The 114,788-nt window shown below is 26.1% G+C and overlaps 4 protein-coding genes and 1 long non-coding RNA gene across 7 annotated transcripts; 1 reads left to right on the plus strand and 4 right to left on the minus strand.

Moving 5' to 3' along the window:
- Positions 1-3,375: 3,375 nt before the first annotated feature.
- LOC135926638 (uncharacterized) lies at positions 3,376-4,657 on the minus strand. The gene is made up of 5 exons (XR_010571937.1): positions 4,527-4,657; positions 4,318-4,480; positions 4,096-4,163; positions 3,940-4,051; positions 3,376-3,897 (listed from the first exon to the last, which is right to left on the minus strand). It is a non-coding gene; the product is annotated as an uncharacterized LOC135926638 (long non-coding RNA).
- A 39,140-nt stretch (positions 4,658-43,797) lies between these two features.
- Positions 43,798-50,088, minus strand: LOC135926225 (rho GDP-dissociation inhibitor 1-like). Its single transcript, XM_065462016.1, has 4 exons — positions 49,819-50,088; positions 49,695-49,778; positions 49,496-49,636; positions 43,798-44,296 (listed from the first exon to the last, which is right to left on the minus strand). Exons 1-4 carry the CDS (start codon positions 50,048-50,050, stop codon positions 44,088-44,090), a joined length of 666 nt encoding a protein of 221 aa, XP_065318088.1. The 5' UTR covers positions 50,051-50,088; the 3' UTR covers positions 43,798-44,087.
- A 7,761-nt stretch (positions 50,089-57,849) lies between these two features.
- LOC135927309 (ATP-dependent RNA helicase DHX8-like) lies at positions 57,850-75,575 on the plus strand. 2 transcript variants are annotated; one of them, XM_065463276.1, is made up of 20 exons: positions 57,850-57,963; positions 58,005-58,090; positions 58,133-58,303; positions 61,044-61,138; positions 61,183-61,242; positions 64,121-64,307; positions 64,831-65,040; positions 66,245-66,490; positions 66,881-67,123; positions 67,409-67,571; positions 67,845-68,129; positions 68,265-68,356; positions 68,771-68,959; positions 69,856-70,087; positions 70,367-70,665; positions 71,309-71,521; positions 71,908-72,117; positions 72,946-73,322; positions 73,450-73,680; positions 75,558-75,575. In XM_065463276.1, exons 1-19 carry the CDS (start codon positions 57,870-57,872, stop codon positions 73,667-73,669), a joined length of 3,672 nt encoding a protein of 1,223 aa, XP_065319348.1. In that variant the 5' UTR covers positions 57,850-57,869; the 3' UTR covers positions 73,670-73,680; positions 75,558-75,575. The 2 variants fall into 2 exon arrangements, with proteins under 2 accessions (XP_065319348.1, XP_065319347.1); XM_065463275.1 differs by lacking the exon at positions 75,558-75,575 and having other exon boundaries at positions 73,450-73,800.
- Positions 75,576-78,086: 2,511 nt separating this feature from the next.
- Positions 78,087-88,794, minus strand: LOC135927579 (heparan sulfate glucosamine 3-O-sulfotransferase 3B1-like). Of its 2 annotated transcripts, none has more exons than XM_065463654.1 (2): positions 88,119-88,794; positions 78,087-79,008 (listed from the first exon to the last, which is right to left on the minus strand). In XM_065463654.1, exons 1-2 carry the CDS (start codon positions 88,442-88,444, stop codon positions 78,288-78,290), a joined length of 1,047 nt encoding a protein of 348 aa, XP_065319726.1. In that variant the 5' UTR covers positions 88,445-88,794; the 3' UTR covers positions 78,087-78,287. The 2 variants fall into 2 exon arrangements, with proteins under 2 accessions (XP_065319726.1, XP_065319727.1); XM_065463655.1 differs by lacking the exon at positions 88,119-88,794 and adding an exon at positions 79,153-79,198.
- A 3,727-nt stretch (positions 88,795-92,521) lies between these two features.
- On the minus strand, positions 92,522-102,883 carry LOC135925894 (T-box-containing protein 2-like). Its single transcript, XM_065461454.1, has 6 exons — positions 102,571-102,883; positions 102,084-102,345; positions 100,676-100,816; positions 95,337-95,433; positions 94,891-95,139; positions 92,522-93,833 (listed from the first exon to the last, which is right to left on the minus strand). The coding sequence occupies exons 1-6, from the start codon at positions 102,807-102,809 to the stop codon at positions 92,683-92,685; spliced, it is 2,139 nt and encodes a 712-aa protein (XP_065317526.1). The 5' UTR covers positions 102,810-102,883; the 3' UTR covers positions 92,522-92,682.
- Between the last annotated feature and the right edge of the window lie 11,905 nt (positions 102,884-114,788).

Below are 114,788 nucleotides of genomic sequence, written 5' to 3' on the forward strand. Positions count from 1 at the left end.
ATTCGAATTATGTATAGGAAAGAATAATTTTATTTATTTCTAAAAAACACATACATAAAACCTTCATTTTTATTAATTGTGCATTATAAAGTAATATTTAATTTTATTTACTTAAAATTTTTTTATTAATATATTTTCAAGTTTCGTCTCACTCATATTACATCTATAAGGAGATAATATAAATTTAATTTGAAAAACATTTGGCTCACTAACTTAGGTAGCCGTCACTGCCAGTATTATATCAGACAATTTACATAATTCTGAGTATCGATTACTCTGATTCCTCCAATCCAATATTAACCTAAGTTCTTTACTAACTAAAATATTTATAATGTTCTCCGATTTTTATAACAGATTTTGTTTGTTACCATTAAAAAAATTAAAAATTATATACAAAAATATATTTATTTTTTCTTACAATATATAATATAGACAAAACTATAAAAAATAATACATAAAATGATGAGATCTTATTATAAAAAATTTTCATATATAATATATAATCATAAGATAACATTTTTTTGTAATAATTTTTTATTTATTTTAGCAATAATTGATTTTCAAAATTTTCATCAGACAAACAGATTTTCATTAATTTCCTCATCAAAAAAAAATTTATCTTTATCAGAAAATATTTTGGTATTTGCTTTGGATAAGGGAATCAGGTCTGCTCTTTCTCTATCAAGATCTTTTCTCAAAATGGAAATAAGATCTTGCATTCTTTGTTTATTCATCTCTGATTTTATCCAGGGCCAATCTAATTTAAAGAGTGGGTGAATCATTGCTGATAGTATATAGGGTTAAATTTTCTTCATCAGAAGAATAAACTATTATAGAGTTTGGCATATATTCTTAAAATTAATTATAATATAGAATAATAATATTAATATATACTTTGAATTTTGATTGAATATTAGTTAGATTAAAATTTGATTGAAAATAACGAGCGAAAATTTAAATAAGAATGAAAGGAATGATGGTTGATATGAATTAAAAACTCGGTTTATTATTTATATTAAAAATAAATAAAAGTAATTTTATAGCACAATAAAATATGTTTTTTTTATTAATATTTTTTTAAGAAAAAATTTACCCAAAAAAAAGAAACGCGTTACAGTTACTCGTTAATTCTAGAAAAAGGTAACGTATGACGTTCCTTTTCTTCAAAAAAAGGTAACGACGTTAGTAACGTCGTTACTTTTTTGACGTTACCGTACAGCACTAGTTATTTATCATACTATATGTAAATAATTTTCATATTGGATTTAATTATTTTCTAGGCATTATAATTTATAAGCTTAAAATATTTAAAAAATGTTGTAAAATGGCAATATACTATAGTTTATAAAAATTATGACTATCAATCAAATGTGATTGATATATTTTAAAACAATTCGAATATAATTCATTCATTCATTCATTACCACGCCAGAAATTGCACGAAGTGCAATTTCATCACCCACCAGGAGTTGTAGCGTGCACCATGTATATTCACTAGTATATAGATCCTATACATGATGTATACCCGTTTTATTATAGTGGACGGTACCACTATGTAGTCAGCTAGCATAGTAAAGAAGAGAGGAGTAAGAAAGAGGGGATCTATTAGTTCCGTTACCGGCAAAATAGTGTTAAGAATTGTAGCTAATATTAATAATAATAATGTACCTGACACCTGGTTAGATTTAAGAGATGGGAAAAAAAATTTTTTAATGTTTGGTAAGTATATCCTTGGAAGATAACGCAATGTCTATATAACATGTCCTATTCCTGAGGTATTCAACTTCTCTGTAATTGTAATCTCACTTCCTGAAAGTCTCTTGTCCTAAAGAGCTTGTTGTCTTCGTCTGATTTATTCCTTCTTTTATCCTCAATTTGTCATTCTAAGTCAAAAAGTATCCCCATAGATCCTTGTCTGTATTAAGCAAGCGATGCTCGGAATCCATGTTATTCATTATTATCATTATTATATTGAGCCTGGAGATCGTTATCATTATTAATATTCATGGTTTTAAGATTATCATTGACATAATTCCTATTTATTAATAATCATATTATCTTGAACAAAGGTGTTCCATCTTTTCTTTACATTTGATTCATTCGAATATAATTAAAATTTTTGTATTATACTACTAATAACTTACTCATTTAAGCATGAGGCTTGACCCAATCAGAAGTATTTTAGCAGTTCGGTTTAGGTTCAGCTAGAAATATTTTAGCGGTTCAGGTTGGTTTGGATCCCTGCTCCCAACATATCAAGTGATTTTTATACATGTCCACTTAATTGAGAATTGGAAAGTATTACATAATTCTTTTAACTGAAATATGCATCACATAAATTTATAGGTGGATATTATTTAGATAGAAAAAATATATGATTATGGAATTACTCAATATCTTATAGATTTCAATAAAAATATACGAATTTATGATAATTTAATATATAAATTTTCTGATATTTTAGAGTTGACTTATATATATACCCAAAAGGCAAAATATCCACCTTTTTTGAAAATTTTCCTTACTGATGTGGTACATACAAGCATATAACATACCAACTCTCTCTAAAATCAGACTGTAAAGTTACGTTGTTAAACAAAATCATTTATCCATCTAAAGGCATTAAACAAACAGTGCTGAAGATTCAAGTTTATAGCCCTTCCAGTATTGTTGAACGGTTTTATTTGACCCACTTTTTAAAAACGGATAACTAAGTATTTTATCCAGAAAATATCACCTAACCTATAAGATTTTATAGATACCTAACAGTTTGAACATATATTAGTGAAATATGTTTACATAATACTTTTTTGTCTAAAAGATTGAGTTAGTCATTTTATAAATTGGAGCAAATCAAATCATTTAACTACACTTAAAATTTATTATATTATCACCTTTATAATATATATTTGTATTAAATATTTGATATGCATATTTGAATTTTTATTGTATATTTTTTTCATATGTCAATCATAATTTAAATCAAGGTTATTAATATATTTGAAGCTTATTTGGTATGTATCAGTAAGTTCTGTTTGAAAGAAGAGACAAGATATTTGTTTGAAAGTTTGTTATCAAAAAGAATTAGGTTTCAAGTTTGAAAGTTGTATTATGGTGTTAATTTGTGAATATTTATTTATGTTTGAATTGGGAGTATATGAATAAGAATATAATTTCAATTAAAATTTGCTTGTATTTGAAAAATATAAATAATTTTATAGTTAAAAATATATTGTTTTTTTTGTATTTCAGTTAAATTTATCTGTTTAAAATAAAAAAAATACTTTAAAATACTCTAAAATATATTTTGTTATAATTAATCAAACCAAAATTTCAAAATACATCATTGCTAAGCTTATTAAAGTGGCCTTTGAAAAGTTAGCTACTGTTCAATTGAATATATTAGATCATTTCAACACTGAATATATTAGATCCTTTGTTATGTTCACATCAAAATAATTTATAAATGTTTCATATTCATATAAATAGAATACACAATAATATTATCAGTTATATAACTAAATATTTAAATTTAATGCACCCATAACATATAAATAAACAAGAAATTAAAGAAAATAATAAATAAACATTTTAAATTTGATAATTTTTTAAATCTAATTTATAATATACAAGCCATACCAAGTTTAATTTTTTAACTGGGCAATGAAAAGGGATTTTAGGGCACTCTTGTTTGTATATCTTCTTAAATGTTATATTTATATAGAGGAATACAAAAATTGTGAAATAAATTTTAAATAAAATAAATAATCATTTTTAAAATTAAACAAAATGGGATATATATATATTATTTATTAAACACTGTTATAAACATTTGATTAATTAAGGCCTTTGAAGCTTCTTCAGAAAGAAATAGCCATGGGATTATATAGATATTTCCTTTAAATTAAAATTAGATCTAAAATTAAATAGAATTCATACCTGATTGTATTGACTTTGGTAAAAAATAATAGCAGGGAAATAACCACTCTTTAGGTATTGCCACTAAAATTTTGGAATAATATTGCCAAATATAATATAAAGATAACAAGATCTAATAGAAAAATATAATAGTGAAGATAATAAAATCCATATTACCTTCATTGTATATATTATATATTTTAAAAGAGTTTTGTATCTTTTGATTTGTTGCTTTTGATCTTTTTCTAATCAAATATAATTTTATTAATTAAATAGAATTGTATAAAATTATAATATAATCATAAATCCTTATGGAATTTTTAAATTGTTTGTTGCCTAAATTTTTTTTTGCCCATATAAACATATATACTAGCAAATTAATTATATAAAAATAAAAACCTATTTTTTCAATATCTTCCTTATGAGCATTGATTTTTCTTTGCAATCTTGCAAAATTTGGAAATTCATCTACAACATTAATGTTTCGTTTTTCAGATTCCAACTTTAAAACTTCTTTATATATATCTTTATATTTAAGTGATGGTTTTAAATAGCGAGAGATCTTCTCATCAAATAGATATAGAATAATAAAAAAACAGTAAACTTACAATGTTATATTTGAATATGAGATAATCAAGCAAATTGAATAAATACAATAAAAGAAATATCTTAAAAAATTCAGGCATCTGATGACTGAATAAACTGAATCTATCACAAAAAAAGATAAGTATTTATATAATATGCCACAAACTGTCAGCTTTTCGTAATTTCTGATAGCTGAATGTTATATAGCTTAGAAAAAATCCTTCATTATCATTCATATTGACAATTTTTTTTTTTTTAACTTTATTATTTATTCATAATCATTAAATTACAGAGGATTAAAAAATATATATTAAAATGGAATGGATATATTAAAAATTAAATATAAAAAAAATAAATATATAATATATATATAATCTATGAAGACATTAATAAGGACTATAAAAAAAATATATATATTTTAAAAAAAGGGGGGTATATATCATCCAAGAGAAGAGTGAATACTTAAAAAATTAGACCGGCAAATTTCCATGGAAATCTGCTGGCGAAGGTAAAATCCTTCATTGGGGTCCCCTGAGATCTGTCTCATTTATTTTCCTATGATTTTAATGAAATAGAGGGCCTCGTCCAAACTTGCCTAGGGTATTGGTAACGATAGGAATAAACATAGTGTGGCGAGGCCAGCGTATTTATTTTTTTTAAGGATTTCTGCCTTTTCGATAGCAGAAAATGAGAGGTTAGACTTGGCTGCAAAATCAACGCAAGTGTAATCCCATGTTAGCGGAAGACCATTAGACCAGGGTATGAGAGAAATTACATCCGGGCGTATGAATTATATTTTTTATTTAAATTAAAAATACAATAATTGAATATCTCATGTTCTAAAGTATATTGATAGAATATTAAAATTTTAATTAAATAAATCTTTCATGAACAATCGAAATATTAAATGGTCACAGTTGAGCAGGTCCTCCGAAAAAAGAATCTAGATTCAGAAACAGATTCTTTATAAAAAATTGAATCTTAGATACAGATACTAGTATCTTTTACAAAATATCGAATAGTTACAATATAAAGGATACATGTATTTGCTAAATTAGAATATCCATAGAAGATACTTTAAAATTATCAATACTAACTAAATAAGAATAGTTTATAAAATCAGTTTTTATTTTATTTGTTACTAACATAACATATGCATATAATAAGAATGAATATTTACAATAATTAATAAAATATTTAATGATGAATTAATTATAAGGCATTTTAATACTAGTATTAGCCCATTTTTAGCATAGATATGTAAGGGAAATTAGTATTTTTAATGGGAGTTAAAATATAAATTTGCTAAAGAGTATTTAAAATAGATATTACTTTATAAGATAATCATATTTTTCAAATAATTTATAATTAGATCTTGACCGTTTCGGCCTACTTAACATTGTGCTAAAACTAGATATTTCAATCGGAGAGCTAGCTGATGAAGGCGTTGCATTAATTTTCTTAATGGAAGGATAATAATTAAGCATTTATAATGTATTGTGACTTTCTTAAGTATAATTTAAAACCTTCACTTCAATGTTATTTGTAAACTCAGCAACATTTGTTTCGCCAATTAATGTGGGGTCACCATAGGCGTAGCCGGGGGGGGGGGCAAGAGGAAATTTCTTTCCACTTCAAAAATTTATCACTTTTTGTGAATATCATTTTAGCTAATAAAAATATATTCTTTAGTCCTCTGCCCACCCCCTGTCCCCCAAATATGTATGCATATACCTTAAACTATTGATTATAATTCATACTTTTTTGGGAAAAAAGCAAATTATATATATAAAAAAGTGAAACCAAAAAGGTTTTTTAGGAAATGAAATATAAGTCAAAAATAAGTCTTAAGACAAAAGTGAAATGTGTTATAGTTACTATTAAAAATTACTAAATAATATAATATCCCAAATATAATTTTTTATTAGGTGAGTAACTTTAACTTATTTTTCTTATAAAATTGTAAAAATATTGATAAAATTAAATTATAAATTAAGTAAAAATTAACGCACAATACAAAGAGTGGAATATTATGTGTCTTATATTTACAGTATATCTAATTTTATCTAATATCGTAAGACAATCAAATAATCTTTACCAATAGGGAATTATATAATTTGAAGACTATAGAATATTGATAAGGACATCAGAAAACATTTTTTAAAGAATGTAAATTAAAAAAATAATTCTATATTTCAGTACGTTAATATCTAATAAGGTACATCCAATGTGGGATGAATAACAAGATGTTTAATTTTTAATTATATATTTTTAAATAAATAGATGGCTAAAGATTTAAATGCAAATTGACTTATATTTATTATCAAAAGCATTTATTAGCAATATTTATTAAAATATTATTAAAGTAATATATTCTATAACTTTCAAATATGTCAGTAAAAGTGGCATTTTACCTAATATTTTGTAACCAATTCTATATAATAGAGAAATATCAACTATATGTCTACTTACTTTTTATAAAGAATTTTCATATACTTGTTTGGAATAAATTTTTACCACGTTTTTATATTAATGTATATATATATTAAATTTATTATTTATATAATTTCTTATATTTTAAATAAAGATAATATTTTTTTTTTATTAAATTTAACATTCTCTCTTGCAAAAATATTTTATGAATATATATATACAAAAATGGGGTATGGGGGCAAAGCCCCCGTAAATTTTATAATTTACCCCCTTTAGGAAAATCCTGGCTAAACCGTCTTCCACATTAAACCCTCCTCAAATTCAAATAACTACAGGTTTTCCTAAAATATGAATAGCGGAGATTATATTACTAATAACTATTGCTGCCAACTAGGATGTGTCCCCCAAAATATGGATATGATATTGATGACAAAAAAGCCTCGTTATATTCATATCATATAAAAATATTTTTTTAAAATCTTTTGCCCATACCATCTTGGGCAGCTTTTAATTAAGGTAGAATTGTAAACTTAAATTTTTAAGACAACCTATGTCCCTTTTAACCACATAATAATATACCTTTATATGTTTAACAAAATTTGTGTTGAACCCTTTATCATTTTTTTGTTTATACAGGTTTTACATTCACATTGTCTTTTTAACTTTTATTTAAAAAAAATTTTCATCTAAAATTTTAAGATTGGGATAAACGCATTTCCATAATTTAAGTTTCATTACCTTCTTCTTCACAACCATGAGTGTCATCCTACAAGTTAAATATATCACATAAAATTGGTAATGATATTCTATCGAATTACATTTATATATAAAATATAATCTTTACTTTTTCGTTTTGGTGTTGTTATTTTTTATCTATCTTAGTATGAGTTGGAAACTCTCCAGCTAATTTTGGTTGTCAATATATTTAAAATATGGTGGAGAAAAATAAGGAAATTAATACAAGATTCCCGAAGAAAATAAGATATATACTGTAATATGTAAAATTTTAAACATGAATGTTAAAAAGAATCTGTATCCTTTGTCAAGAAAATGAAAGAGATACAAGATTCATTTCAGAAAGTTACTCGTATATTATTTAAAATGTCAAAAAGATACTGAGTACAAGATATGAAAGGTTCTTGTATCTTAGATACAAGTATTTGATACTGCCCAACTTTGTAAATGGTGACAATCTAAATCTTTAATTAATAATTCAGTCTGATCTATCTGTCAAAACGTCAAGGATACAAATAACACCTTTCAGTAGATTGCCACTTCCATATTCCACTTACCCATTAATATAGGGAGAATCAAAATTAATTTAACAATTTTAAACCCTATATTTATAGTCATACAAAGAAATAAATAGTTTTTATAATTGCTGAAAAGTGAAGGTAGGTAGAGAGTTTAGGATAAGATAATAAAAAATGAAACGAAATAGTAAAACAAAATTTATTTTTTATTTAATTCATTTTGAATGCAATTATGTATCTAAAAAATTATAACTCTATATATACTTTTTCGAATTCAATTTAGTTATACTATCAATGAAACTATTAATATTATGTCAGGTGTAAGAAATAATATAATAAGTCCGTGAGGTATAAATTAAGTTAATATATTATAAAATATGTTTGTATTGAGTTAAATATACGTCTAACCTTGAAGGTTCAACAGATCTACGCTAGGTTTTCCTCATTTCTATCTAATTGGAACTAATTTAATTTGGGTGTAAAAGTAAAAATATGAAAAGCCCTCCACGCGGTGGGCAAGCCGCACGTACTTGTAGCGCAACATTCCGAAAAATGTTGCTTAAACCTCTATAGGCTTAAAGGAGTGGGGCAAAAAAAGAACCTATACCCGAGAACTACAGAATAATTTAATTACTTTGAGAGTGGGGGAGGGGTGGATGTTTTTAATTTTAAAAATTTTACTATACTAATGCTGGTTTTGTTGTAAGGAAATTTAAAAGAATACTTCCAAATAAGAATTGATTCCCATAAAGTCAAGCAATTCCGATATATCATATGAACAAGATTTCCTAAGATTTAAGTACCTTTCTTTAATGCGAAAAAGTTTTTAAATAGATCTTTAACTATTATTTAGTTTTATGAATTGTTTCATATTAATATTTAATTCCATCACATCTTTTATGGTTTTATAGTACCAAAATAATTTATATTTCCTATATTGTTTCCCTTTATATGTATACAACCATGCTATGGCGTCATATGCTAGATTATGATTAGACTTCCTAATTATGTGAGCCAGGAACTGAATACTACGTTTTTTTAAAGTAATGCTTATAGGCGTGTGATTAGACTTCTTCCAAAGATTTGAGTTTGAGATAACTCTTGGATAAAAAATACCATTTATTGTATGTACACAATTATTTATAAATGATTGGAGTCGTCACATTACTGTCTTATTTGTTTCCTAAATATCGCCTCCATATAATAAAATAGAAACTATCGTCGAGTTAAATAAACTCAATCTGGTAAATACAAATATTTCTCTCGATTTCCATATTTTCATATACATATAAAAAACGCCTTTCGCATTTTATATTCTAATTTTCATTTCTTCTCTACATTCGCCTTAATTATTTAGAGTGACCCCCAAATACTTAATTTTGATGACTATTTTTATTATGTTTTCTCCCACTATAAGATTATGAAGTGGATGTGTATTAGGTGAGGGGAGAATAACCATTTTATTAAAATTTATCTTTAGTCCGACTCTACGACTCAAGGCCCCAATAAGATAGAGCCATCTCTTCGTTTATTCAATGCTTTTAGATATAACGACAATGTCATCAGCGCATAATATGATCCTATTTACGAAATATAGCGTCTCCCTTAATCCAATGTCAACCAGATCAGCTGCGCCAATTGCTTCTTTTATTACTTTATTTATTATAATATTGAACAGAAGTGGTGATAATGTACAACCTTGTTTCACCCCTTTTTTAATTCTAAAGTACGGGGATATTTTATCATTGGTCTTAAAACATGCCGTTAGCTTGGAATAATAATTTTTTAAGATAAAAATAATGTTGGGTTCAATACCACATTCTTATAGTACTTCCCATAGAGCATCCACATTATCAAAGGCTCTACTAAAATCTATAAATGTGTGATATGTGGGGATCTTGTATTTCCAACACTTCTGCATTACAATTTTCAACGATAAAATTGGTTCTAAAATATTTTTATTGGGCCGGTATGCACAAATGTATTCTGGGAAGAGATGCATTCTGTTTTTAATGAGGACCATAAAAATTTTTGAGACGCAGGATGTAAGAGCTACTGCGCGGTAGTCGGTAAACTTCCATGGGGTTTTGACTTTCGGGAAATTACATAAGAGGGATCTGTTCCATTAATCTGGAGTATTCTCACTTTCCCATATTATATTAAATAGGGCTAATAGAAAAGAGGAAATGTCTCGGAGCTTTATTGTTTCGTTATTTTTTGACTATATTTGTAATTTCATTTAAGGAAAAACCTGACGGAGATATGGTGGGGTGTGTATTCATGTTTGTCAGAGGAGTTACCTTTCGAGAGTCGAAGACCGACATGTAATAATCGAGCCATACTGCCATTTGTTCATCCTTATCCGTAACTTTCCCATTTCCTAAAACATCAAAGGAAGTTGTCTGAAACAACAAGGTTTGCAGAAGTATTTTAGTTTTTTATAAGAATCGTAGATTCTATTTTCTTTTATATCTTTGTCAATATCCGCAGCTTTTTTCTCTATGTAAATTCTTCTATGACTCCGCAATAACCTCTGGATATTCTTCCATAAGTCACTCTTTGAGTCGTTCGCTATTCTTAGTTGATTTATTTTTTCCAAGGTCTCACCCCACATCCATCCTTTCCTTTAAGAGTACATTTGGCAGGCCCCTATAAGCTTCAGCAAGCTTCTTTTTAAATAGTACCCAAAATTCTTCAATATTCCCATAACTGTTAGCATTTATAAAGTTAACTTTTTTCGAGTTTAGTACATGATCAAAAAGTATTTTGTTTCCCTGCATTTGTAATTTATTTAATTTCCGTAGAAAATAAATTTTTGAAGAATTTGTGATGGATACCGTCGAGTTTAGTCTTTTATTATTAATATGATAGCCCCAAATATTTTTTAATATTGATATTAGCAATAATCATTCTGTGATCTGATAGGTTTATCTTTGTAGATGCTTTAACATCATCAAACCAAACGATGAACATTGGATATATTTGAGATTTCTGCCTATCTCTCGCAAAGGTGTACATATTTATTTCACGATGGCAAAAAAAGTGTTCTCAATCTTGAAATTTTTATTTCTTCAGTAATCGAGAAATTTTTTGCTATCTACACTATTCCGTTGTTGAATGGCAGCATGCCCAATGACCCCCTTGCTTATATATTCACTCTCATTACTTAATTTCATATTCAGATCACCCAGTATTGTTATATTGTATCTGCTCGATAGTGAATTTATTATATTTAACATTATATCTAAGAAACTCGTCCTTTCACTCCTATTTGGTGGGACATAAAAATTTACAATTATAGTGGGTCTGAAATTTGTGTTTAGATAGAGGAGACCACACCTCTCTGATATGGGTACGAATTTTATAATGTATTTTTGTAACCGCTTATTTGTAAGGAAGGCAATCCCGGACCAACTATTGGAAGTGGCCCGAACAGAACATCTTACAATCATTAAAGTTCGCAGTGCTGTTTCCTGGGCAACGAGCCTGAATACCTATTATATCAATTCTCCGCTTCCAACAATCTTAAGAGAACCGCTAACTTGTTATTCACTTCATTAATATTTAGTGACGCCATTTGTAACTTGCCTGTGAAAAGTTTCTCCATTTCAGTATAATATGTTAATATCAAACACGAATGAATGAAACAAACAACTTTATGCTACACAACACCTAGTATAAATGAAATAATTATATATAAATCCATATTTAGCAATAATAAAAATATTAAACAAAAAAATTTAATAATGTCATTAATTTGTAGCTTCTGTACAAAATTAATCAAAGTGACAAAGGCAAATCTTTTATATAAACATAGTTACATAAGGATAACATGTCCTTTTCTCATAAACCCCCAACAAATGAAATTATAACAATATTCAAACTTTTAAAAATAATATTGAGCCATGTCCATCTAATAATACAGATTATCTTGAAAGATTTTTTGAATGGAGAAAGGGTCCCATCTTGATGCATATACCCAGTAAATCTAGAAACCAAATTTCTAATTTGTCATGATTCAAATCATAAAAGTTAATGTGAACATAAATTATAAAATCATGGAAAGATTTACTAACCTTCTCTCATGCATATCAAGTCCAGTTAGTTAAGAGTCTCGTTACACAGCGTCTACATGAATGGTGGGAATATGAACAGTTTGCAATTTTTTTAAAGGAGGGTGGGGGGGGGCATTTAAAGGGGGTAGAATAAATTTATTGTGGAATTGTCTAAATATTTAGATGAAATGGGGCAAAATGTATTACTGTAAAAACTAATATACTTTTATTAAAGACAATCATAATACAATGAAATTTCTAAACATCGACCAAATCTATATATTGCACACAATAATGGACATTATTTAACAAATAAAACAATTTCTGGATCACCTTCTGCTATCCTTTTAAATGTAAAAGGGTTAGGGATTCTATCAGCAAACTTTTGTTTATGCCAAACAATATACTATAATAATGCATTCATTATAAATGTGAGAGGTTTTAATTGAATTCATGTTCTAAAAAATAACTCTTTTACGTTTACAACATTTTGATAGTTGGTAGCAAAGCCAGCGTCTACATGGCAGAAAATTTGATGGAGGCTAACCCCCTCCAAAATCTACTCATACCCACCTAAACAGACCTACGATGTTATAGTGATTTTATTTAAAAAATCTTATAATAAGCCACCATTTATAACCTTACAACATAATTCTATTTACAATCTTTCAAGCCTATTTATGGTAAAAAAAAATTAAAAAATTTGTAGGTGATAATCAACTTATATTTAAATAATGCAATAATTTGGTTGATATTCACTTTATTTTCATAAAATATATATAAGTGAATTAAATGAGATAACATATTAATATTTCTATAAAAAAGATCTAAAATATTGTAAAATATATAAGACGAGTAATTTTAAAGAGGTATATTTAGCCTGATTTCACATACCAATATTACCTTTTAATTAATTAAAAACATGTATTGTAAATAGAGTTATTATATAAAATATTAGAATAAAATGAATTATAGTATATTTCGCATTGAAATTATAAAATGTTAAATTAAATTTACATTTTTTAAAAGCATATATATTTGCTGTGAAAAAGATTCATTACTTATTTTATTAATAATTTGGATAACCTTATAGATGTTAATGCAGATTGTGTTATAATATCATCGATCAATTGTAAAATTTTCAAAAACATCAATTTCGCTGGATATTAACAGTAAATTTTATAAAAATGGGTCCGAAATTTTATTCCGCATTCGAGTTTTGTTTATTTTTACTTTACTCATGGCTCTTTCGGCTAAACAGGAAGTTATAGGAAGGGTTAATAAATATTTATATAATAAATTTAAATTATAATAAAAATTTAAATGATTTAAAAGTAGGTATGGTAATATAAAAGAGTATTTTATCCATTTTTTTATTTTGGTCATGATTTCGCTGTTGATATTTTCTTCGGTAGTTTGATCGTTTGCAATACCTTTAATTATATACAATTACAAATAAAATATCAATAAATTACTTTCATCTATATATAACGCGTCATTCTTTTTAACTTTCAAAAGATCTTCGCAAAAAATGATTGATTGAGGCTCCAAATATAAAGAGCGAAAATCATTATAATCATCAACAATGTTTTGGACATTCAATTGATAAGTATGACAAATTTCGGATATTTGCCATCCTTCTATTTTTTCATTATCTATAATTCCAGCGGGAGTAAAAATGGATATTTGTGATAAAAATTTTGTTATATATTAAAAATTTATATATTCTAATTTAAAAAGTTATATTTTTAATCTAATTTTTGTAACCTTACCTATTATTACTTTTTGTTTTTCGTTTTAATTATATGTATTCTAATTTAAAAAGTTATATTTTTAATCTAATTTTTGTAACCTTACCTATTATTACTTTTTGTTTTTCGTTTTGATTATATGTATTCTAATTTATATTTTTAGATAATATATATATAGTGTGTGTACGAAGATAAAGGAAATAATAATGCAATATATTTTTACTTACTCTCACCATATCCCTTATTCTCTTCATGGTGCTCCCCGTTTGGCAGAAAAAACTCGCCACCACGGAAATTTTTTTTCTCGTAAATATGAATAATAAAAAAATTATAAAACGATACAAATAAATTCTATATACAGAAGGAAAAAAAAGGTAAAATCATTTAAAATTATTTCCATTATGTTTGCTTTCAAACTCATTAATATTCCTTGGGAAATTTCTGTTAATATACTATTTGAATTGACTTACAATTGTGATGTGCACTACTCTAGGATACTGGGTAGTAACGACGTTTTATTTGAATTTGTGAACCTTAAGGAAATGATTAATTGTTTTGAATTATTGAATGGCAAATATTACGTATACAAGGAGTCGGAGTTTATCCAATTACATTGTATTTTTGTTAAAATATGATATGTTATAATTTCTAATATATACGGTTTATTAATAAAACATGGGTATAAAACCAGAATTAATATACAAAATTCCAAAATTGGTTGGACCACTTACTGAGATTTACTTAGACAGAATATTAAGTTATTTTTCGACCAGCACATTATCGGACTCTATTAAAATAAATACTTTGCTTAATAATTTATCAGACGAGGTCTTTGACAATATTAAATCAATTTGTTCCGATACCGACATATTAGATCTTAAAATTGTGACTAAAAAGTTAACTTACCTTTTACCTGTGCAAGATAAAAACATTTTAATAAATAAATTTAACTTATTACAGCAGAACTCGAGTGAGAATTTCATGCAATGGTACATAAGAGCAGGGTTTCGAACCGTTTAGTATAACGGTTCGGTTCGTTCCGGTTTTTAGTTTAAAATTTTATAAAGGTTTTGTTCCATTTCGGTTTTTAAAAAAAAATCATATCGGTTCGGTTCGGTTTATAATTTATAACGGTTCTTTTCGGTTTGTTCCGTTTTTATAAATTTAATTTTAAAAAAAATTAATCATTAACCATGTATATATTAATTTTAGAGAAAAATCTTTTTAGTTTATAATTTCTTATTTAATTTATCCATGATAATCTAATAGATATTTTTATTAAATTTAGGAAATATAAATTAGACAAATTAGTTTTTTTTATTTTATAAATAAATAAGATAAAAACAAACATGCGTAAATACAATAATGAATAAAATAATATGTATACTATACTAGTTAGGTTTAAAAAGAGAATTCGAACGGATAACTAAAATATTTTCTAATATTTCAGGATTTAATTTAGTTCTCTGGGCAGAGAGTATAAACTTAAGGCTTGAAAATGCTCTTTCTACGGAGACCTGCGTAGCTCGAACTGCTAGCACAGTTATAGCTAACTTATAAAGTTCTGGCATACTATTCTTTACATTTTCCCAATAATTCAAAAGATTAGTATCTTTTTCTAATCTCTCTATATTATCAAATGACAGAATTATATATTCTATTTCTATACATTTATTATAATTTTCGATGCCCTGAGAATTATTCTTTTTAAGACTTTCATGCGACTTTAATAAATCTTCAAAATCATCATCTAAATTATCCTTCGAATACGAACACGTAGGCATAGTATTTAGAATTTCAATATTCTGATTATTTAGATTTTGTATCAAGTTCCAAGTTTTACAAAGATGTTTTCTGGCGATCTCTCTTTCTTCAAAAGTTAAAAATACATTATATCTAGGGTCGAGATAAATAGCAGAGCAAAAAACTTCATTTTTAAAATTTATTTCTCGTGCTTTCATCGTAGAAACTAAAAGTCTGGCAAATGGAGTGTCTACTTTACTCGTTTGCATGAGACATTTGATCCACGCAGCATAAAAATCTCCCATTGTCAATTGTTCACTTTGTAAATATTTTGTCAAAACATAAGCTGGATATAAAGCTTTTAATATGTCACTAATTATTTTCCATTCATTCTGATAAACATTTTTCGCGATCGCTTTGGATCGATATTTCTTGGCAAAAGCTTTTTAACTCTAGTAATCTCTCCAACATTAAATAGATAGAGTTCCATCTTGTGCAACAATCTATTACTGGTTTTTTCAAATTTAATTTTGAGAGAATAGCCATTGTTGTCTGATTTCTTATTTTTTTGCAGATGTTTCTTGCTTTATTTATAATGACAATTTCATTTGAATTTTTAATGCAATCATTAATTGCTAATTGAAATGTATGTGAAGCACATCTAATACCTCTTAATATGGATCTGGCATTTGGTGCAAGATTAATATTTTCAATATTAAAAAGTTCTTTATTTTCATCATGAATTATATCATTATTATTTAAATCGTCATTATCTATATCATTATTATTTAAGTCATCATTAATTAAATAATCGTTAAGGTCATCATCTTCATCATCTTCTTCATCGTGTAGTATTAATAGCTTAAGTAACTTAATCATATTTTCTGCATTATCGGTGGTTATTGTGTAAATCTGCTCAATTTTTATTTCATATTCTTTTAGAACATCTAGAATAATTTTTTTAAGATATTCTGATGTGTGTCGTTCTTTAATCACTTTCATGCATAGAGTCCTTAATTTTATTTTTCCGTTATTTATAAATTGAATATTGATCCCCAATATGGACCTATCATATCTAGTTGCTATATCTAATTTTAACGAATTAAGTTTTTGATATACTTCAGGAAAATTAAAATTTTAAATTTAGGTTAATAATTTAAAATTCATTATTTTTAAAACGGTTTTGCACCGGTTTAAACCGGTTCAAAATATTTATAACGGTTCGGTTTGCTCTTTTAATATTTTCTTCATAACGGTTCGGTTAAGGTTACGGTTCAGAAAATCATAACGGTTCATTCCGGTTTTGCGGTTCGGTTCGGTTCGAACCCCTGCATAAGAGTAGCGAAACTTCATAAAAAATGTAATTTATCGGACGACAGTAGATTAAAAGAAAAATTACGTACATCTACCTTAAATGACAAAATATAAATTTATGGTAGAGCTAGGAATTAAATTAGATAGTATCAATGATAAATCATATGTTGATAATATAAGTTATATGAATAACGATAAAAAGTCTGATGAAGATAAAAACTTTAACAATAAAAATAGAAATGATAATAATTATTATTTAGACCTGATAATAATTTTAGAAATATTTATGATAATAGAAATAGAGATAGGAATTACAATAATAATTTTAGATACAATGATAGGAATTACGATAATAATAATTTGAGATGCCACGATAAACAACTATAACTACAATAACTATCGCTACAACAATAATAAACAATCTAATTATGGTAGAAATAACACAATGCATGTTAATAATCAAAGAAAACAGATCCAATACGGTGATGGAAATCGTAACAATTACCAATCTTATTACAACAATTCAAATAATTATAGAGGTAGTGACAATAATCAGAGAAAGCAAATACAATATAAAAGTGAACGATATTGTTACATGTATGCAAGTCGATACAGGCTCAAAACATACTATTATACCTCATGGTCTGGCTAAAAAACTTGGTATTAGAGATGTTAAGAAATCCGAGTTACAACTTACCGCTTATGACGGAAATTTAATCAAGATCATCGGCATCACTCAAGTTAAAGTGATTTATGTAGGTATCTCAAAATATTTACAAGCGGTAGTCGTCGAATCAAGTAAAAATGCCTTGTTGGGACGTACATGGATCAACGCTTTCAAAAATATTTTAAATAAATTTATAGCAAATGTTGACACTAATTACGAAGATGAAATAAAAAAAATTGATTAAAGAGTGTGAATCCAAATTGACTAATGGGTCAATCGACAAAGCAAGTGTCAAGTTACATTTAAGAAGAGATGCTCAACCTAAAATTATACCACCTAGACGTATTCCTTATTCAAAAATTGATCTTGTTAGCAATGAACTTAAAAAATGGATACATGATAAAATTATTGAGCCGGTGAATGATGTCCGATGGGCAAGTACTGTTACCGCTGTCTACAAAGATGATGGGAGCATTAGGCTTTGTGCTGATTTTAAAGACACTGTAAACCCAGCTCTAGAAGATTTCAGATACCCTCTACCACGAATCAATGATCTAATAGCTAAACTTTCAGAAGGAAAGAAATTTACGAAGATTGACTTTAAAAATGCTTTCTTACAGATACCAATTGATAAAAGTTGCAGAAATATTTTAACCATATCTACGCACAAGGAATATTACCAATTTACTAGACTTCCTTTTGGGCTCAAGACCTCATCTGCAATTTTTCAACAGATCATGGATCAAATCTTCGGTGATATGGATGACGTCATATTTTATATTGATGATTTACTTATAACTGGAAAAAACGATGAAGCCCACCTTAACAACATAAAAAAAGTGTTTGATAGAATATCATCGTTTGGGCTAATACCTAACTTTAATAAAAGTGTGTTCTTTAAAAACAAAGTGAGGTTCCTGGGTCATGATACTGACGCCAAGAGGATCATGCTAGTCACGACAAAATTGAAGCAATAATTAATATGCCAGAACCAAAATCAGCTGCTGAATTATCAACATTTCTGGGAATGGCTGGTTTCTATAGAAAATTTTTGAACAATTTTGCAGAAATTGCTGATCCTCTATATAAGATTGTCAACAAAGAAAAATGGGCTTGGAACCTAGAACTCTCGAAAAGTTTTAATGATCTTAAGAAGTTGATTAGTCTTCCACCTGCTTTGACATATTTTAACCCTGAATTACCTATAGGGATAGCCACTGATGCATCGAAATGTGGTTTAGGAGCTGTACTATTTCATACTGAAAAAGATGGTAAAGAAAAGCCTATAGCTTTCGCGTCAAGAACTTTATTAAAATCCGAAATGAACTATACCAATATTGAACGTGAGGCTCTCGCTATTATGTTCGCTATAAGGAGGTTCCAGGAATACTTAATCGGCACAAAATTTACAATTATTACTGACCATAAACCTCTAGTTCATATCTTTACCAAGGGTCTTAAGGATAATAGCACCATGTCCTTAAGACTCCAGAAGTGGAATATTACATTAGGAGGATATGATTTTAATATAAAGTATAAAGCCGGTAAATATAATGTTGTTCCTGATTGTCTCTCGAGATTACCACAAGAATGTCATGATGAAACTATTGATAATATCACTATAATAAACGAATATGGGGATTTACCTATTAATTTTAATCAAATTCGTGATGAAACTTTGAAAGATATGGAATTAAAACAAGTCAAAATGATATTAAAAACAACAGGCCTATAATGAATAATATTTATAAAAACATTGAATTGGAATTAAGTATAATTAAGGATTGTCGTTACAAAAGCAACAGAATCATAATTCCGTCTTCTATGAGAAAAAATATATTACAGTCATTACATGAAGGTCACTTGGGAGCAGGAAAAATCAAATCCTTAGCCAAAGATTACATGTAGTGGCCTGGTATAAATAATGACATAGTAATGGAAGTGAAAAGTTGTGACGATTGTAACATATATCATGAAAATTCTATAAAGATACAAAAACCATGGGTTTCGACAACCAAACCGTTTGGAATACACATAGATTATGCGGGTCCGTTTTTCACAAAAAATTGGTTGATAATAGTCGATGCCTACAGCATATTTCCAATTATTATTCCTGTTAAAAATATTACGACTGATGTGACTTTAAAAGAAATCTTTAAAATTATTTCGCTATATGGAATACCTGAAACTATAGTTACTGATAATGGCACTAACTTTACGAGTAAAGATTTTGAAAAATTTTGCAACAATTTCGGTATTAAACATGTGCTCACATCTGCTTATCACCAGCAATCCAATGGCCAGGTAGAACGCATGGTGAGAACGTTCAAAACACATATGAAAAGGAATATTAAAATTGACCTAGATATCGCACTTGGCAAATTTTTATTTAATTACAGAAATACGCGTAATGATACTACAGGAGTTACACCATCTCAGAGATTGTTTAATCAAGATATTAGAATTAAATGGGACATATTAAAACCGTTGGAGGAGAAAGAGAATAAAATAAACGTTACTTTACCATGAAATAGAACCTTTAACATAGGAGATTTTGTTTGGTACAAAGTACAAGGTGATGATAAATGGTGCAAAGGCATGATCACACATAAAGAAAGTGACATGATGTTCCAAATTAAGACAGAGAAAGGTATTTTGAGGAGACATTTAGATCAAATAACAATTAGAAACTGTTTTAACACAATTATTAACTATGACTCTAAGGATTCTTTTAAGGAGGGAAGTGTGGACAAAAATATAAAAATTACTGATAATAACGATATAACACCTATTTCTAGACCTGTGCGAATTAAACAAAAACCTGTTTATTTAAAAGACTACATAACTTAAAATATAAATAAATATTAGATTGCATAAAGTAAATTAAATATTAAAACGCTTGCACTAAAACGCAAAAAATTAAAACGCAGATAATATTATATAACAATCTTATTGATTTATCATTCTTAATTTATTCTTATATCCAATATGATGAATTATTATTTCTCATTACTCGTAACACTGATGATAATAACAATTTTGAAAAATGATAATAATAACAACTGAGGTGACAAGCAAGCTATATGAGAAAGTCACGATTTATAAGGACAACTTACGATAAGGATATCAAGCTTGCGATTTAAACAAACCTACGATTGGGACAAGCCAACGATATGATGACTTGTGAAACAACTTGATGAACAAACTAACTACGATAACATAATTAAAGTGTGAAGGCTTTTTAGAAGAAGGAGAATGTTATATATTCAAAATTTATATATTCTAATTTAAAAAGTTATATTTTTAATCTAATTTTTGTAACCTTACCTATTATTACTTTTTGTTTTTCGTTTTAATTATATGTATTCTAATTTAAAAAGTTATATTTTTAATCTAATTTTTGTAACCTTACCTATTATTACTTTTTGTTTTTCGTTTTGATTATATGTATTCTAATTTATATTTTTAGATAATATATATACATAGTGTGTGTACGAAGATAAAGGAAATAATAATAAAATATATTTTTACTTACTCTCACCATATCCCTTATTCTCTTCAAATTTAAAAAAATCATAATTAAATCGATCATTTAGGTGGTTAATTATTGCATTTAGCACAGGGAAAAATATTTCCGTTTTATATCTATAACAATAAATAATAATTTAAAATTTTTTAATTTATTCAACTTGTTTTTTTTTGTTTAACATAATTATTGAATTCTGTTTGATCCAATTTGAATATTATTTCACATTATACAAATCAGTTATTATATTATTCTTCTTCAAAAAACTAGTAGATAAGGAATGTTTAAAAAAATATTGTCTCCATTAGCTATATTTTAAAATTATTTATAGAAATAGTAACTATATTAATCTTTTAGTCTTTGTAATTTATTTTTTGTATGTTGTATTAATTTGGTTACCATAGCCAAATCATTACCAACTGCCTGCATTTCAATACAAGCCTCATGTGTACATTTCAATATTTCTTTCAAAATAAATAGACTTAATATAAAATTTTCATCCTTAACTCTGGATAATAACCCATCGGTAATGGAAGAGGTGCATAGGTTACCAGAATCTTTTAATTCAACTAATGATGCTAAAATATGTTCAAAAACATCTAAAAAGATCTCTACAGATTTGTAGGATGATGACCAATTTCTGAAAATATATAAGTTTCATTAAAAATATTTTATTTACCTTGTTGTGTTTTTAATTCTTTTAAGAGATTTAATGGATTTTCTCATTTGATATTTAACAAATACACCTTGACGTCTAACTAAAATTATATAACTCATCTAATATTCCCATTGCCTTTTGCATTTCAATTTTGCATCCACAAACATGAGCAACTACTAAATTTAGCCGATGTGCATGGCACCAAATATAGATGTCTTTTGGAGCCTCTTTCAATATTAAAACCTGCATTCCTTTGTATACTCCTCTCATATTTCCTGCACCATCCATACTTTGTCCAACCAAATAATCAAGAGGAAGACCAAGATCATTAAACTTACAAAAAACATGTTTCTTTATATTTTCCCCACTGGTTTTTGATGTTGTAAAAACATGTATGATGCTTTCTACAGGATGTGGATGCAGATCATCTTTTATATACCGTACAAGCAAAGCTATGCATTCTTTTTTAGACACATCATATGTTCCATCTAATATGATGCCATAGGCACGATTCTCTTTAATTTTTTGAATAATACTTTTTGTTATTTTTATCTAAATAATTTCAGTTATTTTTTTCACTTGGCCATATGACAGCAAATTTATATAAGATCTCGAAATTTTATTTGATTTTTTTCTCCGCAATTTTTCGATGTTATCCATGTATGCACGTAAAGTTGGAACCGTTTTTGCCATTAATTTTATGAGGCACATAAAATTACCTTCATTCGAATTAGAACCCCAAAAGGCTATACTACATTTTATAAGGTACATAATGGCATCGATAATATTATGAACTATATTACGATTTTCCATGATTATATCAAGCTTATTTGATAGCAAATGGTATTGAATGCGCTTATTTGCAAGCCAAGTCATGTTTACATATTCACAATCTTTATGAAGAGAAGATGTTTCGTGTCTCTCTAAGTCACGTTTAATGTTTTCCCAATTATTTACTACAAATTGAGTCCAAAAAGTATTGGACTTAGGGCCACCAAACCAAACATAATACAATATAGACAAAAGACCAGTGTTGTTAAACGCTACTTTTAAAAGTAGCGCGCTATCGCTACCGCTATTTTATAAAAAAAGTAGCGCGCTATCGCTACCGCTATTTTATAAAAAAAGTAGCGCGCTATCGCTACCGCTATCGTTTTCAAATGAGTAGCGCGCTATTAGCTACTTTTTACGCTACTTTGATTTTTTTTTAAAATATTTTTTTTACGTAACTTTATTTCCACAAATAAAATATTGATATAAAAACATGACTATAATTTGTTACATATATATATAATTTATTTATTATTGCACTTTAATAATAATAACATTTCGGTACTGTCATCCCCAAGTCTAGAGCGACGATCAGAAAGTATAAGCTTTGTCATTCTAAATAATCGTTCAGCACTAGCACTTGAGGGCAACGCAGTATTAAATTTAATAAACAAACTTTTTATATGAAAAAAATCACCAAAAATATTTAAATTAGTATTTTTAGATTTAAAAAAAGCATCTAGAGGTTAATTAAAAATACTTCAGTATATTCTTTAATAAAATATGCTCCTCCACATTAAAATACTGTATTCCCATTTGAGCCAATATATAATTCATTTTCATTTTTTTCTCATTTAGAAACAATGCTAAAAGTTTCATAGCATTGTAAACACTATTCCATCTTGTAGTGTTTGGTGTCAATAAATAACGTCCTAATTTTTTTTTGAAAATATCAGACGTCTTTGATGACTTATTTTGTTTATTCCAAAGAGCTTGGCATTCAGAAAATGTAGATTGATACTCTTTTAAAATCCTCATTTAATAATGCTTCTTCAGCATCCACTGCCGCAACTAAATTTAGGTTGTGGCAGGAACAAGATGATGGCTAGGTAACATAGAAGACTTTATTGAAGATCCTATATATTATAAATTTTATTTTATATTGGTGAAAAATTAAATATAAAATAATTTAAAACCAAGGATGTCATGAACATCAATTATCTCAAACTCCATTTCATCATCCTCTTCTTGTTCTCCATCTTTAATATTTTTGTCAGGAATATTACTAGTATTGTTATTATTATTATCTTCCCCAAATATTCTATATTATTTATATCATATTATAAAAAAATTATAATAAATTTAAAACCTGAAGGCCTTCAGGAAATTAGACCCATTATCCGTAATCATCTTACAAACCTTGTTTTGAATTTTGTAAGACCTATGGATTTCTGCAATAATATTGGCTAGAATGTCATAAGTCTGACAGCCAATTATTCTCTTTAGAGCTAACGCTAGAGATTTTCGTTTAAGATTTTTAGGATCAATCTAATGTGCAGTTACTCCTAAATAAGCTCTAAAAATATGACATATTATAAATCAGAAAATATACATTTTTACCTTCTATTGTGAGTCCAGCAATCTGCCGTTGTACAGACGTAGGAGACATCTGATAGATTTAATATCAAAAATTCTTTCATTTCCTCAAAGCTCTCCAAAATTCTTGCCATCAATGTCTGCCGGCAAAATATCTTGGTCCGTGGAGAAAAAGTGTTTATCATCTTTATAAAAGAATCATTATCCACCAAGGATAATGGTTGAACTGTATCTATTATAAAGTTCATAATGACTTTGTCAGCCAATTTTTGGGATACACCAGGTGTTGATGAATCCAAATTGGTTAATTTTGTTTGTATTAAATTTGATTTGGAAGTGGGTTTATCCAGGGGCGGACTGGCGACGCTACGGCCTCGTGGGCATTTTTTTATAGCGGCCTCATTTTTATGGGGGCTTCGCCCCCATATTCCTAATTTTGTTTTGCTCGGCCTTCGGCCGGGTTCCCTTAAATGGCTTCTGAATTATATGATTTTTATAACTTCTTATTTTTGAAAATAGGTACAAACGATGTACATTTAAAAAAAAAGAATAATGACATGATACTCATATATATTTTATTTCATAAAATTGCACATCTAAAATCATATTTATTGCACATATATTTTATATTAGATATAAAACAATAATGCACTATAAAATTAAATCATACATCACATGTTAATTATAAAATAATACATAATACTCAATATATAAAATCAATAATTTCACATAAAAAATTATTGCAATTATACAATATTGCACAGAAAATAAAATTGCTACGCCGATCATATTGTAAATAGATATAAATAGATTTAAATAAAAGAATTAATATAAATTTTTAAGTTAATAAATCTCTCATTAACTTTGAACCTTTGCACAAATAAACAAGAATATCTTTTAGTTCAATCTGCGCTAAAAGTTCCCGTTCAACTGACATCATTAAAAATGCTTCTAATTTTTCTTGTCCTATATTTGGTCTCAGCCTATTTTTTATAATTTTTAATTTATTAAATGTTCTCTCACAATTGACTTGCGTAAATGATAAAGTTAAAATGTATTCATATGCTAAAAATAAATTAGTGTAAGCACTTGTATGCATATTGTATCTTTTAATAATTTCGTACACACATATTAAACACTTGTTACATCTATTATCACATTTTGAGTTATTATCATTTTGTAATATTCCACCTTCTTCATATGAATCCTCACTTGTACATACGATATCATTGTCCGTTTCATTTAATTCTTCCACTAAATCTTTGAATACACTGGCAAATGAACACAATTCGTTACGTAATTTAACACTCGATATATTTGCCATGTGCCAGTTTTTCTAAGGCCTTTTCAGAAATATCTTTACTATTTATACCCTCAAAATGCATTGGATGCAAAATATTGCACATTCAAAATAAGCTCTTTATTCGCAGAAAACCGTTCCGACAAGCTGTTTATAATTTGATCAATTATAGGACGAAATACTTCGACCCTATGAAGGTCAATCGATTCTTGAGGACGTTCATCTTGGCCTTCGTCACTATATATTCTCTTCACTCATCCTATTCGATTTTTTGGCAGAGCAGTTTGTACCCAGATACTCTCTGGGAGCTTTAAATATGAGTGTTCCATTTAAATTAGAAGCCATTTTTTTTGTTTTATTTTCAATTGAAGTAATAGTTATAGATGGCACAGAAGACTTGGCATCTTCTATCATTTTCCACGCTGATAAAATATCTAAATTCTTAGTTTGAAGATATAATGACAATGGCCTCATTATTTCAAAAATTTCTAAATATATTATAGAAGTGCTTAGAGTCTTAAATTTACATAAATTATCAATCAAAGACTGTGCTTCTGGTGAGGGTTTTGCCTCAAATGATTTATTATCAATTATAAATTGTAAGGCACTTATCGTTATTGGAAGTAGGCTCTCTTTGCCATATATCCATCTAAGGGATTTTTCATGTGGCCACCACCTTGTCTCTCCTATTTTTTGCAGTCTTCTCAACTTATTTTGGCCAGATGAGTTATTCTGTTTCACCCAAGTATCCATCCTTTTATATGATTCACCAAAGAAAGTTGCTAGTCTGTTCAACAATCCAAATAAATTTTTGCCTTCAACATTATGGCATGAATCACATATACATAGATTTAATATGTGACTATAACACCAAATATACAAACTACTTGGAGCCTCTTGTCTAATAAGAGCTAGCAACCCAACTAATTCACCCCGCATATTTGCCGCACCATCAAATAATTCTCCAATTATATTTCTCATTTGAATTCCATGTTTTTAAAAGCATTCACTCAAGGTATCAAAAAATCCTTTTCCAGAAGAGTTTGTAACTTTTGTAAGTGCAAAAAGCCTTTCTGTTATTTTGCCATTATATATGTATCGTAGGCAAATAGTTGCTTGATCATAAACACTAATGTCTTGAGTACTATCCATTTGCAAACTAAAACGTTTGTTACCAATCTCCTTTTTTATTAAATTCCTGATCTGATCAAGAAGAACATCTATAACTTTGTTAACAGTTGTTTTCGACAACAAGGTTATGAGAGAACCTCTTCCCTTTGATTTTGATTTTTCAGAGAGTTTAAGCTTTTCTTTTCTACGTTTGCTCTTTAAAATAGCCTTCTCTAAATGATCTCTTAATATTTGATCATTTTTTGATATAATACGAATCATTTCCAGGAAATTCCCATGATTCAAATTTTCATTTACAAAGTGGCTAAGTGTTTCAGTAACATTTGATCCTCTATAGGGTAAGTTTTGTTTGCCTAAAAACTTTATTATTTCAAATATTTGTTTTATTATGTGGACATTGCTATAAATTTGTCGATTTTTTTCATTTAATATTTTAATACTAATTGAATTATCAAATGACTTATTTTTTGATGATCTGAGGTGGGCCTTGACAGCACTAATATGTACTTTTGTTTCATGTATTTTAATTACTGAATGCATATGACGAAAATTTGTTGAGCCTGTTGTAAAAGTGTTTTCACTTACTGCAAATGCCAGGCAGATTGAGCAGTACACAGCTTTGGCTTTATTGCACATTAGTTCTATTGTAATCCATTTTCTAGGTATTTTTTCATTCATTACCATTTGATAATATAATTTTTCATATTTACTATTTATTGGTTGTATAGGATGTTGCATTAAGAATGCAAGTTTTTGTGGTATAGTAGCTGTTAATTGCAGCTTAAAATTTTCATGTTTATGCATATCCAATTCTGATAATTCACTTTGTGAAATATCTAAAGGCAGTATTGATGTAGTTGCTTCTGACAAGTGTGAGGATAATAAAAGAATTGCTGTAATTGTAGATAATGTATTTTCAGGGTGTGTGAATGATTTATCTGCTGTAATGGTTGGTAATATAGTTATAGGTGGGTGTGGCAATGATTGAACTGATGCAATAATAAAAGAAGATGTTGCAGATAATGTAGTTGTTTCTGGTAGATGTGAATGGGAGGTAGTTGCTGATATTCCTATAGATTTTTTAATATCAAGTACTAGTATTATAAATACTTGGTACTGATTTATCAAAGAAAGATAATTTAAGTTGTTTTGGATCAGCATGCTTTGAGACAAGCAACATCTTTTTCTCTTAATTTTTCAGCTCCACCCTTAAATTTCCTTTTGGCATTTCTATGCATGATAATATAAAAAATTTATTATTATTAATTTATAACTTAAGGCTAAAAAAAATATTACAAGATGTGAACTGGAAATTCAAATAATTTTATAAAAACCTGATGAACCAACCAGTAATAATAAAAAAACATTAATTACTATCTATAGGTTATGAAATATAAATAAGTTGTTTACTTTTGACTTTTTACATACATTTCAAAAAATAGCTATATAAATATTAAATTAGATTTGTTTGCAAATGATTAGTAAATTGTTGCAATCCAAATATTAGGTGAGATTTTAACAATCTGTGTTCGTTGAGTTAAGCTTAGTTAGTAATAATATAATAAAATAACAATAAATTAATATTAAAAGAAACTTTAGAAAATCAAATTGATCAAAAATTTATTTATTAAAATTATTATTATACCTGGGTTTTATTTGATTTCTTTTCTTGAATTAAGAATAATACAATACAAAAGTTTGCTATATTATTTCTACAATAAATTAATGTATAAAAATATAATATAATAAATTAATTAAAACTTAATTTACCCTCTACTCGTAGTCAAGCTCAAAAGGAAGCGATTCACTTCATTCGAAAAAAACAAGGAAAAGCACGTGATAATGATGTATAGCGTCAAGCGACGTTATTAATATTTTATGCATTCAAATATAGTAAATTACATGATAATTCTCAAGGAATGCGGTATTAAAAATAAATAAATGATAAGAGAAAATATTATGGACATAATAATATTATTTTTTTTCTAATCGGCCTCTTTTTTTATATTTTCCTCCGATCGGCCTCAAAATCGACATTTTCTCGAGGCCTCGTGGGCAAAATGCCCACCGGGTCTTATGGCCAGTCCGCCCCTGGGTTTATCTTCTTCCATTAAACCAAAACTTTTGGGATATTTTTCAATCTCTTTATAATTTGAAGTGTGCAGTCTAAAATTATAAAACACTTAAAATAAAAATTATGTAGGAGATAAGTACATAAAAATGATTGAAATAACTATTTTAAAATGTTTTAAATAATTTAGATAAAATTTATGAATATATAAAAAAAATGATTGGTTTTTGATTTTTATTTATTTAAAAAATTAAAGATTAGCCTACACATTGATATTAAATTTGTTTAATATATTACCTTTAAATGTTTTTTCAAATTAAAGCTGCTCGTATGATTTGAAGAGATAATTTTGCGGCACATCTTGCACCGAAACCGATATCCAGTATTAATTTTTTCTTCAAGGTTAAAGTATTTCTTGAATTTTGGGAAAGGATCATCTATATTTTGCTCATTTTCCAAAGAAATTTCAATATCTTCAACAATCTCACACATAATAAGATTTATAATGCTTAATATAAAATGTAAAATGAAATATAAAATAAGATAAAAGCAAGGACATACCAATAACGGAATTTCAAAAATATATAATTTAATGAATGAGCAAAATATAAATTAAATACAGATTGCTATTTAACAATATATCTAATATATAACAATAATGTATATTTTTAAATATAAATTTAAATTTCAAAATTAAATTAAATAAAAGGATTATAATTTTAGATTTTATAAAAAATATATTTTAATAATTTTTAGATGTATTTATTATAAAGTAGCGCGCTACTTCGCTACTTTCTAAATTAGTAGCGATCTACCGCTATCGCTATTTTTTAAAAAAAGTAGCGCGCTATAGCTACCGCTACTGAAAAAAGTAGCGCGCTATTTTAACAACACTGCAAAAGACTTTGTCTAAAGTAGTGCTATAAGATAGCAAATTTCTGGGGTTGAGGGAACCATCTATATTAACCTTTCTATAATAGGTTCCTGTTTAAAAAGTAAAAAAAATAAATACTGGTATAGAAATAATGGATGGGTAAAAATTAATGTAAATTATATATTATTTAAAACCTCTTGTGAGTAACAGGATATTGAAATTTATTTGTACATGGCTGACATGGGCCTACAGCAATTATGAAATTAATCAAAATATTTGTCATCCTTAATAATATGAAGGTTATTTTGTTCCTTCTTTTTGTATAGCTGAATAAGACTTGGACTTTGAATATCCTCATAATTTATTCCCTTCAAAAGTTATTATATAAATTTTATTGAATTAAATACTTCATGCAAAGTAAGCGCCTCAATGGAACTGGGGATTGGATGATGAGATAATACAATTTGTGAATCTTCAATAACTGAGATTTTCTATAAATAAAGAAGAGTTATAATTTGCTTCCTTATGAAAAACTATATTTTTAATAAAATTTTAGCCAAATGGTAATTTTTTTCTTAACTACATTATAATTAAGTTTTTAATAAATGTTTTAATTCTACAAGAATACATGATTGAGAAAACAGGCATTAAAAATATTATGAAGTCCAACATAAAGTTATCAGGTTACAAAGGCAAGACGATACAAGTGATAGGTACAGCCAGGGTTGCCAGATCTCACGATTTCTTACCTAATTTTTTACCTACTCACGTTTTCTCACACCTCACGCTTTTCTCACGTTTTTTGAGTAAATTAAAATACTCTCGCTTAGTCTCACACTTTTTCTCACGTTTTTAAATTTTTCAAAATATTTTTAAATATTTTTAAAAACAAATATAAAATTTTAAATTAATTTTATTTTAAAATATTTAAAAAATTGTAGTATTTGTTAATGGTTCAACTAACCAATCATATATTTTTAAATTTATATTCATTTTTAAATTTTTTTAACATAGTTGATAATATTAAAATTAACATATCAAATTCATATTCATTTAATAATTACCTACCTACAAGTTCAATTTTTGGATAGTACAAGTATAATATGGATTTAAATATTAACTCTTATGGATATTATAAATCATATATTAAAACTAGTAATGTTTTAAATGAAATAAATTACTTATACATACACTCACAAATTATTAGTTCAATTTAATTTAGGTATTGCTAAATTATTTTATGAAAATGATCCTGAATCTAATTAATCAACTCTAACAAAATGTTTTTAGATATTTCATAATTTGATTGTTAATTTAGCATCTAAGTTAAATTAAGCTAATTATAATTTGTGAGAGCTTCCTGTATTTTGGATTTGCTAATCCATTCTGTAACAAGTTCAAGAAATAGAAAAATGAGGGTTTAAAAGAAAATATATAATTTGATTTATTCTGTATCTAAACCTCATTATCTAAACATTTAATATAATATCTATTTCTTGAACTTGTTACTGAATGGATTTGCAAATTCAAAATATTTAAGGAAACTCTCACATATTATAATCAGTTTAATTTAACTTAGTTATTGCTAAATATACAATCAAATTAAGATATAACTAAAAACATTAATTTCTAGAGTTGATTAATTAGATTCAGGACAGGAACATTTTTATAAATTAAATAAATAAAATTTATAATAAAGGTAATTTATATTCAGTAGGTCAATGCTAATTTATGATTTTGTAGTATCTTCTTAAAAACCTCATTATTTACAGAATGGATTTTCAAATTCAAAATATTTCAGGAAGCTCATCCTCAACCTCAAGTTATAATTCTCAAGATGAAAAATTGAAATATAAACAAACCAAAAAGAGGAAAATATATAAGGTAGGTTATAATAAAAGTTGGGAACAAAAATATGAATGGATATAGCAGCATTCAGGGTCGACTGAAAATGTAGTATACGTGCATCATGCTTTTCAATAAGCCATAGTGGAGAGTATGATATAATCAAACATATGAACTCTAACAAACATAAGCTGGCAAATGAACAATCTAGAACCAATACTACTATATCATCATACGTAACCAAATATTCTAAGAATGAGACCTTGTGTGTTATTGCGGAAACAAAATTCATATATCATTCCATAAAACATTCTCATAGCTATATGTCGGCTGATTGTTCAGACAAGCTATTTTCCACACTTTTTCCTGACTCTAAAATTGCATCAATATTTTCATGTGGCAGAACAAAAGGCTCAAAAATAATAAAAAATATTTTGGCACCTGAAACAAAGGCAAATATTATAAAAGATCTAAAAAACAATCATCCATTTTCAATACTAACGGATGCATTGAATAAAGGTAATATAAAAACATTTCCCTTATTACTTAGATACTTCAACAAAAATAATGGAATAAATGTTAAATTACTTAAATTTTTTTTGTCTGACAGTGAAACCTCTAAAGACATATCTAGATGTTTGCTAGAAAATTTAAAAATCGCTGGACTTGATATTTATAATGTAACAGCCTATTGTGCAGATAACACATCTGTAAACTATGGGAAAAATCAAAGTATTTGGACAGAATTGAAAAGTCATAATAATAATATTATACCAATAGGCTGTATATGCCATATTCTCCACAATTCGTTCAAAAAGGCTGTAATTTTTCTCAAATATGATATTGAGAGTATAGTAATAAAATGCTATAATGAATTTAGCAACTCGACAAAAAGAGTTACAATTTTAAAAGAATTGGTAGGATGGTGCAATTTAGAATGGTCAGAATTACTTCGCCATGTTCCAACATGCTGGCTTACATTAATCCCAGCGATTGAGAGGATGCTTAAGTATTTTCAACCTCTTAAAGAATATTTTTTATCACTATCAGTAACCCCACCAATTTTGAAAATATTTTTTGAAGATGATTTTGCTGAGGCCTATTTAGGTGTTGTCTTTAATGTTGGCACTTTAGTTAACCAGATATAGATATAGATAGTCTCTTTGAGGAATATTCGCAATTTTATTCATATTATGAAGAAAAATTATCAAAAAACAATCATATGAATGCTCAAGAAAAATGGATGGATTTCCTCTCTAATAAAAATTCACCCTTGATAGAGAAAATATGTGATTTTATATTTTCTATTCCACATTCAAATGCTTCATCCGAGAGAATATTCAGTTTAATGAATACTGCTTGGAGAAAAGAACGCAATCGATTACATTTATCAACATTGGAAGCGGAACTTATGGTGAAACAAAATTTTAATTATTCATGTAAAGAGTTCTCAGCCTATCTCCACAGTGCTGATGGGAAATCTTTATTACCTCTTTTAAAATCATCTATAAAATATAATAATTAATATTATGCGATATTTATAACATGGAAAATTATACATTAGATTAATAAATCAATAAAGAATTTAAATTTTCATTGTCTATATAACTATTTACATAGATTAGTATGTTATATCAACATCCCCGGCCGAAAGCCGGGTAAAAGCGGGCCGAAGGCCCGCAAATTGGGAGGTATGGGGGGCAAAGCCCCCCATTAAAAGAAAAACTCACGTTTTCAAGTGAATAATATCTGGCAACCCTGGGTACAGCACAGGTGAATGTAGAATACATAGGGAATTCACAAATTTTGAACGCAATAATCATAAACATTAATAAAATGTCTTTGTTAGGATCATGTTAAAACATTTTGAAAATATACTTGAAAGATTCATAGGCATTAATATAAAACTGCGATCACATGAAGAAATCATAAAAGATATTATAATGACTGTAAAAACAATAGTAATCTTATAAATAAAAATTAGTATAAATAAAATTGTGAAATTCATGATGAAAGTATATTATCTAAAGAAATTCTAATAGCTAAATAAACAATGATAATAATATAAACATACCTAATATAACACATAATGTAAATAAAGGGGATGAAATTCACACAAATAACATTTTGAAAATAGTTGAATCCAATTTTTAAGGATAAAATTTATATAAAAAAAAGTAAAAGAACTTTGAAATCTTAATTCAATTAAAGATGAAAAGATTTAAATTTAAAAATTCCTAGAAATTAACATTACCTTACTTTTATTTTTTTACTACATTATATTAACTTAATAAGTTTTTTTAATACTTTGGTTTTAAATTATTATTATTAATTAACCTATTAAACATATTGTTAAATTGAACTTTATAAAGTATATATAGATATAAAAATAGTATGATAAACAGTTAAAAAAAATATTTAATAATAAAAAATTTATTTTCTCTTGCCTACTTTAATTTTATTTTAATATATTGGTAAAATTTTAAATAAAAAATTAGTTTCTATTAATTCACAAATTTAAGGTATATTTTCAATAATATTTATTATCTTTAGTTACTATAATAAATTAAAAATATTACTTTTCGGAAGTAAGATGTTATTGTTGTTTTTTGCAACTGGGTTTCAACTCCATTTGTTATATTATATTTAATATCACAATTTAAGGATACCCAATTATTATTATCTCTTTTGATGGCCACCTTTGTAAATTTCATATCAGCTGGCTTTACATAAGGATGTTTATGTTTATAAGGTTCATGTATCTTGTCACTTTTTATTTTAGAAGTTTTACAATTAATATAATCACATTTCACTTTAAATAAGGTTCTATTACTTGGCATCTAGAATGAAATAATTAATTATTTTTTACATATTATGTTTTTTATTATTATTTGCTTGTTGGTATATGTTTTTAAGCATGACTAAAAAAATTACCTCCAAATTTTATCCTGCTAAAATCTATAAATTTAAACATTATATAAATATATTAACCTCTAAGGAATGTACCAAATAGGAAATGTGTAAATATTAACTTGATTAAATGGTAAATGAAAATGGTTCACAAAGAAAGTTTATATTATTTATTAATTGAAAAATATCTTTACTTTAATTGACATTTGTCAGAAAATCAACGATAACCATCATAATCGTATCAATTAATGGATTTAAAAAGATTATAATTCAAATCAAAAATTACCCCCAAAAAATTAATGCCTACCATATCAACCCCCAAAAATCAATACCTACCCCCAAAAATGCCAATATATTTTGGAAGCATCTATCTCCTACCCTCCACGGCCATGTAGACGCTGAGCAAAGCATTAATAATTTAAGTTATTCTAAAATTTATGAAGGCAGTACCATTATAAATATATTAAAAAAGGTAATTCATAATGGCGAAATTTTTTTAGAGGGATATAGGCTTTTGAGGAGAGTTTTCATCCAGTGAATATCCTGTCATGTAGACTCTGTTCTTATATGAACAAATAAAATCACTCATAAAAAATTTGGCATTATTGAAATGATCGAATCGACCGCATTCAAAACAATAAAAAGCAGGTATATGATATAACACCCAAATGTAAAATAATATCAAATAAATAAGTCAAGGTGATTGTTAAAGTTATGAAAAAAAAGAGTTTTTTTTATTTTATTATTTGAATATTAAAATGAGAGATGAATATAAAAATTATCCTTAACGAACTTGAATGTACGGAGAATATGATTGTTTATTTTAAATTTTGCATATAAATTTTTTTTTGAATATTAATTTTTGTTATTAACATATAAAAACCCGTTATTCTTAACGAACTTGAATGTAAGGAGAATACTATTGTTTATTTTAATTTTGCATATAAAATTTTTTTTTGAATATTAATTTTTTTCATTAACATATAAAAACCCGTATTTTGTGAATCGACAATTCATTCATTATATTTAATTTTTTTTGTTACATAATTTGGATTAACAAGATTGGATTAATAAAATTGGAGTAGTAAAATTGAATCATTAAAGGTATTATTATATTTAACTTGCTAATCATACCAAAAAAACCGAAATTCAACAGTGATATCGGTGGAACAATTAAATATATCTTCAGGCAACCAACTTTCTCCTATTAACTAAAAAACATTCTTACAAAAAAACTTCGCATCCCCTTAATCCACAAGATTACAATTTTTACAAGTGATAAGGTTGTCAACGCCATCAATTCTTTTAACAAAAATACAGCAGGTTGCCTTGTAGTCTTACCATAAATGTCGTATTAGCAAGAAATTAAAGTTAGATATTCTCTTATTTTTACATATTTTCCGAATCGATATTTTACGAAGATAATAACGAAGAGAAATTTATTAATGAATTTTTTAAATAATTTCCCTCCATTAATTCCAATTTCAACATTGATTATAATATTTAAAGCAGGTTGAATTTTTTTTAATGACTATATAATATTTGAATCCCGGAAAATAATTCCCCGGAAAAAAAAATCCCGGAAAAAAATTCCCGGAAAATAAATCCCCGGAAAAAAAATCCCCGGAAATTAATTCCCCGGGAAAAAATCCCCAGGAAAATAATTCCCCGGAAAAAAAATACCCGGAAAATAATTCCCCGGAAAAAAATTCCCCAGAAAATAATTCCCAGGTAAATAATTCACCGGAAAAAAAATCCCCGGAATAAAATCCCCCTGGAAAATAATTCCCCGGAAAAAATTTCCCCACTATATATTGAATTGCTACATTGCTAAACTGCTTTGCTAAAAAGCAATCAATAAATTGTCTCCCGAATCCAGAAAAAGACTTCCGGAAGAGAGTATCAAGAGGACACTTAGAAATCGCAAAATAAAAAGGTTTCCTCCTATTCCGGCCACATTGGAAGAATTAAGCATTTCAGGTTAAATCATATTTATCTATAAATAACTTTTAATTGGAAATATCTTTTAATATTAGAGGAGTGGGCTACAACCGGATCTCCCACAAATGAGAGATTTCTTTTGCATGATAATGGCGGAGATTCTAATAAACGGATAATTATATTTGCCACCGATTATATGCTTAAAATGCTAGCCGAAACGAAAACTTGGTATATAGACGGGAATTTTAAATTGGCTCCTCATTTATTTTTGCAGCTATATGTAATTAGAATACCCTTTAAAACACTGTTTATAACAGCGGCATATTTCTTGTTACAAAGAAAAACGTATACAACATATGAAGAAATTTTTAAGATTTTACTCGAAAAAGCCCAAGAACGGAATTTAGTCATAGATCCGATAACAATTTTTATGGATTTTGAAAAGGCTGCAATCAATGCCGTCGAAAATACTCTAGGTTTCTTTTTACGATTTAATTACATCTATATACTATCGAGATATGATAGGACCTTGATTTTAAAATGTATTTTGGACCGTGGAACTTGAATTTTTTTTTAATTCTAATTTCCCTTTTCTGTTGTTTTTAAGAATATTTTAAACGATTTTTTTATGAGTGTAGGATGAACGAACCCATTTCTAGTAACACTGTGTGACAAATTTTGACTTGATTTTTTGGGAGAAAATAAAATAAACATGTTTTAAGACAGTAAATTCTTAGAAAATAATTCTTCAGAATTAATTTTATCAAAATTTTTAAATATTTTATTTGTGAATTATTATTTCGTTGATTTATTTATAGGGAATTTTTTCTCCTAATTTATTAATTTTGTAATTTTAATTATCTTATAAACGGAGATTTTTTTTCCGAGGAATTATTTTTCTAGATTCTTTTTTAATATAGCTTACATTTAATATATTTATTGTGGCTTTCGTTCTCTTCGCTACACTGCACAAAGTATGATTCCCAAACAATTTATTTTAAATGAAATAGTTACATTTCTCATATTTAAATAAATATATTATGCTAAGCTAACCTATCTCATATTTTATTTTTAATAAACCTTTTATCGGTCTGTTGTCTCACCCCCTCCTTCATTATTATATAGGATTTAACTTGTAATATACAATAAACTTATTGAATTTAAAACAAATTAAACAATAACTTAAAATTTATCGAATTTAAAAACATTTAATGGTAAATCTAAATATATTTCCGCGAATATGAAGTTGATGATTTATTTTCAAAAAAGATAGTCCAGCAGTAGTCCGTCAACATATTTATACGATTCTTGCCGGGAATTTAAATTGAAAACTTAAGACCCCCAAAACGAAATTCTTTACCATTTTTCTCAAAAAGCAATCGATAAAAAATTATAAAAATTAATAAATTTATAAGGAAATATAAGTCTAACACTATCACCAATTTTCAGGGATTTTCATTTGATAATTTTTAAAATATATCCGTATAAAGACCTAAATTTTACCATTTTTGAGATTTCGAAAAGTAGCCTTTATACAATAATATTTTTAAAACTTGACGTGAAGGGAAAACTTAGAAAACGAATTCTATCTCAATGTCAAATTCTGCACCAAAACTTGTTTTTATTTATTTTTTCTCCCATTTTTCTTGTCACACAGTGTAATTAATAAAAATTGATAAAGACATAATAATCTATATTTTTTCAACTTTTAGGTAGAGATATCAACATCCAAGGATGTTTTTATCATCTAACTCAATCAACTCATAGAAAGATTCAGGAATTGGGGTTAGAATCATCATATCGGAATGATCCAGTGTTATGCTTATTTGCAGCTATGATCGATGGATTAGCATTCTTACCTATACACGATGTCAAACGAGGTATGGAGTATTTAAAAACCATTGTATCGGATGAATACAAAGAATTATTGTTTTATTTTGATAAAAATTATGTGAATGGAGAATTGAGACATGGGAAAAACTCTCAAAGGCAAGTAGAGCCATTGTTCCCACCAGAAACATGGAATGTGTTCAATGTTACGATTGCTGGGGAAAATCGAACAAACAATGTATGTGAAGGATGGAATAACCGATTTAAGCATATTGTAGGCAACAAAAAACCGAAGATATGGGAACTACTCGAAAAAATAAGGATGGAAATAGCGGTTGATATGGGAAAAATCGGCCAATGGAATATTGGGACATACACTCCCAAATAAAATCGTATTTATGCAACGAAACAAACTATTTTAAAAAATTTATGCATTGATTATTTAGAAGAGAGAAGGGACTTGCCCAATTTTCTCTCTTCAATTGGAGAACATATACGTTCTAGAATTGTTTCTTTTGAATAATATAATTTATTATTCTATATATCATTTAATAAAATTATAATTATTTCTTTTCTGTAACTTTTGAAAAAAATTCATAAGCAAAATAATAATTGTTAGATTAGAAAAATATAATACTCACTGCTGATAATCACCTCTGGATGTATTTTGATTAAAGTGGTCAGCATTTTCATTACTTTTGGCAGTATTTAATTAAAATTGGGCAGTAAAAAATATAATTTTGCAAGTTTTATAGTGATTTTGTATTCAGTCAGTTAAATTCTTAAAGTAGGTAAATACTTCAGTAAAATAATTTTTATCAAATAGAGGGTATCAGATTGAATTGCTAATTTCCTATTTCGCCACAAAATTTATTAAATTATATTATTTAATAGTTTATCCTTGTAAAAACAAAAGTGGGCGCTATTTAAGAGTCAGTAAACTGTGAAAAGCCTTTTATCATATTTCTAAAAAAATGATTAAAATTTGTGTAAAAATAATTTTTCAATAAATACCTAAAAGTTGATGAAAGTGTGTAAAGGTGAACTAGATTTATTTAACTTTCGTTTTATTATTTAAAATCTCAAATCCTCGAAGAAATTTGACTTTAAAAAACATTTCTATTTAATTAAATACTGCAGAGCAGATCTGGGTCACGGGATTTTTTTTCCGGGGAATTATTTTCCTAGATTCAAATTTACTAGTAATATAATTTGAAAATTGTTCATTTTTGTTTTATATATCTATAAATACATATAAAACATAATCCCAAAAAATTATTTTCAAAATATTTTTTAGGATAATGCTTAGCACGTAAATATACACGTATAAAACAAAAATGAAGAGATTTTGATAAATAACGCCAGCAACATTTACTTTAGAAAATTTCCATTGTTTTACTATTCTAAACCTACTCATAAATTAAACATTAAAGAAACCTAAAATTTTTTTTTAATTTTTAGGTTTTTCATATGTATATATACCCAAATATAAAAAAAAGTGCTATCCAATCATCATTCCGTTTCCTAAAATGATACATATTAAAACATATAACGCCCTCTTACGGATATATATTTGTTAATTTTTAAAATTGAATAAAATGTATATTTGTTTTAATAAGCTAGAAAAATAAATTTCTTACCAATAATATTAAATAAAAATAAAATTATATACTATATCATTTAATCAGTATTCTTCATTTATAATAAAAAAATGATTTAAATATATTTTTAAAAAAGTTTAAAAAATTATCATTAAAAAAATATACGTAATAAATTTTTGATTGATTTATAATTGATTATGATTTATTGCTTTTTAGCAAAGCAGTTTAGCAATGTAGCAATTCAATATATAGTGGGGAAATTTTTTCCGGGGAATTATTTTCCAGGGGGATTTTATTCCGGGGATTTTTTTTCCGGTGAATTATTTACCTGGGAATTATTTTCTGGGGAATTTTTTTCCGGGGAATTATTTTCCGGGTATTTTTTTTCCAAAGAATTATTTTCCTGGGGATTTTTTCCCGGGGAATTAATTTCCGGGGATTTTTTTTCCGGGGATTTATTTTCCGGGAATTTTTTTCCGGGATTTTTTTTCCGGGGAATCATTTTCCGCTTACCATAATATTTTTTGAATTTTATTGTTTAAAGTTTAGATTCAAATTTATGCATGAAAATCGCAATCACAAATATGGTAAAAGAATTATTACCTTTAAATTATTTAAAATAAGAGAAAAAATTGTTTTAATATAATGAAATTCAATAATATGCCATTATCCTTTTCCAATCATATGTTATATATATCATTGTTCTTTTCATGACAATGAAAAAGGATTTTTTTATTTCAGCTACTTATGAAATTAAATCAAAAGACCATTATTATAAAAATAGTAAACTACATCTCTAATGTTTTGTTTAAATTGCTATTGATAATTCTATACATCATTTTATTTATAAAATAAAAATTTTAATGAAATTTTTTTCATGAAAAAAAATCTTAATTTTCAAAGATAAGATAATGTTGTATTCATATATTAAAAAAAATGCATTATTCAAATTATGATAATATACAAACAAAAATAATGTTTTAAAAATTATTACTTTATTATTTAAGTTTTATACTATGCAAATGAGATGAAAACGAGGGATAATTGTCGATTTTTCATACTTTAAGATCTTAACAATTGGAGTTATTCACTTTTGATTTTTCGCTTATAAATTTCTTAATTTTTAATAATTTTCTTTTTGTTTTATTTTTTGTTACTTTTTCCTTTTATGTTAATTTATAATAGTTTAATTTATAATTAATAGAGTTTAATTAGAATTTATATTATGGTTTAATTTTATTTCTATTTTAATTCTAGGCTCTAATACCCCAACGTATTACAGATAATATTAATATAGAAGTTTTAAAATATGGAATAAGATATTTTAATCTTTTGATGAGAGATTCAATAGAGTAGAGATGTTATGCCGTTTACTAACCAACCTACCATAAATTTTACAACAAATGTATGATGAAATCAAAATATTGATCCTAATGAAATGTTTTTCAAAATTATTTTTTTAACATTTTACGATTCAAAATAATTTTGTCATACATATTCTTAATATCATGAGAAACAATCCTAATTACTCGACCAATAGCAAGAAATATGCCTCAAGAATACCAAACCCCATAGCTAAACATCAACAATTGCTTTTTGTGTGAAGCCCTTTTCAGATATAGATATCATACTAATATGCACTACCACCTACCATCAAAAAGATACTGATGAAGGAATAAATTAATAATTCCTAGTATTATATTATATATTAATTTCGCCCAATCAACTCACACTACAAAATGTACTTATTACTGGACCCCAATCAATTTTAAATACAATTGTTAAATGGACCCCAATCAACTTTAAATACAATTGTTAAATGGACCAAATAAAATTTTTAATTAAATATGAATATAGAAGAAAATGATAAATTCCAGAAAACCTTTCCTATTTTTATTCACCATTTGAAGTTTTTTCATATTTTCCCTGAATTTTTTCTGAAAAATTATACTACCTGAAACCTAACATTATATCATAAATTTGGGAATTGCAAACTCAGACATGAAAATTTAGAGCAATCAAATTAAAAATTTTAGAAAAATCATAGAAGATTTTTTTATAAAAAACATTTTTTATTTTCCTCAAAAATTTTCTTTGCTTGCTCAAAATTTTTTTTTGCCAATAAATCTTCAATTTTTTTGAATTTTGAGCAAATCTTAAACCCTGGTTATTTTACAAATTTAATAGAATATCTTATATATTTTACTTGCATCCGTGAAAACAAGGGAAGCACTGCTTCTCATAATTTAAAAAAAAACATCAAATATAATAATTATTAATTATATTATACGTTAAGAAGTTAATACTAATTTTTTATTATGTTAAAAAATTAATATTCTTTTTTACGTTAAAAAAAATCAATAGCATTTTTTTTAACTTATTTAAAAATATAACTACCCTATGTTAAAAAAGGTATACTATTAATATACTGGGTTAAAAAATAACATTTAAAAAAAATTAATACAGCTGAACCAAATATAAAATTGCTTATTTTTAATAAATAAAGAGAAATTCCTTTTGAATATGTTTTGTTATTATACGTTTAAAAATAGGCGTTGGAGAAGCAAAAAAAAACATAACTGGGAAGAAATTTGGTGCAGCAAAGTGCTTTTGCGTACCATTCAACGATATCTTTAAATTATTTAAATCAGTTTAGAATTAGCAGTGTCCGATCCGATAATTACAATGTGGCAAACTGGATGGCGAACTCCAAACATTTCATAAAAAATTTATCAATTTATTTTAATTTATGATAATGTTAAGGAACGAATTTAAAAAGAATATCGATGAAATGCTGGAATTTAAATATAACACACGTTCAAAAAGCCTTTTTTAAATATTGCAAATTCATATTAACTTTAGTTCCAATAACCGCAAGTACAGAGGTGAGATTTTCATCCTCAAAAGAAAAAAATTTATTGTAAAAAACATAATTGTGGAATCTTTCATAGATTTCAAATGAAAAAATTCAAAATCTAACAATAACATTTACAATTTAGTACTTGAACATTTTACTCAAAAATAAAGACAAATTCCGCTTATATAGAAATCGTAATCCTTATATCGCTACACAAGTAAAAAATTAAATGCTTCCCTAGTATTAACCAAGACACTTCGTAACTGGATTATACTAGTGGTTGGTTGAGAGTACGCCGCCAAGTGGTAACCTAGGCAACCTCTTATCCGATGAACAAATAAGATTGTCATAGGATATCGAATTGGGTGTGACATCGTTCAACCACACACATGCACAAAATGTGAAAAGTCGATTGATTTAAAAGGGAGACTTTATTGTATATAATAGCCAAAGACAAATTATTCTTCTAATTAATTATCAGATGGTCTGAGACTAGATAGTTACTTTAGCATCTTGGCCTTTAGGTAAATCCGTAATATGAGACTTCTTTCCTATATCTCTCCACCTTTCTGAAAAATTTATAATACAATGGTTGATATCGCCGAGACATAAAAAAAATACTCAAAATTAGCTAATTATATTTCTATACCAATCATTATCTCTTTCCTTGGATATACAGCAAGGGGAACCTTAGGTAAGTTAAAAAATATGGACAAAATGAGAACCAATTACATCAAAAATAATTTTTATTTTAAAAAAATACAAATCATTATTTTTAGGAACTTGAAATCCCATATCCGATTTTATAGTATGGCCATTATACATATAAACTATAAAAAATTATCATTGCGTAATAAAAGTGTTCAAAGTAAAAATAAATAAATAATAAAAGTAGTATTTCCATAAAGTTATAACCACATATAACACAGGGGTGGACTGGCTATAAGGACAAAGTGTCAGGATCTTCCATGACCCCCCAAAGTCAATGAGGATACCTTATTTCCCCTCATTAGCAAAATAAATCAAAATAACCACTAACCATAAGTTCTATATGAAAGCTTTATTTAAGTGAGAAGAAACTAAATGATATATATATATATTATTTTGGTCGTTATATTCCAAAAAATGTAACAACTATTTTTTATCGACGCTATCTAATACAATACAATAACTCTTTTATCTGAATTAGTTGTTTATTATTAAATATAAATAAAATAAATGAAAATGATTGCTTAATATTGAGCCGTGGTTGAGATTATTTGATTAGCTTAATTAAAAATTTATACATATAAATATTAAATAAATTTACATATATAATTCGACATGATAAAATAATTGGTAAAAAGATAGTTCAATTCAATTAATAATTGCATAATATGAAGATATAAGCGCGCGAAAAAGCTTATACAATTGATCTTTTAAATCAAGTGTAAAACTAAAATAATATGATTTGATTTTTAGCCGCAACATTCGTCCCAATCTTTTTTGATCTCTAAAACCCACTCCCATCGCAAATGTTCCCTTTTATCGTCATCAATAAATATGGATTTAACGTTATATGTTCCCCTAGCCAATAACCCGGATGGGGCTTCTTCAATGGGCGTTGTGTAATGTTGTAAATCGTTTTTGGGTCCATAACAACCGATCATATGCACCGTTTTGTCGACTAAAAATTTGTCGAAATACAAATAATAAGTAATTCAAATTATTGATTTCAACAAATGTTAAATTTAAAATCAATATTTTATATATAATAAAAAAAATCTTATATTATTAATATCAAACAAACAAACACTCATAAAACCAGGGTATTAATTACTTTCTTGTGATCTAACATAATTAGTTGTGTTTAATATAATTATAGAAAAATTATTTTTATTTTAAGAAATAATTATATATATATATAAGTAGGCACCAGCCTACAGGAGTATATTTGAAGTTAAAGTCTGCAACGAATCAGCCAGGTAGTTAAATTAAATAGGTGAACGATAAGAAAAATTAAATAAAGAGCGGGGGGGGGGGGGGTAAGAATATTAAATGAGAAGAGCGAGTCTTATATTTTTTATTTAGAATATATTTATTTCAAAAATATTGCATCAAACAAATCACTTATTAAATTATTTTTAAACCAATGGGAGAGAGTGTATAGCATTTTTAAACTATTTTTTCAACAGGATTGTGGGCTAGTCTATCGCATATCTTTAATTTAAGGGATGGGGGTGGGTGTAACTTAGTTAAAATTGCTCACTCCAAATATAGCATATAGAACGGTCCACTCGTACAATTTATTTCGGCGTAACATGCCATAATATTCAAAATTAAAACAATTCGATCTCAATTGTTATCAATATTAAGGGACATAGATGTCTTTTCAAAGGCACCCATCCAATGCATCTAATAACACAACTTAATTAATCAATAGTAACTCGATATAAAAAACCGAAAGGTCTAAAAGACGGCCCGAATTTGGAATATTCTCTGGAATTAAGGTTAAAACAATTAATATTATTTTTCCCATAAACATGTGTTTAATTTCTATTATTTTTAACGAAGGAACGGTTCAGTAAGGAAACGACTTTCAAAGAACAAGGCGAAAGTAGACCACAGTACAAAGAGTGTTTATTTTGGGCTTAAATACCTATAAACAAAATATAAGTGTTTTTTTAGCGTATTTAATTTAGGCATAAAAAAAATATGGTAACTAAAGAAATAGTAACAATAAAAAAATATTTAAGAAATAATAAGATCAGCTTTCATTGAGATTAGATTATAATTTCATTAGATATACTATTTAGCTAATATAATACCTCTTTGTTAATAAGTCAATTGTTAACAAAGGAATGAATTTAATAGAATCTCAAGGGCCAAATAATCTCTTATTAGTGGGGTAGGGATTGATGAAAGAACCTGCAAAATCAACAGATCTTTTGGATTCCCAGGGGTTATGAGTTTAAGATTTAAATATTTTACCATAGATATAAATTTACATTGTAAATTTAACATTGCCAATGGCCAATAATATTTGGTAAGATTATATAATATATTAATTAAAAACGAGGATTTAAAAATCTGAAATGAAATTAAGTGGATAGAAGTTGGATGATAATGCTAAAACTTGTTGATGATTTATAATATTGATTATTGAAACAGCTTCAGATATTATTAATGATTGTTCAAAAATTGCAGAGAAATGTATTGAAACATTATTACTGGATTTGGCGATAGCACCTATTTATATATTTTATCCAAAACCTTATTTGCTATTTTATCATATTTTCATTTAAATATATTTAATATAGGTAATATTAATAGATCTTTTTCACATTTGAAACTCATTCTTTAACTGCAAAGATTGAGAATGAGCGAACAACTCTTGTAAGATACCAAGCTAATATGTATAAATAAAATTTCAGAAAATGATGCATGACTATGCTTAATATTTTTAAAATATATCAAATTTAAAATAGAAAAAAATTATATTTTTTACAAAGCTCTTTTTTGAGACATTTATTTTATAGTGATTCATATGCCGGTTATATATATTTAATATTTTATCATTTATATTTATGAATTAGAAATTGTCAATATTTTATTGTCACTAGTTCTAATAAATTTCTGAAGAGATATTCTTAATAACTAAAGGGAATTTTTTTAAATAATTTCCCCCCCCCCCCAATATTAAATTCTGTGTATGCAACTGGTCATGTATACTAAATTCAATATTTAAATTGATTTGTTTTTAATGAATACCTAAATCCAAAAATTAAAAATGAGCCCTGTTCAAATTATAGTCATCATATTCAGAGCAAGACAAAAATCAAAAAATGCACTTTTTCATTAATTTGACATGGCATTACTCTATATATTTAACAGTTCTTCATCAGCAATGGAATAAAAATAATTATAATAGTTTGATAGCCATTTAATATTTTATTTTATTCATAGCAAAATATTAGTGCTGTGATATAACGTCAAAAAGTAACGCCAGTTACCTGAGTAACGGTAACGTGTTCCTTTTTTTGAGTAACGGTAACGCAATACGTTACTTTTTTCTTAAAAAATATCAACAAAAAGAAAAACACAATTATAAAATTACTTTTATTTATTTTTTAATTCTTAATATAAATAATTTAAACCGAGTTTTAATTCATATCCTTCATTTTTATTTTAACTTCTCGTTGTTAAATTTTCTGTCGAAATTAATATTTAATCAAAATTCAAAGTAAATGTTAATAATGATATTATTATTCTTATAATTTGTGTTAATAATATTATATCCGTAGTACTTACTTCTTCAGTGAAGATGATTTAACTCTTCCCTGGCCCTAATTTGAAATATATTTAAAACCAATAAAGAACATTAATGGTACCAAGTCTACACTTTGTAAATGTAAATTATGTCCCAACACAAATATTTCAACCTCAATGTCCAGCAGTTCAAACTTAAAAAAGCATTTTAAGGTAAAAAAATAAATATATCATTATTTTAAACATTACTTTAATAATAGAATAATATTCCTTCATAATATTTTGAAAAGCTTAATCATGAAATTAAAATATAAGTAGGGCTGTATCGATATTAAATATCGGATCTGATCAACACTGATATTTAGCCTTTTCCAAAATATCGGATAGGGCCGATACTTATAAAAAACCGATTCAATCTTTTTACTTTTCTTTTTTTTGTTATTTTATGTTATGTATATTTATTATACATTTTTATAATATTTTCTAAATAATTTTTTTTTAAACAATGCAATGCACAACACCCTCTAAATTTTATTCTTTTTTAAAATAGATTTATAGTATTTTAAAAGTTTTTTTTATAAATAGAAAGGAACACCCAAAGTTTTAATTATCTTAAATCTTTTTAAATAATAACGCCAATTTTTTTATTTAAACTTTAAATAAAAGAATATTTTTAAATATGGTATCTGAATTATGGAAATATTTTACAAAAGACAAAGATAATTTTGCAAAATGCGTTATCTGCGGAATCATCTGAGTTTACCAGTAAGGCTGGGGATATCGATACTCCATATCTTAGAAGCTTATTAACAGAAAATCTTACATTTGGTTCAAAGGTGGGTGATGAAAAATCAATATAAATATCGAATCGGGTTTAAAACAATATCGGATTGGATCAGTGAAAAATATGTGGATTGGCACAGCCCTAAATATAAGCAATTAAATTATACTACAGTATTGGGCTGGGAACCAACATTAAAAACCCAAGATTAACAAAATATTGGTTTTAGTTCAAAGTATTATATTGAGTTTTTTATATCTTCTATTTCTTGTTTTAGTATTGCTATTGGTTTGACTATAATTTTTAATAAATTTAAAGAATAAAAAATAGTGATTTTAAAAAACCTTGTTTAAATAATATATATATATTATATTTAAATGAAATAGTGGCGTAGCCAGGATTTATCCAATAACAAAATTTTACAGAGAATTTCTTTATAGATTTTATTTATTATTAAAATACTATATATAACATCCCATTATTTAACCAGCTGTGTTGAGCACTAAGCACTCTTGTTTGTCTGATCAAAATTTTGAAATCAATTGTTGCTAAAAATTGTTACATAAAGATGTTATCTTATAATATATTATTTTTGTATAATTTTATTTATATATATAAATATTTTTTTTATAAAACGATCTTATATATTCTTTTTGTAAAGTTTTATTTTTTTATATATTGTCAGAAAAAAAATATATTATTTTTGTATATATTTAATTTTTTTAAGTAACGAGTAGCCCGTTACTTTTTTAAAAAGCTAGTAACGCACGTTCCTTTTTTGAAAAGGTAACGAGTAATGTTAACATGTTCCTTTTTTCAGATGTAACAAGTAACGGTAACGCGTTTCTTTTTCGTGGAAACGTTTACAGCACTACAAAATATAATATAATTAGGGCTGTGCCAATATTAAATATAGGATTGGATTGGCACCAATATTTAGCGTTTTCCAAAAAATATAGGATCGGACCGAAACCTGTAAAAATAAGATCCGATCTTTTTACTTTTCTTTTTTTGTTATTTTATGTTATGTATATTTATTTTACATTATTATAATATTTTTTTTATCTATTATAATATATATTTTTTAAATTATAGTCTTAAATAAAAAAATTAAATTAAATGCACAATTTGATTTTTTGCATAAAAATATTGATTTCTTAATTACAGAGTAATATTTTTTTTATCTATTATAATATATTTTTTTTAAATTATAGTCTTAAATAAAAAAATTAAATTAAATGTATAATTTGATTTTTTGCATAAAAAATATTGATTTCTTAATTACAGAGGGGGGTAGTGAAAAATCAATATAAATATTGGTATCAGTTTTGAATTAATATCTGATCAAATCGGTGAAAAATATGCAGATCAACACAGCCCTAAATATAATTCATTAAACCAGGTCCAATTTTTTAATATTAATTTCTTAAGCCTGGGCCTAAGCATATGCAAATTAATTTATCTTTGACTTATTTTTTTAACCCTGTATAAATTCCATTGTAAAATAATATTTAAATATCTCAAAAATTAATATTTAATTTTTTTTAGATAGAACCATTTTTTGTGCTTTGTTTTTATTAATTTTACAATAAATTTCAAACAATGAAATTTAAAAGATGTTATATCATACCAGAACTGCTTATATCCAAAATAGGGAAGAACTGGTCTCTAGTTTAAACCTTCCAAATTATAAATTGGTGGTATTTATATTATCCAATCTAAATAGTTCAACAATTTTAAAATCACATTTCAGAACTTCTTGTAAAGATGAAAGTTTACAAAAATTAAAGGCATAGATATTTAAAGACAAAAAATATTTAATAAAATTTGTACTACCTTTAATTCCCTTTCGGGAAAATGTTTGAACATATTTTAAACCATAAACCATTTCTCTTTGGACATAAAAATTAATTTTTAGAGCATAATGAGCTCCTTCTTTTATAAATACATGGTCATTTTTTATTTTGGATAAGTCCCCTAGAATAAGATTTAGAAAATATGGTTTATCATATATGTATATATTATAATATATTACCACTTAAATCTAATTCTCTGTCAGGTCTATCCTCTACAATCAATGTTAAACTCTTTGGCAAAACAAAATTCATATTGGTTTTATCTAATGACAAAAAATTTATAAATTAACTAGAAAAACAGACCTAATATAATTTTTTTCCCATGAACAGCTTCACCCAAGAGCTTCTCTTTATATTTCTGTAAGCTTTCATCTTCTTTATCTATACTGATAATATCATTAATACTCCGTTGCAGAGGTGGGTTGTATTCATTTGTTATAACATCATCATTACCTGATTGTCCATTGCTTGGGTTTTTATTGAGATGGTCCATGTGTTTCTGATTTCCCTGCTTATAATCGCATGTGCAATTCATCGTAAAATTTTATCCTATTCTGTGATTAGTCCATTAAAATGCGGGGAATATTTTATTTAATCATAATAATGGAAATAAAACGGTGTCAAACAACATTAAAATTATTTTTGAGAGAATTAAATATAATCAAATTTAGCAATCTAACTAGATATAATCAATTTAGTAATGTAATTTTAGAAAACAAAATTACTAATAATCCAAAAAAGGACATGACATTCTATATTTTAATCATTTGAAATATACTATCCATAGAGTAATTCCACATCATATTACCGATGTGGAAAAATGAGTTGCTTAGGACAGGGTATTTTTTAATCTTAGTCCATGAAATCCCAGGATCATACCATAGAACAATGTAAATCACTTATTGGTAAATATTTTTATAAATAATTAGCTATGACCCTTATTATTTGGTTAATAGCATACTGTGTATATAGTCAACCAGCCAATGACTCAATTTTAATTTCCAAATGCAACATTATCAAGTTACTTACAATATAAAATTTTTAAATCAATTTATTTTAAGAGAATATGCTTAATATATTTCAACTCCATGTAGTAGTAATATAGTGATTATATGTATAATTGCATTATAATACATATATAGATAATAATGATATAATGATTATACCAATGATATTATCATTGATATTTACATATTTGATTTATTTGGATATAAAAAGAGATCTTATATTATAAATTGGATCATTTAATTTTACATGATATCAAATTTAGTTAATTTTGTATAATAATAAAACTGTTAGTTGCTTGATAAATTAAATCCCTACTAATTCTCTCAAGACCGACATCTAATATTCTATTTTAGACAAGACTTTTCCCCGATTGTATTTATGGTGGAGGATAGAAAAACCAGTTTATTGGAAGCTGGTGCGGAGACTGTAGACTACCTATGTGCGCCTAGTATGGGTCTGAAGATTAAGAGACGTTTTCAAGAGACTGGATAAAATCTAAGCGCATTTGTTATGGGTCTTAAGATAAGAGACGGTTGTGAAAAGAAAGATTTTTTATTCTCGATATTTTAAAAGTTTTCATTTGTTCCTCCTCAATTTTATAATCAAAAATTTTATTTATAATCAAAACAGTTTTTAAAGGCTTTTAAATTTATTTTTTTGCTTAAAATTTAAATTTAATTTTATTTTTAATAACAATTGTAATCGTAATTGATTTATATTTTTAAACCTGATAAAAAATTATATATTATCAGTTTATTTTACATGATATCAAAATTTAGTTAATTTTATATAATAATAAAACTGCTGTTTGCTTGTTAAATAAAATTCTTATTCCGCACTACTAATATCCATTCTACAAAGCAATTCCCCTCAACCGACATCAAATACCCTACTAATTCCTATCAATACCGTCCAAGAGAAGCTAATTTCCCCGCTTGTCTTTATTATATAACCCTAATTAAATAAATAAATATAATCATTTATTAATTGAAAATTAACAAATTTAATATTGTAATTAGCCGAGTTAAAATCAAACTATATTATTCATTTTTAAATTTAATTACTATGCCCTAAAAATAGTCCAAATAAGTATAAGAGATTTCTTTATAAAAAATAAGTAGACATATAGTTTATAATCCTCTATTATAGATAATTGGTTATAAAATATTAGACTGTAGGAGGCCATATTAACATATTGTCAAAGTAATACATTATTTAATAAATATTACAAATTATTAATATTTTATTTAGATATTCAATTTAACTGAGTTAACTTATAGATTAATTGGTAAATCAGAGATTTCTCATTCGTTAATTGTAAATTTAATATCTCTAGGCTTGGGAAAATTTTTTCAAAATTATTATGGGTTGGACTGGGCTTAAAAAATATTTCTCAAAATTACTATTGCCTTGGTTTTCAAAAATTATTAGGGATTGAAATGTGCTTGAGAAAATCTTTTTAAATTATTAAGATTTTGGATGCTTGGAAATTTTTTATAAATATTGTAGGCTTGAACCTATATTGTAATGTGAAATGTTAATCTTATGTTAATATTTTTATAAAGAAATATATTTTCCCCGTAGACTAATAAATCAGAGATTTTCCCTTCATTAATTATAAATTTAAAAATCTCTGGGCTTGGTTTCAAAATTATTATGGGTTGGACTAGGCTTAAAAATTATTTCTCAAAATTAATATTGGCTTGGTTTTCAAAATTATTAGGGATTGAGGTGGGCTTGAGAAAATCTTTTAAAATTATTAAGATCTTGGATGCTTGGAAATTATTCCCAAATATTGTAGGCTTGAACTTTTATTGGGATTTTTTATTGTTAAATGTTAGTCTTATGTTAATATTTTTACAAAAAAATATCTTTTACCTGTAGACTAATTGGTAAATAAGAGATTTCCCCTTCATTGATTATAAATTTAATATCTCTGGGCTTGGGAAAATTTTTTCAAAATTATTATGGGTTGGACTGGGCTTAAAAAATATATCTCATATTTATATTGGAAAGCATTTCAAAATTATTAGGAATTGAGCTGGGCTTGAGAAATTTTTTTTAAATTATTAAGATCTTGGATACTTGAAAATTTTTTCTAAATATTGTGGGCTTGAACCTATATTGGGATTTTTTAATGTTAAATGTTAGTCTTATGTTAATATTTTTATAAAGAAATATATTTTTCCTGTAGACTAATTGGTAAATCAGAAATTTCCCCTTCATTAATTATAAATTTAATATCTCTATGCTTGGGAAAATTTTTTCAAAATTATTATGGGTTGGACTGGGCTTAAAAAATATTTCTCAAAATTAATATTTGCTTGGTAGGTATTGAAATAGTCTTGAGAAAATCTTTTTAAATTATTAAAATCTTGGATGCTTGAAAATTTTTTCGTATTTTTAAGCTATCCATTTTGTAGGGCCGCACATTGAGCCCTTTTATCTCTGATGAATATTTTGTCTAACTGAAAATTATACAAGTACATTTTTAAAATTTAACTAAATTAATATAACAATTTATAAGGATCCTACTTTTTAAAAGCTTACCATTTTGTCGGATCCACCATTGCTCTATTATTCCTGCTGATTATTTTGTATAATGCTGAAAAAAATATAGATAGTACATTATTTTTATTATTATTTTTATATATGATTTTATATCTATTCTAAAAAATCATTATATATTACAATATTTATTTCTATTCAATTAAAATTATATATTTATTCTTAAGGTTCCTACCTTTTTTAATAATTCTCTTTTTTATTCTTTCAATAAAAAATACTAAACGGGGTTTTCTATTTTTATGATTTTATATTTATTCCAAAAAAATACATATTACGGTATTTATATATTATTTAAATTATTCTATACTTATTCACAAGGTTCCTATTTTTTTTTAAGTTTGTTAATTGATCTCTCAATGGTATTTTATTTTATTCCAACCTTATAAAATTAACTTGAGAATTATTTTTTTTACTCTAGAAAACTATCCCCATCTTATTTCCTCTTTATAATTGTTCAAATATTGATATATCAGCCATTAATAATGAACAAGTGCAAAACAAACCTTTAGAATATCATAATAGGCTCGATAAGTCCCCCATTTTGATGATATCCCTCCAACTACTAGATATATGTATCTATTATTGACCCATCTTTACAGTATTTTAATGTTCGTTTTATTTCAATAATAATGTTCATTTATATTTTTGCCTGATTTCTTTATTTTTCTAGGCTAACCCAACCTTCATCCCTCACATTGCTACAAAACATGATGAATCTATTAAAGATAAGCAAAGAAAATAATGACGATTAAACAAACGCCTTACCCATTCTAGAGTTAATGGTAGACAAAATAATAGAGAACTACGCTTGAAATGAACTCATCTGGAGGTTTATTTTGTTTTTTTTATCTTATGATTTATATCTATGTTTATTTTATTTTCACCCAGTTCTCCAAATAATATTTCTATCACCACTACCACAATCCCTATGCCACCTCTGCCTATTTTTTAACAAATATAAGCATTTAATTCCGTACTATCATTCACTTCACTAGGAGTTAATATAAATATTACTTTATCCGATTCTCTAAAAACTATCATGAATATTTAGAGGAATGTTCAAACTTGAATGTACAGTATGGCCAATTTCATCAACTTTATTAATGGAAAAATATGCAGTAGTTCTGTCGTGGCCTTTATAACAATATTTACGACCGTTTTATAGTTGAGTTAACATTGTCGTTCATGATTCTATTTTAGAGGGGGATACCAATGCTGACATTGACAGAAATATCGTTTTGCGTTCCTCTTTTACCAGTATCCCAAGGCATAGGCATATCATCTTTATCAGGACGTAATGTGTTTTGTACACTGCTTTGTTAATCCGTCATTACTTTCATCTACAACCCTAAATGATATAAAATTATACATTAAATATTTCCTCTCCAGACAACCGCCCAGATTTATTTTGTCGCTTTTTCCACAAAAATTAAAATGTCAACAAGGATTTGCTCTTAATTTTATCAAATACATAATAATTAATCCTCATTATTTTTTTAAAAAATTATCCTAAATTTATATGTCAATAAAAAAAATATCTTAAAAAATATATAAATAATTTGCATATAAGTTTCATTAGTGTTTAATGGCATTTTTGTAATTTAAATAAATATCATTTTTTTTAACTTAACATAATATATAATAAACAACAATTTATTTTTTAGATATAATTTTAATTGATCATATTACAAAAAAGTATAAGAGTCGGTTATTTTTAATTTATTTGTCATGATTCTCTAATAAGTGGTTTGGCCAGGCCTTCCCAGTTTCCCTTAATACGGAATTCACATGTTTTTTTTTACATCTTAAACAAATTGGTAAATCAGATATTTCCCCTTCATGTGATGATAAATCAATTAAAAATTTAACTATCTCCGAGGTGGGAAAAAATTTTCAAAATTATATTGAATACGACTAGGCTTGGAACCTCAAAAATAATATTAGCTTGTACCTGACATGGGAATATCTTTTACAAATTATTAAGGGTTGAGCTGGGCTTGATAAACTTTATTATAATTATATGCTTCTTAATATTGTGAGCTTTGACCTGGCATGCCATCTATCGTAAAAAAATGAATAAAGATCTAATTCCCCGTCATTTTTGACGGGCTTTCTACTAGTTACAGTTAATTTTTAATAAATTTTACTAATAAATTCTTTTGATAATAAATATAAGTAACAATTTGCATTAAATTATTTAACGCCATCTATTCATTTAGAAACATTATTAAAATTTATGCATCTTATTATTTATCCCACAAAATGTAATAAATTAGGTATCTTTTCTTCCTTTTTTTTACGTGTATCTAGGAAAGTTATTTTATTCTTATTTTAAAAACAGTTTTGAGTTAAATTTTTAATACGAGTATATTTTTTATATTATTACAAACTATTATTATAAGATATAATATACCAACTAGAGGTGGTGCGACAATAATATATAAAATATTAATTGCTTTAATCATAACACTCTGGTTCTTATTTTATAGTTGAAAAATGTTTCATTTCTAATATAGCATCCTTGCCGTGTAAATAACTTAAGGCTTCAATATTGCATAATTTCTTCTAAAGATTTTAAGTGTTTTTGTTTTATCAATTTATCTAACATAATAAATTCTGATATGAGTTAACATCGTGAGGATTATGGCTGACTCCATATTAATCAGCATCTATTATTTGTGTAGCTATATATTTTAAGACTATTACTACAGCTGCTGAGAGCATATGATTGCATATTTTAGATAAGCAATAATTGTAAACTGTGTAGCCGTTTATGTATCGTTAAAAATGTTAATATCACACAATAATTTTATCGATTACTTATCTAGCTTCCACCATGTGATCTAAGAGGAAGCTCTAACCACCATATAGTTTTATGATTTGGATTTGTCGTTTATATTCTCTTCAAGAATTGTTGATTTGGTTAGACCTATAAATTTCTCCTTATTAGTTCATTCTATAAAACATTGTATAAAATGGCAACAGAGAGTTAGATTAGTTTCATGACCTTTTCTCAATGCAAGTGGCTAAGAATTATATTATATTATGTGGTTTTAAAAACCATTACCAATTGAGGCATATGTATGAATGAATTAACCTTTTTTATCACTTGTAATTCTTTATACTAAAAAATTTTATAACAACGATCGAAAATATATTATATTGTAATAAATAGATTTTGTATTAAAAAATATTATTTTTAGAAATATCTTGTATTGTTTTCACTATTTATATCAGTTTATTTTTTATATGCATAATATAATAAATGACAAAATATGAAATTCAGAATAATTGTTCAGAGTTAGCAAATTTAAAAAAAGTATAATATATTAATATAAAACCCGGCAAGGCTAGGCAAAAACGGGCCGAAGGCTCGCAAATTAAGGCATAACATTTTTTTAGTTGAGCCCCCCGAGATTGTAAAGGCTAGCGACGCCCCTAGAATTATCCATATTGTGATAAATTATATTTATTTTAAATTAGAATTTTCTATGAGTCTTCTTAATTTGCTGTCTATTTGAATCGCGAATAACATAGAAGAAATAATTCAAAAAATAAACTTTTACCAATCCAAAAGAATAAATAACATTTTTACCATTTCAAACCCTTTAATCCCCATTTTGAACGAATTGGACAAAAAATACGATGAAGTGTCTTACTATCAGAGACATTGTGAATTCTAAATTAGGGGTTAGCTAAAAATCTCATAACTTTATAAGATTTATGAAGACAAAATAATATATTATCGACTATTTTTATACTCATTGTTGATTCTCAATTATTGCAATCGTTATTATTTTACATTTTGATATTTGTGACATTAGTGTTATCAACATATATAATAATAAATTGGTTATAATCTATCAATCAATTACAATTATGAGTATTGAGATTGTTATACCCTTGTCTTTAGATAAATCCCTAATTTAAGATTTCATATGTCTCCATTTCCAAAAAAATGCATTTTTAATTCTATATTGGGTAATTCATTTTAATTTAATTAAATAATTTATATCTATTTTAAAGGTTACTTTATACTTTTTCTTTTTAAATATGTTTTTATCATCTCAGATTTAGAATTAAATAAACATAATCTTTTAGAATCCTCTTTTATCTAGTTTGACCATATATGTTTCCATTTGTGCATCAACTCCACTGCCCATATGATTGCATCCGTGTCATTACTAAATATAAATCCCATTGCCCATATAATTGCATCCATACCATTAATAAGTTTTTTTGCTGTCATAGTATCTAAATTTTTATTTTTTATAGAAGAATTAAATATTTGAAAGTTTATAATTTCCGCTGCAACCATGTAAAGGTAGGCAGAGAAGTTGATAAACAAATAGTAAAAATTTATATTTAAATTAATTTAAAAATTTAACACCTAACTATCTATGAACTTAAACATATTTATATACATTCTTAAATTAATTGAATTAAAGGTTTATGGGTTAAATAAAATAAATTGATCGAATGTAAAATATGTATGAATAAAATTGTAATTTATGCTATACAATACTTTAGTATAAATTAAATAATATTATATGTAAATCCTATATATAACAGTTGATATATTAGAAAAAAATATTCGAAATTTACAAATTATGTTTTTTACTAATCATTATATAACATATGTCAAGTGGAACTTTAAAGTTTTTTAAAATATAGTCGGCAAAATAAGAGCCCTTTCATCACAAGAAACCCGTTGTAATTTAGCTTGATCTTACTACCTAATAGAGCTGTCAACATCAATCCATATTTTTTTTTTATTCATGGAAGAACTCTCAAGATTAGAGTATTTATCATTAGTTTCAAAAATATGTACTGAACTTGAAAATAATATTGGGATTAACGATAAAGATTTAGGTAGTGAATATATTTACATCTTCATGCATAGTATATTTTAGCTGAATATGTTATTCATTTATTTGGTAAAAGTTCATCACTTCAAAATTTTAAAAAATTGTTAGATGAAAATGGTGCAGAATTTTCAGTAATATATAAATAATTTTATTAATTATTAAATTTTTGATAGGATTCTTTTACGGCGAATTTATACAGAATAATTAACACAATGAAAATAGACATAGCAAATAATAAAGTTCAAGATAAATTGAACAATCCAGACCAAAATGGAGATTTCAAAAAAGAATTATTAAAGAAAACGTTTCCTGCATTATGCATTCCTAATGATCCTAAAGTTAGGGTAAGTAAAATTTAAAATAAATAAATGATGTCAAGACTCCTTAAAATAGTATCTTATAAACAATTATTTTTATAAATTCATTTTATTTCTAAAGTAATTTATTTAATTTAAAAATCAAAATATTAATAAAAATATGAAAATGTAATTATCTTTATTAGAGATCTTCTGAACCTGCCTAGTTTATTTTTAAAAAATAATTTTGGGTTGGGCAAGGTTTGGCTTAATATTTTTAAAAAGAAATTGAACTAGGTGGGGTGCTTAAATTTTTAACTATGTTTAATTTTTCAAATAAATTGATATATTTTAAAATTCTTGCAAGAAACAAGGCACTAATATTTTTAAAAATTTTTTCTCTATTTAAATTAATTTGTGCTGGGAGGACCAATATTTTTTATATTGGATGGGGTCTTTGGACAAATAAAAAAATTCAATCAGGCTGGGTTGGACAAATTTATTAGAAAAATTTTGGGTCAGGCTTATTGATACCTGAAAGATTATTAATTTATATACTAAAACCATAATATATAAATCATACTGATACTGAATATAAAGGAATAACATTTGGCTGGCAATTAGTTTCTATGATCACCTATTTATAATAAACCCATTTTATTATTTTAAATTTCACAAACTGGCAAAATTAATGGGTGCACTTAGTGTTGTTAAACGGCTCATTTTGAATTTTTAAAAACGGCTAAATCCATATTTTAGCTAGAAAAATATTACCTAAACCTCGAAATTTCGCTAATTGATGTCTAGACCTTTGGGCCATCTATGAGCAAAATATTCAGACTTGCGTAATATTATTTTGGATAAAATATTGAGTTAGCCGTTTTTAAAAATCGGCTCAAATCGAGCCGTTTAACAACACTAGATGCACTAGATTTCATTCCATGAAATTTAAAAATAAATAGTAATTCATACATATCAATTCTGACTTAAAATTATTTTAATGAGATATACATTTAAGAAAATAGAAATCTGACACTTTGCTCCTGATTTAATAAATATAGATACAACTGGTGTTGTTAAAATTTACTTTTAAAATAACAAGTTACTTTCTTAAAAATACAACTTGTACAACTATTAGTTACATTATTTAAAAGTTATAGTTAAATTTTAAAAATGACTAGTTGCAAGTTACTTATTTAAATTTTTTAAAATTTTAATAAAAGGAAATCAACTGAAAACACAATTTAAATTAAGAAATAATTGCACTGAAACAAATTTGCCATATAATTTTTATCAGTGGAAAAAAATAACAATATATATTTGCACAAAAAAATATAATAATTATTTATAAAAATTTGTGCCTAAAGTTGTGCTAGTTTTTCTCCAAATCCTAGAACATTTGATAGAGGAATTTATGTATGTGAGACATAATATTTAATAAATAGTAATTTTATTTGACAAATCATCATATAAACACAATAATCAGGTATATATTGTTTAACACATTTTAAAATGTAACTAGTTACAGCTACTAATTACATTAAAAAAATTAGTTAACATTATTTTTTTACAAAAAGATAACTAATTACTTTAACAACACTAGATGAGACTATCCATTTTGTGTTTAGAATCTCTAGCTGAACAAGGTAATTAAGGGTGTGTTTATGTTGGCCATCCTATATATTGTGTAATTAAAGTATTAATTTATTAATAATTATATAAAAATATGGAAATTTCTTTCAAGACAAGTGCAGGTTAACTTTATCATTAAATCCACTCCACAATCTGTAAAAAATTTCAAAGAAAGTTATTGATTGCTTTCAGATTGAGTTTATATTCCCAAATAAATAAATTTTAATTTTTTTAAAATTGAAAAAGTTTAAAGGAATGAGATATGAATAACAATATTTCATTAATACCTTTATCTAAGTGATTGAATCAAAATGGTACAAATGAAAAAAAATTCCTTGATTAGTTATAAATAATTGATTGATAAAGATAACAACATAATTTTGATAAAGATAATGGCATTTGTTATTATAATATAGCAAAAATAGTCAAATGATGAATTTAAATATTATTATTATATAGAAGAAAGAAATCGTTAAAAATTCATAATTTTGGTGATATTCATTTTTATTATTTGTGTTTTATATTCTATAATATAAATTAGTATACTTCAAATATTGGGCATAGGACATAGTTCATAGCTAATCAAATTTAAAAATTAAAATAATCAAAATATGATAACAAATGATAATTCATTGTAAGAGAAGAATAGAATTATAAATGTCATCAAAATTTAAAAGATTTTTTAAAAAAATTACATTTTTTATTCTTTTATATGAATCGCCATTTTGAATCAAATGGACCAGATGGATGAAAATTGTGATCAAGTGTCTTACGATTAATTCCCCTTCCTTAACAATTATAATACTATTATTTATAAAAAATGTTTTATATATATTTTTATGTGACAATAAATTGTTTAACATGCCTTCCAAATTTAAATTATTTAATTAATTGGTTTGGCTCTATTATATTTTAATATCTTATTATTTAAATTTATAAAATATGCAATATTATTAAATAAATTTTTTTTAAAAATAGATATAATGTAGTTTTCTTCATTTCGGCAGAGAAATATTTTAAATTCACCCGCCCTTCCATTGTTTTAAAAATAATTTTAACTTGCCTATCCTGTCTTTTTTTAACCCTTCCATTGCAGGCCTTTAATTTACAATATTTAAATATTTTATATAGTTGTAATCATATAAAATTTATTTAGACAATGTTAGAAAAGGAATTGAAAAAAGATTCTAATATAGCAAATGCAATGTTAGAAGACTTAGAAAGTCTAACAAAAGATCAAACAGATATAAAGTTACAATATTTATTGAATTGTGATTATAATATATGAATGTTAGGAAAGATTCTGATGATAATGAATCTAGACATAAAGATCATAAGAATAAAAGACACAAAAGGTAAAGTTTTTATTATTACATTTTAATATATTTTAAATTTTATTATTATGCCATATCAGATAGGCTTATTCAAAAACGACGAATAGCGCATATTCCTATTTGATCCGTTAACGTATCGAATAATTTACCATTTGTATTCGATTCCAATAATTTATTTTACTATTCGTATTCCATGAATTCGATAGTGTTGATAAACGGCTCGATTTGAGACGATTTTTTTAAACGGCTAACTCAATATTTTAGCCAGGAAAATATTGCCTAAACCTCGAGATTTCGCAAATAGATGTCCTAAACGTGGTGCTATCTATAAACAAAATCTTTATGCTTGCGTAATATTTTTCTGAATAAAATATAGAGTTCGCCGTTTTAAAAAATCGGCTCAAATCGAGCCATTTACAACACTGGATTCGATTCGTATAATTTTATAAAACATAATTCATACATTAATTTGATTTATAACGCCAAGCCAATTTTTATGGCAAAGAGTTTTTCTTATTGTTTATTCTTTTATAAGACTAGTTATTTATTTTTTGCGACAGATTAGTTTCAACTAATAATTTTTTTTTACAAGCAGTTGATGTACACCTTGTTAATCGCCTCACCTCTCAAAATTGAGAAGCTATTAATGGAAATTGATAAATGATTAAATTTTATTTTTAACTAATCATTATTCCGAAGAATTCGGATAATTCGATTCCGATAAGACGGATTATTCAAATAGAATAATTTTATTCGTTATTAGAACAAGCCTAATAATTTACTCGTCGTTACGATTCGATTTGTTTTTTAATAAGCCTATGATATACTCAAATTTATGAAACCATCCAAAAAAAACTCGATTCTCAACTCAACGCTGATCTATTTTTAAAAATTTCTAAGATGAATATATACGCCACTCTAATTAATAAAAAATATAAAATTTTAATTTCCAACTCGGCTTACTTCCCGAGATATGGCCACCTTTTAAAACGCAAAAATTCGAAAATACTACATTTAATTTTAAATAGCTCTAAATATAATTTAGCTAAAATTATGATTTAAATTTTATCATATAGCTCTTTAATATGTAATAAAATTTATTATAACGAAAATGAGCTTAATACCAAAAACTGGAAATGGCCATATAAAGAAAACTGCCATTTTCTTTCAATTTTTTTTTATAGATGGACATTAAACTGCTTTATATTTGGACAAAGTCCTAGACTGCGACGAGCACTGGTCCTAGAGTTATTTCACATATTTTTTTCGAAATTATATCAATAACTAAAAAAATAGATTACTTTTATATTATATATAAAAATATATTAACTTATTTTAAAGGAACCCAGAGTGATACGAAGATAGGTTTTAACAAATTTACATTCCTAACACCCCTATAAACTCCATTCTTATAGCGATTGTAGCTATGAAGATTTATTACGAGAAAGGGAAAGTAACTTCAAAAATAAATTAAAAATATGTATAAAATCAATATCGGTTAAATTTTTAGGTGATCCGATATTTTTTCTAAAGGTTTAACATAGGCGCCCATTCGATACCATTATCTAATATCGGTACAGCCCTAGTTAATAATATCAGACTTTGCAAAACTATATTTTTTGTAGATCTAGATTAAGATCAAGGTTTCCATTAGACTATTAATCACTAACACTTCGTCTATTATGGTTTATTACCGTAAAACGAGATCGTCAAACATCTAAGTTACATTATTAGATCAGATTGCCTAAAACACGTCGCTTGTGTATTTTATTTCAAATAAAAGTAATTCTATTTTTGAAAGAGAGATTTGTTTAGGTTTAAAATTTTTTATTTATTTTTTTAAAGGAGCTATTGCTCGATATATAAGCTAAAAAAATCTTTATAAACCTTTTCAACCATGAAAATGATTTTGGAATCAAGGTTGAGTGGAATTCTTTCTCAATTTCAAATGACAAAACTCCTTACGATAGTTTAGAAGACATTAAGTGTGTAGAGGGTAAAGCAAGCATGTAAACCCTTATGAAAATCAAATAACACTTATAGATTTATATAATTATCGAAAAAATAATATCACAAATTGATTATATTATTTGTCAGCAACATTGAAAATTTAAGTTTTGCAGCACGTCTCGGAGATAGATTTTTAACAGCATTTTACTAAAATTTTTTAGATTATAAAATAATTATAATATTTATTATAATAAAATTATCCACCGATTCTTATGTAATATAAATAATTTAGATACACCATATTGTCGAAGTTAAATTCTAAGCATAAATTTTATAAGAATTATGTATAAATTTAGCCATACGACTAATTTTTAAAGTGTCATAACTTTTGGAAAAGTGTGCGTCCCTATAATCTAGTGTCCATTCATAAAAATATTGAAAAAATGGCAATTTTCTTTTTATGGCCATTTTTAGTTTTCGATATATCCCCTTTTTTAAATTTAGAGGGCCATAATAAAATTAAAATGGGTTTAGCTATTTTTTGAAATATTCAAAATGAAATATAATGTATTTTGGAATTTTTGCGTTTTTTAAAGGTGACCACATCTCAGGAAGCTAACGAGTTGGAAATTAAAATTTTATATTTTATTCGTTTGTTTTTTTATTATCATCATATAAATTTTAAGAAAAATCTAAGGGGGTTGGTTTGGATCTTTAGCTGATTTGATAATATTCCACATTTGTAAATAACATGTTTTTAGTGAGATAATTCTATTCAGCGAAAATATATCTACTAGATTATTTTATTTATAGTAATTTTTTGATCTATATATTAATAAAAAGTTAACATTTTTTTTCCTCTACATAAAAAAATATAAACTCAATGAAACTTGTCAAATAACAACAGTATTGTGCTAATATTTTAAAATAGTTCCTATTTTTATAAAAGGCATCGTAGTAGGTCAAAATCAAATACTCGCTCAAAGTCTAGGAGTCCTTCTCATAGGGCAAGAAGTCGGGATAAACACTCCTCATCTCGTCAACAAAAACGGTCTCCAACGAAGACAAAAGAAAAAGAACCTTTTGATCACAGAAAAAGAAGACCAGATCAACCAACAATTCCAGAAGTCGGGAATGTAAGTTAACATATTTTTAAAGTAAAATTTCTATGTTTGCATCTATATAAGATAACGGAGATAAGTATGAATGATCTGAATTCTCATTTTCATTCAATTGCTAATGTGCCTTACAAAATAAGTTAAAAATAAAATCTCATATAAAGTATTAATATAAATATCTAGATTTCATCAGTGAGTAAAAAAGTAGATAATCACAGCCCTACTCAATAAATAGGTCTATTCTTATAGAATTTTTACTGAAAAAAATGCCTTTTCAGCTGTCTCGAATAATGAGGGTCAACCAGTATATACCAGTTAAGAACGTTTCGAAATTCGAATTTTTAAAAACGTAGTGATTGTCTCCTATTAGATCGATTTATAAATCAGGTGGAATCTAGTTATTTATCTGTCTTCAAGCTCTATCTAAAAGTGGCCGACTACTTCAGTTCAACACTAATCTCGAATGGAACAAATATATATATTTTTTTATAACTTCTAATAAATCTCAATTTATTTTATAACGCGATTTTGATGTAAACAGATATATGAAGGCCGGATAGCCAATATAGTCACCTTTGGTTGTTTCGTTCAGCTCGAGGGATTCAGAACGAAAATGGATGGTCTTGTCCATATTTCTCAAATCAGGAGTGAAGGTAAAGTCCATAATGTAGCGGAGGTAGTAACCCGGGGACAAAAGGTGAAAGTTAAAGTGATATCTCTCGTTGGACAAAAAATCAGCTTATCTATAAAGGTATATTTTTTTTTTTTTGAATATAATATGGATTGATAAAAAAATCATGTTACTTGGGGGAGGGCCTGAATACAGTTATGACGACTAATAATAATTATATTGTAATATTTTCTATTGCCATTTTTAATTTTATTTAAAGATTATGTTGAACCGAGTCTGGCCTTTTATCACTCTTATAGGAGATGGACCTTGACGTTAGGGAATGTAGTTATACCCTTAAAAAAAATGTATATCAAGTCATCCATATGTATGAGTTAAATTTTATAATTACAATAAAAAAATCGAATAAATAAAAAAATTTTTTGGATCAACAAATTCATTGTTTCATTTATTTTATTATTTTTATATAAATAATAATATATTTTTTATGATTTTAATATAATAAAATCAGGAAAATAATAGTTCAATATAGGAATAGGAAGGAGTTTATGCTACGAGCAACCTCTTTATTTCAAAATATAATTTTAGGAATTATTTTTTCTATTCATGTTATTAAAATTTCCGTTTACGTAGAAATAGTTTCACTCATAGAAAAGTGGCGCTTGAATTGTTGCATATTCAATAGGTCTTTTAATTATCTATCGATTTATCTGTAATAACCATATATTTAACTAATAAGTTCAATAAGAAATAACTTAAGATACATGGGCCTCGTGCTCATAGCAGATTTAGTCTAATTTTAGAGCCAAGCGCCAGATCTGGGTATTACACAACCAACCAATTAACAATACTAATATAAGTAATCGAGTTTCATAAAATTTAAGATAACCTGTTGAGTTCACGACTCAAGTTTATGACTAGTTCACGACTCAAGTTTATGACTAGTTCACGACTCAAGTTTATGACTAGTTCACGACTCAAGTTTATGACTAGTTCACGACTCAAGTTCATAACTCGAGTTCATGACTCAAGATCAAAACTCAAGTTCATGACTCAAGATCAAAACTTAAGTTCATTACTCAAGATAAAAACTCAAGTTCATGACTCAAGTTCAGAACTCGAGTCGCGACTTGAGTTCACGACTCAAGTTCGGAACTCGAGTCGTAAAAATGAGTCGACTAATCGACTCAAAACTCGACTTGAGTTTTGAGTCTAGTTATTGCGACTTCGACTCGGAGTCGTAGTCGGGTGAACTCGACTTTTTAACAACACTAATCAAGGGCATAAATATATTTTATTTACCCATAATTGACACATAACAAAGGACGTAAATCAACAAACAGGTGAGGATCTAAATCCCACTTCTATAAGCTCTCGTCTCGAATATGACCACGTGGACATAGAAGGCAATAATATGAGCCGGAATCCAGATAAACCGGTATCGGACACGGCTCAAAAGAACGATAGGAAAGGAGATCATTCATTTTTGGGGGCCGACAAGGGCTCCTTCCTTAGTGGTAGAAAAAAGGCCAAAAGAATAGCCAGCCCAGAAAAGTGGGAAATTAAGCAGGTTTTATACTATGATTTTTATAATGATTTCTATATCTTCATTACAATTTATCATGACATTTATTATAAATATAATCAGCCCCATATTTAAATGAATCTACCCTTTATATATCAGGCTATACACATATCCAAAATAAATATTATGTGAAATTTCAATATGCAAACATTCGCACTCCATGGTGTATTTGTGGATAATAATTAAAATCCGACTTTATTATCTTCTCTTCTAACACATACCAAAAGCATTCTTTCAAAGAAAGATTAAAATTTAACAACAGAAATAAAGAAAATAAATATAAAAAATTGAAAGAATAAATTAACGATTGAATTAAGTAACAAAAAAATGATAGTAAAAAAAGAAAAAAAATTGAATATTTTTTTGACTTATTAGATGATAGCCGCAAATGTGCTGGACGTGTCGGAATACCCAGATTTTGACGAAGAAACCGGTTTGCTTACCCGCTCTGCTCTCCGCGGTGGTCTTACAGAGCCTGGTGGGGGTGGAGGGGATGATGACGACGGAGATGAGGATGTAGAGATCGAGTTAGCAGATGACGAACCCGCCTTTCTTAGGGGCTACGGCAAGCGGAAAGGAGGAATGGAGGCACTGATGGAACCGGTTAAAGTTGTCAAGGTTTGGTCTTCCAGTTATAAATTTTATCGGTGAGTGGTAATATTATTTTTTGTAGGGTACGGACTTTTACCCTGATTTCTATTACTTTGCTAATTTTTTTTAAGTAAAGTTAATTTGTTTAAATGTTACATAAAAGTGGCTTTAAATTAATTATCATTGGTAGCATACACATATTATATATATATTGAATTCATTTTTATAAATGTAAGACTCTTGCCTTATTAATCACGATCATATAAATTATAGTTATATATTATTTTCTTTTTATGCAAAACAAACATCCAGAACCCTGACGGTTCTTTAGCTCAAGCAGCGATGATGCAAAACGCGCTTGCCAAAGAGAGAAAAGAAATCAAACAACAAGTCAGGGAATCAGAATTGGGCTTAGGGGCTGGCTCCTCTCTATCTAGTTTCGGCAAGGAATGGCAAGACCCATTTTCCGTTAATCGTAAATCATTTAAATTTTCTTTTCATCGATCATCATTCATTCAACTCTTTAAAAAATCCCGATTATTTTATTAATGTAAAAATAGATTTAAGGACGATGATTTTAAAAGAATTATGAAAGTATCCAGTTGAATTTTTAAAAAAATCAATGAATCCACTGATAATGTATATAAACACTCAAAGACTATTTCTATTGACCACAGATGGATTTGATAGAGAAAATGACTTAATCATTTTAAATATAATCAATTCTTTATCCTAAATCACATTGAAGCTTCGATAAACTCCACATCTGGATCTGGTGGCTCTAACGTCAATATGCAAAACGACATGCCCGAATGGAAACGTTACATAGCTGGCGGAAAACAGCGTTCCTTCATCAAAAAGGAACCCGCTTCAATTTTGGAACAGAGACAAAATTTGCCCATCTACAAACTCAAAGAGCAACTCATTCAAGCTATCATGGAGAATCACATGCTCATAGTTATAGGGGAAACCGGCTCGGGCAAAACTACACAGATAACCCAATACCTAGCAGAGGCTGGATTTACTGTTAGGGGTAATTTAAAACAAAATGAAATATACGACCTTTTGAACCCAACAAAATAATGAGTTTTATAAATTGTTAGATTGTTATTGTTAATGTTTTTTAAAATTTCATTATGCCACCCCTACCAATCTATGAATCATACAGGTAAAATAGGATGCACCCAACCCAGGAGAGTAGCCGCTATGTCTGTAGCAAAGAGGGTGTCCGAGGAGTTTGGTTGCCGACTTGGTCAGGAGGTATATATAATATGTTTTATAAATATATTTTTAAAATGCGAAACAATGTCTATAAAATCGTTCTATTTGTAAGATTTTTTTTAAAGAAAAGAGATTCTTGATCAAATTCGATCTAAAAATTCAAAATCTTATATTAATAAATCTTATTTTCATGCATAGCAAGATGAAATCACAAACTCTGGATTTATTTGAATTAATACTTTTTGCTACCTGAGTAAGTAAGGTTAAAGATAATTTAATTAAATTTTTTTCTCATCTATTTTTAATATTCATTTTTTAAAAGAGTAATTTTTTATATATTTGTTTAGATTATATTAAAATTATGTTCAATAGAATCAGATAGAGTTTTAATATATAAAATAAATTGCAATGGTTAATCATTTTTTTTAAAAACTAAAATATATTATTTACCAGGTTGGTTATACGATCCGGTTCGAAGACTGTACCTGTCCCGAAACACTAATAAAATACATGACGGATGGTATGCTACTCAGGGAGTGCTTATTAGATCCTGACTTATCCTCCTACTCCGTCATCATGCTGGACGAAGCTCACGAAAGAACAATTCATACAGATGTATTGTTTGGGCTACTTAAGCAAGCAGTTTATTATTATTTTTTTTATATATTTAATAACATACAGCGAAACTTGTTTTCAATTTGGCGACTCCCAAATTTTACAAGATTTTTGGTCCCAAACAATATCCTATCCCTATTAAGTATAATTGACAACCTGCCCATTTTCAAGATGATTTGGGGATGTCTAAATTTAACAATTGTACTCTATATCTGTATTGAAAAATCATATTTATCAACTCCATTTCAGTGAAGATGGGATCGTATTTATTTTAAAGAATTTATATTAGATTTTATTTAAATATATATTAATAGTTCCTAGAACAACTTAGTAAATGTATATATTCCAAAATATATCTAACTTTTACTTATCATAATAAAATGAATGTTTTAAACGTCGTTTTTTATGAGTTATAATACTCAAACGCAGCATACAAATTTTTATTATTATTTAATGTTTATTAATTTAAAAAGCATTATTTCATTAAAATCATATTGCCACAAAAAGTTCCTAGCACATATTCACCGGCTTAAAACGTGGATGATGCAACCTACTCAGTTTATTCTTGTATAGATTTGAAAGAAGTAAGGTATTCTAATCCTCTACTTGAGTGCTGCAAAATATACCTGTGTTCGGGCCTTATAATTTTAAGAAAACTATTCTACTCTTTTATCAAAATAAAATGATAATTTGAATCATTTAGCTTGATAAAAATGCGTTTGATTTTTATTTTTAAACTATAAATAAGGCCCCAGGCTTAAAAATTGAATTTGCAGAGTTCTTACTCCTACTTTACTCTCGAGGGTTAAATAAATTTATTTAATTTTTATTTATAAAAATGGATATTCAGAATCAAGAACTTAATTCTTTTTTTTAACTACCAAAAATATACAAAAACTTATTTTGGAAAAAATATTTTTAAGATCAAAAAGCGACCCGAAATGAAACTTATTGTAACATCTGCTACGCTTGATGCCGTTAAATTTTCGTCCTATTTCTACGAAGCCCCCATTTTTACCATTCCAGGCCGGACTTTCGGTGTCGAAATTTTATATACCAACGAACCGGAAACTGATTATCTAGACGCTTCGCTCATCACCGTAATGCAAATCCATTTGACTGAACCTCCTGGCGATATTCTTCTCTTTTTGACAGGTATCATATTTGAGTTCATTTTATTAATTTATGTTTTTTATATCGTATATATTTAAGTAGTGATAGACATTTTTTTCTGTTAAAGGTAGTAAACTATTTAAGAGTAATTCCATTTTTTGTAAAATATATGCTAACATTTTTCTATTTTTTTGCCTTTTTTTTCAAAAAAAAATTGTGTATAGAATACTCATTTACTAAATTTATTTAAATCGCCTTTCAATTTTAAACACATTTTTTAAAATTTATACTTGCTTTTTAATTTTTTTTCTCCTCATCCAGGCCAGGAAGAAATAGACACTGCTTGCGAAATTCTCTATGAACGGATGAAATCCTTGGGCCCCGATGTTCCGGAGCTAATCATTTTGCCAGTATACAGTGCTTTACCAAGTGAAATGCAAACACGCATATTCGATCCCGCCCCACCCGGTTCCCGCAAAGTTGTTATAGCTACCAACATAGCTGAAACCTCCCTAACTATAGATGGTATATATTATGTGGTAGATCCTGGTTTTGTTAAACAGAAGGTCTACAACCCTAAAACAGGAATGGATTCTCTTGTGGTTGTGCCTATATCTCAGGTTTGTAATGACTTTTGGAGTGATTTTTTTTATAACTTATATCAACTTAACTCTTGAATGATAAGTTGGAAAAAATTAGGCAAATATTTGGTTAGGCATAATAAGTAGTCTACCTTATTTTAAAACTGTTATATCACTCAATTTTTTTCTATTAAGCTTTGATATTTCGGACATTTATTATGTTAACCTTAAAATTAAAAATATAAACGTTTTAAAGATATTATTAAATAAAAATTTTATGATTATTTTGTAAAATTTTATAAGAATTTTTGTAAAGAGTGTCAGAAATAATACTATATTTTATATCTATGAAAAATCCCTCTAAAACATAAAATTATCTAAAATTTTATTTAATTAATATTTAAATATAATATAAGAAATTAACTTGTTTTCAGATAAAAATGTATTTTTAAAGAAATTACAAAGTTTAAAATATGTTTTTTTCCTCTCAAAAATATTTCTATTTTAAAAATCTTAAAAATAACCATCAACAACCACATTAAAACACCAGAGGTTTTTTAAAAATCTCAAGGTTGTGCCACTAAAAAATATATTTTATCAATCATCTAAATTTTAAAACGCGTTAATATTAAACGCATTATTTCTTCTAACATAGTAATTATATTTATTATTTTATTAAAAGGCTCAAGCTAAACAAAGATCAGGTCGGGCTGGTAGAACTGGGCCTGGCAAATGTTATAGGCTTTACACTGAAAGGGCATACCGGGATGAAATGCTTTCAACACCAGTTCCAGAAATACAAAGAACCAATTTAGCTAGCACCACTCTCCAACTCAAGGCTATGGGAATCAATGATTTGCTAAATTTTGATTTCATGGATGCGCCACCCTCCGAGGTATTTGTCTTAATCAATCATATTATAATTTGCTCATTGAAGTTTTAGTCACATCTTTATATGGGTATAGAATAAATTAGTAGATGTTTTGGCTATTTAGGATGATCATTACATTATCTTATATATCAGATAAGCTGAAATTGATCATATAATTATTTCAATTTTAAGGCCATCTTATTCCCAATTTTAATATCATATTAAAAAAAATAATCACCGGTTTATAAAAAATATATCGCCTTTCATATATCTTGAAAAAGTAGTAGGTAAAATTTTAAAATAATTATGTCTGTAAGATTGAAACCAATTTTTTTTAAACAATTCATACATCCAAATTAAAAGTAGCAATTAATTTTTATGAATCCTAAATTATAACATTTTACAAACAGGCCCTGCTAATGGCACTTGAACAGTTGCACTCTCTCAGTGCCCTAGATGACGAGGGACTACTCACCCGCCTTGGAAGGCGGATGGCGGAATTCCCATTGGAACCTCAACTATCTAAAATGTTGATAATGTCGGTTCATTTAGGGTGTTCTGATGAAATCTTGACAATCGTTTCAATGCTGTCCGTGCAAAATGTCTTTTATCGTCCTAAAGTATGTGATATTTGTAAAAAAAAATATTATTAACAATTTCTTTATTATAATATTTCATGGGGTAATAATTTTAGTTGCATCTTCATTTTTGGAAAAACGCTTTGTTTTATTTTGCAACGAATCCAAAAGAAAACTGTCGAACATTGCACGGACTTAATAAAATTATTTCATTTATATTTATTTGTGACAATATCTTTGTAAGTATGGTATATAAAATCGAAAAATAAAACCCTGTAATAATCTGCAAAGTGTTTTCATTTATATGATATATTTAGAGATACACCGATTTAATGTTATTACTAATCCATAAAAAAATGATATATATACCTACACCCTCCTTAATCATGAACATTCTTTCGCTAATATAATTGTTGAGTAGTTATCCGACTAGGTCATCAGTGAGGCAATTGTGCGATTCACTATAGATAGTCTTCTTAAAGATGAAAATTGCTTTTTTTTAGGGGAGGCCGTACCCAAATTTTTTATCGGTACTGGGTCCGATTTTATTTGACTGGGTTCAAAATTTGAAAGAAAGATTCGCCGCATTTGAAAATTATAAATAAAGAAAAGGACCTTTTTTTTTATCAAAAATAAGACGAACTTTTTTGTTTACTAAGTTATTTATATTCTTTGTCAAATTTGTAAAAATTCTTTAATTTTGTTTAAAAAGTTTATATTAACTAGTTTTAAATATTCAGTTATCTTCATGGAATCGGCCGAACCACATGTAAGATTCTGCCTGGTACCCGATCAAACTGATACATCGTTAGAAAATTTAATTATTTTATTTTTATATAACCACTTATATTATAATTATTTAAATTATAGGAGAAATATCAGCTGGCCGACCAGAGAAAGGCTAAGTTTCATCAATCCGAGGGTGATCACTTAACCCTCCTTGCTGTTTACAATTGCTGGAAAAACAACAAATTCAGCCAGGCTTGGTGTTATGAAAATTTTGTCCAATGCAGGAGTCTCAAAAGAGCACAAGACATTAGGAAACAGTTACTGGGCATAATGGACAGACATAAATTGGATGTTATATCCTGCGGCAAAAGTGCTTCACAAGTTCAAAAATGCATTCTCAGTGGGTTTTTTCGAAACGCCGCCAAAAAGGACCCTCAAGAAGGCTTCCGAACACTCGTAGACCACCAAACCGTTTACATACACCCATCGAGTGCTTTGTTTAACAATCAACCAGAATGGTATAATTTTCTTGACACTTTTCATTTCACAATTTATTGATATAATTCCCGTAAAAGCTAGAATTATAAATGGAGGTTATAATTAAAACGAAATAAATTACCATTTTTGTAAAAAATATTTATTAAGGGTCGTTTATCATGAATTAGTACTGACAACCAAAGAATATATGAGGGAAGTTTGTATGATCGATCCAAAATGGCTAATTGAATTTGCTCCATCATTTTTCAAATTGGCGCCCCCTACCAAACTAAGTAAGCACAAGAAACACTTACGACTTGAGCCTCTATTTAATAAATATGAAACGCCTAACTCCTGGAGAATATCTCGAACCAGAAGAAGAAAATAAGCCTTCACTATGTTTGTTTAATATATATTTATCGAAAAAATGTAGTGTAGATATTGATAAATTGGTATTGTATGTCAGTTCAAATATTTTTGTTGAGATAAAATTTTACTGGCATATTTTGGGGTGGTAATATGAGATAAATGTATTGGCTAAATATAATTTAAATTTATTTGTTAAATCTAAATTATAATAAGTATTTAGGATTAGTGAGGGAGGTTAATTTTCTGGCATGAGAAGATATTGATAAATAAGTATTTTATACTATTTGCAGAGCTCCCATATTGTGGTTGAGATAAAAAAATTTTTTACTACCATATTTTGGGGTGGTAAATAATTTAAATTTATTTGTTAAATCTAAATTGTAATATAAAAATAATTTATAAAAATTAAATTAATAAATTTTACTTTGATTGAATATAAATACTTATGCTAAAATTAATAAGAGATAAATGTTTATTTTTCAATTGGCTAAATATAATCTATTTTAAATTTAATAATATTCATTCTTATCATAATTTGAGGTGGGTTAGTATTCTTTTTAATATAACATATTAAGATCTAACTTATATAAATTAATCGAAAAATATGTTAATAGCAAATTAATAACATATACAAGAAAGATTATATTATAAAATTTAATATAGAAGGTGGTTGAGTGGGAAGAACGTTTGCCTTTAAAACGTTAAGTCATGGGTTCGAATCCCGTGATGTACAAAAAATTTTCTTAAAATTTAACATTAGAGATATATAGTCTCCATCAATTTATTTAACATTAAGAAGATAGGAAAGTTTATAGAAAAAATTAACATTAAGATGATAGGAAAGTTGGTAGGAAAAATAAAAATTAACATTAAGATTATACGAAACGTTCATTCTTGATTACGGTGATTATATATAGAGATTGGGATACTGAATAAATATAAATACAATATATCTTGTTTAAAAAATATAATTATATTAAATGATTGTCAATAAATCATCAATTAATATCATTCAATAATCACCTTACATTTAATTTTTAGCAGTCTGATAGGCATATCTAAGTCGTATAATCTCAAAAATCTGGGATTAATTTGAGCAATATTTAATTTAACTGGGTAGGATACAAATCATTTGATAGGTATTTAAAATTTTTGGCATGCTGATTCTTAAAAAAGTAACCCGCCTGGGCATTATGTAAAAATTATTTTTAACCCGCTTGATAAATTTGTAGCTTTATCCAACCAATATTGGAATTTAAAAAATTAATTAAATATATATTAATTTTAAAATGAGGGCTCCTTAGTTTATGGGATTGATTCACATTACCTAATATAACTTTTTAATCAAAACTAGCTGAATTTTATAAATTTTATTGAAAGTAAAAATAATGCTCGTAATTAACTACCCAAAAAATTTATATAGTCTTTAAATAATCATACATTGCTTTTCATATTTCCAATTTCCCATCGAAACCATTATACAAAATTATTAAGAATGAACAAATTTTGAAAACCCAGTAAAAGAATCAAAAATTTTTAATAAAATATGAATTGTATTGATATAAGATAAATATGAAATCTAATCGGGTAAAATTGTGTTTTGATATGCTGTTTAGTTGTTAAAAAGCCCCATTTGGGTCGATTTTTAATACGGCCCTATTAAGATTTTAGCTAATATAATATGTAAGCATCGAGATTTGGCAAATAGATGTCTAAGCATTTCTGCCAGCTATGAGCAAAATCTTTAGGCATAATGTTATTTGGTTATACTTAATTGGGCCGTTTTTTAAAATCGGGCTTTTAACACACTACTGTTTAGATTTAATGCTATTTTATTCTATAAACAATAAAGGAATGACTGTTTTTCTAAAGGTTGAAATTTAAATTAAATAATTATTAAAAAATAGAAATATAGGATAATTGATTCCTCCTTAGAATTGCCTGATAGGACAACCATTAGTCGGGGTGCACTAGATTATGTTTATTCATCTAGAAGGACGCATGTTTTAAATCTGATTGATTTGGACCAAAATTTGTTTTAGCACTAGATTTATGGACAGATCATTTCAAGCTACGAAATTATATCACGTTTAGTCTTCATCATTTAAATGAAAATTTTGAGTTAAAATATTTTACCGCCAACTTCAACTAGAAATGTGACGCAAAAGCATATTGGTGAACTTTTAAATAACAAAAAAAATACAGATGGCAACTTATGCTGGACAATGTCAAAGATTGGGAGATTAATGCTTAGGGCATGGAATTCTTAATTTAGTTAGTTGACGGCATAAAAAGTTCCCAGAATTAATATTCTGATTAAAAATATTAGAGAAATAATTTCAGTCCTCAAATGTAATTTTCGCATTTGGAATGTGAAAATTGAGTTGCGCAAATGTCTGCAAATATTTTGGATATTGATTATTCTGATAATTTTGATATCTCTGGTGACGCTAATAATATAAATTGTATTTCACTAACAAATCTAATTAATACGGAAATTTTAAAATTAAATCCCGTTGGCATAACATTAATTATGCTAGAAAGTATCCGTAGTGTTAACAAGATTCTTATAAATCATGTTCTAAATAAAATAGAAAAATACTTTTTAAAACTTTAATATCGAATGGGATATATATATACACTATTAAATCCATTCAGAGCCGGTGGAATTTCTTTCCTCCCAAAAGGGATCTGCAATAAATTTTGGGTTATTTTGCAGTGAAATAGAAAGACATACAAATCAATAAATCTGATGCTGAGATAACATTTACTTAAAAGTAAATGTGCAAAAAATGTCTGACCATAGGTTTCCAATTACCGAACTTCAAGTAATTTATATTATATTTTTATTAATAAAATTTTTTTTTAAACATTCGTTATTAGAGACATTACTTTATCAGATTTCAAAATCTTAAAACTGTTTCAAAATATTTAAATTCGAATTCTACAACATCATTGCAATTTAGACATTTAAAACTTTTAGAGCATTATAGAAATGCACAGAGTAAGATTCAAATTGAAGATAATGGGCAAACATTCAGTTCATATATAGTTAAAATAGCTCATAAATATTCTCTCTCAAGCAACGATTTTAACAATATTAGCGATTTAGAACAAGAATGACATCCTTTGCTCAGTCAAAATAGTATACAGAAGAGGATCCACTAACTTTTTGGGAAAAAAACGACTGCAACTTTCCAGGCTTGATAATTTAGCTAGGAAGGTTCTTTATATACCTGCAACTAGTTGAAAGAATTTTTTCCATCGCTGGATTAATACTCAATGCAAAGGGGACTTCTTTATGTCTCACGAATCCTTGATAAAATACTATTTATTCATGATTATAATTTGACTAAATTTGATTTCTTTATATTTCTTACTTTGTATTTTGCTTGCATTTAATAATTTGTTTTAATAAAAATCAATAGAATATTACTAAATGTGACTGATCAGAGTAAAAATGCAATTCCAAGCTCTTTTTCTGAAAAGGAAAGTACATAAATTTAAATAGGAGTAAGACATGAAATAATTTAAGAAATGAATTAAACTATATTAACAATGTGTTATAACTAAGAGCGCCCAAATAAATTATAATTCATTAAAAATTTTTTTAAATAGAGCGCCGCAGCCGAATAAATAATTCAAAAAACTGCCACCTTTAATTGAGGCTTCGGCGCACAGGTATAGATAAATTACATTTTAATAAATAGGAATCAATTCTTTTAAATTTTTTTTATTAAATACATTTTATTTACGTATCTCGCTAAATTATATTCAAACCAATTAAGACAATCATTGTTCAAATGATATGGAATTAATAAAATCTATAATTTTGAATTTATAGATAATTTGCTTTTATTCATTTATAGAGAATTTTGAATGAAGACTTATTTAAAACTGACGTATAGAGAAGCTAAAAAAATTAAACTGATTTTGATATAATTTTTTTTTAATTTTTAAGCTAGGTCCTGATTTTGAGTAAAAAAAGGATCCAACCAGTACACCTAGGTCGCCTGAGAATTAATTTTACAGCGGAGCAATATTAAAAAATTTTAGTTTCTATAAGATGGAATAATATTGGCTCTAATTTAATTTATTTTTTAAATATTTCAATTTTTTTATGTATTGATTTATGTAAAAAAAGAAGTCGTTTTCGAAAGTGGATATGGAATAACCTAATTCTCAGGCTAATATATTTATAGAATTTGTTTATATTAAATACTGACCCTAATATTAATAATTAATATTCGTATAAATCGAATATTCATTCAACCTCTGTGACATCCAGATACAATGTTAAGACACTTTATAAAAAAAATTAGCCAACTAATGCTACAATAAAGTTTCTATTACACAAAAACCCATTGAACTCATCTCATTTAAAAAAATATTAGTTGGATAAGTTAAAATTAATAATACACATTGTAAAGTCGGGTAAGGAGTATTTATAAAATAAATAAAATAGCATAATTTGACAATTACTAATCTAATACTGATAATTTAAACAATATTTTTCATCTTTATCACAAAAAAATAAATAATTCCAATGTTAATTGAAGCAATGTTTTAAAATCAAAAAGGTTTTAATAGACTGATAATGAGATTCATATGTGCGAGACATTCATAAATTTAACATATTAACCCCAATCGAATGATGTATTTATCATTTTGAAAAATCGTAAATTAAGAGGCTCATAAAAATTGTGCAAACGAGCTAAGGTGTCATTGCTTACAGATGGGTGAGTCCTACCTTTGGTGTTTCCTAAACAGTAAAGCTTAGATCTAGAAGCATTAGTCATTTTGATACAAGGAAATTTTTTCGATTTATCGAATTCGAATAGTTTCCAAGTCATATATCGGGTAATGTTTAGAAAATTTTCTACTCGTTCCATTATATGCGACGGTTCTTGAATTAGTTTCTCGCCATCCACGAAGAATATTTGATCTCGCGGGAAATAGGATAACCATCTGGCCAAGTAATTCGCGTATATACCTATTTTTATAGCGCTCCATGATGTGTCGATCATCTTTGGTTTGACGCCGATCAATGAAGCATTCGCATTTTTGAAAAATAAATAATTATTAAAATCAATCTTTCTAGGTGTCATATTAGTCGCGGAGGCATAAATTTTTGCGTCGAAAAGCAAATCGTCGAAAGATCGCGGTTCTTGATCAGTTTTTTTACTGATAGACTGAACGTAGTCCGATATAGCTCTTATAACAGGGTCCCTAACTACGCATAATAATTTTATGTTAGGATTCATATGGAAAATCCTTTGAGGGGCTTTATCGGTTACAAAATAGCTGGGTGTTTTTTCGATCGTGATCATTTCCTCCGTTGAAAAGGGCATTTGCTTCCTGGTAAATATAGAATTTGAAAATATGCAATCAGGTTATAAAATTAGACTTCAATATAAAATATGATTAAAATATAATATTCAAAGATTTTCTGAATTCATTAAATAATATATAATTTTAGAGATGCATAATGAACTAATGAACCTAAGTCTATAACAAAAACAGAGTAATATTTATGCAAAAAAAAAATAAATCGGAAGGAAAAATATAAGTTTATCCATCCAGATATTAAAATATTTATCGGAATTCTATTATATTAAAAATATGATTAGAAGAACAGATGATATACTATCGAGGAAAGCATTCATGTAAAAACTTCATCATAAGAAACAATGGGATATAGATTTGGATTTTGGCCATTTCATACGGTTATATATTTTTCATTTGACATTTTATAGAAGAGAGAGCCATAACAAATACGAATATGTAAGTTAGTTATACAAAATGAAAAGCCACACTATCTATCCAAAATTACAAAAGAGGAAGATGTAGATATTATTATAAACACAGGATATAATAATGGCTAATGTGCCAAATCACGTTTTATATTAAATCCTTGATGAATTTACTTAAAATATAGATTTTATATTATGAATTACGAAATACCCTTGTTTTTTATGCTACAGTATAAAAATAATTTTTATGTTTTTTTACCCTTAATGATTAAAAATGCTGATATGCACCAGGCCAAATGTTCTATTTAGAAAATATTTTTATCATCAGAAAATTAATGGGTTAATAGTAAAATTTTTTATTACAAATAATTTTTATATGCCGTGTTGTGTTGATCATGGATTTTTTCTTGACATAATAAACCGCTATGAAAATCAGTGTAATATTGTATAAATTTTAAGTATATATAAAAAATTTCTATTATTATTTCTGCCATTTGATAATTATAAATATTTAGTTGATATTACGAATCAATTCATATGTAGTTACTAAATATTAATTATATTAAAACCTTCAAAAATTATTAACATTAAAATTGAATTTTTTAATTAAAAATTATTTTATGATAATTTTTTTTATATCTTAATGGTTTAGCATTCATTTCAAAGGGAAAAAGATATTTAGTTTTAGTGTAATAAAATGTGCCTGTTGGATAACTAACTTTGCCTAAGGATATTTACCTCAAGATAGAATTAAAAATTATTCTTGATTTAAATTTTAAAAAATCGTATAATTTGATAGAAAAAATTTATGTCAATATCTATTTTTTCGGCGATGTGTTATATTTTCAACTTGCCCTTTTTTAAAATTTAAAATCTGATTTTACCGGAAATGGATTCTATCATGTTTGGAATACCTAACCTATAAATTTCAGACAATTTTGCTAAGAATGTTTGGACTTAATATATTTTAAATTCATTTTTCCATAGATTTTTTATATAAATTTAAAAAGACTAAGTTACACGTACAAATTGTCTACAATTCATAGGATAGGCATTCTAAGCATGTTAGAATAAATTTCCGGTAAAATCAGATTTTTAAATTAAAAAAAAAGGCGCTTAAAAAATGATTTAAAGTTGAAAGATAACACATTGCCGGAAAAAACATATTGACGCTAATATTTATATTTCTATAAAGAAAATGGCGATTTGATATCCCTACTGGTGAGTCGCAAATAGTGTTGCGTAATCGGCTAAATTTAGCCGACTAAAAACGGCTTAGCCGAGATTTTAGGTAGAAAAATCGGCTAAGCAAAAATCGAACCTAATTAGGCTAAGCCTAAAAATCGGCTAAACCTAATTAGGCTAAGCCTAAAAATCGGCTAAGCCTAAAAATTGGCTAAGCCTAAAAATTGGCTAAAATAAATTAGTCAAAATTCTGCATCGATGCTTAGCATTAATTATTATTTATTTATTTTAGTAAAATAATTTATTTTATTTATATTTAATGTAAATATTTTATTATTATCAACAAATAAACATGATATGATTTAATATTTTTTATTTATACTATTATATTTTGAAATGAAAATAAATTTATTTATTTGATGTTTTTTTAATAAAAAAAATAATATGCTGCTATATTGTAAAAATGTAATATTCTTTATAATATAATTTATTAGTGATTTTCACAATCTTCTTTGTAAATACATCTTTTATTGAGGAATTATATTGTAAATTTTATTAGATAAATAAACAATCTTTTAGGTGAAATCTTTTATCATTTTTTTAAAATTATCTATTTATTATTAAATGGTGTGGATTTTATGAAACTTTTTTGATGTTATTTTATATGATCTTTTTAAGGATAATATTTTAATGTGACAATTGTCATAATCGTTCTTTTATAAGTTTTTTGAATTTTTTTGAAGAAAGTATGCTAAAATAAGTATTAATAACATGTGTAAATACAAATTTAGTGAAGATGTACCAATGAAAAGTGACAATTGTCATAATCGTTATTTTTAAAGTTTTTCTATTTTTTTTGACGAAAATATGTTAAAATAAGAATTAATAACATGTGTAAATATAAATTTAGTGAAGATGTACCAATGAAAAGTGACAATTGTCATAATGGTTAATTTTAAAGTTTTTTGAATTTTTTTGACGAAAATTGTTAAAATAAGTATTAATAACATGTGTAAATATAAATTTAGTGAAGATGTACCATAGAAAAGTGACAATTGTCATAATCGTTATTTTTAAAGATTTTTGAATTTTTTTGACGAAAATATGTTAAAATAAGTATTAATTACATGTGTAAATATAAATTTAGTGAAGATGTACCAATGAAAAGTGACAATTGTCATAATCGCTTTTTTTAAAGTTTTTGAATTTTTTTGACGAAAATATGTTAAAATAAGTATTAATAACATGTGTAAATATAAATTTAGTGAAGATGTACCATAGAAAAGTGACAATTGTCATAATCGTTATTTTTAAAGTTTTTTGACGAAAATATGTTAAAATAAGTATTAATAACATGTGTAAATATAAATTTAGTGAAGATGTACCAATGAAAACTGACAATTGTCATAATCGGTATTTTTAAAGTTTTTTGAATTTTTTTGACGAAAATGTTAAAATAAGTATAATAACATGTGTAAATATAAATTTAGTGAAGATGTACCAATGAAAAGTGACATTTATCATAATCGTTAATTTTAAAGTTTTTTGAATTTTTTTGAAGAAAATATGTTAAAATAAGTATTAATAACATGTGTAAATATAAATTTAGTGAAGATGTACCAATGAAAACTGACAATTGTCATAATCGTTATTTTTAAAGTTTTTTGAATTTTTTTGAAGAAAATATGTTAAAATAAATATTAAAAACATGTTTAAATAAAAATTTAGTGAAAATGTACCATAGAAAAGTGACAATTGTCATAATCGTTATTTTTAGTTTTTTGACGAAAATATGTTAAAATAAGTATTAATAATATGTATAAATATAAATTTAGTGAAGATGTACCAATGAAAAGTGACAATTGTCATAATCGTTAATTTTATTGACAAAGATATTTTAAAATAAGAATTAATAACATGTGTAAATATAAATTTAGTGAAGATGTACCAATGAAAAGTGACAATTGTCATAATGGTTAATTTTAAAGTTTTTTGAATTTTTTTGACGAAAATTTGTTAAAATAAGTATTAATAACATGTGTAAATATAAATTTAGTTAAGATGTACCATAGAAAAGTGACAATTGTCATAATCGTTATTTTTAAAGTTTTTTGACGAAAATATGTTAAAATAAGTATTAATAACATGTGTAAATATAAATTTAGTGAAGATGTACCAATGAAAACTGACAATTGTCATAATCGGTATTTTTAAAGTTTTTTGAATTTTTTTGACGAAAATGTTAAAATAAGTATTAATAACATGTGTAAATATAAATTTAGTGAAGATGTACCATAGAAAAGTGACAATTGTCATAATCGTTATTTTTAAAGTTTTTTAAATTTTTTTGACAAAAATATGTTAAAATAAGTATTAATAACATGTGTAAATATAAATTTAGTGAAGATGTACCAATGAAAACTGACAATTGTCATAATCGCTATTTTTAAAGTTTTTTGAATTTTTTTGAAGAAAATATGTTAAAATAAGTATTAATAACATGTGTAAATATAAATTTAGTGAAGATGTACCAATGAAAAGTGACATTTGTCATAATTGTTATTTTTAAAGTTTTTTGAATTTTTTTGAAGAAAATATGTTAAAATAAATATTATAAACATGTTTAAATAAAAATTTAGTGAAGATGTACCATAGAAAAGTGACAATTGTCATAATCGTTATTTTTAGTTTTTTGAATTTTTTTGACGAAAATATGTTAATAAGTATTAATAATATGTGTAAATATAAATTTAGTGAAGATGTACCAATGAAAAGTGACAATTGTCATAATCGTTATTTTTAAAGTTTTTTGAATTTTATTGACAAAGATATTTTAAAATAAGTATTGATAACATGTTTAAATAAAAATTTAGTGAAGATGTACTTTAGATAAGCGACAATTGTCATAATCGTTATTTTTAAAGTTTTTTGACGAAAATAGTTAACTTGCATCGATATTGATTTTAAAATAGAAAAAAAAGTTCACCCAAATTTTAAACAAGATTGTCTGGTGAAAATTGGTAAAAAAATAATAATTTCTAACTTAGGATTAGATATTATGATTTAAATTTTGCATATTAATTTCTGACCCGATGAACAAATGTAATAAAATGCCAATTTGTGTTTTTGGGGAAGAATTTATTATTACCATATGTTTTTCTATGGCATATACTCAGGCAATTTTAATTTTACAATCTATATTTTTACCCATTTACATCAAAGAAATTTTAAAAATAACGATTATGACAATTGTCACTTTTCTATAGTACATCTTCACTAAATTTTTATTTAAACATGTTATTATTACTCATTTTAACATATTTTCGTCAACAAAAATCAAAAAACTTAAAAAATAATGATTATGACAATTGTCGCTTATCTAGAGTACATCTTCACTAAATTTTTATTTAAACATGTTATATATATATTTATTTTAAAATATTTTCGTCAAAAAAATTCAAAAAACTTTAAGAATAACGATTATGACAATTGTCACTTTTCATTGGTACATCTTCACTAAATTTATATTTACACATGTTATTAATACTTATTTTAACATATTTTCGTCAAAAAAATTCAAAAAATTTTAAAAATAACGATTATGACAATTGTCATTTTTCATTGTCTTCACTAAATTTATATTTACACATGTTATTAATACTTATTTTAACATATTTTCGTCAAAAAATTCAAAAAACTTTAAAAATAACCATTATGACAATGTCAATTTTCTATGGTACTCTTCACTAAATTTTATTTAAACATGTTATCAATACTTATTTTAACATATTTTCTTCAAAAAAATTCAAAAAACTTATAAAATAACGATTATGACAATTGTCACTTTTATATGGTACATCTTCATTAAATTTTTATTTAAACATGTTTTTAATACTTATTTTAACCTATTTTCTTCAAAAAAATTCCAAAAACTTATAAAATAACGATTATGATAATTGTCACTTTTCTATGGTACATCTTCACTAAATTTTTATTTAAACATGTTTTTACTACTTATTTTAACATATTTTCTTCAAAAAAATTCAAAAAACTTTAAAAATAACGATTATGACAAATGTCACTTTTCATTGGTACATCTTCACTAAATTTATATTTACACATGTTATTAATACTTATTTTAACCTATTTTCTTCAAAAAAATTCAAAAAACTTATAAAATAACGATTATGACAAATGTCACTTTTCATTGGTACATCTTCACTAAATTTATACACATGTTATTAATACTTATTTTAACCTATTTTCTTCAAAAAAATTCAAAAAACGTATAAAATAACGATTATGACAATTGTCACTTTTCTATGGTACATCTTTACTAAATTTTTATTTAAACATGTTTTTAATACTTATTTTAACATATTTTCTTCAAAAAAATTCAAAAAACTTTAAAAATAACGATTATGACAATTGTCAATTTTCTATGGTACATCTTCACTAAATTTTTATTTAAATATGTTATTAATACTTATTTTAACATATTGTCGTCAAAAAAATTCAAAAAACTTTAAAAATAACGATTATGACAATTGTCACTTTTCTTTGGTACATCTTCACTAAATTTATATTTACACATGTTATTAATACTTATTTTAACCTATTTTCTTCAAAAAAATTCAAAAAACTTATAAAATAACGATTATGACAATTGTCACCTTAAAATATTATCCTTAAAAAGATCATATAAAATCATCAAAAAAGTTTCATAAAATCCACCTCATTTAATAAAAAATAGATAATTTTAAAAAAATGATAAAAAAATTATAAAAGATTTCACCTAAAAGATTGTTTATTTATCTAATAAAATTTACAATATAATTCCTCAATAAAAGATGTATTTATAAAGAAGATTGTGAAAATCACTAATAAATTATATTAAAAAGAATATTACAATTTTACAATATAGCATCATATTATTTTTTTTATTAAAATAACAGCAAATAAATAAATTTATTTTCATTTCAAAATATAATAATATAAATAAAAAATATTAAATCATATCATGTTTATTTATTTGTTGATAATAATAAAATATTTACATTAAATATAAATAAAATAAATTATTTTACTAAAATAAATAAATAATAATTAATACTAAGCATCGATGCAGAATTTTGACTAATTTAATTTTAGCAGATTTATATAGGCTTAGCCGATTTTTAGGCTTAACCTAATTAGGCTTAGCCGATTTTTAGTTTTAGCCGATTTTTAGGCTTACCTAATTAGGCTTAGCCGATTTTTAGGCTTAGCCGCCTATTAGGCTTAGGTGTAGTTTTTAGCCGATTACGCAACACTAGTCGCAATTTCTGTGAAAAAGGTGTTTGAACGAGCGCAGGGTTATTAATATTCATGGTATAAGATGCTATCTAATTATAATGTACGAACACATATAAATCCACCTTAAAAGTCAGATTTCGATTTTTTAACCGAGTTTTCAATTTTTTTTAAAAAACCCAATGATTTAAATATAACCCTTATATAAAATATAATGTTCTAATTGGTATATTTTTAAAGAGAAAAAAAACCCCCTATAAAATTATTATATATGCAAGTTCATCGATCTTCTACATTTAGATGGATTTTTCAACATTTATGATGAATAAATTAGAAAAGAAATTACAAATATATTATTTTTTTCCATTAGAAGTTAACTATTTTTTTAATATTTGACAACAGGATCAATATAATAAATAAATAAATTTCCATATAAATTAAGTTTTTTTAAAAATTGATAATAAAATAAGTTATATTTAATTTATGAAATATATAAGGACTATGAGCCCCTCCCTTATCCACCCAGAAAATTTTTTTATCAGAAATCTATCAATATTGAAAAATATGTTCATTTTTGTATAGAAGAATAAAAAGCCAAAACAAATTTGTGAAAATTTTCAAAACTTTATCACTAGGTTTCCTTAATGGCTTTAATTTATTTACGCATTTATAGGTTTATATACTATCTTGATTCTAGTATTTCAAAAAAAAACCCCAATGAATTTAGGATGAAATTTTTTAATCTTTTTTTTTATACAATTCAGCATTCAAAAAGAAAATTTTTTTATATGTTAGTTTTACTTGTTTTGTTTTAAAATCCATTCTTTATAATATATTTCACTTTGCGTGAACATTTTGCATACATTTTTTTAAACGTTATTAAGAAAATGAAAGTTGTTTTTATTTATTATTCATATTTATTTTATTTTTGAAACTAACATTTTTGTATATATATCTCATAGAATAATAATTTTTTTTAGCTATATCAATATCTTCTTTTCCAAACCTTTTGATACCATCATAAATGTTTTTTTTAATAAAATTAGATGCCGTAATTGTTTTTTTTTTATAAAACTTGGAGCTAAATTATAATTTAGAAAGAATTTTAGTGCAGAAATTTGCAGACAATGTGAAGGCTATTTCAGAATCGGTTATAGTTGGTTTTATGAAATAAATTCTATTATACAATTTCTGAAGATATATCGTAGGCTTTTCAGTATTTATGAAATTTGTTAAAATCTTAATCAATGTGGGAAAAATACGATTACTTACAATATTATCCGATTAGTTCAATGTGCATGGAATATTCCTAATATCATAAAATCTAAAAAAAATTAATCGTAGGAATCCCTGAAAATCTAGACCCATTTCTACTGATTGGGATCAATGCTATCAGTGCCCTACATTTAAATATTTTTTTAAAATTTGTACATAGAATAGTATAATCTTAAAAAGATAATAGCAAAGCTAGGAAAATTAAAAATAAAAAGCATTTTAATTTTTTTTTTATTTTTAGATTTTAATTTTTTTTTATTTTTAGTCTTCATTTTTAAAATAGTTTTTTATGATCAAAAATTTTAATAAATTTTTTTTTATTCTAAGTTGGATTTAAAAAATAATAGGCAATGATTGAATCAAGGGCATCACAAAATATTTGTAGGAAGGTGGTGGAGGGGGGGGGGATTGTGTTCTAATAATTACATCTTATTTTTGTTATATTATTATATGAGATAAGCTTATTATTTTTTGCCACACCAAACCATAAATTTTGAAAAGGTTTCTTGATTATTGGCCTGACTCATTAATTATTTTGCCTTGCCTGAACTAAAAAATAATTTTGTGCACATTTATGACTGGAACCACAATAATTTTTTTAAATGAAAGAAAGACATATTGCATAGAGCTACCTTACATATACTGACTGCTGACCCTTTGAAATTTTTTATTGGAATTTTTGGCCTGGAACATAATTATTTTCCTTGCCCATAAAGATATAGTTATTCAACCTGGCCCATAATAATTTTATAAAAAGAAAAACATAAATTGGCTAATTATCAGTAAAAAATATTTACAAAACTTTGGCCTGGCTCATAAAAATATTTTGCACAAGTTGTCCACCCCAGCCTGACCTATCTCTAATGTATATATAACTTACAAATAAATTGAGATAAAAATTTTATAAATAATTTAAATAAATATGACAAAATAATTTAGATATAATAAATAAATTTTTATTACCTATACCATCCTAATCCTTTATTATAAATCTGAGAGCGATCAAAAAAGTGTATTTCAGGGCCTAATATTTTAATTTGTGGGTGAAATTTTAAAAAATGAAGGAGAGCTCTAGTTCCACACTTTTTAACCCCAATAATTATAGCAGTAGGAAGTCGTTGTTCAAAATATTGTGATGGTTCAAGATAGGTATTGTGCCATGAATTGTTAAAAATAAAATTATGCGATGAGTATATAATATTTAAAATTATGTTAAATTTTGCAAGGAATAGATAACTTAGGCTTGATATTACTAGAAAATAACTAAATAAACTAGGGAAGGATATCATATTTAAGTTTATGCAAAAACATTTTAAACTTTAATTTAGTATTTATAAGGAGAAATATGTAATTATATTTCACTGCCCAGCTTTATGGATTGTCATTATACTGTAAAAATATTATTTTAGTGGCTTATATTTGTGAATTGATGATTAACGTTTTCTTGGCTATTAATCGTAGTATATAAATGGTAGAATATCATGTGTTAATAGGAAGTATAAAATTTTTCTGAACAAAGATTGGAATAATTCCTTTGTATCCAATGAATTATTTCTAGATATTACTATCTTTTATTAGGTATTCATCCTCTAAATTTATAAATTGAACTGAATATAGCATAAACTGGCCTATGAAATTTAAAAATAACATGTGTGAAATAAATAAAATAAAATAACAAAACATTGGTAAGCGACATAACATAAAAACATATGTTGTATAAAAATAGAAAATATGAAAATTTTGTCATATTAATAAAAGAAATGTTATTAAATAAACAAAATTTTATAATCATTATTATAACGTTATTTATACAATTAAATTCTACTTGATAACAGGGCAAGTATGTTTAGGATAATTATGCATTTATAATTAAATTGATAATTATTTAATTAAAAATATCTATGCATAGGAGGCAGCGTCTACATGACAGGATTTTCACTGGATGCAAACCCCCTTCAAAAACCTTTGCCTATCCCCCTTAAAAAATTTCACCATCTTTGGAGGCGGTGTCTCCCTATTATTATTTTTACCCTTTTAATTTATTGATATTCTTTTCAGACAATTTATAAAGGATAACTTAAATTAATCAATCTCTACTACCAACTATCGATATTTTGTGAATATAAAGAATTTATTTTTTAGATAATAAATTCAATTAAAACCTCCATTATTTACAATGAATTAATTATTATGGCATTATGAGCTTGCTGAAATATCTAAACCTTTTAAATTACATTTAAAAGGAGAGCAGAAAGATTTATTTGGAAAACAATGTGTATGATTGTTTGCAATATATAGATTTTGTCTAAGAATTGTATTATAATAGTTCTATAATAAAAGTATTAATATAAATTTTGTCCTATTCATCTCAAAATTCAATAGATAACCCCCCAAATAATTTATCTTACGCACATTATAGCAGCCTACCCCCCTCAAAAAAATAGGATGCAAACTGTTCCTACCCCTCCCGCTCATGTAGCCGCTGATAGGAGGCAATAGCTCTATTGTGTGGCCTGCACTTTAACTATTGGTCTTTATTCATTATTATATAAATGCACATAATATTTAATCGAAGTGCAAAACAGGGACTGACTGGTGATGCTACGGCCTCGTGGGCGTGTTTTATAGCGGCCTCATTTTAATGGGGGCTTCGCCACTATACCCCTCATTTTGATGGCCTTCAGCCCGCTTTTACCTGGCCTTCAATGGCTTCTTCGAATTACATAATTTTTATCACCTCTTATTTTTGAAAATAAGTTCAAGCGATTTACATTTTTAATAAAAATAATATAGTATGACATGATAATCATATATTTTATTAAAAGAAATTGCACACTAAAATTATATTATGCACTCTAAAAAAATATTCATTGTACATATATATTTTATATTAGATTTATAATGATATTACACCATAAAATGAAACATATATCACTTGTTAAATATAAGAGAATACATATTCAATATATAAAATCAATTAATTACACATATAAAATTATTGCAATTATAAAATTTTACACAGAGAATAAAATTGCTGCACTTATAAATTCAGCTCATATTGTGAATAGATATAAATAAGATTTAAATACAAGAATAAAAAAAAAGAATTAAGATAATATATAATTTTTACGTTAATAAATCTCTCTTTAACTTTGAACCTTTGCGCAAATAAACAAGAATATCTTCTAGTTCAATCTGCGCTAATAGCTCTCGTTCAGCTGACATCATTAAAAAGCTTCTAATTTTTCTTGGCTATATTAGATCTCAACCCAGAGTTATTAACAATTTGTTTGATCATTTGGATCATCATCTTTTAGAATTAAAATATTTTTTGTATGATGGAAATGAAAATTCCATTTCTTCTTCTATGATATCTAAATCCATAATATCTAAAACTATTTTTTATTATATATCTTAAAATGAATATTAATATGACTTACAAGATTTTCCAAAAAATTTTCAATATAAAAATGAAAATTTGATGTTTAATATTTAAAATGATTAGATGAAAAACCAATATAAAACTCGGCTCAACATTTATTAATGGATAAATTTAAATAAAATTTCATTTTTATTGAATTTTAATTAACAAACATTATTAATATTTTAAAAATAATTTAATGTATACCTTAAATTTAAAGAAGCGGTGGAGCTGCGCTCCTCCACTCCATCCCTAAAGGAACTAGCTCCTGCTCCCGCTCCTCATTTTTAAAAAGGAGGGGCGCTCCAGGTGTTTTTGAAAAAATGTAGCGGCACTCCAGGAGCGCCACTCCTTAACAATTCTGTCTCAACCTATTTTTAAAATTTTAATTTACTAAATGTTCTCTTGCAATTAACCGCGTAAATGACAAAGTTAAAATGTATTCATATGCCAAAAATAAATTAGTGAATGCACTTGTATGCATATTGTATTTTTTTAAGAATTTTATATACGCATATTAAACACTTGTTACATCTATTATCACACTCTAAATTGTTATCATTTTTTAATATTCCATCTTCTTCACTTGACTCCTCACTGTACATACGATATCAGCGTCCGTTTCATTTAATTCTACTATTTAATCTTTGAATACACTGGCAAATGAACACAATTTGTTACGTAATTTAACACGCAATATATTTGCCAATTGTGCCAGTTTTTCCGGCCTTTCCAGAAATACCTTTACTATTTATTTCATCAAAATACCTTGGATGCAACTATTGCACATTCAAAATAAGCTACTATTCGCAAAATACAGTTCCGGCAAGCTATTTATAATTTGATTAATTATACAACGAAATACGACCCTATAAAGATCAATTCTTGAGGACGTTCATCTTGGCTTTCGTCACTATATATTCTCTTCGCTCGTCCTATTCGATCTTTTTACAGAGCCTTTTGTACTCAGATATTCTCTGGGAGCTATAAATATGAAAATGTTTCATTTAAATTAGAAGCCATTTTTATTGCTTTATTTTGAATCGTTGTAATAGTTATCGATGATACAGAAGACTTAGCATCTTCTATCATTTTCCATGCTAATAAAATATTTAAACTTTTAGTTTGATGGTATGACATCAAAAATTTCCAAATATATTATAGCTATACTTAGAGTCTAAATTTACATAAATTATCGATCAAAGACTGCACTTCTGATGAGGTTTTTGCCTCAAATGGTTTATTATCTATTATAAATTGAAGTGCACTTATCGTTATTTATCTTTTATTTTTTTTTACGTTGACGAAAATATTTCGTCCTTATTTTTTTTTCCTATGATTTCATGCCAATTTAGTGTACCCAATTTTAGCAAAACATTACTGATTTATTATACTATTAAAAATTATGAATTATATTATTTAAAAAACATTTGCTTGGTTAGGCATGTTATATGTCAGAGGCAATGCTAATCAGACAATATTTATAATATTTTATACCTGACTGATTTATAAGGTAATTTTATACATGTTGGAATACATTTCAGGCCAAATTAGACATTTCAAGTTAAAAATATTGCTTAGCTCAATGTTACATCTGATCTTATTTTGCCCAAAATATGCATTCCATTCCAGTATGTATGAAATAACTATCCTATAAATTTCAGACAACATTATCAGACATTCTTGAGTTATTTTTAATTAATTACTAAAATTACGCGGATATACTGAAATAATTTTAATCTAATGGTACTATCGAATTTCATTAAAACAAACATTTAATATTTATATTTAATTTTATAATAGACTATTATACTATTATTTAAGGTTTAGGCTTTGTGTTAAAGCGGAGGTCTAACAGCGGGAGGGGGGGGGGCTACGAATCTATATGTTATAAACACACTTTTCCAACCATATTTATTTTATTATATTGTATTTTTTTCCACATTCAAATATCATATAAAGTAAATGAATAATATAAGTAAATAAAGTAAAACAAACAGCATTGTTTGAGAGTCTTTTCATTTTATAAATATGGTGATTTTAAAATTTTCTAATTTTTATTATTAAATACAAAATGTAAAAAAAAACTTTATCTATTTATTCATGCTAATTCAAAGGTAATGGAGCCCAGCTCAGTAATCTCGAAAAGTTTAGAGCATTATAATCTTTGATTGAATTTTTTCCATAAATAATTTTGTCAGCAGAATGCATCGCTGATATATGGCAATCGTTTCGGAGATTTTGTTTCACAATATTTGCGGTAGCATCGCTATTATTATTAATCGTTGAGTTGACAGGAATTTCGTTGGTATTATTACACAAAATTAAATCCTTTTCACAAATATCTGTCAAAATAGTAGATTGATCGGGATCATTATAAAATTGATTGGATGGCAAAGAATCACTCAACAGGGAGGATTTATTTAATAATTGCCAATTGTAAGGCGACATCAAAGCGTCGTTTACCGTGACTAAATCAAAATTGTTATCAAAATAAATTGGCGCGTTGTAATACATCGAATTATAACTCAACGAACTTAAAGAATTAGGGTCGCAAGAAGAGGTATACTGTGTTTGATTATCGTACACATTATACATGGGGTTGTTAAAGTGTGGGTAAGAATGATTTTTAGCGGCCAAATAATGGTAATTGTAGTTGTTAAACGTTGTCGAGTTATCGTAAAAATTCAAGGTATTTTTAAGGTATTTTGAAGAGGAATCCATATTCGATTGGTTGGTCTCTTTAGAAAAATCGTTGTTATTATTTATGGAGAAAGCGTTAGTATCCGAAACCTTTTGATCAAACAAGCCTAAAATGTTGGGCGAAGTTGTAGACAAACAACTGACATTAAAAAAATTTGAATTTTTAGACGAAGAAGTGGTATAGCCGCCAGCGGATTCCTCCTTTAAACTGTCCTGTTTTTTTGTGGTATAAAGATATTGGGATGTCACGTTATGATGTCCCCCTACCACATTTCTAAATGGAGATTGCGTGGGATACGTCAAATCTTCCCCCTCGCCTTGATATATTTTGTTGTAAGCATTGTTACTATAAGATACTAAAGAGGAAATATCGTTAGTAAGGTTAAATGGTTCGATATAATTTGTGTCCGAATAATTACTAAAGTTACTGACGGAAACAGAGTTTATATAAGAAGGCTCTTTCGTTTCTAATGATGAATACATGTACAAGGGATTATTCTCGGTGAATGGCACTTTTTGCTGATCAATCGAGTAAGAAGATTCAGTGTCGTAATCTAATAATTAATTAGTTAAATTATAATATAATAAATAATAATATCTGATAAGAATTTTTAAAAATGGCAAAATTAATTTTTATAAAATATAGTATTAAAGAGCAAGTGGTTTTTTTTTTAATATTTTTAATATTATTGATAATAGCATTATCTTTTTAGAATATAAAAAATTAAAAAAAGCACCAAAAACCAACTAAAAAAGAGTCTTCTAACCATTTTTCTTAATATAACACTACTAAGGATTCTATTCAGAATTAAGAATAGTTAGAGCAGCTTAAGCTCTATAGATACGTTAAATAGACATTACAATGGAAGATATTAAGTTATCAAAATCATATAATTCTCTAATTGAATGTAATCATAATCTTAATCAGTTTTATTGAAACATATTATTCTATTAGATAATCAAATTATTCCCATATTTTACATTCAAACTAAAAATTCCTAATGACTTTTTAACTTATCCAAACATCTAAATGGTATAAAAAGCTAAATAAATGGGTCTTAGATAGGAAGAAAAAAATAAAAGAATGATAATTTGACTTCATAAAAAACACAGAAAGTGCAAAATTATGAAAACCCAATGCAGATAGAAAAGAAAATTAATGAATAATTTTTCTAAAAGAAGGACTACGGGCACATCTTACCCTAGGGTTTAAAGAGGGGAGTAAATGAATATAAAAAGAGTAGGAGTGAGGGTGTGCTAATTTTTATTTCATTTTATTGCTAATGTGGATCTGGGTTTCCTTTTCTTGGTAATTTTGATGATTTGATTGGGTAGGGGGAATAACTCATATCCGTAGGGAATGTATAAGTATCTGGCACTATGATAATTCTAGTTAATAAAATGCCATTATAGGAGCATAACTTGGTTGAATAATGATGGATTAGGAACCCAGGGTACAAAAGAAAATTATTATATTTTAAAAAAATATTTAAATTGACTAATTCAAAATTTAAATTTTAGTAACCTTATATATAAATATACTAACATTAAATAAATTTCAACATTTTTTAAAATTAGTTTATATAATTTAATAAGTCTGTCTAAAATTACTAGGTATTTGAGATTCCGAATAATTGATAACCGACGAATAATTTTCTCTGGATTTGGCGGCGGTATGAATCTTTCTATTGTTATTAAGGTAACCATCGTTACTACTGTTGTCATCTTTATCGCTAATTTCCAGCGGTCTTTTATTTTTGTTGACTCTCGCGATATCTTTATAATACGTTTGCGCAGTGTTAAACGAATCGGTAGATGGACACTTTTTTGTCTGAAGAGGATCATAGTACCAATTATTCACTAAAATATATGATTGATTTAACATTAATATAATTATTGACTTCTTTTTTTCTAGAATATTGTAAAATATATAATCATTTTTTGAATAATTTATGTCAATATGCTAAAATCAGAATGGCATATTATTTTTGCAGATTTCGATATTTTATTAACTAAAACCTTTATTTTTTTTATCATTCTTATAATATATTATATACTTTGGTTTTCATTTTCCTCTCCGCTTGAATAGGAACGGTCTTTATTGTCAAGAAAAGCTTTGGCAAAGGGATTAAACTTTATTTTTAGGGAGGTTATCTGAAAATTAAATTTAATAAATTATTTATTTAGAAAATAAGAGTAATTACTAATTGGAATATTCACTTTTTTGAATAATAAAATTAATCTCTTTTCGATCTTTCTGATTGTTTATATGTTAACTTTTACCCCTGAGGAAACCATTAAAAGGAGCAAAGCATGAGCAATATGGCTTATATATATTTTATAATAAATAGATTTCCCAACCCTTCTTTCACTCTGTTTATTAAAAAATTGTGCTTTGCTGGGCTCGTCAGCTGTCTACATCTTGTATTCTAATTTATAGCGCTTCAAATTGAGTGTTTACTATTAATATTGTGATTCAAAAGAGATTTAAAAACGTACATAATCTTATTTTAATTGAGGCGATCGTCAATTATTAGCGATTTTTTAATATGGTGTTTGACGCAAAGATAGAATCGCGTCAGTTTAAACGATGTCATTTGAAATTCATTGTTTGCGATTCAACTCAGCATCCAAAATGACACAAGAACCCACTCTTAAAACTTTATAACTTAGTAGAGGATTATCAAATGAAAATGATATTAAGTTGTCCTACATATAATTTTTTTTAAAAATATTATATTTTAAAAAAATAAATATCGTATATTTTTTTTAATCATATAGTTTTATTTAAGTAATAAATTTTCACAAATTTTTCATTTACGAATTATAATTAAAAATATATATATAAAAAATCTAATGATATATAAAAAATGAATTAAAAAATATGTATGTATAAATGAGAAATGGGATAAAATTAAATGTGTCGAATTGTCAATGTAAAAAAAATATATATACATTAAATATAACGGATATAAGTTATTAACATCTAAAAATATTTTGTTTTTTTTATCTTCTCCAATAAAACACCAAGACAACCTAATTTTATTGCCAAATTGACTCATCCTTTTAATTAGTCTCTTTAAGAAGACAAAACAGCAGGGGTAATATAAATTTTTTATATATATTAGGTTTATTGAACATTATTTCTAAGTCTCGAACAAGAGGTATATAAAATCACGATTTTTAATATTCTCCTTAAATTCATCATTCTATTGTTCTTTTTATTCTATTTAGATTGATATATAAATCTCATAAAAAAATTAAAACTAATGAAAAAAATATATATTTTAGCTTAAGCTTGGAAATATTTTTTTTTAAGAAAAAATTAAAATATGATTTTTAAAAAACATTAAAACGAGCGGTAATATAATATTACCTTTTTTGATTTCTAAATTTTACCTTGTAATTCATATAGTATATTTCATATACTTACAAGAGTCGATAAAAACATTTATATTATAATCATTATTTTTAAAAAAAATTTAATATTCCTTAAAATGGTTTTATATATATTTCTAAATTTTTTTTAAGAAACAAGCGGCTATTTATGGCAAGTTAAAAAAAATAATAATTAAAATTTAAAACTTTTATCCCATTTTTATTAACTGCTTATAAAATAAGAAATAAGATTATGCAAGCCATTTTTTTAAATTTAATCGTAAATTTTATTAGATATTTTTTTTAAAATATATATTAATATTAAAAACAAAATTTAAAAAAAAGTCCTTGAAAAAAAATACGAATTTTGGATTCTAATACTAAGAAATTTATAGATTTTTAAATTGGCAAGAAATAGGCAACAAGGAGAGAGGTGAGTATGACGCGCGTTCATCATTAAAATCGAAGAAGATTAGGGAGTTATGAAGGCGCAGTCCTTAGGATAAACAAAAAGTAAAAGGGAAATTTTGCTTTATTTTTTGTTTAATTTGGATTGAGTAAGGAATAATATAATCATTGGGCTGTACAAGTGCATTTTTATTAAAAAATGGTAAACTATAGCCGGCAAGGAACCTAGTTTTTCTAACCTGAACGAGAAAAAATTTAAAAAGAATTGATGACCGATACGACCGACAATTTTTAGAATTATAGGAAGTCTTAGAATTTCATAATTTATTTATTACATGAGAAAAGCGGTAAATTATAAACGTCAAGTCTAGCCCGGTTCAAGAGAACCTTGCCCTATTTTGGTCTAAAGCGATTAAAACTTTAAAAATTCGACCAGACTGAGTCATAACCTTTGTCTAACCGATCTTAGTTCGGTTGGATTAGTCTTAGATGAGTACCCTTTAGGGGTCTAGTAAATTTCAAAAAATATATTTGATTTATAAATTTGGATTTAATAACTAATATAAGATAATATCGGTATTATTTTTCAGTTGCTCCGGTGCTAGGATGGAATACAAATTTGCATGTTCTTGTAAATATCATTTAAGCTAATAAAAATTTTCCCCTTACACCCCCCCCCCTTTCCAAAAAAATATACAATATATCACTATAAGAAGTATTTGAAAGAAATATTAGAAATAGTTAATAACTTTTTAAAATAATTCAAAATATTTAGAAAAAAAACATATTTATAAAAATATAGGTTAAAACCCAAAGTTATTTTTATAAAAGTATAATATAGCCAAAGACCTGCAACAACTATACTTAAAGACCTCCAATAAAATTTATGGAAACCCCGCCTAATATTGTTTTTCCTTATTGGAAAATAATGGATACACCTATGAGTGAGGGGTATATATATATTGTACAAGTAAAATTATATTTATATAATAAACTATAGACAACTCTTCGCTAATTATATAATATAATCAATAAAATCTGCTAAATTTAATTTCCCCCTAAAAAATATTATAGTCTAAATCCTTTCAAAATGCAATACTAGACTAAAAATAAACCTAAATATTATTTCCTTGATTATTATAAGGTTATAACTCTTCCTCTATCAATTTTACAGGATAGCCATTTTGAAAAACACCGTACCATTTGCTAACATTATTATTACACAAATAATATATTTAAAAAATTTTTAAATTATAAAGGGGTAGAAGGAGTCCTAAAAATAAATTTTGCTTAACTTCGACAAAAGTGGAGTTAGAACTTTATAATAGTCACAATTTATTGTTATCTAAAATAATTTTTGTAAAATTAATCTATTAACAAAAACAAAAAAATAAAATATTTATCTTGATTATTGCTTATCTTGAATATTCACCTTAAAATAAAATAATTTTTCCTGGCCTTTATCTAAATTGGCACAAAGATTTGGAGATCTATTAGCAAAATCTCGAAACTTAGACAATATTTTTCTGGCTAAAGTTTGCCGTTCCTAAAAACCTGCTCAAATCGAGCCATTTAGAAACACTATCATGCTGAAGAACAAAATTTCCTTCTGGTAGAAGTACTAATGGGTAGAGTTGCCAAAATACATAATAATTTTTATATATTAGGAAAATAGTCTAAAATGTGTTTGAAATTATGCGAAGCATTCATAGTATTTTTTGGAACATTATCAACCATATTTAGCCCTTTATACCATAGTTTGTAATGAGCTTGTAATATATTATGGGATACTTTAACATCAACACAATAAAAACCTGCCAAATAAATAATTCTTTCTCTGCCTAGATTTGAATTAGACTTTGAAGGATTCTGCGATAATAATATTTATAGTTTTGTAAGTGTTGCCTAATTAATCAAGGACTTTTTATTATTTGAGTTATAAAAGTATCTAAGAGGGGGATGAAGGGATTTATTTTATAGTATTCTTCGACTGACCCTATATTAATATTCAAACGTTGGGCATGCCTTGCTGCGAGACGAGGTAAACAAATATTAAATTCATAGAGATTTGCTTTTGACTGGAATATAATTTATGAATTTCGTTATCTAACATTTGCCCCAATTTTTCTTAAGTTCCAATACAATGTCTTCAGCTATTTTAATGTCTTAAATCAAATGACTGTCATTTTTTGAAATATTTTTAGGGAATCAAACCTTGACCCCGGAGTACTAAGCTTTAAAGGTTAATTTTCTTTATCAAATAATGAATATGCATCAATATTTTTTTGTATTGGAGGAGGAAATATCATTTTTTCCTGATAAAGGAGACGGGCTATATTAATGCAGTATAACCAAAAGGTGACATTTTTTCTTCTCTCTAATGTATTAACCGTTAAGGGCTAATTTTATTACCATAAATATAAATTTTATAACCCTTATGCTATAATTTATTTTTTATGTTGGATAGCAGAAATTGTAATTTATTATATATAATATGATTTATACCTGCAAAAGTAACTTTAGAATTAGAACTTTATAATTTTTAATAAATGTTTACACTTTAAGATTATTAATTTATTGTAGTTATTAATTTCAACAAAAAAAAGTAACAAATCAATATTTTTTTAAATATGATCAGATTATAATTAAAAATTTATTTCACATTTTCTTTAAAATAAATAAAGATTTTATAAATTTAATTTTTATATGATTCGTGCCATGCATAGGCTTACCCTTGGTATGGCTCATTCGTTTCCAAAATATATTTCCAGAAATGAAAAAATTTTGAAAAAGTTAGGGAAACTGAGAGACATTAGAGGAACGTCAGTTCACTCCAATTAAAGTTTAATTGGATAACAGTGGAAATTTATATCTAATAAAATAGTCTACACTGAATTAGAATATGTTATCATTAATAAATTTAATTTTTTGAGACTAGAACAAAAAGTGGACCAACGTGCCTCGATCACTAAATATTTGATATTTAAACTAAGAATATATGGATTTTAAATGTATATTCTATACATCGTTTCAGGTGGATATATAAATTTTGATAGAATTCATGAAATATTATTATTTAAATCAAAATGATTCAATAAAGTGCTGCCATAATGACAATATTTTATATGTCCAAAATGTCCAAATTATGTTTTATTTTTTTTATATCATCTAATTGGTAAACCATTAAGAAAGCAGAGGTTGAGCCTGGAAACTTTTTCCCTGAGAAATCTACATCTTATCTGAATGATCATTTTGAGCTAATAAAGATCTCCTATACTACCCCACCCTCCAACCTAAAAAATGAATACAATATGTTCAAAATGATGGCTATAATTGATAATATTCAGAAAAAATATTTAAATATAAAAGGTCAATGATTTAAGAAGCGATATGGTTTATAAAACCCTATTATTGAGATATTGAGGGTGGATTTTATAATTTTACACGAAGATATTATCATATATTATAAAAGTTTGATAATGTATAAGCGTTCAATAGAAATGATATAAGATCATGTTGGCTACAATAAAATTGGATCGACTATGCCCATACTTAAGGGAATCGGAAGTTCATTATGAAATACATAAATTAATAAAAAAAATTAATTTACTTCTTCATTTTGGTAAGCGGTTACAGCGATAAATGAGGCCTGTGGAAATTTTTTGATAGCTATAGTTCTTTTCTCATTTTTCATCCCCACTTTCATGATATGGATTCGAGGCTCATATTTATGCAAAGAATTCAGTATAATCTATCATAATTAGAGAAAAAAAAACTATAAATTTTATTTTATTTTTCCATAAATATCTTAGTAAAAAAAATCAAATATTTGATGGTTTTAAATTATAACATGGATTAATCGGTCATAGGGAATCCATTTAATTATTCAATTTTTAAACAACAGGTCTTAGATTCGCCTTATCACTTTTTGAAGAGGAGAATCTAGCCTAATCATTTTAGGGGGGGGGGATTAAGTGTTAGATTTAAATAGGCTTCTATTAGTGTGATAACTTATCAGCCTGCATTTTTAATAACAGGCAAATATATTTTTAGACAAATCTATGGCAACTGACTAACCAACTCTATAAATCAATTTAAATTGTCGAGGTTATAAAAAATAAATAATAATAATAAATTGTTCTATCTCTAGCCCATAAAAGTAAATCCATAATAATTAATATATGGCGGCAAAATAAAGCTAACAATCTTAAAATATTATTTTTGGTATATTAAATAATAAATTAATTATCATAATGGTTTGGTTTTGTACAATAATTAAACGAAAACAATATTATAAATTATACACTAATTTTTAATTATCTTAATTATTTTTTTAAAAAATAGATAGATTTTAGGTTAAATATTGAGAATAAGTTTATATACCTCAAGTTATAACTTGGTTTATTTTTAAAATTATTTTTATATCTTTTTATATTCCCTGAAGAATTATGATATATAATTGACTTTTATGAAATTATTTAATCTCTAATTATAATAATCGTGAATTTAATTGTATGCTATAATAAAGTAAACATTTGATAAGAAAAAATGAAATGGGTATATTATATTATCATTTACTATTCGTTAACAATTAGAATTTTTTTTTAAATTAAAAAAATATCAGAGATCTGCAGTTTCGACAGAATATTTTTTAATTAACTTAATTATTTTTCTTACATTATTCCGTGTTAAAAATAAATAAATTTAAGATTGGTTAACCTGGGAGTAGGTTTTATAATAAAATATAGGGGCAAATAATGTTAAGAAACAAACATTAAATTAAATTGCATTAAAAAAACATTTAACAAGTGTTTATAAATTAGGTGTTAGCATAGTATACACTCATTAAGCATCTTGGAAAAGATTTTGGATCACATTGAAACCAAACCTTATTTATCTCATGCCATATATTTAAAAGATCGGCCTCAAATAAACAAAGTTAAGTCTCTGATTTTTACCAAATCAATCATGCAATCCATTTAACAATATTTAGAATAAATAATTGGTCAAATTTAAACCTGTCCTCCTCCGTTAGATTTGTTAGTCAGTTTAACTTTGCTGAAGGTAAATGGTTCCTTCATCCAATGAGAGCCGAAATTTGGTGAGTCAGGATGTAAATACATAGACGGAACCAACGGTTCAGGCTTACCTCCAGGTATCCACTCACCTCGTATATATTTCCAACGGTGTTCATCTAATTGAACAAAATCGACCAATACCGAATACATTGAATCTGGATCCAATCCGGATATATTAATCTTCAATATCGGGAACATTCGCCTTATTATATAGTATAATCTTAAAATTATTTATATTTACTTATATATACATGTATTATTTTTTTTTTAGTATTTAATGAATTATTTGAATTCTCGAGGTGTTTACCCCTATCCCTATAAAAAAAATATTCACCCCGCTCTAATAAAACAGTCATGGCCAAATTATAATTATAAATAAATAATAAAAGCAAATCAAAATATGTTAGGTATAATCAGAAATTTAAACCTGCCATTTTTTGTGACGATCATCTCGTTGCATAACGAATTAAATTTGAGCCATAAATTCTCCTCCAATAATTTAAAGCCTATTGAATTTTTATTGGTATCTTTCCTGTAAATAATAGTCTCCGCGGGATTGGTACCGTATAATGACGCATCGTTTTCTACCAGATGATCTGATCCGTGTTCATTATTATTATTGAGATTAAGATTATAGGAAGGTGGTGTGAAGTTCGGAGTTTCCATGCTATTTTTCGCTAGAGTATATTATCAATATTTCTCTTGTTAATAAATATTATTTCTTCTAAAAAAAAGATTTATTTTCGATATAAAAAAATTAGCGGTTAACTGAAAGCCAAAAAACAAATGAGTTCTTTTTGTTTTTTAATATATTAATTTAGTGAGATTTATATCAATTACTTTTTAACAAATTTGAACAAAAATAAAGAAACATATATTTTTTTTTTAACTGAAAAATATTATTTTTATTTTTTTATTTTTTTTAAGAAAAAAATGCTTAACGACATTTAAATAACGGATTGTCAATCTGAAGGTTTATTTTCAAAAATATTTTTGAATGACATTTATTTTTTATGACATTTTAAAAAGAATTTTATTTTAAAATAATTTTCCCTTTAAAAAAATGTCAATTACGCGTATATTAACTAATAATACTAAAGAAAAATAATAAACTAAATATGATAAACTAAACTAATAATAGAAATATTAATATAATTTGAGAAATTAAGGGATATGAATTATAATAAAACAAAATTTCTCCCTAAATTGATCAGATTCATATGTAAAGGCTGTCATATTATAAAGTAGCGTAATCAGCCAGTATGCTTAATTTAGAATAATCTAAGATGCATTCTTTGAAGAGAATAACGTTGAAGTGCTTGGGGTATATCATTTTGTGCCCTCGCTCAAAAAAAGATGAAAATTAGCATTAAAAAAGAAATCAAATCCAAAATTAGCAAATATTAGAAATCGGAACCAAATATTAGTAAAAAAAAATAGAAATTCAAAAAATTTATATACTATTAATAATTTTTTTTATAAATTTCGGAGTCCGTTCAATTTGCAAAGGCTTAAGTTACTACTGTGATGTGCAGATTTGATGAAAAACATTTCCATATTTTTTAATTTATTTCCAAATTTAATTAATTTAACTTGTAAAAATTGTTAAAAATAAAAATTTGTTATATTTTAACCATTTTTGGAAATTAAATAATTTTATTTGGGAATAAAGTTTAAAAAAAATATAGATATTCCTTCAAATCTGCACAACTGTAATAAATTAGAAATAATATGGGAAGAGCTATTGAGCCCTAATAACAGAAAATGATAATATTGTAAGCTTCTTTTCCTATCAGTCGTTCATTTTCTACTGGATAGCAGGGGCGGGTGGGCCAGTAAGCCTTTTGGAGAATGCCTTACGGGGCCTCGAGATTTTAAAAATTTGGGGGCCTTTAGGAAAGAATTTTGGAAGAAAGAAGATATATTTTTAAAAAGATTGGTAAATTTTATGTATTAATTTAAACATTTATTAAATATTAATTTAATTTTCTGTTGGAAAAGAAATAAAAAGAAATTATAAATGCATTGTCAGGATTTTCTCCTACCAAGCAGTCGAATAATAAAACCATATTATCCCTATTTTCATTAGTTCTTAAAATGTGGATAAAATAGAAATTAAATATGAAAGAAATTTTATTCGTATTATTGTCATAAAATATAGCCGCAAGTAAATATCTAATTAATTTATATAAATATATATGATAGCGGCAATTTGATTTTTTTGGCAATGTATTAATTTTCAACTTTGAATCATTTTTTGAGCACGTTATCTGATTTTACCAGAAATGTATTCCATCAAGTTTGGAATATATACTCTATGAATTTATAATTCATATTCGTTTTCCATAGATTTTTTATATAAAATTATAAATGGCTCAAAAGTTAACCATAAAATTATCTACAACTCATAAGATAGGTATTCTAAACATTCTAGAATACAAAATAAGATTTTAAATTTAAAAAAAACGCTCTCAAAAAAATGAAAGTTGTAAAAATAACACAATGCCGGAAAAAACACATTGCCGCTAACATTATACATGCAATATTTATAGTTTTTATATAGAAAATAGAATATTATTATTATATGTATATAAATACGTAATGGGAGTAGACCAAAATGAAAATAATAAACACAAACAAAACCCCTATTTTAGGAATGTATGATTTTAACATATAGGATTACAAAATGCAAGTATATGTTAAAAACTGAATCCGATTCTGATGTAAATCTAGCATTCATATTTTTAGATATTAAAGATTTAAGCAATAAAGAAAATTATTCTCGTTTAGTTTATACTCGAATTTTTTAAGGTTAAACCTTTTGTGGCAGATGCGAGATTTAATCAAAAACTATCGGTTTCAAGTCCTGCTCAGCGATATATTATTATTGGATCAAGCTCACTATTAGCACACCAATGAATTATTATTTTACTTCTTTTTTAAAAATATTATATTAGGTTTTTATATTTCTAATATTATATTACCAGAGCTTTTATTTAATTCTTATAAATATTTTTTTTAAAATATATTGTTAATTTTTTTATTTTTCCCTAATCATCTTTAGATTGCTATCTCTGATTCCCTACCATTTATTTATCTCCGTTATTTGCAAGTGCCATATAAATATAAAATAAAGAAAATAAATATAAAACAGAAAAGATTTAATAAATATATTACATAAAAAAATAATAATTATAATTATTCCTAAATATATAAAAATTATGGAAAATTAATTAAAATCATTTCTTTATTAAATTGAATGAAATAAAATGTATAATAATTTTAAACACAAAAAAGTTTATAAATTAATTTGAAGAATAATGAATTCAAACTTGAAGAATAATGAATTCAAACTCAAAGAACTAGTATTTCTTTTAAAGGATCATACATAAATATTAAAAAGATAAGAATTCTTTTAAATTCTATTATAGTGGATTAGATATAATTCCCGGGCGCAGGCCGGGTAAAAGCGGGTTGTAGGCCCGTAAAGGGGGGCTTTGGAAATAAAGCGCCACAAATATGGGGCCTCTTTTAAAAATGTGCCCACTGGGCCTTTAGGCTTCCAATGCGCACCTGCTGGATAGATTCTAATAATAATTACGATCAAGATTTAAAATTTAATTTTTTTAAAAATATATATAATTCTTAACTCAAAATTCATCAGAGTATATAGGAATAAATTAAATTTAATAAAATCCTCCGTTCATTTAGTAAAATTATCCGTTTATTCGCGGGAATATTATTTTAAAACATTAAAAGCGGGAAATGTTTTATCAATATGAGAAATATCGTAAATGGTGAGATTTCAGAGACCCAAATAAATCAAAAATTAAATGAGAAAAGATGAAATAAGCGTGAACTTTATAAACGGGTTATTTACTAAACTGTATAAAAGATAATATTAATAATTTTATTTAGATATTAAGATTTCAAATTAATCTAAATTTTTTTTAAAAAAATATAAAATGATGAAGATAATGAAATTTTAAAACGAAACTTAATTGCATTGCAGTAAAATAAAGTATAATAATAAATTTAATAAAGACTATTAAATATTAATTCTTACAGCCTTACAACTGAACTACCTAAAATTTATTGATTTTTATGTTTTGTTTTAAGCATTGTAATATAAGTATTATTGAAATTGGACTAAATAATTTGATAATATTTTATTTTTAATTCAATATTTCATTAAAAGTTTTTTAATATATTTATATTAATATAATATATAGGAAAATATGAGGTTATAACGAGACCCACGAAGAAAATCTCAATAATTAAAAAATTCTTGTAATTTTTAATAACAAAATATCACATTTTGTTACACCTTATTATTTCTTTAAAAGGGATTAAATTAGATAAAAAAGGCTCCTTATATTTTTTTCCCCGAGCCATACATGGCATGGGGAAGGTAAACTATAGATGTGGTTGTTGCTGGAACTAAAAGTCTGGTCAAAAAAATTATATTCTTTAATAAAATTTATTTATTCAAAAATAATATAAAAAATATTTTAAATAATTTTAAATATAAATGTGTAAATGGCTCATTTTAACCTCATTGCTATAATTAAAAACTCATTCTTTTAAAGTATGTTTTAGTTTTAAGGCCTTGTCCTGATTCGTTTTATTTTTGAAACATATTTCTATTTTAACCCAGGCTAAACAGATTTTAAACTAGGAGACCCTTTGGTTTGTTTTAAGTTTGATTAAATAAATATTAGGGGGAGATGGGGTTAGATAAACCCCGGGGCTTGGTAAACCCCTTATTCTCATTTTAAAATTAAATACACCACAAGGTTAAAATTTTATCCTAACATAGTTTATATTAGTTTACATCGATAGACAAAATATCTTTTAAAATATTTAATTATTAAAGATTTTATTTAAGAAATAAAATTTTGATGAAATTTTCAAAAGATTTTTACATGACAAAATTTTAATTTTTATTAAAATGTATAATCATTTATATCTAAATTAAATTTTATAGCAAAATTTAAACACTCTTCTCTAATTTGGGAAAGTTTTATGAGTATTTATTATATCTAGATATTATTTCAATCATAATTTATCAATTTAGAGCTAGCGGGGCTTGCTACCATACACGTCAATTATGGAGTTAATAATGAAAAAAATTTTAAAATCTTGAAATGGCATTTTTATGGCTGTTTTATGATTGGTATTTAGGATTTATGCTAAAAAATAATAATCTCTCCTTAAGATCCTTATTTTTTTATGTCCAAAATATTTATTAAATTTACCAAAATTAAGTTTTAACTTTTATATATAATTAACTTCAATTTATAAGTATTATGATATTTTGAACTATAAAACAATAAAAATATTCTATACGTATCATTATTAATAAATAAAAATGCATTTCAATTTATTAAGGCCTTAAAAAACGAATGGGAAGCCACTTGAAGTGGTTTTGCCTCACCCCGCGATTGGGAGTTGTTGGACAAAATTTTCACTTTTTAAAAAAATAAAATTTAAAAAAGTGATTATATTCTTAAATTTTTCTATAAGGCACCTTTATGAAGTATACTTTTAGGTAACGAATCATACAGTTTTTATATTATCTAAAAAAACCAGGAGCTATAGCCAATTTTGTAAAAATCGGTTCGACTAACCCGAGTCTCCCCTATTTGTTATTTACAGTGTTGACCAGATTTGATGGAAAACATTTCATATATTTTATTTTATTTCAACATATAATTATTTTACTTGCAAAATTTTGTTAAAATATATTATTATTATCAATTTTTACAAGTTAAATAATTTTATTTACAAACGAATTAAAAGATATAGAAATGTTGAATTAAATTTGCATAGCACTATATATATTTTTTCCGTACAAATTTACTTTTACGCATATCTAAATAGCTTCTTTCTTTTTAATTTTCAGAATCGAAAAATTGCCAAATTCGAAATCTACTTTAATTAGTTACTTTAACATATTATCTTTCATTTATACTCATTTAGATTTACAATAGGCACTAAGTTGTTCAAAAAATCGCTTTGAAATGAAAAAGGATAACATATAATAATAATCAAATTTTTCAAATGCAATTATTAAATTTTTGTATGCTGTCCAATATACATATATAAATAATTATAGCCATTAATTATATAATTTTATACATTAATTTTCGAAAAATGTCCCAAGCTCATTATAAACTCGGGCACAATATGTCTCCAGTCAACCCTGTAAAATAAATTTTATTTAGTCACACTGCCATCACTTATTCTTTAGGCGTCAAGTATATTCGATTTTCCACTTTCCTATGAGGAGGGCTATTAGGTGTGCGATAAATTTTAATGGAGGTCTCTAGGTCAAATTATTGTAGGCCTTTGGGATATATTATTTTTATAAAAATAATTTTGGGTTTTCACTTTTTTTTTCTATAAAAATGTTTTTTTCTAAAAATTTTGAATTACAGTATTGTGCAAATTTGATGGAAAAATATTTTATTTACAAGTAAATTAAAAAATATAGAAATGTTTTCAACCAAATCTGCATAACACTTATAGTCGTTATTTATAAATTATTAACTTTTACTAATTTTTCTTTCCAAAAACATTGTATACCTTTTTTGGAGAAAAGGGAGGGGGAATGAAGGGGGGGGGTTATTAGCATAAATTGTATTTATGAGAACAAGCAAATTTGCAAGGGGGGGGGGGGTATCGTCTCCTTGGTTATGCGAGAAGATTTAATGGAGCACTGAGTAAAGACACCCTGGGTTTGAAAATTAAAAATCAACTTTATGCTAGATTGATTAAAGAAAATCTAACCACTGTCTGACAATGATGAAGAGGTTTGAGGCACAATTATTTTGATTAAAAGTTAAAACATATTGTAAAAATATATATAAAATGCATAAAATATGACATAATGCATTTCATAGTTATAAATATAATTATATTATTATAAATGTATAACCCCTCATCATAGTTTGCACGAATTCGTTGGCGAAATATTTATTTCCCGCCGTAAATTCGTACTAATTGTTAATGAGTGTTCGCGCCGTGAATTCGCGCCAACTGTAAATACAGGGTAAATAGGAATATATTAAATAAAAGATGAAAAAGATTAAATAATATTCGCCATGCAAATCTTTTTCAATATTTTTAATATTAGCCACACTATTCTTTGATTGATTATCGTTGACTTGTAACAGCCACCTTTTAATATATGGAGAATGATTCTACTACTGAGAGGAGGGCCTTTAAGGTTTATTATAATTAAACTAGAAATATTCTTTATCATAAGACTTGCACGTATATATCATAATAGCATTCATAAGGCAAAAGCCACACTCACATTCAACATTTATTTTCATTTATGTTCCCTCATCCCATTTATTGCTAGATCCACATGAGCTTCCGTCGGAAACAAATTCGTTTAATTTTCTCTCCCCATAACGATTGTGAGGATCTGCAGTTATCTTTTTCTATATATTCCATATTAGATAAGATAGCTAAAAAGATTAAACTATAATTTAATATAGTATTTTTCATTAGTATAATTTTTGGAATCAACCCCCATTAACCTATTTTGCATATAATTAGTTTTCGCTGATACTAGAGTGACTTCTGTTTTCCTTCAGTTTTGGAAATATTTAATCAATATTCATTTATAAATTATAAAATTTTGAACTACCAGTCATATTCTTAAATGATTTTGGAAGATGAATAGTTCTCTTTATTGACTTTTCATCTTTAAGTAAACTGATTATCCTTGCCTGAAGTCTTAAAGAAGGATTAGAAATTCAAATAGAATATCATGCATAAGGTGAGATCTAATAAGAATTTACTACTTTCTAATCGGGTAAGGAGTCCGTTATTTTGCGCTGTTGTTAGAATTTGCTAAACTTTTGAATCGCATATAAAGGGCTTCAGTTATATCAAAATGCCTTAACAGTACGAAGATGACCTCATCATACATATAGTATCCTTTTAATCTTCAGCCACTGAATGCTAAATCGTGATGCTAATTGATTCAACACCTTTTGATTTTTGTTAGAGCCGCTATATAAACTATATTGTGTCAATAAAGACTACAATGATTAACGCTTGTAGCACTTTTAATTGCATAGGAACTCTAATTCTAAACGGTGATTTAAACAATGCCAGGGTATGTTCAGTGGATAGATATAGTGTATGATATATTTATTTAAGAACCAATTAAAATAGGGGAGGGTTTGTTATTTTGAATTATAAAATTACATTAATAAAATGCCAATTTGTATAAAATATTTTGTTTATTTAAATAAAAAAATATAAATAATATGCTAAAATAGTAATCTGCATCGGGCCTGATTTTTCAAGCCCGGCCCGGCCCGAGATTTATTTTAAAATGTTTTGCCGGCCCGGCCCGAACTCGAATTTTAAAAAAATTTGCCGAAAAAAATTTACCGATTCGCCTTGGCCCGAATTTATTTAAATATAGAAATTAATTTATTAATTACTCAAAATAAAAGACATATGTTCAATAAATAAAATAAAATATTTTTATTTTACATAAAAAATTCAATGTAAAATTGATAAATTTAGATATATTTTAAAAATTTCCAAGGTCCGACCCGAACTGGCCCGATTTTTTTAAAAAATTTTAGGCTCGGCCCGGCCCAAACCCAATTATTTTAAATAAAATTAGGTTCGGGCCGGGCCTAACTTTTTAGATCTCTATGCTAAAATGCCATTAAAAAGAAAACAATCAATTTTTTTTAATTTCTTGCAGGGGCACGTGAAAACCTTTTTAAAATCGGAGGGGTACTGCGTGCTTCCGCGAGCCCTCCCCCACCCGACTACAGCCCTGGCACTATCTGTGGTAAATGAAACTGTCAACGACTTGATTAGAGTGATAAAATCTCTGAATATTTAGAGGTTAAAAGGCTCTATGAAGTCAAGGATTAAAAAATGTAATAATATCCTTAACGCGTTAAATAAGAAAGTTAGAGAAATAGGGGAAAAAATGGAAGGATTTGACATGTGCAAAAAGATAAAACTGGAGATGGCAGTAGAAGAAAAAAGGAACTAAAAATTCACATCAATCTTAAATGAATGTCGCAGAGTCTAGAGAAAAAAGAAGACAGAGTATAAATGATAAATTTAAGGGTTTGTGTTATCCATTAGTATTTTGCAAATTTTGATGGGATCCATATTTTTTAATCATCTTTCAACAAAAAGTTTATTAACTCGCCTCTTCCCTAATAGACATATTTGACAATTTAAGTTAGATATATATTACATCATTTATATATGTATATATAACGTTTGTATGTTAAAGTTTTGGTGACTGAACATCTTATCCTTTTTTTAACTTATCATAGCGATTATTTTATAAGAACTATCATTCAGCACATATAATGACCGCCGACAAAGGATTCAAATATATTATTGATTTTGAATTATTATTTTATATATATTTGAGGTTTATATATTCATTTTTATTTTATTACTTTTATTTTTTTTTTAAAAATGAAGCTAAACAAAACAAATTTCGGTAAAAATCTCTTTTTTTATAAAAAATATATCTAGCTACGGTTTATATTGTTGAAAATATTCAATCAACTTTTCACATATATTTATTAATTTTTTTTAGTTAAAGTTAATATATTATTAAATTTAAATATGAAACAATTTAGTTCCATGTTTTTTAAGGTATATAATTGTACGCGAGAATCCTTTCAAACTTATTGCTCCTATAAAAATTTATTTTAACTAAATCAAAATATATTTAAATTCCAAAACTAGTTCCTTAAAATAATAATAACATCTCTTACTTTAATTACGTCCAATTAGTGTTGTTAAAACTTTGGCCCTAAAAAATTGGTCATAATCATCAAGTTGATAGAATTTAATTTTTTAGACTAAATGATTAGCTAGGGCGTGTTAGAGATGTAAAGAACTTTTATAATTTAGATTTTTTACTTCTCAATACAATTTATAAATTGTTTCAATTACATAATAATTTTGAGGCTTTTATCTTATGGGCAGATCTTAAAATAGACCTTTTTTGATGATGTAATTATTAGGCTTTACTGATATTTTTTTGTGACGATGCACTAACTTCAGCTAATTCCTATCCCCAAAATCTATCAATTAATTATCTACGTTCATACAATACTTTTACAATAGTTTACATTTTTGGCAAGTTCCCTGTGGAATTTTTGAACATGTTAATCATTTATATTCTTTAAAATATTTTATTATATTGCGAAATATGGCCTTAAAGTTTTTTAAAATGAAAAACAAAAGGGGTGCACCCATATAAATTTTTGAAAAGAGCTTTCTGTTTGCCGGCCCATAAAATAATTTTGTGCAAATTGCACAGCCCTACTCATGATAATTTTTTATCAAAAAGAAACATAAATTGCCTAATTCATTTTTTAAATTATGGGAAAAATATTTTGTACAAGTTGTCAGGCCAAAAATTCACTTTCAAACTTTAGTCTCTGGGTTAATCTTAACCCTGGGGATAGCTAAAGATTATATATTAGATATTTTAAAGTCGAATCTATATATGATATTAAGCAAGCCAATTAATAAGTAGAATCTACTACACATTCAAGAAGTTGACATAAATTTTTAAAATGAAATATTACATATTGATTTATTATTTAATATTATTTAGGTTATTTGTATCTCGTTTAGTTAAATGGCTAGATTTTAACCGATTTTTAAAAACGGCTAACTCAATATATTAACCAGAAAAATATCACGTAAGATTGAAGATTTTTGGTCATAGATGGCACAAAGGTTTAGACATTTATTAGCAAAATCTCGAAACTTAGACAATATTTTTCTGGTGATATTGAGTTAGCCATTTTTAAAAATCGGGTCAAATCTAGCTTCTTAACCAACACTATTTGTATAGTTTCTCTTTTCCATATTAGAGAATGTTGTATCTTAGAAAGATATGTCGAATCAATGTAACCAGAACTGAACATCACAGAAATTGAAACCAATCAATTATTACCTACTTTTTATTCACTAAAAAACATTCAAATTATTAGTTTCTAATCTCTTTAAACATGGGCTTTTAAGTAGTAATAACTATTCAAAGAATTAAAATAGTTGAAAGATTTAAGCCAGTATATCTAAAATAAAGAAACATTTCGTATAAATTATAATATTTATATAAAATTGTTATTTGGAAACAGTATACATAATTTAAAATGATAATAATAAATAAAATGATTATATTTAAAATTTTATTCTAAATCAATATAAGTTAGTATAAATTAAATTTTTGAATGGATTCTCAGCGAATTCATCATTAATTTTAACATTTCTCCAGTTTTTTTAAAGAATTTTTATAATATAAATTGGCATACTAATCCCCCCCCCCCCCTTATAATAAAATTTAATGAAATTCCATTATGCAAAGACATTCTAGCAGTGACATAGACAGGAGGGAGGGGGAGGTTTAAACAATCAAACTATGTTAATAAATGAATTTTTTTGCTGAAATTAATAGCACATACAATAAAATCATAAGAATATCTGTTATAGAGATAAAATATTTTTATCAAACATTTTTATCACAATTATCTATATAATCGAATTTCACTCTCTAAACTTTAATATTTTTCAAATAAAGCCTAGTGTTCTAACGTACTCCCTGTTCAGCCCCGGTGATTATTTTTTTCAACAAGCCCCAACTTTATAGTTAGTCTAATCATCTCTGAGACTTCCTAAACCATTGAATTTCCTGTAGCAAACTGGCATTAATTTTCAGAAATAAATTAGAACCGCATTTAATAGTGAATGATAATGATAGCTCGAAAGTTATTTAAATCAAATGTTATTAAAAAACTTGCGTTACAATTTTCTGTTTGCAATCTGCAATATAATTATTTTGATTTGTTTATTATTTCAAAAATTATCTGGGCGTTGGCTTCTCTTCTAGACCCAATTCGAAAATTAAAAATTGTGTCAAAATATATAATTGAGCAAAATTGCAAATCGTCAGAATTTATTATTAAATATCTTAAAAACCCTGATTATGATGATATTAGATTAGTAAATATAGAGATTGAAACAAAAGGAAATATCGAAAACAAATTATTTGAGAAGATTATCAAATATACAACAGACACTAACTATGATTCTATTTTAAGTGACCTAGAACAAGAATGCCATATTCTTTTCGGAAACGTAATTCACAGGATATAAATGTTCTAAATTTTGGGATAGAAATGATCAACCTTTATAACCTTTCTACGTTAGTCTAAAAAATTTTGTTCTGACAAATAGCGCATCTAGTGAAAGAGTTTTCTCTGGTGATCATCCTTATGTCGATCAAATTTAAATAAAATAATTATTATACATGATATTGATAACTTTAAAATTACAAAATTGATTGATTTTTTAATTAGTTTTCTTCAAAGATTTTTTAATTAGTTTTCTTCAAAGATCTATACAGATTATTATAAAAATTTGTGTCCCGCTCTACAATTAGATTCTTAAACTCAAGCCGGCCGCCAAAAGTTTAATCGACGCACAGGTCTACTCATAACTTCCTCAATCTTTAATATCTTTACTTAGAAGATATAATATATTAAATTAATCTTTTTTTGCAAATTTAAGTTAGAACTACATATTTTTCCTAATTTTAGGTATCATTCTCTGCTTTATATA

Source organism: Gordionus sp. m RMFG-2023, chromosome 3, assembly GCF_954871325.1.
Source record: "Gordionus sp. m RMFG-2023 chromosome 3, tfGorSpeb1-WG-v2, whole genome shotgun sequence".
Classification (NCBI taxonomy): Eukaryota; Metazoa; Nematomorpha; class Gordioida; order Chordodea; family Parachordodidae; genus Gordionus; species Gordionus sp. m RMFG-2023.

What these genes read in the sequence shown, in the direction of transcription:
- LOC135927579 (XM_065463654.1), bottom strand. Translation starts at nt 88,444, where the DNA reads ATGATATCCTTCCCTAGTTTATTTAGTTATTTTCTAGTAATATCAAGC. An exon ending in AAAGGATTAGGATGGTATAG is followed by an intron (nt 79,009 to 88,118) that starts GTAATAAAAATT and finishes TATATTTACCAG; the next exon opens with GAAGCAAATGCCCTTTTCAA.
- LOC135925894 (XM_065461454.1), bottom strand. Translation starts at nt 102,809, where the DNA reads ATGGAAACTCCGAACTTCACACCACCTTCCTATAATCTTAATCTCAAT. An exon ending in AGAGGAAAATGAAAACCAAA is followed by an intron (nt 95,140 to 95,336) that starts GTATATAATATA and finishes CATATATTTTAG; the next exon opens with TGAATAATTGGTACTATGAT. An exon ending in TTCGGAATCTCAAATACCTA is followed by an intron (nt 93,834 to 94,890) that starts GTAATTTTAGAC and finishes ATTAATTATTAG; the next exon opens with ATTACGACACTGAATCTTCT.
- LOC135927309 (XM_065463276.1), top strand. Translation starts at nt 57,870, where the DNA reads ATGGAAGAACTCTCAAGATTAGAGTATTTATCATTAGTTTCAAAAATA. An exon ending in AAAGATCAAACAGATATAAA is followed by an intron (nt 61,139 to 61,182) that starts GTTACAATATTT and finishes TATGAATGTTAG; the next exon opens with GAAAGATTCTGATGATAATG. An exon ending in TATTCTTCTCTTTTTGACAG is followed by an intron (nt 70,088 to 70,366) that starts GTATCATATTTG and finishes CTCCTCATCCAG; the next exon opens with GCCAGGAAGAAATAGACACT.
- LOC135926225 (XM_065462016.1), bottom strand. Translation starts at nt 50,050, where the DNA reads ATGAATTGCACATGCGATTATAAGCAGGGAAATCAGAAACACATGGAC. An exon ending in CAGAGAATTAGATTTAAGTG is followed by an intron (nt 49,637 to 49,694) that starts GTAATATATTAT and finishes ATCTTATTCTAG; the next exon opens with GGGACTTATCCAAAATAAAA. An exon ending in TTCCCGAAAGGGAATTAAAG is followed by an intron (nt 44,297 to 49,495) that starts GTAGTACAAATT and finishes ACAAATTTTTAG; the next exon opens with TCGACAAAACGGTGCATATG.